We start from the raw sequence: 138,302 nt of genomic DNA on the forward strand, positions 1-138,302 counted from the left end.
TGGTGCTGGGGCAGCGGGAACAAGGCCGGCCCTCCACGGAGGTGAGCCGCCACCCGGTGCGCAGAGGAGACTGAGCAGGCAGAAGGGGCGGGACGGGACAAGGGACAGGCCCCAGGCAAAGGCCGGGAGGGCATCCCACAGCAGGAGCGGCCCTGGGGGAGCCAGTCCAGGTGAAGCCGGAGATGGGAAGGTCTAGAAGCCCACGAGGCACTCCGCCCCTAGGCAGGGGTGACCGGCAACCCCGGGGCTCCGCCCAACGCACCCGGCAAAGACCCCCTACCTTCTCCAATGCCACACAAAACACCCAACCACCTCGTGATCGAAATCAAGACTGTATTTATCTTCATTGATTGACACGAGAACTGAATGTTTAAAGCAACCACAGTCCACAGTGGAAACGGGTTGAAAGTACAGAACGGAGCAAATGGCTGCGGACATCGAACCGACAAGGCTCAAAAGTGCGGCGGACACACGTGTGGCCGCCGGGGAACAGAAAAGGGCGCTGAGGGCAGGGCGAGGCGGCGTTCGAGAGGTTATGAAAGCAAACCCGAAAGCAAAAGGAAATCATGCCAAGGCCTCGGTCGGGGCAGGGCCACGCTGAGAAACGTTTGCTGACAGCCTTTGCACAGGAGAGAAAACACCAGTTACCGTTTCGTTTTGTGATGAACCTTTACTCTTCACTCCTAAAAGTCTGCTTGTCAGGTACAGATTCCGAAAACGCTGCGCAAACGAAACCAGGATCCACAGAAGTGTCCTGCGGCCAGAGCCGGCCAGTCCCAGGGAGGGCAGGGCCCTGGGGCTGGGAACCGGGGAGGCCGGCGTGGCCGCTCCGAGCCTCGTTCCCCGGACGGCGGCCCAGCCCCACCTCAGAGCGCTTGCATAGTTGAAGGGTCGGTGCTGCAGTTAAACTTGCGCGCGTTTCCAACTGACAGCGAGGGGTTTTTTTTTTGTGACCGTGTTAAACAAATAACCAGAGAGGTTTCTAGAAACTTTTTATAAAGTCTACCCAGGTTAAGAATTTAATAACGCCATATATTTATATTAACAGACTATTTACATATTTCATTTTTTTTAAAAACCGAAAAAAATCCTCTTACGCTTCTGCATAATAAGGCAAAAAAAGTTTTGTACATTATTATTATTATTATTTTAATATATATCTGTAACTTCGGTTCCCAGTACCAAGGGAGGGCCAGGGCCGGCCCTGAGTGGGGGGGCCTCACAGTGCGCTGGACAAAATGACCGTGTTTTCTCCATAAATAAGACAAGATCCTGGGGCTCTAGAGAGGGATCTGAGGCCTTTACATTGCAAATCCGAACTGAAGGTAAAAAAGCAAAAGTTTCTTGTTTTAAGTGTCTAAAGAGCACAAAATTGAAAAAAATACAAATCTATTAAAAACGCTTCTCACCTGTGGGAAAAGATGTACAAACTCGAATTCTCTTCCAGTGGCCTAACCTCAAGCTCGGAAAACGAAAGATCACCCCCAGCAAGGCTGCGGATGAAACTCCCCGACTCCGCGGGCTTCGAGCGGAAAGCGAATGTCACCCCAGGACTGACGGCGCTGTGCTTAGGTTCTAGAAACGTCCACGTAGAAAAGTTTACAGCAGTGCATTTGTGGGAGGGTCTCTGTACAGGCGGCGCGGGGTCCCGCGGGGACTACCGCGCCTCCACCTCCTGGGGGTTGCGGGACGGGGAGTAGTCGCGCGCCTCGGGCCCGTGGCCCCCCAGCGGCGTAGTCCTGCTCCGCGGCGGCGGCCCCGGGGGCGTGGGGGGCCCGCCCGCGGCCACCAGCGGGGGCGGCGCGCCGAGCGCGGCGGCGGCGGCGGCGGCGGGCGGGGTCCGCGCCAGGAGCCCGTTGTGCAGCGCGGCGGCGGCGGCGGGCCCGAGGCGCGGGTAGTGCAGGGCGCCCAGCGCGGGCAGCAGGGCGGCGCCGTCGGGCAGGTGCGGGGCGGCGCCCAGGTGCGCGGCCCGCGCGCGCTCCAGCTCCTCGCGGCGCGCCTCCCGCAGGCGCTCGGGGCTGTAGTCGTGTGGCTCGCGGTCGCGGTAGGGGCGCTCGGGGGGCTCGAACAGGGCGGTCGGGGCCGGGGCGGGGGCGGTGGCGGCGGGCAGGGCGCGCCGGGGCAGCTCCAGGCCGCGGTAGGCGTCGCGCAGGGGCTCCCACGCGAAGCCCAGGCGCTCGCGGCCCGCGGGGCCGGGGCCGAGCTGCAGGGGCGCAGGGGCGGCGCGCGGGCGCTCGGGCGCGGGGTGCGGGCCGGCCCCGGGGGGCTCGGGCGCGTCGCCGTCTTCCCTGCGTTCCTCCTTGACTTTCACGTCGCCCTGGGGCCGCTCGGCCGGCGCCTCGGGCGGCTTCCCCGGCTCTCGGCCCAGGAGGCCGGCCAAGCGCAGGCTGTCGCCCAGGGCCGCCTTGCTGTAGGGAGACGGCGGGCGCGCGGCCGGCTTCGCGCCGTCCTCCCTGGCCGGTGAGCGGCTCTCCTTGACGCGGGGCTCGGCCTCGCGCTCGGCAGGGACCCCGGGCCGGCACGGCTCGCCCTGGCCGCGGAGCAGGAAGCTGCTGACCGGGTAGCCCACGGGAGCTGCAGGCGAGGCCTGGCTCAGCAGGCGCGTCTTCTCCAGGAGGTCCCTGGGAGTGAGGAGACAGATACCTCACTCAGGCTCTGCCCAGGAGGCGCTTTCAAGCTGTTTGCTCCCAAGTTCCCACCCTCTAGGACCTCAAGATCCCTCGGGGTGAGTGTGTGGGGGTGGGAGGTCCCTTTAGCACCCTGTCAACACATGGTAACAAACCCACACCCTCACGAAGGACCCCCAACACCCCACGCCTCCCTCCCCTCGATAAACTGCTGGGAAGCCAGCTTTGCAGAGCTCTTCCCGCATACCCAGGCCGCTAGGCCCGCAGGTAGACCCTCAGTGAGGAAGTCGGGCCCAACCAAAGTCACTGGAAGGGTAGGACCCTGGAGTCCCGTCTTCGCCATGGCTGACCCTAGTTCTCCTTCACGAGGACGAGTCCGGGGACAGGGAAGAGGTCATGGCTGGGGACGCTTCTCTGGTCTTGTCCCCTCGGCCAGCCGGCCACAGCTCAAAAACCCTCAGATTCCAGACTCTGCTGCTGACTCTGGACTAGGACCCCAGCCTAGTCCTGCTGCCCAGGGGCATCCTCCCGGCCAGAGGATTCCCCCATGGGTGCTCCTCCCAGACCTGGCCCCCACCTGGAAGATGCAGGTGGTTCCGTGGCCCTGCTAACCCGAGCTCCCTGCAGAGGGCCTACTGTGGTCAACAAGCGAAGTGTCCCGGCTGCTCCTTCCAGGGGTGGACCCTCCCCCCTCTGGACGGCCCCTGCCCACATCCTGCCCCATCTGGGGCTCTCCCCTGGCCTTGCCCAGCCCTGAGGGTGCAGCGAGGGGGATCATCAGGGCAGAGCCCTGCAAAGCCGGCAGGAGGCCACAGGAGCCGGCTGGGTGCCACTCACCGCTCCCGCTCCTCCCTGCCCTTGTCTGGCTCCCGGTCGTGGTTGGTCAGGGCTGAGACCCGATCGGGGTCCACAGGCTTAGGCCATGGGGGCGGTGTGGGGAAGGAGGGAGGCGCCCGGTGCAGCCGGTTCCAGGCCTCGTGGGGGCTGGGCAGGCCGTGCAGTGCGGAGCTCTCCTTGGGGGCGAAGATGCCGCTGCCCTGAGCTGGAGGGGGACGGGGTATGAGGCCGGGATAGCACTGCACCTCTGCCCAAGGAGCCCCATCCCTGCCCAGGGAACCCCGTGGAACCTCAGGGCTGCTGGGGGGGGGGGGAAGCACTCCATTCCCACGTGCTGAAGGTGTACCCCAGGGGGACAGCCAGAGGGGACCAGTCAGCCAGGGGTCAGGGTGTGGCCCAAACCCACGAGGAGCTCCGGCGTGCACGCAAGTGAATGGGAAGCAAGCACGGGGGTCACTCACTCAGTGCGTGGCTCCCCAGGCCTCCGAAGGCGTTGGTGCCCAGGCTCCCCAGGCCCCCGAAGGTGCCTGACCTGCCGAACGGGTCTGTGGGGACAGCAGGGCTCAGGCTTCTGAGTGGCTCATGCCAGAGCTCCCATGTGACTCATGTGCACCAGAGCCTGTGCTGTGACTCCAGCAACTGCTACCTATACAATCTGAGGGTCGCCTCCCCACCCACCGACATCCCCTGCCCCAGCCCTGAGGTCTGCAAAGACCCAGGCCGACTTCAGGGACCCGAGAGCACCTACCTGTCAGGTGACCAGAGGTCAGGAAGCTGCCGGGATGGGCCGAGGGTCCGAATGGGTTGGTGGTGGGGTGGGCTGCACCTGTGGGGCGGGGTGGTGGAAGCCTGATGTACCGGGGCCTGTTTGTGGCTTGTTCCCAAGGCAGGGCCACCCCAACTTTCTCTGGGGATGTGCACACCTCCCACCAGAAGCACGCCGAAGGGGGCAGGTGGTGGTGGAGCCCCTGGGGAAAGGGGCACAGAGAGCCTTCAAGGCTGCCCCTGAAAACGCAGACGGGAACCTCCAACTAGAAGCTAATGTGTCATCGTAGCCACACAAGTGTCCTGGTGCACAGCGGCCGGTGTCACGGCTGAAGACAGCAGCTCCTCCCGTGGGGTCCCCCGCCACAGCCCACAGGTGTCTGCTCTGCCACTCATCCGTGGCCCTGCCCTGGCTCTCCTGAGACCCCCTGACCCCACCCCAAGGGCAGCAAGTGGGGCGCGGGCCCTGAGAAGGGGCACTGGGTCAAGGGGCCCGGCCTTGCCGCTAGGGTGGGACACACGGCCTCTTTCTCGAGGGTGGGTTTCTGGCGAAGACCAGTGATGAGGCCACGGGTCTCTCCGGCATCCCCTGTCTTGGGAGACCCCCACAGGGGAGTGTTTATGTTTTTGCTGGGCTGCCGCAGGCACGGAGCGCCCCCACCAGAAAGCTAAACCCAGTCCTGAATGACCCCCGGGGCCAAAGAAATCAAACAGGAAATCAGGAAATGAGAAGTGGCTGGCCCAGGGCTAACGAAGACGAACACCAGCGTGGGGGTGAACCGTCGCCTGGAAAGAGCACAGGCAGCGAGAAAAGGCCACCAAGTCAACGGGCAGGCTTCCAGCTCATGCTGTTTGGCGGGGGGGCGGGGGGAGGGCAGAGACAGAGAGGGAATCCCCCAGCCATAGCCTCGGGACGCGTGTCCTGGGCGTGTGGACCGCACAGCAGGGCTGTGGCGGGGCGGAATGGGGAGCCCAGGCTCCTGAGCACACCCAGCTCGCGTCCCGGGGGCTCCAGGGACTGAAGCCCAGACGGGGTCTGCAGAACGCCAGTGCGTTGGAGCCAGGGGCCGAGACGAGCCACCGTGCTTGTGCGGCCAGCCCGGGGGACCCTGCTGCGCCCGTCCACCCAGCCTGCTGACGGGCCCCCCCTCACTGTCCACGCGTGTCCGTGCGACCTGGCTGCGGGTGGAGGTGGGCCTGCGTGAAGACGGGGGGGGGGGGGGGGGGGGGGTGTGTGGAGGAGGGTGTTCAGGGCGGGCTCTCTGGACCGGCTGCCCGTCCCTGAGGAGGCACGAGAACCGTGTGGGAGCGCACACACCCTGGGTCGAGGCAGCCGACCTCGGAAAGGCCTGCTCGTGAGGCCGGGAGCTCGGGTCTCAGGAGGGAGGTTTCTCTCCTTTCTCGGACAGGAGTCCCTCCTGAACCTCGCTCACTCGTGCAGACCCTGGTTCACACGGAGCACCGCCCTCCTGGGAGCGTGGTTTGGGTGTGTGTGGGCCAAGGTGCCCACAAACACCCTGGGCTCTGGGTCCGTGAGCTCCCCTGTGAAGCACGTGTTGTCCCGGGACCCCACAGGACAGCGAGCCCTGCGCCTGGCCTCCACTGATCTCGCCCCACGTGCCTCTCCCCTTCGCCCTCGTGCTGCGTCCCTCCCGTGACACGTGCTAGCTGTGGGGGTGACCTCTACTGAGGTGGAAGGGCTCCTCGTGACCCTCGTACCTAGGGGTGCTCCTGGGGCCCCAGCACAGCAGGCCAGTGCGGGGCGGACGTGGGAATTCTCGGGGCAGGGTCCTGCCGTTCTGAGGAAGGCGGTAGCCCTTCCTGAGAGGGAGGCGGGGCTGGGGGAGGGGCAGTCTGGGTGCCGGGAGGACCCCTGGCCCTCCTGGCCTCAGCAGGGACGAGGGAGAGAGCCTGGGCAAGCGGCAGAGACCGCCGGACGGCAGGGTGGGGCAGACTTGCAGCGTGAGGAAAACAAACGCTGCCGAAGCGTCTAGAGGGGTCCTGCTCGGAGACCGGCCAGAGGGAACAGGCAAAAGCGCCCCTGCCCGCCGGACACCCCCTTTCCTCGTGCTCTGGACGGGGCGCCTTACCCGAGCCGGAGAAGAGGGGCCGGGCCAGCTCCTGCGGGTACTGCAATCCGGCAAACACGCCCGGGGCGGGGGGTCTGCTGGACAAGTCCAGCTTGGCGCCCACCTCCAGCTTGTGGGGCTCCAGCTGCACCTGCTGAAAGGGACAGAGCGTGCGCTGGGCCTGTGGCCTGGTCAGCCCCTGACCACCACCAAGCGTGTGACGCTACCTGGGCACTGGTCCCAGTGAGGCCTCGTGACTCAGCACGGAGTGCGGCCGTGACAACGCGTGCCGGGCGCAGGAGGTGTTTCGTGAACTGCTCTTTGGAAGCTGTGTGTTTTACGCTAAAGCAGATCTCGATTTGGACGTTGCCTTTTCGTTGGAAATACTTTACCTGGGTTAAGATTTTGCAAAGCTGAGCTGAAACGTACCTACGTTGTTTTAAATATGCTTAAAAGCTCCCCCGTGACTGAATTTGGCATCACTAGTAACATTTAAATTTGTCTAAGTTAAACAAACCGAGAAAGCCCGCGCCTCAGCGCTGAAGGCCACACCAGGCACGGGGGCCGGGTGAGCGCTTCCTGGTTCCGCTGTGGTCCCGCAGCCCCTGTGGCCCTGCCAGCCTCCGGCTCCCCATCGGGGCAGCGGGGGCACGCTCGGTGTGACGGGGGAGGGAACCCCAGCCCAGGCGGGGACACCCCCCACAGTGCTGCTGCGTGTGGAGGCCGCCCCGCCCCTTCCCCGCCCCCAGGGTGACGCCAGGACACCTGCAGAGGGCAGCACCCGCGTCTCGTGGCAAGCCCAAGCCCCTGCCGACTTCTCGTAGCCCCCGGGACGTGATGGTTTTTGAAAGCCGTGCATGGAGGTGGCGTGTGTGACCAGAGATGTGTGGAGGCGGGGTGGGGATGGGGCGAGGCCTTGGCTGCCCTGCACCCCCCCCCCCCCCCCCCCGCCCCGGTCTGGGTGGGGGCGGGTCCCCCAGCTGGCACCACCCACCCCTCCCTAACCGCAGCCTGGGGTCCTCCTGCGTGGTCCCCAGCCAGACAAGGGCGCATCAGGGACGCCCTGGCGCTCTGCCCGTCGGCAGCAGGGGCAGCTGGCGCTCACCTTCATCTTCTGCTGATGGCGATAGATCTGCCAGGCAATCTGCACGTGCATGGCACACCACTTGCCGGGTTTCTGTGACGGGGCGGGCCACACACTCAGCTGCACAGCGGGGACCTCTTCACCCTGCCCCCCCCACCCCCAGGGTCCTGCCGGCACAGGCACCCCTGTGGCCATGCAGGCGGAACCCAGGATCCTCCCCAGCTGCGAGCCTCCCCGAGGCCCCTTCCTCCCAAGGAGGCGTGCACGTCCACGCAGACGTGTGCCACACACTCACCCTGACTGCCGTCCGGTATGGGTCAGACACCTACCGTTGAGAGAGAACAAAGAGTTAGCTCCAGGCTCTGGGGGTGGCCGGGTCCCAGGGCTGGCAGTGGGGGACGGACATGCCCCACAGCAGCCACCCCCTCCCCCAGCGAGGGGCACCGGGCCGGCTGGGGTGACCGCAGGGAGGGTCGGGCACTGCCGCACCTACCCCGGGGGCTTTCTGGAGGAGGGTGTGAACAGCACTGGCTCGACCCGTTACCTCGATTGGGTTTGAAGTCTGAAGGGAGAGAACGGGGTGTGAGACAGCTGCAGACCCCAGGTGCCCAAGTCCACCTTCCACACTGCCCCCCCACCCCCACCCCCCAAGGGGAGGCCTGGGTTCCTACATCCTCAGCCCAAGGGCTTCTGCAAAGGTGGGAAGGGCATCCCGACACAGCCATGCCTGGGTTGGGGGGCTGAAACAGCCCGGCTTCAGGGAGGGTCAGAGAAGCGAGCCCAGTCCTGCACGGGGCCTCCTGTGGCACAGACAGCCCCGTAGCAGCCACCCCACACGACCTCACCTCTGCCCCGGTCCTCCTCACCCTGACCTTGAGCATGCCCAGCTGAGGAGTAAGCATGCGTGAAGCATGGCTCCCGCCGTCCCCTGGTGCCCCACCCTGCTGCCGTCTAGACCGGGGGTCCCGCCGCGGGGCTGCACAGACGCATCCCACCCGGAACGCTGGCTCACCCCCACACTAGGATCGCAGCACGTGACTGCGTGGCGGGGCCTCCCGCTGCGCCCTGAACGCTGTCCCACCCCAGGAGCAGCTGGTACCTTGGGCTGAAAAGCACCCTGTAGGGACCCAAAGGGACCTGGGTGTGGGAGCAGGGTGGGCAGTCCGGGGATGGCAGAAGAGAAGGATGGGAAAACCTGCAAGAGAAAGACGGGAGCGTTCCGGGGGGGGGCTGTGGGGCCCGGCCCCCTGCACCCGGCAGAAGGTGCCCTGACAAGGCCTCTGGGTAGGCGTGGCTCCACCCTTCACCCGCCCCCTCCAGCCCATGGACCAGGGCAGTGACCACGAAGGACACTCACGTTGGAATGTCGGAAGTAGGGGCTGTCCAGCTTGGGCGCGTATTTGTCAAACTGGAAGGGAAAGAGGCGGACGTGAGGCCTCCCGAGCCTGCCCACACCCTCCACGGGGCCCAGCACCCGCGCCCCCGTTGGCCAGGCAGTGGCCCGGATGGCTGTCCTGCCTCCTGCAGCTGGTAGTCTGCGGCCAGCTGTCTCCCTGAGGGCATTTCCAACGGCCTTGAACTGGCCTCTTGGGCTCAGCTTCTCAAACCGGGTGGATCTAAGTAAGGGGCCCCAGTTCTAATGGTCCCACTGTGGGAGTTGCAAACTGGCCGGTCTGGACAGTCTGAATCTATTCCTGAAGCCCAGGAGGTGCTGCAGCCATGACGGGGGTTGGGGGGTGGGGTGGGGCAGGGCCAGTGGTCAAGCAGTGAGACGCCCCCAGGCCCCCAGCAAAGCCTGGTGGGGGTAGACTCTGCCCCACACAGCAGCTGGCTCAAGAGAGGAAGCCCCAGGCCCCACGGGAGGGCATCCTGGTTCCCCGGCCCCTCAGCCCTCAGTCTCTGGACCTGCTGCAAACTGAGACTTGCAGACCCTGTGTGGGCACAACTGGCCCCAAGGCCACGTCACCTGTGTGGATGTGGGGCACCCGCCCAAGCCCAGGACAGGGAACCTCATGACATGACGTCACCCAGAGGGGGGCCAGAGGGACAGATGGACGGCAAGGGCCGGCGTTGGCCTGCGTGCGTGCGGAGAGCGTCTGCGTGTGCCTGCTGTGTGTCCCGCCGCCCGGGCCGCCCCCGCCCGCCCGCCCGCGCGCGCGGGGGGGCCTACGCACCGGCGGGGGTGCGGCGGGCTGCAGGAGCGGCGTCGGGGGCAGCCCCGCGGGGAAGGGGGCAAATGTGTGTTGGTGCTGGTGTGTGTGCTGGTGTGTGTGTTGGTGCTGGTGGAACTCCGCCCGCAGCAGAGCCCCCGGGCCCAGGGGGGCGCCGGGCCGCTCAGCGCTCTGGACCAGAAAACGCGCGTTCAGCTCTTGCCTGAGCAGCTCGTGATCTACAAGAGAAAAAGAGAGAGAGACGGAGAGGCACGTCGGCCGCGGGCTCCCGGCGGGGCGAGGCGGATAGTCACCTGGCACTCCCGGTTTCGGCAGGCCAAGCCGTGGTGGCCGCTCGCTAGGTGCGGGCCCCAGGGTGGAGGTAAGAGAGGTGCCTGTGACCAAGTACCAATCAGAATCCCCGAATGAGGCTGGCAATACATGATTGGCTGGCTGAATGAGATCAACAGGCTGGCATCTAAAGGCAAGAAAGAACACCGTGAGCCGCCGGGGGGCCCCCAGAGCCGGCCACAGGGGAGCCCTGCCCCTCCGCCCCCACCCCCACCCCCCAGCCCAGCATCCTGGTCCCATTCCAGGGCACGGAGCTGCCCCAGACCTGAGTTGGGCCGCTCAGAATCATAAAAAGAACTTGGAAACAAGACCCATGGGAAAAGAAGTCTTCAATGACCCAAGGATCGGCCTTGAAGGGGCGCCCTGCCGGAACCAAACGGGGAGAGAGAGGCCAGACGGCCGCGGTTCACCTGGAGACCCTCCTACTCCAGGACGCGCAGGTCCTGGAAGTCTCTATTGGCAGTGGAGCAGCTCCAGGCGCCCCTCCCCTTGACCGGGCCTGGCCAGGGCTCGGGACGGAGCCGGGGGCTCCGGTGTGGCCGCGTGCACGACCCAGGTGCAGGCAGGACGCCGCGTCTGTACTGGGCGGTGGGGCCCCCTTGGGAAAGGCAGCCTGGGGGGCCCAGAGCCCTGCCATCTGTCCATGGGGTCCTTCAGCAGGTGCGGGGTGGGGCCTCAGGAGACGGCACCCATTCCCCGGGGCGAGGCCTCCCCACCTGCCCAGAGGCCAGGATCAGAGTGGAGGGGGACAGCGACCCCCGGCCCCAGCCAGCACCTACCGGCAGGGTGTCCTGGGATGACCAGGCTGTTGGCCGGCAGCGCCGGGGGCGGGGGCAGTGTCGGGGGGGCGGCGAACATGGCCGCCGCGTGGTGCTGGTGCTGGGCCTGCGAGCGGAGCGCCAAGTGTGAGGTAGACAGGTGGGGGCCCGGCCCGAGAGGCGACAGGGACGCGTGCTTCGCGAGCCCGAGGCTGGCGCTGCTGCTCCTGCTGCGGGGACGAGGGCTCAGTGGCTGCGCGCGGGGGCCGCGCGGCCCCGCCCCCCGGCCCGCCCCCGCCCACCTGAGGCTGTGCAGGCCGTTGTGCGCGGCCTGGCCGGGGCCCGCGAAGGCGCCCAGGGGCAGAGGCACGTGCGTCGGGAGCGGGGCGCGGGGCTGCGGGGGCGCCGGCGGCGGCTGCGGGGTGAGGCGGGGCAGGGCGGGGGCTTCCTTCTTGACCGGCGGGCTGGCCGGGGCGTCCGGCGCGGGGCCGGCGGGGGGTGCGGGGCTGCGCACGGCAGGCAGGAAGGGCGGCGGCTCCGCGCTCAGCTCACGGCTGCGCTCCAGGCCAGAGACCTTGGGCGGCGCCCCGGCCTTGGCCTCGGCCTCCTCGCCCAGCGCGGGGCCTGCGGGAGAGAGGGCGGAGTGAGCTGGGCCCACGCGGCGAGGTCCTGCCCTCGCCCCAGCGCGCGGGGCTGGGGCTGCGGCTGCGGCTGCGGCTGGGGAGCTGGGGAGGAGGAGGGCTGCCCGCGCAGAGGGCCCGCAGCAATCCCTGCGCGGGCCTCACGACCCCGCTTCACGGAAGGGAGACGAAGGGCAGCACAGGATCGGCCCCAGCAGAGCTCCGGCCCCCAACCTGTGCTTCCCGCCTCGGCTGCACCTTCACTTGTTGCCCTTGCGACCGAGCAACACGTATGCTAGTGGCCTTTTTTCTGGAACCACCTGGGTGACCCATAGCCTGAGCCCTCTCTAGGCCCATGACCTGGGGGGAGGAAGCTGCTGCACCCCCCCCCCCCCCATCCGCTGTCCCTCATCACCTACCCGGGCAGGTCCACCTGAGTCTGCTCCCTGGGAACCCAGCGTTTGTGCTCAGGTGTGCTCATGACCTTGAACTGCCGCCTACTCACTCCAAACCCTCCTTTCCAGGCAGTGTCTCAGGTTACATGCCCCGGGGGCCCAGTAGGTTAAGAAACACCCTAAGCAGGCTAGGCAGAGGGCATGTGTCCAGGCCAGAGGAGGCTTTGCCTCGAGGGGATGGCAGCCCAGTTTCCCAGGAGTGGAAATCAGGTCGCTGAGTGTGGTCACCCTGTTTGGGCTGCTGGCGGACCTCACGTCCTCCAGGGGCCCATCCCCCCTGCAGCCACATGGCTGTGGGACCCAGGCCAGCAGCAAGACCCGAGGACTCTGCTGGAACTGCTGGGAAGTCTCTTCCCCGGCAGAAACAGGCGGCAGCAGGAAATGGCTCCTCCTGCGTCCTCTACAGTGACATCTCCCTCCGGAGCCACCACCTCATCTGTTTGCTCAGGGGCAGAACCAGGGGGAGGCCACCGCCGCTAGCACTGCCATGAGAACGGGGAGGGAGCACTGCCGGCTTCAGCCCCATGGGTCACGGCACGGCCTCTGCCCACGCACAACAGCCTGCGGGGGGCCGGCCCCTTGCACAGTGAGAGCAGCCACCGAAGAGGCAGGTGTGGGCCATGCAGACTGGTGGCCCCAACCCTCTGGCCCTCCTGGAGCCTCTCCCCTCGCTGGGAAAGCATGAGCGACTCTTGATCACCCCTGGTGTGCACCTGCCGAGGCCCCTCAAGGCCTCGACTGGTTTCCTGAGCTCTGCCTGCAGCAGTGAGGGACCTGGCAGTGGGCTGAACTGTGCCAAAAAGCTGTGTCCAAGCTGTAATCCCTACTACCTGTTGATGTGACTGAATTTGGAAAAAGGGTCTTTGCAGATGTCACCAAGCTAAGAATCCTGAGATGACATCAGTCTGGAATGGGGTGGGCTCTAAATCCAGGGATGAGTGCCCTTGTAAGAGAAAAGGAGGCGGCAGCCAGGGAGGTGGGAGGGATACGGCCACAAGCCCAGAGACCCCCAGAAGTCGAAGAGGCAGGAAGGAACCTCAGAGTTTTCAGAGTGTGGCCTTGCCAACACCTTCACCTCAGACTTCTGGTCTCCAAAGCTGTTGAGAGGGTAAGTGTCTGTCCGTCTTGAGCCGCCCAGTTTGTGATCGTTTGTTGAAAAGGAGACAGTTCTGTGTTACCCCCTGTGTGAAATGCCAGCAGAGTGCCTTTCTCTCCCTGGACCTGTCTGGCATCCCCGACGACCCTGGATGCTTGGCTGAAATGCTCTGACTCGAGGACGAGCCTTCTCCACTTGAAAGCACGTGGAGGCTGTGCCCTGCTGCATGGGACCTGTTGCTGAGGACGCCCGTCTGCATGTGCTGCAAAGCCCGTCCTGTGCAGTCACATCTGGAGGCAGTCTTCCAAGCAAAAGGGCCCCCGCTCCGTGCTGGGTCCAGTGATCCCCCCTGGGCCACAGCTGGTACTGGCAGGCTGGATTACAAAGGCCCCTCCTGGCCTTGAATGGCTGGATGCTGGGGCGTTCACTCTCCGGAGCAGTGCTGCCCAGGACAGCTTTGGGGCACCATGAAATGCTGTGCACCTGTGCCATCCACATGGGGGCTACCGGGCAGAGGAAGGGCTGCTGTGCAGGGAATCTAGTCACTTCATGTCAGTGTGAGTCACGTACGCAGTGGTGGCACTGGTGGCCAGCCTACACTGTGGCAGGGGTGCCTCAGCAGGGTCCAAACCATGACCTGCCAGTTGTCCCCAGAACACCTGACCCCATGAGCCTGGGGGAGGGTCTGGGAACGTGCACTACTAACAGTCCCGAGGAAAGGGCAGGAACCCCACTTTGGGAACCACTCTTCCAGTGCTGGCCCTGATCCTGACTTCTGCATTCCTTGTGGCTTTCGCTGGGGGGCTGTAAATCATAGCACCTAACTCCTGCCTCAGGCTCTGCATCCCCAGAATCCGACCCACAATAGCGCCTAACCTGGAGCCCACTCTCTTGCCCTGAGGGGCCCACTGCCCCCTCCAATGATGACTTCAGGAGTGTGTCCTGTCCCTTCCTAGAGGCCAGGAGGTGAAGCTAAGGAACGTGCTTACCTTTATCGGCTGCTGGGGCAAAGAGCTTCTCGGAGCCCACAGATGCCTGGAAGACAGAGAGGAGGATCAGAAACTAGAGGGGACTGAGGGCCTGGGGTGAACTAGGCTCTTACCCCTGCCCCCAGGAAACAAGTCTGGGCAGGTTTTGTGCCTGCGAGGGCTGGGAAGAATGTGTCCTCCTGTGCCCACAGCCTCCACATAGGAGGGCGAGTATGCCCAGGCTCAGCTTTGAGCAAGTGGGCACACAGGTCACTCAGCCTGTGAACCAAGGACGCCCTGCTCAGCAGAGATGTGGGGGCTCAGGGTGGCCCTGCCAGTGGGGGGCTGGGACCTGGGACTTGGGTGTCTCTTGGCAGTGTTAGACCCAGGAACCCAATGACTCCGCCGGGCCTGGGCCTGGAGGAGGGAGCAGAGCCTGGGACCGAATGGGCCGCGGGACAAAATGCGGTCACAGTGTGGCCCAAGTCACAGGTCTGGGGACCATGGCTGTGACGAGGTATCGGCTGTCCAGGGAGGAGCATTCCACTCCAAGTGGTTTCTGATGGACCCCACCTATGAGCTTCTCCTCCTGGGGAGACACCCACATGCACGCAGGGTTGCAGGATACTGGGGTGAGGACGTGGTCCTGTGTGGAGGACTTTGCCACGGCTCATGGGAAGGAGCTCCATTAAGACTGCCCTGACTAGGGGCGCCTGGGTGGCTCAGTCGGTTGAGCGGCCGACTTCGGCCCAGGTCATGATCTCGCGGTCCGTGAGTTCGAGCCCTGCGTCGGGCTCTGTGCGGACAGCTCGGAGCCTGGAGCCTGCTTCGGATTCTGTGTCTCCCTCTCTCTCTGACCCTCCCCCGTTCATGCTTTGTCTCTCTCTGTCTCAAAAATAAATAAACGCTAAAAAAAAAAATTAAAAAAAAAAAGACTGCCCTGACTAGACCTTTTTTTGCTACTGGATTTTTTTTTACAGATTTTATTTTTTTAAATCACGGATTCATTTATTTTGAGAGAGAGCGAGTGGGGGGAGGGGAGAGAGAAAGAATCCCAAACAGGATTCAGCACAGAGCCTGACGTGAGGCTCAAACTCCCGAACCGTGAGGTCGTGACCCGAGCCGAAATCAAGAGTCAGATGCTTAACTGACTGAGCCGCCCAGGCGCCCCTAACGATTTTATTTTTAAGTAATCTCTACACCCAACGTGGGACTCGAATTCACAACCCCGAGATCACCAAGAGTCGCATGCTCTTTCAACCAAGCCAGCCAGGCACCCCACTAGTTGCCTTTTTTAAAAAAAAGCTTCACTGGTGGCGCGTCTGGGTGGCTCAGTTGGTTAAATGTCCGCCTCTTGATCTCATCTCGAGTCTCGATTTCAGAGTTAAAAATTAAAATAAAAACAGCTTCACTGAGCTAAACTCACGTGCCATACAATTTACCTGTCAAAGGTGACAATTCAGCGGTTTTAGTGTATTCACAGCACTGTCCCCTCGGTGAGGCTTAGGACATTTTCATCAGCCCAAAAGGAAACCTTGAGGTCTTCAGCCATCGCCCCAACCCGCGTGCCCCCTGGCTGCAGGACCACTGCCTCTCCAGCGTGCGCAGAGGCCCTGGGCCACACTCCCACCGGCTGCTGTTGGTGGGTGTGGCCGGGCGGTGACACCGGAGGGCACGAGGCCAGCCGCTATGACAACCAGGGAACACCTGGTGCCGGGGAGCATGTAGAGAAACCAGGACCCCCGCACACTGCTGGGGGGAAAAGGAAAAGGTGCAGCCACCGTAGAGGACGGGACAGAGGCTCCTCGGGAGATGGAATACGGAATTAGCACAGGATACCGCGATCCCACTTCTGGATACGTACTCCCCCAAACCGAGAGCAGTCTTTCACAAATACTTGCACATGAGTATTCACAGCAGCCGACAAACGGCCCGGTGTCCATCAGCAGATGTATGGACACACAGAATGTGGTCCATTTGTGCAACCAGCCCTAAAAAGGCAGGCAGTTCTGACACGTGCAGCAACATGGATGGACCCTGACGACACGATGCTGAGACAGGCCAGTCCAGCACGAACACCGTGGGATCTGCTCAGAGGACATCAGATCCCGCTTATCCGCGGGGTCAGAGCCGCACGGAGTAATGGGGTTGCCGGGGGGGGGGGGGGGGGGAGCGGGGAGTTCACGTTTAGGAGAGACAGTGTCCGCTTTAAAGGTGACGAGAGTCCTGAGGTGGACGGTGGCGGAGGCCGTGCAGCAGTGTGAATGTGCTTTTAATGCCTCTGAACTGTGCACTTAAAAATGGTGAAGATGCCAAATTTTGTTATGTGTAATAAACACAAAATTTAAAAACCCACTAAGGGAGCTTTCTGGACCGATGAAAACGTTCTCTATCTCACTGTGGTGGTGGAAACATAAACACGTGTATCTGTCAAAGTGCATTAAACTGTACATTTAAAATAGGAGTGCTTTGGGGCGCGTGCGGGGCTCAATCAGTTACGCACCCAACTTCAGCTCAGATCACGATCTCACAGTGTGTGGGTTTGAGCCCCGCAACAGGCCCTGTGCCGACAGCTCAGAGCCTGGAGCCTGCTTCGGTTTGTGTCTCCCTCTCTGCCCCCTCCCCAACTCGTGCTCTCTCTCTTAAAGAGAAATAAACTTAAAAAAAATTTTTATAACGTTTATTTTTGAGAGAGAGACAGAGCATGAGCAGGGGAGGGGCAGAGAAAGGGGGAGACACAGAATCCGAAGCAGGTTCCAGACTCTGAGCTGTCAGTACAGATCCTGATGCGGGGCTTGAACTCATGGACCGCAAGCCAAAGTTGGACGCTCAGCCGACTGAGCCACCCAGGTGCCCCTCTTTAGTTTTCTTTTTCTTTTGAGAGAGACAGAGTGCAAGTGGGGAAGGGGCAGACAGAGGGAGAGAAAGGATCCCAAGCTGTCTCTGTGCTGCTGGAGCCCCACATGGGACCTGACCTCACGAACCGCGAGATCACGACCTGAGCCAAAATCAAGAGTCGGACGCTCAACCGACTGAGCCACCTGGGCGCCCAAAGAGAAATAAACTTTTCAAAAAAATAAGAGCACCTCATGGCAGGTGAATTATGGTGCCGGACAGTCACAAGATGTGGCACTGACCCAAGAATAGGCCCACTGGTGGACAGAACAGAGACAAGAATCCAAAACAGACCCAGGCCCATGTGGGACCCAGGCCGGACGCTGCTAGTCTGTGGGGAAAGGGCACGTCGTTCAAACGAACGGTGTGTGACGGGAGCTTGCTGCTTGGGAAAAGGGGAAGCCGAGACCCCCGTCTCGCCCCGCCCCCCCCCCCCCCCAGACTGATCAGGGATGTAAACGTGAAACACGGAACCACAGATGCGAGATGAAACGTGTCGGCACGACACTTCACGAGCACACCGGAAGGAGGTTAGCCCTTTCTAATTGTGTCCCGGTACCAGGAAGAAAAGAGAGCAGTGAGTGCAGCCCCCACAACACAGGCTGGCATGCCAGGAGCTGGGCCCCTGCACCAGGACGCCTCACACCATGCACTGTCACGGAGCTCGCGGTGGCCAGGGAGAAGGCCCCCTGGCAGGTGGGCCCCCAAGGCAGCAGAGTCCCAGAGGAGGAAGGTGGGTGCGGCCAGCAGTGCTGGGAAGGGTCCTTCCTGCCCGGCCCGCCAGACCACGGAGGCCGAGTGCGACCTCCTGACCCACTGCCAGCCCGGCGGGACGCGCCGCACTCACGCACGGGGGCACCACAGCCGTGACCTCCTTCCAAGTTTGTTTCCTTGCCAGTGTGCTTTTTCCAGCACATTCTACCTGGTGAGGCGTCCCCATGGGGGTGGGGAGTCCACCAGAGCTGGGGGGGCTGCAGGCCGTCAGCCCTGGTGGGGTGGGGGCAGTGCAGCCCAGGAGACCAGCGGCGCCGGCCCCCAGCCCACCTGGATCCTGGGACGTCTGCAAAGTGACGACGCTCCGGGACCAGGGCGAGGGCGGCTCACGCCAGGCCGCTTTATGGCAGGTGTGGCCTCACCTCTGCGCGTGCAGGCGTGAGGCCAGGTGCCTGATGCAGGGCCTGCCCAAAGACTCCCATTCGTCCTGAACCGGACCTCACCACGACCCAAGGAGGAGGTCCTGTAGGGCCACACAGCAGTGCTGGAGCGACAGCCGTCCCGCTGTGGCCCTTACCAGGGCTTGGGAACATGCTCACAAGCTGATTCCTCACAACTAAGAGCACCTTCTATCATTAAGTCAGCCAGCACAAGTCACTCCCAGACTTCAACACTCAAGCGTCTGCCCCCAACCACACCCTGCAGGGCTGTGGGAGACCTCACCCCGGGCCCCCTCCCTGATCTGGGACCCAACTGGCTGCACCGCCTGCTCTCTTCAGGCTCCAGCGGCGCCCTCTCCGTGGTGCCCAGAGCCAGCACAGGCCGGCTGACCAGGGGTCCCAGCCTGGGGTGGGGGTGAGGGGGTGGAGGAGAGCAAGTTCACTTAAGGCCGCACAGGTTCAGTTCAAGGCCTGGGGCTCGAGTACCCACTCCCAGGGCCAGGAGGTGGCGCACAGGCTCTGGGAAATTCAAGGGGAGCAGAGGAGAGGGGGAGGGGGGAGGGCCTTCCCCACCACTCCCAACCCTGGATGCCAGCCTGGCAGAGGCAGGAAGGGAGGCCACTGTCCTAGGTCCATCCGGTCCCCACACCCCCAACTGCGACAACGGACCCAAGTCAAAGTTTGCTGGGGGAAGTTGAGGGAACTGAGTCCCTGCAGGGATCCTGGGAAGGGGCCTGGACATCTGGCCAGGCACAGCCATGCCCATCTGGGAAGGCTCTAAACAGACATGGCAGGCATGCTGGGCGCTCACAACCTCTGCAGGGCCGTGCCGTGGCCCAGGTTCCAGCCCCCTTCCCAGGGCAGGCAAACAGGCGCGCGCTCCTGCCGGATCCCACCCAGCACACACTCCCTCCTTTCCTTCCCTTCCAGGAGGAGGGGTCTGGAGCTGGCCAGCTGACCCGAGGCGGGTGGGCAGCCCCCAGAGCCGTGCAAATAACTTCCCAAGGATTATCTACTGGGACGTGACCCAGGCAGCCACATCTTCTCCAAACCTGGCACTGAGCCAGTGTGGGGGTGGAAGGAAGGGGTCACTCAGGGCCACAATACAGGTGGGAGATCTCCGGGTTGCAGGTTCAGGGTCTCGGCGGAGGGGGCACGCCCGTTAGGGTGAGTGTCAAAACCCGGCACTAACTCCCCCTGGGTGCACAATCCCGGCCGCAGGCGGAGGTCACGGCGCGCTTTGTCTGCGAGGATCCGACCCCGCGGGGCAGCCTCGGCTCAGACACGCGGCACAGCCTCCGCCGGCCGCGCCCCGCCCCAGACAAAGAACTCCAACTCCGGGCAGGTGAGCGCGGAGGGCGCCGGGAACCGGGGTGGCCGGGACCCCGCCGGAGCGCAAACAAAAGCGCGCGTCCCCCACGACGCCCGGCCCCGCCTCCGCCGCGGGCCCCACCAGCCCCCCGCCAGCCAAGGCCCAGGACCCTCTGCGGGGATGCACCCCCTGCCCGCCTGCCGCCACGTGGGCCGCGGGGGCGCCGCCGGAGAGACACGGGGTCTCCGCGCGCCTGGCTCGCGGGAGAGACGGGGTGGGCAGAGCGCCGAGGGCCTCTCCTGGGCCCCCGCGCCTCTAGAGGGGGCGGTCGCTCTCCTGTCCCTGGCCCCCAAAGTCCAGAATCCCTCCCCGGAGCCACCAGCGCGCACTCACCGCGCGGGCGCCCCGGGTCAGAAGCGCTCTGCTGGCAGCTGCCGCTAGTCCTCAGGCCGGAGCCGGAGCCGGAGCCGGGCGGCATGGACGCGGGCGGCGGAGCGCGGGCCCCCGCCGCCTCTGCCCGTCGAGGTGGCCCCTCTCCCGGCGCGCCCTGCCTAGCCGGAGCCCGCGCCGGGGACGCGCATGTCCGCCGCGCCGCCTCGGCGCGCTCCGGGCGGCTCTCGGGGCGCGCTGGGCCCCCGGCGCCGTCGGGCGCGGCGCGGGCCGGAGAAGGCGGCGTTGGCGGCGGCAGCGGCGGCGGGCGCACTGCTGGCGGGCGCGCAGGCGGCGGCGAGAGCGCGGGCGGACGGGCGGGCGGGGCGGGACGGGGGCGGGGCTCGGGCAGGCCCGACTAATCCAGCCCCGAGGCGCGGATCTGCCCGCGCCGGGCCGTAGACCCGTCGGGGCCTCGCCGCTCCCTCTCCGCTTCTGGGTCGGCGCGCGCCGCGCCCGCTCTGCTGCGCACTTTATGGGCCCGACCCCTCCTACCCGCGGCAAGTTCTGCATGGCTTCTAAGCCCAGTTTACAAAGGGGGAAACTGAGTCACTGAGCCGCGAGGAAAGAGGACACAACTCGCACGGCCGTCCACGTGAGCCCCGCCGTCCCTGGGGCTCGGTTTCACCATCCTGCGAAACGGGGATGCACCGCGGGGAAGGATCCAAGCCGTTACTTTACGTGCAAACGTCTGCCGCGCAGCACGCGCCGCCGGAGCCGCCTGGCCGCTCGGTGGGAGGAAGCCCACCTGTGATCAAGGCAGAACCACCGCTCCTGGCGACGCCCAGTAGGTGCGGGCCCTGACCCGGGTGCACCGGCGGGGTACAGCTTCCCAGCGCGAAAAGCGCTGTGAGGGAATCCACGCAAACCCACACGCTCGGGGGCACCAGGAGATCAGCTCTGGTGGGACGTCCAAGGACGCCAAGATGCGGCTCAGAACTCGCAAACACCCGGCCCAGGCTGTGAGAATCAGCGTCTGAGTCCAGTGAGGGGGAGTGCTGCGTAGCCACTGGGAGACACCCTCGGTCACCAGCTCCAGGATCCTATGCGCTGGGGCCCGAGCTTTCTTTTCAGAAAGCGGCTAAATATCCACAGCGTACACATTTAAATAGGGCGCGGGAAAGCTCCAAGGGTACAGAATAAATGGCTAACAGTGACACTCAGGTGGGGGCCTTAAGTCCTTTTGTTCTGTTTGAATTATTTACCAAATACATGTATTCCCTTCTCCCCGCAAATTAACGCCATTCCCCCAAAGTCCTGCTGTTTCCTGCCATAAAACCAGCAAACACTGCTGCGGGTCAGACATCATGCTAAATGCCTTGCAACTACGAAATCGCCAGGCCCTCATGCCTATACCCGTTAAGGACACCCTGTCACCCCCATCTTACTGATGAGAAAACTGGGGTAGGGACATGAGGTGACCCACCCGAAGTCATGCTGCTGTTCGGGGGCAGAGCTGGGGTTTGGACCCCAGCAGTCTGCTTTCCATGGGTGTAGCCAAGACATTCTTTTCCTCTGGGAAGGCAGCAGAGGCCAGACCTGGTGGGAGAGTCAGGGGCGGGGCTCTGCCTCCCAGGTGGGTGTCTGCGGGCTTGTGTGCCTCACCTGCAACACCGTGCCCCAGAGGGTTGTGGGCTCCCGCACAGCCCTGGCTCCAAGGCCTCTGGCAGTGGAGTGTCCCAATTTGCCTCGCCGTGTTCAGCGGCTAAAGAGCCCTGAGAGATGTCATGCCCTAACCCCATGAATCTGTGAATAGGTACCCACGTGACAGGGTGGAATTCAGGTTGCTAACCAGCTGACCTTGAGATGGGCAGATGATTTGGGGGTGGCAGTGTAATCACAGGGTCCTTACAAGTGGAGGGAGATGGGAAGATGCCACCCCAGTGGCTGTGAAGACTGAGGCAGGGCCAGGAGCCGGGAGTGTGGGTGCCATCCGCGGCCAGAAGAGGTAGGGAAGGGAACCTCCCCTGGAGCCTGAGGGACAAGCCCAGCCACACCTTGACTTAACCCCGTGACGTGTGCTGGAGTTCTGGTTTCCAGAACTGTGAGATAACCAGTCTGTGGGGTGTTCAGCCCCCAAGTGCAGGTAGCTTGTCCCTGCAGCCACAGGAAACCCTTAGGTTTGCGACCGAGACCCCGATGAGGGGATGGAATGCAGAAAGACGGGCCCTTGGGCCACAGAGAGCTGGTGCCCCCCGCAAGTCTGCATGCAAATGCCCATCGGCAGGCCTGGGTCCTGCTTACAGCCTAGCGGGAGCAGCTGGCAACGCTCATGGAAACAGGCAAGATGATGCACACAGGGTGGGCAGGAAAGGCAAACGGGGCGGGGAGATAGATGGGTGTCCTCCTCCGAGTGGCTGTCAGGGAAGCCCCTGCAATCAGGGGCCTCTGAGCAGAGATGCGGGGGACCAAGCTGAGGGGAACCCTGGGGAAGAGCTCTTCTCGGGCAGCTAACAGCCAGTACTAAGGTCCTGAGGCAGGAACAACCTGGCAGGGCCTTGAGGGAGCAAGAGGAAGTGGTTCCAGGTTTTAGCGGGGGAGAGGGGGACGGGGGTGGGGGAGCAAGGAGCCCAGCTGGGAGCTGCTGTGACAAGCCAGGTGGTATGGCGGCCAAAGGGAGTGGGTGGTGACGGGACTGTTCCATCAGAGGTGACAGGTGGCAGTGGTGACAGGAAGGTGGACCTCCATGGGCGAGGTTGGCCAGGGGCCTGCGTGGGGCCCTGCCCTGCCATCACTCTTGTCCACCAGGGGCTTGCTGCCGAGGCCCAGAGAGGCCTGCGTGGAAGCAGGAGGGGGAGGGGACGACAGCGCACACAGGCCTGCGTGGAGTCCCGGCTGCGTCATTTCCTCGGGACCCTGGACAGGCCCCACCCTCCTGGAGGCAGACATATGCCAAGTCGGGCACTCCTCGCAGTCTGAGCACGAACCCTCGGGGCCCCCAGAGGTGCGTTCTGCCCTTGTGCCTCCTACAGCGGAGGGACCCAGGTGGCCGGACACCTTACCCTGGTGGAGTCAGTGGGGGTGCAGAGAGCGGGTGGGGACCGCGTGGCACTGTGGGGCCAGTTCAGGCACTGGCAGGAGAGCGGGAGATGCGCTGTCCGAGGGGGAGCCCCGGGGTCTGGCCATCCGGCTGCTGCTGAGGTCTCAACAAGGCGCCTGCTCCTCTGTCCGGCCTGCCCAGCACAGCCCCAGGCCCCAGGCCCCAGGAGAGACCGGTCTTCCTATGAAATGTGGTCTTCGTTTCAAACATCGCCCCCCAGGCCGCCTCGGGCACTGAGGTGTTCTTGAGAGCCCCCACCCCCACCCCCTCCAGTCTGGAGGTACAAGTGGCCTGAGAACCCAGGGCAGGTCTGGGTTTAGGAAGGAAGGCAGCTGCGACACGAAAGGTCTGACAAGGGGGGAAACCTAGAAGGAAACAGAGCGGCAGGTGACGGAGAGGCAGGGAGGCGGCGGCCAGACCTAATCCGACGTAACCCCCTCGGGGCTCACCCGGAGTGCAACAAGCAGCATCACACCCGCAGCTGTCGTCACAGGCAGCTCCAAGCAGCTCCAGGATAGGAGTCACGGGAGTTCCTGGAGGGGGCACTGGGAGCCACATCAGCCCCGTGCAGGTGACAGCCACCACCCCCCCCCGCCACCCCCCCAGGCCACGTCCTGGGGGTAAGTGGCTGCTGAGGCTGCAGATAAAAAGGCGTGGGGCCCGTGACAGGGAGACCAAGGACAGGGCCCTGGCCAGGGCTGGGGGGGGGGGGGGGAGGGGGGTCTCAGGGAGGGGGACAGGCTGGCCGGGCCCGAGTGCCCTCTCCTCCCTCCCTGGTCGTCCTGGCCATGTTGGGAGTGTGGCCTAGCACGGGAGAACCCCTGGGGGAGGACTGGCAGACCCCGCTGGGGGTGGGGGTGGCGTCCGGCGTTGGGAGAGAAAGGCCCACAGATCTCACCGATGGGCTGACAGAGGCTGAAATCAGACCCCGCTCAAACAGCGAGCTCTGCCTCCTTACTGACCGGGAGCTACCAGTCCAGTGCCAACAGCCATGGGGGAGTCCAGACGAGACGGTGCCAGCGACACGGCGTTTCAAAGAACCGAGACAACCCCCTCGGAAGGCCGTGGAGGGCCTGCCAGCACCGGGAGAGCGGCCTCCGGGACGCTGCCTGGAGCCACAGGGCCTGGGCGCAGGGGGCCTGGGCCGTCCGCCGTCCGAACACCGTGGCTGTGGCAGCCCTGTGGCTTGTGCTGTTCGGGAGGTGGACGCGAGGGACGGGGCAGCCCGCCGCACTGGCTGGACAGTGGCCCCATACGACACGCCCACCCAGAGCCTCAGAGTGTGACCACGGTGGCATCAGGGTCTCTGCAGGGGTGATTAACATAAGGGTATCGAGATGAAATCTGGATCAGGGCGGCCCTAAATCCAAGGACTCTGTCCCTCCAAGAGGTGAGACAGGGAGAAGCCACGTGACGACGGAGGCAGAGACCCCCGAGGCCGGAGGAGGCAGGAGGGACCCTCCCCTGGAGCCCCGAGGGCGCACGTGCCCTGCCCACACCTGGATTCTGGACTTCTGGCCCCAGACCCGTGGGAGAGGGGCTGTTCACTGTCCCCCCACCCCCTCTGCTCCTGCACTGGCCACTGCCCTTGTCACCAGATGGCAGGGAGGCCTGGCTCTTCAGGCCTTCCCCTCTGGGGTCGGGGGCTCCAGGCCCCCGGGGGGGGGGGCAGTGCTGGGGGACCCCCAAGGGGCAGAGGACCGCGGTGGGGCCAGGGTGGGCGTGGGAGCTCCGACCACCCGAGGCCCCAGCAGGCGGGGGGCTTGACCCCCCGCTAACCCCTGCCTCCTCTACCCCTTGGTCTGCAAGCTCTCACTGCCTCTTCCAGTGCCCGGCCGGCTGACTTGCGCCCAGCCCACACCTGGCTCGGAAAGACCCTGGGGTTCCCACCGTGCCCCCACCTGAACTGGAGGTGAGCACCACCCACCCTAAAGCCTTCACCAGGCCTGTGAGGTCAGTGGGGCAGGTGGGGTGTGGAGGGACTATGATCCCTCTGGGCACAGCGGGGAGCAGACCCACAGGGGCAGCGGCCAAACAGACAGATGGCCCCTCTCTCGGCCCCCCACCCCAGGCAGGCCCGGGATGACCCCCAGGATGGGGGGACGTGGGGGGTGCCCCAGGCCCCACACCTCCACGTCCTGCTTAGCTAGTTCTGGAAGGGACAGAGGGACACACAGCCCCCACCATCTGGGCCTGTCACTCCACTGAGTTGGAAGGGGACAGGTTCCAGGCCGGCTCTGCACGCAAGCCGCATGACCTCAGTACCTCTGCTCTCTGCTGAACGCCGTGGGTCCCGGGGTCAGTGCTCGCCCCCGCTTTCTGTCCCCGGAGAGCGGCTCCACATCTGCTGTGTCCTGCCGGCTCCAGCCGGGACCGTGTGTGCACCCACGGAGGGGCCCGGTGGGGCTGTGGGGGCGCGCTCCCTAGCGCTGGGGCCAGGCTGGCCCCGGTGGGGCGGCCCAGGGCGGCTGTCCCAGACCAGCGGGGCCCTGAGGCATCATCTGGCTGCAGGGGAAACCCGTCCTCTTCCCCAGCCTGTTTCCCCCGGACCCTGTGTCACTCAGGCTCCTGTGAGGTGAGTGTTCGTCACTTGCAACCCAAGGCATCCTGGTCTCCCTCACCTCCCTCACCCTGCCCTGCTTCTTCTGGGCCCCTGGTCGTAAAAGCACTGTCCACCCTGTGCTATGGCCTGAGACCTGGGCATCGTACCCCAGTAGTAGTAGGAGAACGGCGGTCTCTATGACACCCGTGTCCTAATCCTCGGAGCCTGTGAACATGTCGGTCACCCTACAAGGCCACGGGGCTTTACACACATCCTCCAGGATGCAAGCCTGGAGGACCCTGGCGAACCCAACCTGGTCACAAGGGTCCTTACAAGAGGGAGGAGGAGGAGGAGGAGGAGGAGGAGGAGCGTCAGATCCGAGGAGACGTGACAACAGAGGTGGAGACCTGATGTGAGGAGCCGGCAGGGAGGCCACACGGCTGGAAAGGAATCGTGTGCTCCCTGGAGCCTCCAGAAGGAGCCGCCTAGGCTGACGCTTCCGTTCTGGCCTCGTGAAACCCATTTCACACTCGCTACCTCCACAACTATAACGCTTGAGCTGTTTGAAGCCACTGGGTTTGTGACAAGTTGTCACAGCAGGTGCTAAGGTGACCCCCACCCCTGCAGCCAGAGCCCAGGCCACACCACCTCTGCCAGGACACCATGGCCTGACCGTCCCGGGGGGGCTTCCAGTCCTGGTGGATCCTCACTCTGGGGGACCCGGGGCATATCACTGAGGCTTTCTGTCCCTCAGATGCCCTGCTCAGAACGGGTAACAGAGGGTTGTCTGGGGCCAGGTGAGCTGATGGTCCTTGCTGGGACCTACATGCCACACCCAGTGCCTGCCTGGACCCTCAGTAAGCAAACGGCCCAAGACCCTGCCTTGGACAGACCCAGGAAAGACACTGTGGGCACAGCTCAGAGTAGGGGTTGGCTTCACTGCCCCCGCCCCCACCGCCACAGCATTCCCAGCACCCACATGGGGTGCAGGGGAGCACAGGCTCCCTGCACCGTCATCCCCACGGCAGCTGGCTGGGAGGCAGGACGCCAGGTGAGGGGGACAGGAGGGCCTCCTACGGACTCCTGGGCAGGTGTTCCCGGGAGCGGGTCTAGGAGAGCCACGTGGGGAAGCAGGGAGCTCCGAGGGCCAGGAGGCTTCCTGCAGGAGGGGCTGCAGGTGCTAATTCGGGAGGCGGCTGGCCTGGGGGGCAAGTACAAGCGCCCCCGCCCCCACCAGAGGGGGGTGATCCCAGGACACAAGCGGCTGCTGCTCTGAGCATGGGCCCTCCTCCTCCCAGGATCCTTTGGGTTACGGGCCGGAGGGCAGGGGCTCTGCTGTTTGGTCCACGGCGCCCTCACCTTGCAGTTCACGGGGGCCCGGGAGGTGGACTCCGTGAGCCTCGTTGCAGAGATAAAGCAGAGGTTCAGAGAGGACCCCAGTCAGGCACAGGGAAGCCTGGTCCAGGGCGTGTGCTCCCTGCAGACAGCACAGAAGGAGCGAGGCTGACCCAGGGGCACAGATGCCCGCTTGGCTCATTTGGGGCAGCCCCCAACGTGCTGTGTACGGGCCAGACGCTCGCACCTATGCCCGGAACGCTCGCCTTCACCCACCCCAGACCACCAGCACCCACTTAGCAGAGAGGAAGTGAAGCCCAGAGGGTGCGGGCTGGCCGTACAGGTGCCGGTGGCCACAGACGACCCCTGCCCCCACTGGCTGGCCAGCTGCTCAGGGGCAGGCAGAGCCTGGCGCTGGGGGTGTGTCCTCACAGGGGATCTGGCAGGCCAGACAGACAGCCTGCCTACGAGGGAGCGCGCGGCCGCGGCCACCTGGGGGGGCCACTTGGGCTGACGGCAGCCAGTCCAGGCCCAGGAGGCTGCCTGGTGAGCCCCACGCAATTTTTCACCCCATACTTTTCCAATAAAAAAGCGGTTAGACACCACCCACAGCCTTGCGGAGGGGCCATCTGGCAGCCCAGGATGCCTTCCCTGCCAGCAGCCGGCGCCCGCAGTAGGGCCGGGATGGGGTGCTCAGGGGCAGAGCCTGGCCTGTCAGGAGGGGTGGGGGTGGCCACCCGCAGGGGGAGGCGACGGGGGTGGGGGTGGGGTGGGGGTGGCCACCCGCAGGGGGAGGCGACGGGGGGGGGGGGGTGACCACCCGCAGGGGGAGGCGACGGGGAGGCCTTCCTCCAGGGATGCTGTTGGGCGGACACAGAGCCCAAGGCCAGGGGTGAAGCGGGGGATGGGTTGGCAGCAGCCCAGGGGACCAGTGAGGGAGGGGTGGCGGGGCCGACAGAAGGCGCGGGTGCATCTGACCTCAGACCCCGGCAGGTCTAGGAGGAGCAAACAGGCTGGCAGAGAGGGAGCCTGGCCCGCTCGCTGCCCCGTCCGGGGGGTGACCTCCCTGGGTGCTGCCCACCGGCCATGCTTTCCCGGGTCCAGCGCGCGCATCCTGCCAGCGCGGACAGATCCAGGGCCCGAGCCGCACACCGTCGCCCTCCTTCCCAGGCTGCACGTGCAGCTGCCCCCACCCCCCCAGCCCCAGAGCCGCGTCGGCGTCTTCTGCCCGCCACACAGCAAGCAGAGTGACAAGTGGAGCCCGTTGGGACGCTGTGTGGTACACGAGTGCCCCGGGGCTGAGCGAGTGTCTGGGAGGCACCCCGCGGCCAGGCCCCACGTGGATGGCTCTGTCTCTCACTCCCGTGCTCTTACAGTCCTATAAGTCAGGGCTCTGCCCTTCCAGATATACTGTGGGGACACCTGACCTTCCTCCCCTGACCAGCTCCTCCTGGAAGGGGCGAATGACCTCACCCTGCCGTGCGCCTGGAGACAGGTCGGGGCTGCAGAGGGCAGAGGCCCTTCTCTGGCTCGTCTGGCAGGCGAGCTGGATGGGGGGGTGGGGGAGGGGTGGGGGAAGAGCTGAGTGTGCGGGTGAGCTGGACCAGGGGTGGGGGGGGGGGGGAGCGTGCACCACACCCTCTGAGCTGCACCTGCCTCTTGACGGGCTGGGAGGAAGTTACCCATCACCCAGAAACCCAGCCTGGGTCAGCAAAGGAAGGCAGAAGGAAGTCGGGTCTCTCTTGCTATCCGAACTCACTACTCACCCCCCTAAACTCCAGAACCAAGCGGTTTTGAGTAAGGGGGTGTCCTTGCCGTGGGGGAAACTAAGGGGTCTGCGCCGCAGGCAACACCCACCGGGCACGGTATCCCCGTGCAGCCTGGAGGGACAGGGACCTCTTGGGACAGTGGTTCCCTCTCAGCTTCCCACTATGATCTACACAACGGGCCCCTGTGAACTCACGCGCTCTCCCTCCCTCTCCCCCTCTGCTCCAGCCCCACCGGACATTCTGCACCAACATTCCCCGCCTCACCACGCAGGAGGCGATCAGTGCGGTGGGAGGCAAGCTGCGGGAGACGTGGCACCGCGGCCTTCACGGGCAAGGGGTCACTGTGAGGGGGAAAGCCGTATGTGAAGTCTGGCCAGGCCGACAGACAGCAGCCTGCTGAGCACGGACAGCCCACGGCAGCCTGAGGGCCCAGCCTGCACTTTTAGGTGTGAGAGACCAAGTCCTCTATCAAATCACTCTTAACTCCCGTTTCCACTATGGCAGCCACACGCGGGCCCTAACCAACGTGGGCCGTGTGGCTGAGCTGGCACGTGCACCTTGAGCGCCAGGACTGAGGGCTGGGAGGCTCCGGTGTGCGGGCGGTATGGGTCTCTGCGTCGGATGAGGGCAGACTTGGGAGGGGACCAAAGGGCCTGTGCTCTGTCCAGATGCGAGGCAGTGAGGGCGGGGGGAGGCGGGGCTGGACCTCCGCAGCACAGGTACAGTGGCCCAGCCGGTGCCAACCGGGCACGGCCCACCCCAGGGGCAGAGAGGCAGAGATGCGGACATGCATCGGCAGTGGATGGCGAACCATTCCTCAGGGAGCCCTCGCTCCAGGCAGCCTCTCTGGGAAGCAATCCTGCAGCTTTAGGGCCCCGTCCGGGCCCTCACCCGCCCAGCCCGTGCAGAACCAGGGTCAGCTGCGTGGAGTCTCAGCCCTGGCTTGGGCCTCCCTCCCAAGCTGCGCGGGGACGCGGCCTACTGTCACAGACGATCCAGACACTCATGGGAGCGGCAAACCCGGGCGACCAGGGACCAACCTGAGCCCTTTCCCGGGCCCTCCAGCCGAGGGCTTGCTGAAACACGGTGGCTCACTCACTCCGAGTTAACTGACTCAGAGCTTGCCGTGGCCCAAGACAGGTGTCTCTATGACCCTGACGCGGGTGGGGATGCTGGGGCGGGAGACGGGGGAGGCGGGGGGGGGGGGAGGGGGCGGCCCTGCTTCCTCCTCTGGCCCCAGCCTCCCTGAAGCTGGGGACAAGGGGAGGCATGGCCCGCCACCTGACCTGCGATGGAGCCAGAGGCCGTCACACGCCGGGGCGGGATGTGTGGTCACATCACCCGTGCAGACCACGGCCATGGCTGGGGCCCAGCACGCAGCAGTGGGGGGGGCTGGCCCTGCCCATGGCCACCATCCCCCTTCCTTCCCAGGACCCGCAGCTTCGGGCCCCAGTCACAGCCCGAGGCGGGTCTGGGCCAAGTGACCACACCTCACATGGCAGAGACATGGGCCCCAACACAGACGCCAGCCAGCCCCTCCAGGCAGGGGGCCCTGGAACCCAGACTCTGGCCGTCCTAACACCCTCTAGGGCAGCAGTTTACGAGGGGATCCGCAGGAAGACAAGAACCATCAGCTCTGAGCCCTGCCCTGCTCCTGTCCGCGGTGCACCCCACTGCCCGCCCCGTACCTGCTCTCCCCCGCTCCCCGGCCGGGACCGGCCTGTGGGCTCCCTGCCAGATGTGAGTGCGGAGGAGGCCAAAGCTCCGGCCACCTGCTACCCTCGGCCGTGGCCTGCCACCCACTCCAGGGCACCGATGGCCACGTCAGCAGTGACCTCTCGTTCCTGGGGCGCGGCCTCCACCTCTTGTAGCAGGGCTGGACTCACAAGCAGAGAACAGGCAGGACCGGGCACGACCAAGGGGCCAGGCCGAGCTCTGGAGGCCCCTAGGGGGCCAGGGTCGGCCCTGTGCTGCCAGAGGGAAGGAGGCAGCGGTTCTAGAAGGCGGGGTACCAACCGCAGCAGCGTCAGGGCTTGGACAGATGGAAGGAACCAGCGTGGGGGTAGCGGTTCGGTTTCTTCTGTGGAAACAGGCCAGGGGCCCTAATGGCGGCGGCCGGCGGCCTCTGGAACCCCCTCGAGCAGGCCCTGGCCTCAGAGAGAGCTGCCTGCAAGGTGTTTTTAGATCAAGGACAGGCCGAGGGCGACGTAGTGGCCCAGGCGCATAATCTAACTCACTCAGGAGATCTCGGAACGACTGTTCTCGTGGACGCACGCCCGTCCCAGGGCCCATGACAGCCACGGAAGTGCCTCAGGGGACCCCTATGGCGATGGCGTTCTTTCCCAGCTGCCCGGCCTCCGGCCACCTTCCCCCAACCATCCAGACCGCAGGGACAAGCCCACGTGGGACCTCCAGGCTGACTTGCCTCGGATGGCATGCCCTGGGACTCGGCCCTCACCCATCCGCACCATTCCTCTCTCCACCCCCGCCCCCACCGCCGTGGTGACTCCTGCCCCTTGCTGTCCCCCTCCCAGGCTCCAAGGCTGGTCACCTGGACCCCCAGGGGTCCTCTGCAGGCCTGTCCTGCCAGGCGGCTTTCCAGTCCTTTGCACACTTGCTCACGTATTTGTCTCCCGACAGGGGCCGTCTGGCTGTCCCCCCGGGACAGGCGGGGACACACCAGGTAAGCGGGAACCAAGGTCACACAGCACACAGACGTCCCGTGGGACTTTACCCCGTGTCATACAACTTGCCTCAGAGCCGGTGTTCAGGGGGCCCTTCGGCCCACCTCCCGAAAAGAGCGCTTGATCGCACCGTCCCCATGGCCTGGACGTCCGTCCCCCTTACCCGCTCAGCCCCTTGCTGCAGCCTGGTGCACGGCCATCACCTGCAGCCTCATCACCAGCTACGACTCTTCCCAGGTGGGCCGTTCACGTGTCCGAGAGGACTATGCACCCGGCCTGCCTGGGGTCCAGGCGTGTGACCCTTACCCTCCCTCCGTCAGGGAGGCTCGGTGCCCTCCCCCTCTCCCTGGGCTGGGGGAGAGGCCCACAGCAAGTGCAGGAGCCTGGGCCGGTGGGGGCCGGGGAGCATCTCTGCCCATAAGGCGCCCAGCTGCTGAGCTCAGGGCTCTGGGAGGCCTCTTTCCCTGCTCCCCACAAAACACCCCAGGGCCGGTAGATGACCAGGACCGAGGGCCCTAAGGAGGCCTGCACTGTGGTTTCTCCAGCTGCATAAATCCTGAGTTAATGGGAATTTCATTGTTCCTGAAAAGGAGGGTAATTATGAGGTGCTAGCACACTGCTATTAACGGAAGTCTCTATTTTCTGGTGACGTTTACAGCCCCCAGCCTGGAAAGCTGCCCTCCCACCCTGCTCTGCCCCTGGCGGTCTCCATCCCAGGGAGCCCTGGTGGAGCCGGGGCCTGGACCTGTGTCCTCTGCACCCCTGTGGGTGGAGGTCTCAGGAGGAGGTGGGGGGGGCTTACCTTGTCGTCCCCTTCACTCTCGCTGTCACACTGCGGGGAGAGAGACAGAGGAGAGTCAGAGCCCCGCAGCACCCCTAGGCAGGGCGGCGGGGGGGGCTTGTGGGGAGAGGGGGACTCGGTCAAGGGCTCTGTGGGGCCGGCCAGGCAGACCCTGGGGCCCAGAGTGAGCCACACCTGGAGCAGCATCACCCCCGTCCTGGGACAGAGCTGCTACCCTGCGATCCCCTCAGGCCTCCTCCCACATGCTGGTCTCCAGGCGGGAAGAGCTTGGTCTCCTGGGTGGCGGGCACAGGCCACACCCCACACACTTCACGAGGCCCACGGATGGGGGTGGGGGCCCGGGGAAGGGATCGGGGGTGTCCTCTGGGCAAGGACACGGGAGCCTGGCCCGGCTTGAAGGGGCGGCAGGGAGGGCGAGGGGCTAGCGAGCCCGGACCCCCGGGACAGACAAGGGGGTCAGGACAGGCTGTGGCCACAGCACCGCCTGCGGGAGAGCCTCCACAGACTGGGCATAAACCACTCCACGTGTCAGCTTGGCTGCTTTAAAGGAAGGCTGGCAATCATGCGAACAAATCTTTGTTTTCCGTTTTCAGTACGCAGAGCTTTAAAAAGAAAGACTGCTCCTCTAGACCCACAGCAATGCCCCCCTGCCCCCCTGCAAGAACATAAAGAAAAATAATCCCTTTCCAGCAACTGCAATTACGACCCGTCCCGTCAGATGAATTATCCCGCTGAAGAGAAATCTCCGGGGGCCACGCAGGAGGGTGGGAGGGAGTCAGGGGTACGCACTGCTTGCGCGGTGCCCTCCACTTGGTTAGTGCAGGGAGGGGGCCGGGGTGAGGGCAGGGGTGCGCTCCACGACAAAGCTCACAGAGTTGCGCACGTGTGCCACTCGCTGTAGCCTAAAGTGACCCTGGGGGCTGGGCACGTTGGGGGGGGTCTTCTGAGGCCACGAGCTTCCCACCCTCAGCCCCACGGACCCCCCCCCCCGCAGGGCCTGGACAGAGGCCCCCCGACCCCCGGCATCGGGGGGAGGTCCTTTCACAGAAGGCACCGGTGGGCCCACAGTGTGCTGGCCACATGGCTACTAGAGGCCAGGGCAATCCTGCGTGGCCGGGTCCGGGGGTGGGGAGAGGGGAGAGGGGCTGAAACTCAGGAGGCATATGGGAAGGCGAGGAGGGTCTGGAACATTGCAGAACACGTGGAGTGTCACTGTGCAGTCCCAGTGAGCTGGGACTGAACTCTGCTGTGGGAGCCCCGGCCTAGAGACAGGGAAGGCCAGGGTCTCTGTGCTGGCAGAGAAGGGGTGGGGGCCAGAGGGTCGTGGCCTGTGGGAGGGGGCCCTGGAAGGGGGCCCGTGCACAGCTGGCGCAGAACAGCCAAGCTGCTGGCAGAGCTGTGGGAGGCCCCCCGCCGGGCCTCTTCCTGCTCCGTTAGTGGCACCAAGCCCTTGGGCTGGACATCGCGGTCCCTTCACCCTGCCGGGAGGGCTGGGCCTCATGTGCGGCCAGACCGCGTTGGGGCACCCGGAACCCCCCAGGCCGGGCCGCCTCACACCTCTCCCCACGGCTTTTGGTGTCGCGATGAGAGCTTAATGGCTCGACAATCAAGGCGGGGTGAGGGTGCGTTGCGGCGAGTGCACGGATCCTATAATTAACCAAACAGCACACCCCTGTCAGCCAGCACAGGCCACGTCGTAAATGAATTCGCGTTATTAAGTCCTACTGAATTAATGTTTAACTGCAATAGAGTCGGAACTGAATGAGGCAATTAATCAGGGCAAGGAGGGAAAAAGAGCCACATCCGTCTTACAGGGGCCGCTTGAGCGAGGTGACCTTCACAGGGTTGGGCCGGGTGGCCCCGGCGTGGATGGGTGTCCAGGCGGGGAGTCCACGGAGCACAGGACAGACTCCAGGCCCCGAGGAGACGTGCTGGCTATGGCTGGGAGGCCACAACACGGGCTCCGGAGCAGACGCCCGCTGGGACGCTGTACCACCACCTATGCTGTGCAGGCCTGGGCAAGTCCCTTGACCTCTCTGTGCCTCAGTCTGTGCTTCTGCAAAACACAGACAACGGCTCACCTACAGGGCTGTTGCGCAGGTTCCGTGAATGAATCCGTGCAGAGCACTAGAACAGTGCTGGGTACGAAGCCAGCATGACATACGGCACGATGGTATCTTTATCACCATCACCACCATCGTCGCATCGTCACCACCAGCATCTTTGCCATCGCTATCATCGGCCTCAGCCTCTTCCCTCACATCACCTGAACAGCCCTTGGAGGCGTCTAGCCCCCCAGAGGGTCTGGGCACAGACACCTCTCACCTGACAGTGCCCTGCTCCCCTACAAGCACCTGCTCAGGAGGTCTGGAGAACTTGGCCTCCATCACCAGGCCTTTCTTCCAGAAACCCGGGCAGCCACTTGCTCGGGTGGGGCTGCTTGTCACCCTCCAGAATCGGGAGACGCAAATCAACACGGTCATTCGACAGCAACAGAAATGTGTCTTTTTCTCATCTCGGTGCGAACGTAATTACCGCCTCACGGCGGAGCTTAGGGGAAGGCCGCTGGCCTTCCATTTCTCAAACAAAGGCATGAAAGATTCATGGGCGGGGAAACTTGATGCTGAGCCCCCGGCTCCCATCAGCTGCTCCAGCACCTGGGCCTGGCCCAGAGGTGCCCACGGGGAGTGGAGAGGAGAGAGGCGGGGAGCCGGGGCAGGGTCCCTCCTGCTCACGTGGGGCCCAGAAGCTGTCCTGGGCCCTGTCCTGGATGAGGATGCTGAAAGTCCTCCCCGTTCCAGCTTCCCACTCAGTGCCCCACTCTATCCTGCGAAGCAGGAGGCGTGTGGTGTGGTCCACAGTCTGGGGTACCGCCTCTGGAGGTCCAGCTTGCAGAGCTGCCCGGGGGCAAAGGAGAACCTTACTTCTCACCAGTCTGGCACTCACTCCGGAAGGGCACTGTTGCTCGCAAAGGCCCAAGCAGCTGCAAACCAGAAAAATCAGCAGGGTCCATGGTCTACGTGGGGGTGGAAGGCAACGGAACATTCTATGCAGCTCACTTGAGCGTGGAGGCAGAAACTCAGACTGTCTGAGCTGCTGGACAGTTAGTGCTGACCCCACCTGGACCGGACCCATGCGCCCTGAGGTGTGTCCATGCACTTTCCATGTGCCCTGGGGACACCCGAGGAATCCTCGCTGTGGTCGTTCTCCCTGGGCGCGCCATCATGGCTCACGCGTGCGTGTGCATGTTGCGACGCGTGTCAGGGTGTGCTCTGGGCCTCTGTCACGTGAGCGCCTGGGCATCCTGTCCAATGGGTGTCCCACCGCACGCCACGTGTGCACCCAGGGGACCTGACAGAGCCACCTGTCCCCATGCGTGTGGCCGTGCTGACAGCTCATCTGTGCTTAGGGCTCTCACCCTCCCGTAGCCCCTCATGGGTCTCACTGTGCCTGCTGGCACTGCTTCTGAAGAACCTGGGGGAGGGAGCGGCTGCCTTTCCGCCTGCGTGGGTGTCCCTCCTCCGTGGAGAAGGACATGAGGGTACTCCCTTCCATCGTGCTGCACGCACTCCACGGGGGTTCAGAACGCACGCCCAGTAAGCAGGGCAAGCTAAACAAGGGGCCGTGGACAGGCTGGGCACTGGGGCTGGGGCGCCCCAGTCATGTGAGTGAGCACCACCAATGCAGGGCCATGCCTCGGGACCCCATGGGCAGGCAAGGGTGCCAGGAGTGGGGTGGGGGCCGCAGTCTCCTCCGGGGCGGCCACAGGACCAGCTGGGTGACCATCTCAAGTGCTGAATGGCACCGCAAGTGTGGGTCACACGACACAAGGCGGGAGCTGTCCAACCAGTGCTTGCCGTGGTATTAGCCCATTACACGGACAAGAAAGTGGAGGCTCAGAAGCTAAAGGGACTTGCTTGCAGTCGTGTGGCCCAGAGGCAGGAGCCAAGCACTAGGACCTGGGGGTCCGCTGGGCCGGCAGGGCAGGCAGGACAGAGGCGTCCCTGCATCCCAGCAGCGGGAGGCCTGGGACGGTATGGGGGGTGAGGCTGACGGCACATTTGCTCACTGAGGTTACTTCTGTACAACTCAGGTGCCACCACAGCCCCACCTGCGTACAGATGGGGAAACTGAGGCAGAGTAGGTGAGTGGGTGAGGGGGCTCTGGAACCCATGGTCTCCATCTGACCCCTCTGGTCAGGACCCCAAGCCGGGGACGCCCTCATGGCAGCTGGGACAGGGCTGGGTATCACACAGTATCACCCTGCAAAGGGCTCCGGGCCACTGTGGCCCAGAAAGTCACAGTGAACCTGATTAATTATGCACGATAGCTGGATGGGGACCCTGAAAATCCCATTCTTGTTTACTCAGCTAATTCACTTTTATGAGTATTTAGGCTTTAAAGCAAAACAAAGCACTAATTACCCAATTAACGAGCAATTAAGTTACTGCAGCCTAATAGCCCGAGTGCTGACGGCCTCCACGGGCTGATGGTGAGCGAGACCCACTTAGCGGAGACGCGCAGCTGGAGCTGCGCAGGCGCGCGTGGGAGGGGGGAGGCGGGGCCACGTTCCCTGAGCAGGGGGATCATCGAGGGCGGGGCTGCCTCCCCTAGGCCGCACCCCTAGGCAGCCCCGCGCGGCCCCTCACAGCCAGGAGCGGTGGGAGGGAGCCCCAGGCTGTTCCCGCCCAGGGAGTCTGCGTCTCGGGTGCAATGGGGAGCTCCGGGCGGCCTCCCATCTGGAGGCCTCCTCACGGGCAGCGGCGGGCAGTGGGCTCTTTGGGGCCCTGAGAGACAAGTGGGCTGGCGTTCTGTCTCCTGCTCCCAGGCCTCCTTGGAGACCTGGCTGGGAGCAGTCACCAAGGTGACAAGTGTGGGGCCTGGTGGCAGCCTGGGACCATCCCTGAGCCCCAAGTCTGAGCTGAGGCAGGAAACGCGGCAGCTTCTGAGTAGCCAACTGCACGAGCCCACATCAGCGAGGAAAGTCCGGGCCACAGGGCGCCAGGCAGATCCAGCACCCGGTCAGAGGGGAAGCCAGACCCCAAGCCTCTGAATCTCAAGAGGACCCGGGGCAACATTCTGATCCTTCCACTGCTTGGCCCATGACCCACCTGCTGCCCCTGGACAGAACCCAGACAGTGCAGGCCTGGAACAAATTCATGGATGGACGGATGGAAAACTTAGCGTGGTGCACACAGTACCCACGTGGAGCAGGCAGGGGACAGATGCCCGGATGGACGGATGACCGAACGGAGGCATGACCTGGGCTCTGACCGCTGATGTCTGAACTGCCCTGTCCTCCTCCCGCTCCTGATGCAGGGTCTCAAGGGGATGGCACTCCTGAGGGATTCTGGGTTTCCCAGTGGGGGCCAACCTACAACACCACTGTGCAAAACACAAATTACTTTTAATATTCCCTCGTTGCAGTTCCCTAAGATCTCGAGGAGAGCTGGGTGTTGTTTCGTGGGATAGTTTGTCTGAGATCGCCTACCAGGGCAGAGGATGCTCGGGTGGCGCCCCAGGGTGGTGGCAGCATTGGGGACACTGCTGCCTGTACGGACCGAGGCCTGGCGCCCCGGTTGCCGGCTGCTCTTGGGCGCCATCTCCCGTCATAGCCGGGGTGGCCCTGTCCCTCTCGGGAGTCCGAGCCCCAACAGGGCCAAACCTGTCTGCCCGTGCACCCCGCTGCGCCCCGCACTGGGCCCCTCTGTCCCCACCGGCAGCTCCTTCTCCCCACAGGTGTCGAGGGCCCCTTGCTAACCCTGCCTCCCCTACCTGCAGGCCACGTTGTGAGTGTAATAACGCACGTACGCGCGTGCCTGCACACTCACGCTGCCACACACACACACACACACACACACACACGTCCCCGTGGAACGCCCTCCCCCAGTGTGCTCAGTGGCACCTCTGGACCCCGGCCCGACAGCCCCTCCACGTTCTCTCCCCGTCCCGCTGCCCCATGGCCCCCATGAGAGCGGGGGTTCCTGGGCTTCCTCCAATCCCCTGACCACAGGGCCTGGAGCCGCCCCCCGCCCGCACTAAGCGCTCAACAAACACCTGGGACGGCAAACAGCCCCACCTCACGATCAGGTCCCTGCTCGCCTCCCCCGAGCCTCAAGGGGATGGCGGGGACCCTCTGCTCCCGCCTCAGGGGCCTTGCCAGTCCCTCAGGTCCGTGTCTTCCTCTGTGCCCACGGCCGGCAGAAACCCCCTCTTCCTGTCCCTCGTTAGCGGCTCCCCCGCCAGCCCTCGCGGGGCTGGCATCATTAACGAGCCCGTGTCAGAGGAGAATAAAAGATGGGCCGCAGCCCCGCCACACACGGCTGACCTTTCGCGGCGCCGACTGTATTAATATATTCTCGTGTTGTCAGACTCAAAGCGCTAACTGCCTCATGAATTATTTATCAACACAAAAAGTCTCAACCAGAACAGCGTTAACATTAATTCCTAACCTCCTGTGCCCTCGCAGCCCCGCGTGTCCCACATAATTGAATCTCCCAGAGGCCCGGCCTGTCGCCCTCCCTCCAGCCACGGCTCCCGCGCGTGTGGCTGCCGCCCGGAGGCGTCCTTGTGGGCCTGTGCAGAGAGTCTGTGTCCGGCCTCTGGGGGCAGGGCTGGGGCCTGGTCACGGGGCAGACGGGAGTCCCACGACTCGGCACCAAACTGCCCCGGGGCAGTTACGCGCTCAGTGGCTCCGAGCAGGGTCCCAGGCAGAAGGCGGACCCTCCCGGGCACCCGCCTGGAGGCCAGACGCAGGAACGGGGAACCGAAGCGCAGGGCCTGGCAGAGGCGGGAAGCCACGGTGACCTACAGCTGAAGGGAGGGCAGGGGCTGCCCGCACCCCAGGCCAGGCGGGCAGGGAGTGTGCCAGCCTCCCTGCCCTCTGAGGTGTCCCGCGTGCTGGGGGGGGGGCGGCGTAGGCAGGGCACAGGCACGGGGGCTGCAATGGCCCCCACAAGCCTTCCTGGAGTCCACACCATGTGTAGTCCCAGCCAAGAGGCCACTGCAGAGTGACCATAGTGTCCGAGGCTCACACTCCCCCGGCCAAATGTCCCCAAGTGGCCCGAGTGGGTGCCCTGGAGTCCACGAGGCAGCGAGGGGACAGCTGGAACATGTGTGGCCCGTGGTGGGGCCTCCCCTACAGAGAGCAGGTAGGGAGACAGGCTCTGCGAGGCCTGGAGTTTTTGGGGACGGGGTGCAGGGGACACACGGGGCGGCTTCTGCTAGCAGTCCCCGCAAACCGAGCGGGGCCCAACCCGCGGCCCACCCGTGTGCCAGACCCCCACCTGCCCAGTTAGGGGCGTTCTGTCAGCTGCTCCCCGAGGCCGGAGGGCTGGGCACCTGCCCTCAGGCGCTCCCCCTGTAGCGGGGCTGAAGCCTCTTTTATGCGCCTGTTTCCAGTTTGAAATATGACGATGGGGACGAAGTTTCAAAGACGGTTGGACAAGCCAGTTTCTCACAAACGTACGCTCTCCCGACACTAAATCTGGCCCTTGCTCTGACAGAAGCACGAGGGCCGTGACACAACTGTGTGACCCCCGAGGCACAGACAACTGTGCTCAGGGTTCCAGGCCCCCAGCTGGAGGGCCCTGATGCCTCCCAGAACCCAGTCCCCTCTTGCCGACAGCGCCCCACCCCTCATGGAGCCATCTGCCCAGAGAAGTGCCAATGGGCTGCACGTGTTTGGGCTGCTGGGACAAGCCTTGCCTGAAGCCGGCACCCTTTTGGCCCCATGAGCCGGCTAGGCCCCCTCAGCTTCCACGTGGCCCTTTCCTTCTAGCTCTCTGTCTGGACCTTGACCTTGCCCCCCGCCTGGCACCCCGTGCTTGCCCCTCTCTCAGTGAGGGTCTCCTACTGGTGGCCAACACTGTGTGAAAGCACCTGTCGGGTCTGCTTTCTCCTGCCGTCTGCCCAGAAGGGCAGGCACCAGAGATCTGCCCTGCTTGCACCGTCGGTGCGGGGGAGCTCCCGGGGCCACCGCCACGGACGCGCAGGGCCCCAGAACCGTGTGCACTCGGAGATGGCACAGGAACAGCAAACACTTTCTCTGTCTCTGTGGCCCTGTAGGGCTCCCGCCCTGGCCCTCTCCCAGAGAACACTGAGGCCCCCAGCCCCAGGGCAGCGTCACGCTCCTCCCCTGCAGTGCAGACCCTGGCCTGACCTTACCCAGCTGGCCCTTCCCTCTAGGACAGGGCTCTGTGGCGCTGTGGAGCGCGGGGAGGAATGCGAGCAGGGGCCGTCCCTGTCCCCCATCCCGGCGCGCAGGAGCCACACGTGACCCTTTCAGGCAGCTCTGGCGCGGCCCCAGCAGGACGGCAGGTGCTGGTGGCAGGTGCTGCCCACGGCACCAGGTCCCAGGGCTGGGGGCGGAGGCGCTCATGGCCGTCCTGGGCTGTGCTGCCCTGACCCGACGGTGACCGACCAGCTCAGCACACACGCAGCACTGCTCTGTGAGTGGGGGTGGCGGGCAGAACACTGGCGGTGGTGGGGGTGGACCCTCCAGGGGGACTGTTCCTTCCCACCTCCAGCATCTGGCAGGACAAAGGAGTGGGGGTGGGAAGTTTCTCTGTCCAGCAGGGTGAGTCCCCAGAAACCCGGGAAGGGGAGGGCATGCAACCCTGGTGTGCCTGGGGCACACCCTGCCCTGGCTAGGCTGACCTCACCTGGGACGGCAGAGCAAGGGGACCAGGCCCAGGCTACCTGCAGAAAATGGCCACAGAGAGACGAGGTACAGAAATGTGCCCACGTGACTGTCCAGGCAGGTAGAACCTGTCAGACACACACAGTTACCTTCAGAACCTGCTCGTACAAGATAAAGTCGGAGATTGAGGGCCCTCCCCCCAACCCGGGCACCCCTCCCCCTCTACCCCGGCACCCCCTCCGCCCGTATCTTTCCTAAGACCATTCGCCAGCAACTAAGGTACTGGGTAGGTCGCCTGTTCATCATTTCATCCTCTGTCCTGTCCTTGCCCTACCTGGGAGTGCACAGCACTTCACTGCCCTGCCCCCTTCCAGGAACATCCTGCTACCTGGCTCCGGGAGTGGGGCCTGCAGCCCTGGGGCACAGGAAGGGAGCTGGGGAGCAGAGGCCCCTAAGGCCACGCCCCTCCCGGTGCCCCATCCACAGACTGCACAGCAATAAAGGGCCAGCCTGGCTGTTCTGGGTCAAACCCTCATCAGCTTCCACATCAGGGTCGGCTTCCCCGGGAACACAATCTTGGAGGTACCCTAGGGCCACATTCGGAATCTCACAACCAGCCTGAGAAAGTGGCCCTGCCCAGCTGGGGCTGATACCCCCTGACCCAGCCGGGCTGAAGCGCCGGGTGACAGGCGCCCGGGACACAGGGGCTCTTCACCCACCCACAGGGAGGGGCCTCTGTGTTCTACCAGCTGGACACACGTGGGCCACGGCTGCACCCCAGGGCCCTAGGCGGTGGGCTGAGTGAATGAAGGGTGGGTAGACACTGGATCCTCTGAAAAGAGACACCAGGCACTGGCTGGGGCTGCGTCACAGGGAAGGACACTGTGCCCAGTGCACACCCCCACCGTCCCCGCCGTCCCCTGAGCAGCGGCTCAAGGACTGCCCTGTGCTCAGAGGTCGTTAGGAGAATGCAGCTCCCTGACTCCAGGGACAGGCTGACTGGTTTTTATTGCTTTTGTACAAATTACGGCCGCTCAGAAGTGGCCCAAGGAGCAGGGTGATGGATGTCGTAAACCTGCCTCGTAAAGACACAGCCTGCGCTGTGTGGGGGCGGCCACTCCTAGGGAGCGAGCAGGTCTCATGACGGCTTGGGACACCCCGGGCACCTCTCCGCCAGCTCCCCCAAAGAAGACAGCCGGCCGGGGTTCCGCTGCACGTGTCCGCCCACCCTCCAGCCATCTGACACCTCACTGGGACCCAGGTCCACCCCATCTCATGCTACACCCCACCTTTAACCACAGATGGCCCTGGCTCGAGGAGGCAGAGCCGGCAAGTGGCCTGCATGCACCGGTCAGTTACCTCGAGCTCTGTCCCTGTCCCCGGGGGGGGGCCACCTGCTTGGCCCCAGCAAGCACAGGGCCCACCTGGACTCAGCACCCAGAAGGCACGACGGAGGGCGGGACACCACGCACAGAGCCAGGACCTACCACCACTGTCCCTGGAGGAAGTGGTGGCCCAAGGCCACAGGGGGACCAACGCGTGTGCTGAATCACACACACGTGGCCCTCCGTGTGGCCCTGCTGCTGTTTTGGCCGGAGCTCGGGTCAGCCTCATTCACAGCCACACAGGGCCCGGCACGCTGCAGGCACTCGCAGACGTCGGCTGCAGGCGCTAGCTGCCTCGTGCACGCGCACGCCTGTCTTCGCCGGCACAGACCTGCTGCGCCCCCGGCCCCGGGGAAGGAGAGGCCGGGTCGGAACGGGTGAGGGGTGCGTGTGCCCATCAGTCTGTGTCCGCTCACAAAGCGTGGGCACCCTCCTGCCGAGGAAGGGGGCCTCGGACCTGCCCCTTGAGTCCAAGTGGCTCTCTGGTGACGAGAGAGGGTGTGGAAGTCACACCGCCGACACTGCCTCCTCCCGGCTCTCGCTAAGGCGCCCTAATGCTGTGAGGAGGCCGAACCGGCCCACGCGGGGGCCACACAGGGAGGCCCACAGCGGGGGAGCGGAGGCCCAGGCAAGGGAGTGGTCTTTCCACACTGAGCCCCTCCGGGCTTCCTCAGCAACTGACGGGCACCGGCCCGCCACCAGCTGGGGCCCTGCCAGGTGCTCTCAGGTCTGCCCGGCTGCCCAGGCACTGAGGTGAAGGGGACAGCCTGGGGCACAGCACAGTCCGAGGCAGCCTCCCCCCACGGCCCGGCCCGTGGGCAGGAGGTGCTGAGACCGGCAGCGGTCCGTAGCCCAACCAAAGTCTTACAGTCAGTTTCCAGAAATCCCCCCAAGGCGATCAGGCCAAGCGGCTCGTTCCACCCTGCGTGAGGGGCTACTGCCCTGGCAGGTCTAGCAGGTGGGGCGCTACTCAACCCAGATGAGCCGGCTCTCCCACACACACCCCTCCCCTCCCGGCTGCCTGGCCTGGCAGACACCCCTTCCTCCCCATCCTGCCCGGAGTCCAATTAGAGCCTCGCCTGGACCCTCCTGCAGGTGGGGACCCCTCCCGCAGCAGCTGCCACCCCGCCTCTTCACACACAGAGGTGGGCCCCTCCCACGGCAGGGCCGTGGCCCCGGGGGCTCCCGGTGCCACTGGCGTGGTGCAGACGCCTCCCCTGCCGCACCACATTCACCTTCCTACCGCCTTCGCACCGCTGCGCTCACCGCCTCCACCTGGGAGTGGTACTTATCTGCTCTATTCACTGTCTTCTCCGCGGCACCGTGAGGCCCGCAGGGCAGGGACATTGGCCATTCGGTTCCTTACCAGCACCAGTGACGGGTGCAGAACAGACTATGAGCGCTCGTCGAGGGGGGACAACGCGCAAGCACCTTTGTGGGCCAGGAGAATCGCCCGAGCCCGAGCCCGAACCGAGGGCGGAACAGGCTTGGGAGCCCCAGCGGGCGGGGGGCGGGGCCGGCGAGCGAGGGGCGGGACAAGGTGCCGGGAAGGCGGCTCCCTCTTGATGGTGACAGACCAGAGCAGGCCTGGCCCGCCGGCTGTGCTCCGCATCTCGGCTGGGCCCCTCAGTGGGTACCTGGGGGGGCTCTCTGACCCCCCGCACCTCAGTGTCCTCCTCTGGAGGTTGGGGGGGGTCATCGCCATGGCAACAATGTCCACCACGGAGAGACCTGAGACCTGCCTGGCTGATGGCCTCACCTGTCGGGGCTCTGCCAGGCCCCCCATACCTCTGTGAGCACAGACCCCTTCCAGAACATTCTGAGCACCGACCACCACACTCACTCGGGATGCAGAGGGCAGGGCCGGCCTCCCGGCCTCAGTAGCCATCTGGACCCTCGCTTCTCTCTAATAAAGGAAACCCCAAGTCCCTGCTGGGGAGGGAGATGGGTCATCATGCTCTCAGTTGCAAGCAGCCAAATTGAGAGAATTCCTTTCCAACTAATTTCATGGCACTAGCATCTGATGGTGAGCCGGGGAGGCTGCACCAAGCTTTCGGGACAGGAGCTGTTAAGGATGGGCAATAATTGGGGATTCGCTGGGGTAAGAACCTCACAGAATTAAGCCCCTTTAAGTCCAGTCTATAAGCACCTAGTGCAAGGACGCCGTCAGGGACGGGCAAAGACGGGCACGAGCCCTGCTGAGGCCCCAACTGCAGACACACCCGAGCGGCAGGGGCCACGGGTCACACACAGGCACGTGTGGCCCGCCTGCAGTCAGCCACACACAAATGGGACGCATCTGTGCCACACCTGGCACTTACACACGGCTCACGGAGAAACACGAGACACCTCTAGGTGCTGGTGTGCACAGCCCCACCACAGCCACACGGAGAGACCACCTGCCAGACACATGTCAACACACAGGGGGACGTGGCACACACCCTCCTCTCACCGAGAGCCACACGGAGCTGCACACAAGGCAAGGGCACGCAGAAGCCACACGACCTACCCACTGAAACGCCACGCACACGCCCACACACGCACACGCTCAAGGGTCCAGGGTCGTCCCATGACACACACACCCTCACACATATGCGCTCAAGTGCCCAGGGTCCCATGATACACACACACAAGCTCAAGAGTCTAGGGTCCCATGGCACACACCCGCACACGCACACGTGTCCAGGGGTCCCATGATGCTCATGCCCACACACACACACACACACTCAAGTGTCCAGGGTCCCATGACGCACACACCCGCACACGCACACGCCTAAGTGTCCAGGCTCCCATGGTGATGCCCGGATCCAGAGGCAGGGCTGCAACCCCTCTGCCCAGTCCAGCTGGCCCAGCCCTCACACCCCTGGCGGGCATTGCCAGCACCACAGACGGCCCTGAGGGCCCGAGGCACGCAGAGATCTGGGTGCTGAACTCACTGTGTTTTCCAGGCCTGGGCCTGGCCACCCACCCGCCCCACTCTGCCTGCTCCTACTGGACGAGGGTCACCTGGGTCAGTTCCGGCTCCCCGAGGCCAGAGAAACCTCTGCTTCGGGGAGGATGGGGCCAACCACCCACACCCTGCAGGGCCCACAGGCACGTGCCAGGGACCAGCACACACACCCACTCACACCAGGGCCTAGTGCACACATCTGCACGTGCCAGGGTCTGGTGTGCACACATAGGAACCCCCACGGCCCCAGCAGCAGGCGGAGCCTGTCCCTGCCGCCACCTGTCACTCCCGTGCAACAGCCGTGCGGGGTTAAGTTGCAAGCAGCTGGCACCTTAATTATGGGTTCTTCTCCAGGAAACATTCAAAAAAGCTCTCTGGGGAGAAGACCGTGAATGACGCACACAATCTGGGAGCAGAAGGGCTGTCCAGTGGCTTGGCAAGGAAGCTCAGGGCAGGGAGACCCCAGCAGCCCAAGGGGACTTGGACATAGAAGGAGGCTCCAAATGGGGCATCCCTGGGCCTGGCCTCTCTAGGGGGCCCTCTGGGACCAGCCCACATCCCTCACCTCACCTGCTGGTGGGGGTTCTGGCCCCTCACTCTCTCTGATCCCGACCACAGCACGTTACTGCCAGCTGCCCCCGTACCACAGGCCCACTAGCCCTGTCTCTCACCGGAGCCCAGTGCCTGCACAGCTCCTGGTCAGAGGCTGCGTGCTCAGCGTGGTCACCTCCGAGAGTGGCTGGGACGTGGGGACTGCCCAGGCCCGTGGGAGGAGGAGGCTGTCACCCGTGGCTGTGACTGGGGGCAAGGGAGTCACAGCTGCCTGAGGAGGGCAGGGTTCCCCCAGAGAGACGCCCCTCTGGCGTCTGGATGTGACCACCACCCAGAAACGTACGGCCCTCATGGGCAAAGCTGGAAAGCACCACACCTGATCCGGGTTGGAACCCGAAGGCACAGCCGCCCGGGCGGCAGACCCTGAGTTGGATGGCCGGGGGTCAAGGGAGGGCCAGGGGTGCGGGGTAGCCCTGCCACACAGCGAGTCAGCGGGTTGATGACACCCTATAAAAAGCCGCTGTGATTTATGTAACCAGCCCAGCAGGCCCTGGAACTCTGGAACTCGCAGTAAATCAGGGGCTGCAGGGATGAGGCGGGCGGAGCCCCGGCCCCGCCCTCCAGTGAGCCCAAATGGCCGTAAATCTGCAGAAATGGCTTTTACGGAGCTCTGGGTTTTATGGTGTCATTAACGTTCCTCCTGACACTTAAGGGGAAATGAAATGAAGTCGTGAGGACCGGGCAGGGGCTGCTCCCCTGGACCAGGGGCAGAGTAGGGGTCCCCACACAGCTGGAGCCATTCGGCAAGGCCAGCCCCTCCTGCCCTTGGCCCCGAGCAGAGCTAAGGCCAGAGGGCTGCCTGCCAGCACGGCTGTGGTGCGGGGAGTCGAGTCCCCAGGGGAGGGGGGAGCAGTCACTCAGGCCCCAGGGCCCTTCACTCCAACTGCTTCCTGGCAGGCCTCCAGAGGCAGGGTCCCCCCCCCCCCCGCCCCTACTCCCTGAGGAGGTCTCTCCAGGGCAGGGCCCTGAGCGGGCGTGATGTTCCCTCCCCATCTTGGCGGCTCTGGCCCCACCCCAGCCCGGTACCAAGTTACCCCCAGCCCCGCTGCAGGGCCAGGACCATCCTGACATCTCTCCAGCCCCAGGGGAAGCATTCGGGACAGTCGGGGGCTCCAGGGAGATGTGGCATGCAGGGCACAGACGGCAGAGGAGAGGCGATGGACTTACCGAGTAGCCCCGGCCGGAGACCGCCTGTGCAGAGCTCTGTGCGGAAGGAAGGACAGTCAGTGAGAGGGTCAGGGCCCCAGAACCGCTGCCCACCCCGCCCCCAGGACCACTCCCTCCACCCAGGACCTGAGCCTTCGGAGCCCCCGTCCCTGGGTGCAGATGCTGTGACTCCAAGCTGCAGGGGAGGGTAGAGCAGAGCATCACGGAGCCCCAGGAGCCTGGTGCTGTGCCTGAGCACCGAACTCTCCTCAGGAGACTCGGATTCCCCGCGTGCCCTCAGTGATGGGCTCCGCCCTCCGGCACATGTCCAAGAGGCCCCCCACCCCCTTTCACAGCTTGTAGCCTCGGGAATGCGGGGAGGCAGGCCCCTCCTGGGGCCCAGTCTGCAGCCCCACGACCCTGTGTCCAGGTTGGCCTGGTCCTTACCACCCCCAGCCTCCCAGGGTCCTGGCAAGGGAGCTGGACCGGTAGCCTCGGGGTCAGGGAAGTGAGAGTTCAGGACCAGCTGTGCCTGGAGGCCAGCGGCCACGCAGGGAGATCCCCGAGGGTGACCCCAACAGCACTTGACGGAGCGTGGGGCAGCCGCGTGGGGAGGTGCGTTCCACGAGTACACAGGCTGGCAGGATGGGGGACAGGGCACAGGAGAAGGCGGGCCGGGGGAACGTGGGGTAGGTGTAGCGCGTGCGCGAGGGGCGCGTGCGCGGCAGGCCAGGCAGGCTGGCTGGAACCCGCACACCAGGGTCCAGAGCGCGCTGCAGGGGACGGGGGACGGGGGACGCGGGGGGGGGGGGGGGGGACCTGACTGCAGATTCCTCGGGGAGGGTGGGTGAACACGGGGGAAGCGAGGTCCCCTCCTAGTGCAGCCCAGCCTGCACCGCTTTGCACAAAGCAGCCTCGGCTGGGGCTCTGGGACCCTTCCTAGCCCCGGCAGGCCCTTGCCAGGTCCTGGGGGAGGGCCACCCCCAAGCCCCGCTAACGGGGGCGGGGGCGGGCGGGGTGCTGTTGACTGCCTGGAGCCTGTAGCCTCAGGGCCGCCCCTACTGTGCTCAGAATCCGTCTTCACTGGTCCCGCCAGCAATTAGAGTCCGAAGTAGGGCAGCCCTGGGCCCCAGACAATTACCAGCCTATTTTCCCATCTTGTGGCGACAAGCTTCTCAGAGCTGGGCAATTAGGCCCTCCTCCAGGCCTCCCCCTGCTGGCCGCGCCCCCCCACCCCCGCCCCTTTTGAGATGATAATGAGAGAGGCGAACTCCATTCAGTCACCCAGAAACCAGGCCTGGCCGCCCCGCATCTGCAGCTGAGGGTCCAGGAAGACAAAGGCCTCTGGGAGGGGGAGGGGCTTCCTCCCGGGACCCCCATCCCCCTGTCCCCATCCCAGTTCCTGCTGTGCCCACCCACCCCCTCCTCCAGGTGGCTGTGGCCAGGGAGCCAGGGAGACCCAGGAGGGTGCCCAGACCCCTACTGCCTGCCAAGTCCCAAGTGCAATCTCTGCGTGTGGCCAGGGTCGCCCCCATACTATGCCTGAGGCCCGGGGACCTGTCCTCTGGGACACCGTCTGTCCCCCAGATCAGGCACTGAGTGTACCTCCGCGGGGCACCGTGCTCCCAGGGGGCCCGAGGCTGCCTCAGCACCAGAAGCATCTCCCACTGCTGTCCCCCCACAGACCTGCCTCCCTGCCCACCACCTGCCCAGCCTCACCCGCGGGACAGGGCGGCCCCGCGGAAGAGGGGCCTCCCCTGCGGCTCCTGCTGGGGCCTAATCGGCGTTCCTCATTTAAACCCCTCCTAGTGGGGAAGTCCTAATTAGCGAGAAATCACGTTTTAATGAAGGCAAAATGCTAATTGCAAAGGCAAAGCCCTCTCGTGAGCCTCTCGGGGTCCTAAGCACGCAGCCTGCAGCGTCTGCTGAAGGTGGGGGGCACCCGAGAGACTCGGGAGCGAGCGGCTGAGCAAGTGGCTGGGGCACTCACGTCACTGAGCTGGTCCCGAGAACTGCTCCTCCGGGAGCTGGTGGCTTCGTGGAAGCTGTCATCCCCACTGTGGCGGTCGCCCCCTCTGGACGCTGTGGCCTTCATCTGGGGACAGGGAGAGGCAGGCTCAGCAAACACAGACCCACCCTCTGCCTGTGGGCTCCTCACCCCTGTCCTGCCCTGCTCACCCACACAGGGTCCCCGGCCACCACCCAGGGCGAGGGCAGCGGGAACAGAGCTAACCATTTACTACTCAGAATGGAGAGAATCACCCAGAAGAGCAAGCGCCAGCCCCGTCCCCTTTCCCGGAAACCGCGGGCCATCCCGCCCCATCTCACTACACCAGGGAGCTGGTCACCGGGCCTCCAGGACGGGCCAGGGCAGCTCACCCACCCTCTCTGTGTCCGCGCCCACCACGGCGGTCCCAGGGCACCACCAGCTGGGTGTGTGCGGGCCACGCCCCACCGCGGGACCCTGGCCGGGCCTAGACCTCCCTGCGCCTCAGGCAGACAGCACCCCGCGGCGGGACGGCTGCTTTGTCATACGCTGTCCAGCGTCCCATCCCCGCCCCCCCCCCCCGGCCTGTGGTGCTCAGCTCTCTGCTTCTCCCCCAGAAGCCCTGATGAGACGTTTGTGCCCACTTTACAGAGGACCGAACCAAGCCCCGAGAGGTTAAGGAGACCCGGAATTTTCGCTCCTGTTTTTTTTTGCTTGGAAATAACGTCAAACCTCACAGAGCCGTGGCAATGAAGACATCACAGCCCCGACCCTGACCTCCTACAGCCCCGAACCACCTGGCCCAGCTTTCCTGGGCTCCTGACTGCCCTCTCAGCCTCCCTGACTCGCCAGCTGGGGTCTGCCGTCCCACCACCTCCCTACCCCTCCAGCCTCCCGGTTCTGGAACATCCCGGCCGCCCTGTCCTCTGTGTCAGTGTGTGGGACACACGCTGACCGCACCTCGTCTGCGTGCCTGGTGGTTCACCATCCGGCCGACCCCTCCCCCTGGTGCTGTTCAAGACCCTGTGGGACAGTGTGGGGACGCCGCAGGGCATGTGAATGTCCTACCCTCCTCTTTGCCTCCAGGCCTCCCAGCCCAGTACCGGCGCCCTCCAGGAGCCCTCAGAACCCCTCACGACCAGGGTCAGGGGGCCCTGGCCAGGATCCAGAGCCTACAGCCGGCCCTCTCGTCTCAAGCACCCTCCAGCCTGGAGACCCCGACTGGGCCAAAGGTCAGGACGGGACTGCAAGGTGCACTCTCTATGCTCTGAAATATTCCTGAGTCCCAGGGAAGCTCCCTCAGGCCTGGGCCCCTCCTCCTGCAGACCCCACGCCAGGCTCAGCCTCTCTCAAGGCTTCTCCTCAGAGCCCTGGCTCCCCGGGGCCACCCCAGGTCCCACGATGGGGGTGCAGCCCCCCAAAGCCACACGCCCCATGCTGTTAGCCAACAGAGCGTAAATGACAAGATAGAACTAGTATCCACAAGCCACAGCCTGGGGCCCAGGCCCAGGCCCAGGGGAGGCCCAGCCTCGCCAGCAGCCTCCCACCCTCCTTCCCGGAGCCAGGCCGAGGGCAGGGTCCTAGCCTCACCCCAGGCACGAGCCCCCGCCTCCCCTGCTCCATGCTGCTCAGCTGGGCAGTGAATGTACAGACCCTGGGCCAGAATGGCTTCTTCTGACTGTCGGCAAGCCTCAGTTTCCTCACCTGTGAAATGCAGAAGCCAACGGAGTCCCTCACACGTGCGGGGGAGGGTGGGGGTGGAGGGTGTGGGGGGTGGAGGAATCTGTCAGCCTGGGCCCAGGGCCAGCCCTGAGAAGCCACCAGGTGTCACTGTTGTCACCTGCAGGGCTCTAACTGCCCTGGACCCCAGGACAGACAGGGGACCCTCCTTTCTGCCTTGTTTGGGGGAGCCTCTCTAAGAAGCCAAGAGCCATAGTCCAGTGCTTCTCAAAGTGGGGTCCCTGGGCCTGCAGCATCAGCAACACCTGGGAACTTGTCAGGAACGCAAATACACATTTCCAGGTCCCACCCCAGACTTACGGAATCTGAAACGCAAACCGTGTGTCATCAGGCCCTGTGGGAGACTCTGGTGTGGATCCAGCTGAGACTCATGGCCCTGATCATTAGTAATACCCCCATGAGCCCGACACTCACTGCTGGGGGATAGCAGTTCAGGTTAGCTCAGGTCAGGGTCCCTGCCCCAGAAGAGAAGAGCTGAACCCTAAGACACTACAGGGACAGGAAAGGACCAACACAGGGCTGCCACGTACAGTTGCGAAGGCTGTTCACTGCACCAAGTACAACTGGTTAGGGGAAAAGGGAAGGAGGGCCTACGTTACAACCCATACGCAGCTGAAATTTCAGGAAGGAGGATCCTGAATTCTACTTCATACACTCATACAGACTGTCTCCTCTCTCAGCTGGGCCCTAGAAAGGGTGCCTCAACCAGACTCCTCAGTGGTACCCTGCAGGAGGGGCAGGCTGGGTCTGTCACCCTTCCTCAGGTGGCCAGTTTTAGTTCTGAAAGCCCCATTTCCCAGAAAATCCTGCAAAACTGAGTCCTGCATCCTGGGAACCACCCCAATCCCAGACACAGTGGGATGGCTGCTCACCTAACTTGTGTCCCCAGGTCAGGACCCCAAATAGCCCAAGCTGCAGTCTGGCTGTCCTGTAGCCCTGTCTGCTTCCCTAGCTGCTCAGAAACACCACTGGCCAATCATGCTAGGGGGTCAGGGTTGGCACACCTCTGTTTCCAGCTGGAGCTGGAGAGATGAGATCAGAGTCCCTGGGCCTTCAAGTCCATGTCCAGGGCCAGAGGGTGCCCTGATTGCCCTGGGAGAGTAGGTGAGAGCCCCTGTGCCTGTGCCCACCACTGGGCCTTGTGGTCCATCCACTCATCCATCCATCCACCCATCAGCCCATCCCCCACCTAACCATCAATGCACCACCCATCTACCCATCCATTCTCCATTCACTTATCCATCCATCCATCCATCCACCCACCCATGCACCCACCCATCTACCCATCCATCTGTCCATCCATCCATCCGTCAGTCCATCCATCCGTCCGTCCATCCATCCACCCGTCTATCCACTCATCTGTCCACCCATCCATCCACCCGTCCATTACGTCTGTCCGTCCACCCATCCATCCATCCGTCCATCCATCCACCCATCCATCCGTCCGTCCGTCCATCCACCCATCCGTCTGTCCGTCCATCCATCCATCAGTCCATCCCCCATGTAGCCATCAATGCACCACCCATCTACCCATCCATTCTCCATTCACTCATCCATCCATCCATCCACCTATCCATCTGTCCATCTGTCCGTCCGTCTGTCAATCCATCTGTCCATCCACCCATCTATCCATCTGTCCGTCCACCCATCCATCCATCCACCCATCAGTCCATCCCCCATCTAGCCATCAATGCACCACCCGTCTACCCATTCATTCTCCATTTACTCATCCATCCATCCATCCATCCATCCATCCACTCATCTGTCCATCCGTCCATCTGTCCATCCGTCTGTCCATCCATCCATCCATCCATCCATCCGTCCGTCCGTCCGTCCATCCACCCATCCATCCGTCCGTCCATCCGTCTGTCCACCCATCCATCCATCGTCCATCCATCCGTCCACCCGTCTGTCCACCCGTCCATCCACCCGTCCGTCCGTCCATCCATCCGTCCATCCACCCGCCCACCTACTCATCCACCCATCTACCCATTGATCCACTCATCCATCCACCCACCCACCCGATGCTTACTGGATGCCTAGGAGCTGGCTCTGTTCTGGGCAGTGAACACATCAGGCACACCCCCACCTCCTGAAGCCTACAAAGTAGAGGCTGGCACATGGCTGGCAAACAGCCACAAGTACCAAAAACACAGCATTTTGAAAAAGGACAGGGTAGCCGGGGAGGGGACACCTGCAAAGGCGTGGAGCTGAGTCAGAAGGCTGATAGGAAAACTACGGGGCGGCACCTCCTGGGGGAGGGGAGAGCCCCGACACGGGGCACCCGCAGCTTCTGTGTGTAAACACACCATGGCTGGCTCAGCTGCCAACAGTCTGGAAACTGGCTTGCAAATCTGACAGCCCGCTCCTACACGGTGGTGTGCCACCAGAGCGTGCCCTCGGACTGGTGGGGCTGGGACTCTGCCTTCAGGCTGAGGGATACGTAGAAATAAGGCACTGCCCTCAGCTTGGCAGGGCCAGGTCACGGCTCTCAGAAGGGTGGGGAGAGGACAATTCCCTTAAACTAGCATGTTTAGGTCACTAGCATGTTAGGCCATCAGACTAGCGGGGTGAGGGACACTACTCTCAGACTGGGGCGTACCAGGGGCACCTGGGATCCTGAGCTTTCTGGCAGTAACAACAAGGCTGTGGCAACTCACCCTTCCAAGACACCTCCCAGGCTGCCACCCCATCTTGTGCCCTCCCAGCTGTGTGCCTCCCCTGACCTCTCCCCGACAGGGCCCCCCAGCCCGGGCTCCACTGCACATCCCAGGAGCGAGTGTCCGCCTCCTGGGCTGGACGCAGACAGGCAACATGTGGTTCCACTTGGCGATCAGGCCACAGGGGTGTTAGGGGTGAGGGGTGAGTGGCCAGTCCAGAGGGTGCTGCTGAGAAAGGGCCCAAGGAAGAGGACCCAGCAGTGCCACCGGGGAAACAGCAGACTGCCCATGGCTGGTGTGCCCCTCAGTCCCTGGACCTCACTGTCCCAGCTGCAAACCCACAGCTCTGCCCCGAAAGCCCCCTCCAGTGTCTCCAGGCCTGGCTGTCCCCCTGGGCCCCCTACCACTTGCTCGTCTCACCAGCAACAGGTACCCAGTTCCCTGCGGCTCAGTGGGGCCCCCTGACCCCGCAGAACCTGCACCCGCACCTCCCCTGCCATATAACCTGTGATCCATTCAACGTGCCCACCCTCCAAGCTCCAGGGCCTAAACCCATGCCCAGCAGAGGCCTGTGCTCCCGGCCCAGTTCTTCGGTGAACGAGAAACTGCCAGGGAGCCTCGCCTTGGGGCAAGGTCACAGAGCAAGGCCAGCCCGGGGAGGCGCCCTTCATACAGACAGTGCAAGCACACTCGGTGCACGGAGTGGGAGCAGGCGAGCACTGGGGTGTGCGACCAAGCCCTTCCCCCCACCGACACACACATGCACACGGCTGCCTGCACAGCCTCCACCCCCCCCCCCCCCCACACACACACACAGCTGCCGGCTCCACTGCTGTGCACCTAAAACAGCCCTCTCAGAACGTGAGAAACGAGTCATGGCTAAGCTTGGGTGTGTTCAGGCTGGTGTCCCCTGGAGGGTGGTCGTGGGGCCGGCCGAGACTCACGGGGGGAGTTTTTGGGGTTGCATGTGGGATCAGATGCAACCTGGTGCCTCCGCTGGCTATCACCTACTCGGGTGATAAGCTTGAGCCCTGCTTCTTCCAGAAATCCTTCCCAATACTCTGTCCGCTCCTGCATCAACCAGGCTGGGTGAGGGACCGTAAAGGCCCCAAGTGTCCCTCTGAAAGTGAAGCAGGACCACGGCTGCCCTGTCTGTCTCCCTGCATCATGCTGTGAGTGTTCAGCGGGAAAGGTTGTCCTCTGTCCCCGATGACCATGCCCGGGGTCCGGCGCAGGGAAGGGGGCTCGGGCAGTGCAAGTGTCCCCATGCCCAGTGCCAGGGAGCAGGCTGCCGCTATCTGAGGCTGGTCACCCCTTCCGCTGTGCCAGGTTCTTCCACTGAGACTTGGGTGGGTAGATGGGTGGGTGATGGATGGGCCAACAGATGGACAGATAGGTAAGAGGCACAACAGATTATAAGGGATGCTGCTGAGGCCAACTCCCAGGTGACGTGTGGCCAGGAGGCCCTGGGGGACACAAGCTGCCTGTGAGCCCCGTCTGTGCCTGGGCGTGGTCTCCCTTGCCAGAGGGACAAGATGGGCAGCCATGTCTGGCCCCCAGAATGTATCAGAGTGGGTTCAGGAGTGGTGCCCCCAAGCTGGAGTGGGATTCTCTGGGCTCTTTTTGGCTGGGCCACTGAGCCACTCGGATGTCGTCCCCATCACCTGAAAGACTAAGGACTTGATTCAAGCCACCCAGAGCTTCCTGCACCTGCAGAAACCTGCTACCCATCCACTGCCCACTGGGGGCGGTACATCAGCTCGTGCCCTGAGCTGCTCACAACCCCCGGAGCCCCTCTGCAGGACAGCCGGGCACTTGGGCCCTCCCCGGGCGGGCTGGGGGAGGCTCCCTGATCCCTGCTCTACAGGGGCCCCTTCTCCCTTTGCAGGCAGACGCGTCGGCACATCGGAATCCCTCCGCCTGTTCCACACCTGTCTTCCCAACTGGAATGTAAGCTTCATGAAGGTAGGGACCGTCTTCTGTCACGTTCACTGCTACCCCCGATCCACCCCCCACACAGGGAGTGACAAGGGAGCTCACGCCGAATGCTGAGCCCTTCCCTCTGACGCAGGGCCAGGTGGGTCCGGGCGGGCCGGGTGCCTGCCACCCCGGGCCCCCCGTGTCCCCTCCTCTGAGCTCACAGGAGCCCAGGGCTTGCGGCAGCCCCGCCCCAGCCTGCTGCTCCTGGGGAGGGACCCGAGGGGGTCCAGCAAGGAGGCCACAGAAGCCTTCTGTAAGAAAACCAGGCCAGCAGCAAAGACAGACCCAGCACGCGGCAGGCGTACAGACTTGCTTGCCGTCTCGCGTGCACGTGAGGCGCATAGGGTTGCTGGCACCTCACCTTACAGAGGAGGAAACGGGCCCAGAGGCAGGGGCAGGCGGGGCTGGGGGTTGAGAAAGGTGACGGGGGGGGGGGGGGGAGGAGAGCGCTGAGCCCCCGCCGAGGGGCCGCACCTGTGCGCTGACGTGCCGACGGCGGCACAGCCCAGCCTGGGGACCGCGAGCGCCCCTGAGCCGCAAGCCAGCTGTGAGAATGAGTCGGGTGGGAACAACTACTTCCCCGAGTAGGAATCAGCCATTCCCATCGGCTAGGGACCCGGCGCTGTTCTGAGACTTCACTGAATTAGGGCTCCGCTCCCGACCACCCTGAGGAAGCAGTGTCCTTACCCCACCACACGGGTGAGGAGACCCAGGCACCGAGGGGCGGAGTCAGCTGCCCAGAGTGCCAAGGAGGCCCCTGCCAGGACGCCAATCCCCTGGCATGCAGTACTGACGTGACACGGACATGGGGAACAGCACAGACGGCCCATGTGGGGCATCCAGAACCCGCCTCCCTGAGTGCCTGCCTCTGCCAAGCTCGGGGTCACGGGGCCTGGCTGTGAGCTGAGGACAGGTGCACAGGGCACGAGGGGCCTGGAGGGGCCTGGAGCGGCAGGGAGGGCTCGCAGGGTGGACAGTGCAGGAGCTGAATGTGGACGGCAGTCAGTCAGAAACTAGGCAAGTCGGGGGAGGAGGGTGACTCAGGTCACCAGGAGTAGAGGGAACCTTCCAGAACACTCTCGGCAGGGGAAGGACATGCTCAGATGGGCTGCAGACGGCAGGGCGACAGGAGCCCGGGAACCCAGCAGTTGCCACCGCCGCGGTCTTGCAGAGGACGGTCAAGGTCAAGGAGACAGACTCCAGGGACGGAGTTGCCTGGGCTCCAACCCCGGCTGCCTGCTGTCCTGTTCGTCCTGGGCGCGTTAGCTGCTGCTTCTGGGGTCTGGCCTCAGCATATTCGTCTGAGACGCGAGGACAGCAACGCCCGCTACCTCCCAGGTGTGGCAAGCTACGTCAGCGGGTCAGGGGTGTTGGGCCTGGATGGCGGGGAGGCCAGCTTCTGTCAGGTGCCCAGGGGCTGTGGTGGCGGGCAGGGCGCGGTGACACCCATGTTATGGACACGAGACCATTCAGCTCGTCGGCTTCGCCGTGGGTCCGCTGGGGAAGCCATACGTTTCGGGAAGCGCGCACCTCCCCCCTGCTGACGACTCCCTAGGATGAGCGGTCCTTGTGCGTCCCTGGCGTGTCGGGGTCTCCTGTCTCAGGCCCGATCCTGGATGAGTCTGGGGTTCTTCATTCCTCATCAGTCCAGATCGGGGTCACTTCGGTGGCGCTTCCGGCCTGGTCATTCTCTCTGTTGTTCCCTGCATCACTCCCCTCTTCACACCCACCCTCTCCAGCTCCTCATGGCCACCGGTCTCGGGCCCATCTCGTCCTCCAGCACAAGCACCGGGTCGCTCCGACACCGCTTAGTGCATGCTCCCTGGCTGATGATGCGTCCTGACAGCCGTTCGCTTTGAATTATTTTCTAATGAAATCTCATCGACAGACATTCGGAAGGTAGAAGCAAGGACCGGCCTTGGGTGGGGGTGAGCGGCACAAGACGGCTCTCGCGCAGACGCCAGCTCACCCCTGGGACGGGGAGGTTCAGAGCTCGCGGGGAGTCTCTGGGCTGCCGCGCTCAGCCTTGCGGCCCAGTGCCGGGGATTCAAACCATGGGCTGGCTGAGCGTGAGCAATCCAGCAAGAGTCACGAGGGTGAGGAGAGAGACTCAGGGAGACAGGTCCCTGGGGACCCTCCCAGGCCAGGCCGCCCTCCACTCCCCCCAGGCCGGAAGCCACACGGTTACGGAGCGTGTGAATGCACCCGTCTGACCCGCGGAGGTCTATACCGGCAAGACCCACACCCCCTTCCCGAGACTTGCTACAGAGAGAGAGAAACATCCCGCTGACAGTTTCGTTGATTGCACGTTGAAAAGATACCACTGAGAACACACCACGTTAAAATACGTTATTTAGATGGATATTGTCCCTTCTCGAATTTTGACGTGGCCACCAGAGTGTTCACGGCTGCGTGGTCTGACCAGGACCCCATCACGCAACGCTGCCGGCAGGCTCCACCCGCAGGACCAGACTTGCCTTTGAACAGGGCCGGGGCCCCCTCAAGTGTTGGGGCCCCAACCCAGGCCTGGGGCAGGCTTCTTGCCGAATCCCCCCAGGCCAAGTGGGCAGCGGGACACGGACGCCACCTTCCTCAAGCTCCCTGGGTTCGGCAAGCTGCCCGGATGGGTGGTGGTCCCCACAGCCTCAGGCCAGGGCAGGGGCAGCCTGGATGCACGCCGGCCCCTTCTAACCCAGTGAGTGACTGAGCCACAGGCCGCCCGGCTAGATCTGAGCTCCAGGGGGCAGGGCTGGTCTGCGTCGGACGGACGCCTCTTCAGGGCCCGGAGCAGCACCTGGTAATGGAGGTGCTGGTGCAATCCTCACTCATCGAGCGGCGGGCCGGCCCAGGGCTCCTCCTCCCTGGGCGTCTGCGTGACGGGGCAGGACGTGTCGGGAGGGCTCGGGCACCCACCTGAGCTGGGAGCCAGCCCGCTGGGAGAGCACCGCCACACTCAGACGGGGACACGGACGGACACACACACACGCACAGATGTGCGCATGGGGCAGACGAGCTCTTCCAGGGGGCCCTGGACCGGGGCGACCCGGGCAAGCGCTGGATGAGGCCCACCAGGGGGTCCCCGTGCTCAGGAGGGCCCTCCCCTCCCTGCGAACCACCACCCTAGCCCCACCACCGCTGCCCTTGCTCCCCGGGGCACAGCAGGGATGGGGTATGGTCTCCTCCCCAGGGCCCCATCCGCTGAGGCTGACGGGGAGGTGCGGGCTTGCAAGAGGCGGGCTGTGGGGCTTGGAGGAAGACCCCCGCAAAGCACAGCGCCCAGCTCCGGTCCCCATACGAGGGGTCCCCTGGAACCCACGGCACCCGAGGACTCGTTCCACCCCCCAAACGCCAGGCAGAGCTGCCCCACTCTCCCCACAACTGGGCGGGCCACACTTCTGGCCCTGGGGCCACATTCCGCTGGAGCCCAAGCCTCTCTCTACCCCAGGCCACGCAGGGGCCCATGCAGGTGTGTCCTTTGGCCAACGAGTGATTCGTAACATTAGAATGAGCTGCCAGTTCACGATCTCCAAACCCACAGAAAGACCCAGATTACCAGCTGCCAGACACATCCAAGGTGTGGCCACACAGAACCCTCATTTCCTCAGGGCGACGAGGGTGCCAACAGCCCCCCGCCCCAGGACACAGCCCACGTGGTGCAGCCCCCTCCCCCACAGCACGTGGTCGTCTCCCCAGAATGCACTCCCCTCGGGGACCTGTCACTTTGAACCCAAAGCCGGCTGCGGCCACGGTGTGGGGTGGGGTCCCCTAGGGCCTTGCAGGGACCCCTCTGGGTTCTCACGGGACAAGAGCTGCTTCCTCAGCACGTCCTCAGGCAAAGAAGAGCATGGGTCCGAGGGCGCCGTGGGTCACCCATGGCAGCGTCGCTCCAGAGGGGAAGAAGTGGGCCCAGCCTAGGGGGGCTGTGGTCGCCTACCCTCTCCTGTGGACCAGCACCGTATCCCCCACATAGGCACTCAAGTGCCAGGGCCAACACTCCCAGAGCGGAAAGGCCTAGAAGGTGGCGGCGGCACGGTTCACACCTGCCTGACCTCACCCACGAGCCTGCACAGAACCAACAGGGAAGATTCCAGCACTGCGGCCCTCAGGTCAGCAGGGCTCCGGGGCGGGGCGAGGGAGGGGCGGTACAGTCCACGACAAGCCTCCAAGGCCTCTTCTGCAGCCCCCAGAGAAAGACCCCTTCTAGAGCAGGGACTCCGAGGAACACGAAATGGTGTGAGGGCCGGGCCGGCCACGGAGGCCTGGACAGCAATTAAGGCGAGCGCGGTGCCCCCCCTCCCCCCGAACACACATCACACAGCATGGCGAGCCGTGTCCAGGCCCTGCACCCCTCCCCGGGCAGCCCCTCCCCGGGCACCTCCTCCCCAGGCTGCTCTCCTGGTGCTCAGCAGGTGTGCAGTAAAGGGAGGCAAGTCCAGATGTGCAGAAAACCACTTGTGGGAATAAGTCAGTTCACGTATGACACACACTCACTGATGCTGTTATAAAAATAATGGCACGGCACTTTTTATTTTCTTTAATCAGAAAAATAAGCCCCGCGTTTCTGGGAGGGAGACCCGGGTGAGGACCAGATGCCTGAGGGCCCTGCTCTGGGCGGACCCCACACCCAGCCAGCCAGGACCCCAAAGGGCAAGAGGGGTGGGGTGGGGCACCTCCGAGGCCTTCGCAAACAGGATCAGCACGCGAGTGGCCGTCGCAGCCCCGTGAGACTGGGCACAGAGAAGGCTGGTGGGAGCACAGCCGGGCCACCCTCAGGTGGCTGATGCTCTCCAGAGAGGGCTGCGGTCCCCTCTCCCAGAGACCCTCAAATCCCGGAGAGTCAGAGCCGAGCCCTCGCCTCACGCCCAGGACTCCGGGAGCACCAGTGTGGGACTGCCCCGAGCCAGGGGTCTGGGGTGAGGAACGGGCGACCCCTGAGCACAGGTGTGGGGTGGGCGGAGGGCAGGCAAAGCCCTGTAGTGTGAGGTCTGTCCCAAGAGGGAAGACCCTGGGGGGCTGGCAGCTGACGGCTGCACAGGCTGAGTGGGAGGCCGGGAGGAGGTGCTCCGAGAACAGCCTGGGGCCCTCCTGGTCCAGAGCTGGGGGGGATGGGACACTCTGCCTCTGCTTCAGTGCTTGGCCTCCTTCAGTGGAGGCGGGGCGGGGGGGGGGGGCCCTCCTTGTCACCACCAGTTCCTAAGTGGCCACAGACAGCCTGAGCGCCCTTGCGTCCGTCCCCTCGCTGCATTCACAGAACCCGGGAGGTGGACACACATCCCCACCCTGGGCTAGAGGGGAGGCGAGTGGGACCTGTGGCTGGGCCCCAGAGGAGCCCGCTTCCGGCCTAGGGGTGGGGGATGCGCGCTGGCCAGCTGGGTTGGGGCCCAAGGAGCGCCAGGCCTGCAGCTGGCAAGCCCCACGGCACGTATGCACACACACCACGTACATGCACGCACACGCTGCACACAAACACTTGAGGGGCAGCACACACCTGGGGCGGGTGTGCACAAAGACTCCGACACACAAGGACACGTGGGCACTTCGGAGGCACAGAGGCACCGAGACCCCCTGCGAGAAGCCTGAGCCCTCGGGGGGCAGCCGTGTTCGCTCTCTTAGGGGCGTGTACATCACAGGGTAGCGGGCACGATGGGGGCGGGTGTGGCGGGGGGGGGCAGGGGGGAAGATGCTGGGGGTCCTCTCCCCTCCTCCTGGTGCAGGTGGGCCTCAGCCCAGTGGCGGCTCTGCAGGGGGCTGCCTCTGCTGAAACCTCAGTTTGCAACCACGAACGGCCCGGCCTGTCTGGCGAAGGCCTCTGGCCAGTCTTGGCAACATAGGTGCCCAGCACAGCCACACCCAGGGTGGTACAGAAACCGGGCATCAGGCTCCAGGGCTCACAGATGGGGCCTGGCGGGCCACCGCAGGGGTGGAGGACCGAGTCCGTCGTGACCTCAGGGGCCTGCAGGGCCGGCCCGCTGCCAGGAGTGAGAGCTGGGGCTGATGGGCCCGCACCAGGTCCAGCAGGGAGCGCCGCGGCTGGCTCAGGGGCCCCAGGAGGGGCCGGCGGGGCGGAGCAGGCCGGCCCAGGAGTGACGGGGGCTCAGGGATGGGGAGTAAAGGCTGGGGTTTGCAGGGCTGGCCGGGGCCCAGAAGTGACTGCAGGGGCTGGCACGGCTGCTTTGGGCCCAGGAGTGGCCGTTTTCGTCGGCAGGGCTGTTCTGGGCCCAGGAGTGGCCGCTTGGGCGGACGAGGCTGTTCTGGGCCCATGAGTGGCCGCTTTTGTTGGCACGGCTGTCCGGGGCCCAGCAGCGAAGGTTTCGGGGGGCCAGGGTGCTCTGGGGCCTCAACTAACTGCTGGGGCTGACTGAGGCCCAGCAGTGACCCCTGGGGGTGGCTGGGCTGGCCCAGGAGGGACCTCCGGGGCTGGCACGGGGCTAGGAGCACCCGCCGGGGGCAGCAGCACTGGCCCGCAAGTGAGGCGGCGGGCCGGCGGCGTGGACGCAGCAGGAGGAGTGACTGTGGGGGCCGGCCCCGCTGTCCTGAGGACGCCCGGCTGGGCTGGCCGCGGAGACAGGGAGCCACCCATGACCGCAGGGGCCGGCAGCGGTGCCAGAGGGCCAGGAGGGACCGCAGCGGCCGGCAGAGGTGGCACGGGGCCAGCAGGGACCGCAGGGGCCGGCAGAGGTGGCACGGGGCCAGCAGGGACCGCAGGGGCCGACAGCGTTGCCTGGGGCTTAGGAGCCCCCAGCGCGGCCGGCAGGGCTGAGCCAGGAGTGACCGCTGGGGCCGGCAGTGCTCATCTGGGGCTGGAAGCAGCCGCTGGGGCCGGCAGGGCTGACCTGGGCCCAGAAGTGACCGCCGGGGCCGGCAGGGCTGTCTTGGGCCCAGAAGTGACCGCTGGGGCCAGCTGCGCTGACCCGGGAGTGGCGGCTGGGGCCGGCAGGGCTGCCCGGGGTCCGGGAGAGCCCGACGGGGCTGGCAGCGCTGACACGGGGCTGGGGGTGACCCCTGGGGCTGGCTGGGCTGGAGCTGCTGCTGGAGCTGGGCCGGGCCGTTCTGGTCCCAGTGGCTGGCTGGGAGCGGCCCCCCTTCTGGGGAGCACACCTGCTGGAAGAAAGAGCACGTGTCCACCCGGGCAGGCGTGCCTGCACACCCCCCGACCAGCCCGGGGCCCGGAGACATGCTGCCCCTCACCAGCAGCCCAATCCCCAAGGGAGCTGAAGGGGAGCGTGGAACAGCGAGAAGAACCCCTCTCTGAAAAGAAGGCGCAAACCAGCGAGTCCCCGAGGAGGAGAGCAGCTGCAGGACCGAGCGGCAGCTGGGACACAGCCCCTGGTCCCAGGCTCCCCGTCCCATCCCGGCTGGGCTCTGGGGACAGCGAGGACGGCCCCTCCCGCCATGGGGGGAGGCCCCTGGGCGGGAGGGGCTGCGGAGGGGCTGCTCCCCGCACCTGGACCCCTGACCGCGAAGTCACGTGGCCCCCCCTCCCCCCACAGGTACGCTGCGCTCCACAGACGTCCGGCAGGCGGAGAGCACCCAGCACTGAACCTGGCCCCCCGCGCATTACAGACACGCCGGACACCCCGTGGTCGGCGGAGCCTGACAGACGCGATGGGGAAACGGGGCCGGCCTAGCAGCGGGTGCGCCCTCCTGCCCCGAGTGCACGCTCCCCCACCCCCAGTGCCTGCGCTCCCAGCCCGGCCTCTCCGGCTGGGACCCACCGGGGGCGGGTCTTCCGTCTGCTCGGGCCCCGGGCTCACGGTGAGCAGCTGCCTGGGGCCCCAGCCCACGTGTGCCCCGCACCCCCTGCCCAACAACGATGGAGCACGTTGCCAGGCGGGCCCGGATGCCGACGGTGGTGTCCAGGTGCTGGTGTGGCCCCGAGGGCACAGAGACCACGGTTCTGAGTGGGGGCGGGGCCCGGGGCTCACCTGCTTGGTGGGCTGCAGGGGGACCTTCTTCTTCCCCCGGTCGCAGGCAGGCTCCAGGTCCTGCTCAGGGCTGCCCATCTCCAGGGGCCGCCCGTTCTCGCTTGGTTCTGCAGTCGGGCAGTTTTCTGACTCACGGGGCTTCTTGGCAAGGCGACGCTCCCATTTCTCCTTCCGCTCGTGTGGCTTCAGGGCCATGTCCTTCTGCGAGTGAAGAAGGACAAGGCCGGTTAATTGGCAGTGTCATCCCTCCAGTGACACCGTGTCAGGCCATGCTGTGCTGAGGGCGGGCCCGGGGTGTGTGACCGCACCCGCCTGAAGGCGCCAGGCACCCCTGCTGGGATCACAGCTCAGGAGGAGGGGCGGACGGGGTGGGGGGCGGGGGGGGGGCCTTGGGTGGGCCTGTCAGGACAGGTGGGGGGCAGGGGGAGCTGCAACAAAGCTGCATAAGGGAGCAGGCTTCCCAAGGGGCACCACCTGGTCACGGGGGGCCCTGATCCTTGGCCCAGAACTGGGCGGGTGCCGGGACCGATGGCTGCACCGGCCCTGGTGAGGAGCAGCCCCTGCCTAGGGTGCCCTGGGTTCCGGAACTGCAGGCCGTGCCCACAGCACATGACGACCGGCCCCTGGGGCAACCCGGGGATCTACCTGCCCACCTAGCTGCACGCAGCCTGGCACCCTGATATCACGGAGGCCCGTCTTAGGAAATCAGTCCCAGACTCGGCCGGGTGTGCAGACCTCCGGGGACCCCAGGCCCCACCCTAGAACGGGGACTTGTGCCCATCTCGTTCGTAGCTGCACCTGGTGCCCAAGGCAGGGCCCGGCACGCAGCGGGTATTTACTGAGCATGTGCCGTGCAGATGCCAACAACAGCAGCCGGCTCTCATGCCCCGCGGGGTCCCCGCACCCAGCACACCTGCAGTCCGGCCAGTGAGCCCAGAGCCCAGGAGGGCCTGGCATTGCTTGGTGGTGGGCAGGTAGAGTGTCACCCGCCACCCTCCTGCTTGGGTCCGTGGGGTGGGGTGGGAGGCACCGTCCCCACTGGGCTGCCGAAGAAGAGGGAGGGAACCGCAAAAAGGGACCCGGAGGGTTCTGAAAGCATTCACCCCAGGGGGAAGGGAAGAGGGCCCGGATGATAGTGATGCCCATGGCGGAGAGGCTCTCCCACATCCCAGGTGACACCCTCACGTCCCCACAGGAAATGCTTCCTGAGGCCTCTGCTCTCGGGTGGGCACCCGGCCACCGGCCAGGCCTCAGGGGCCTCAGCCCACCCGGGTAGGTGGCAGCAAGAACCAAATTCCCAGTCTGTTGCGGTGCCCTGGCCTGGCGACGGAGACAGGGACACGCTGTTCCTCGTCCGGCAAGGTCCTCCGACCCAGCGCCAGCGGCCCCACCAGGCTGGCCAGACTAGAACCGTCTGTCCGGGCACGGAAGCTCCCGTGACTGTCCCGCCCCATGTGACTCCACAGCCTGGGCCGGGAGCAACCACGCACATGTGGGGGCGGCAGACTCCCCCTCACGTAGGGTGGGACGCCCCACGCCCCCAGGACTCTCCTGAGGGGCCCGAAATCACAGTAACACGGACGGAGGACAGCCCCTCAAAGCCTCTCACCTCTGAACTGACGCTAAAGGCCGAGCGTGCACCCTCCTGCGCCCCTCCCCGCTCCCTAGGGCCAAGGGGCAACGGGAAGGGAGAGGGAGACCAAGCTGGCACCCGTCCTGGGATACCTCTCGGTCAGGGACTGTCCCTCGCTGAAGCTCTGCCTTAAGTCTGATGCCCACCTTTGCCCAGGCTATAGGGCTCTGCCCAGAGCTCCGTGGGCTTGTGACACAGCAGCGGGTGGACCCTCACTTCCCAGATGGGACAGACCCTTTCCCACGCCCGCCCTCTGGAATCTCAGACCCCAGGGACACCGCGGGTCGCTGGCGTGTCTATAGCCTGTCCTGGAGTCCTGGTCACAAGTCCTCGTGCCCCTCTGAAGCTCTTGGCGCCCCTGCTTATCTCAGCACACAGGGGCCACTCCCCCACACCCCAACATGGCGGCCCTGCTCACACCGAGACCTCCGCGCTCCCTCCCTACCCGTGGGTATCAGGCGGACTCTGGACTCCGTGGCCCCCCCCCACCCCACATCTGCATACACAAAGCCGGTGCTCAGCACTGACTATGCCAGTCCAGGCACCAGTGACCAGCTCAGAAGGGAGTTGGCCCAAAGGGCAACCCAAGCAGGGGAGCTGAAGGGAAGGGTCCACTTGAGAGCTGCTTAGGGAGGACCCATGGGAGCCGCCCAGGGAGGAGCAGCCAGTGCAAAGGCCCTGAGGTGGCAGGGAGCTCCATGCTCCCTCTCTCAGGCCTGCCTCCCTGGCTCATACAGCCACAGGCGTCCCTGGGGAGGACAACCGAGGCAGTCCCTCCAGGGACGGGAAGGTCTCGGTAAAGACCGCAGCCCGCTCTCCGCGTGCAAGGCTCTGAATAGTCATGGGCACGAGTGCCGTGCCTCCTTCCAGATAGTCTCGCTCCAACTCGTAGCTTTCAGCCTCCTGCCCTGGGTCGCCGTTGCTGCTAACAGGCCGTTCCCTCCCACACAAGCCCTAGAGAACAGCGAGGCCCCCACCGGATGCTGCCAGTCAACTGCAGGGTGCCAGAGCCTCAGAACCTCACCGCCCCTGCCTCGGACACCCTGCCCGGCCCCAGCCTCCCATCGCCGGACGGAGGGTGGGCCCAGCAGGCTGTGTCAGAGCCCGCAATGCTGTAGGGGCGTATTGGCCAGGGCTTTCCGGAGAAAGAGAGCGGCAGGGCACGTGAATGTGGGGAACCTCGCTAGGGGGAGCCAGCTACACAACTGTGGGGGCCCGGATGCCCCGAGGTCCGGTGTGGATTCCCTCCCCGGGGCCGGAGAAAACCCCTGTCCCGGCTCGAGGCAGCAGGAAAAGCCGGGCCTTTCTGTTCTGTTCAGGCCCTCGGTTGATCAGATGGGACGCACACACATGGGGCAGGGTTCACAGATGTACGTGCTAGCCTCGTCCAGAGACACCCTCACCGAACGTCCGGGCCCCTGGGGGACGCTGACCACGTCAGGGCAGATGCGGACACAACCCCAAGTGTGTGTGGACATGACGAGGAGGGCGGGAGTCGGAGGCATGCCACCACGCACGCACACGCGCAATGCTCACACAGGTGCACACTCGCACAGCCCGGGGGAGTCCCTGAGCAGGACGGGGGGGGGGGGGGGGTCTCTGCCAGGCCCGCCCTGTGCCGTAGCCCCACTGGATGGGCTCCGGGGCCCCACCCCAGGCTCTCCATGCCCGGGTGTGCGCACACCACGCGCCCGCCATGCGCCACCCACACCTCCGTACTGCCGCAGAGAGCAGCCAGCCCCCCCCCACACCCCCGCCCCAGATTCCTGGGGACCGCCGCCTCCTGCGAGAAGTGGGCATCCTCCCACTGCGTGATTCCACATGGCCACACGGCGCGCTCCTGAGTCACAGTGAGGTGAGTCCCCCGCAGCCGCTTGTTCTGACGGAAGGAGCAGGAACGGCTTCTAGGACCTTCCTAGAAGGTCTAGGTAAGCCCACAGACACGGTTTCTGGCCTGGGAGCCAGCCTCTGAAGCTCCCCCTCCCCTCCCCCCCCCCCCCCCCCCCCCCGTCGGAGCCCTGTGGGGATAACAGGCCGGCCGCGGGGCACGCCATCGGCACGAGCAGAGCCCAGCACGCGTTAACGTCTCACTACGGACCACGGAACCCGTGGGAACAGCCTGCCCCTCGGGGACACTGGGCTGGGCTGGGATCCGTCTTTCTAAGGAGCACTTGTAATCAAAACAGACACAACAGGATAGATGGACGGAAGGGCAGACGCGCTGCAGAGCACGTGTGGTGAACCGTCAACCGCAGAGCGGGCCGTGGGCTCCACGAAGGCCTCCGTCTAGGCCCTGCCTCCGCCCCTCTGTGGGTTCCGGAATGGCCTCGGGGCAACTGCAGGCCACCTCTCCAGACACACCCAGTCACCACATCTCTCACGCATAGGTCAGCCACAAGCCATTCAACGCCTCACACCTTCTGTAAACCCGCTATGACACTGCTTGTGTCTTCTGAACAACAAACCGGGAAACTAAACTGTCAGAACCCTTGAAGTATCAGTGACGGGGCCTCCCCCCCCCCCCCCACCGCCTGGACTTGGTCCAGCTCCATCCCGCCCACAGCCGGACACCCTCGCTTTCCTGGGCTGGAGGCCACGGGCCAGTGGGGGCAGGTGAGGCCCTCGGGCAGGAGCTCGCGTGTCTGGAAGAGCACGGGAGCCGGGAAGGCGCCTGGCCGGGGCCCCGCAGAGGGCGAGCCGGCAGGCGGCAGGCCCCGGCGACACCACAGGCTCCCTCCTGGCTCCAGCAGCCAAGAGGCCCGGTGCCGCACCGGGATCCAGAGGCGGCCGCCCCCCCACCCAGCCACTGCCCTGAGAGTGGCCCCAGGCATCTCTGAGCTGTGCGTCCTGGGGGCTCCCAGCCACAGGACTCAATAGACCCTGCCTCGGGGCACTGCTGCGACATCTGGCTGGCCCTTTCCCGGCACCGCCAGGCCGGGGCTGGCCCTCCCTTGCTATGCTGACCCCGACCCCACGCGAGGCTGGGCCAGTTCTGGAGGCTCGCCCAAGCCCAGGTGCACGCTGCCTGAGTTCTGCGCCCTCTGAGCCTGCTCTGGCGGTAGTGCTGCCCCTGGTCCCAATCGCGGGGCCCCCCTCATCACCCGACTGGGGCAGCTGTGCCCAGACTGTGCCGACCGCCCTGGGCGGGGCCAAGCCGTCACAGCAACGACGGCCCCACCAAGGGCCAGGGCACGTCCGCAAGCAGAGAGACCCTCTGGAGAGATCCGCAGGGAGGGAGGCCAAGGCGAGCAGTGGGCTGGCGTCTGAGACACGGGACACGTGGTGCGCTGCTCGGGGACCCACGCCACGCACCCGGAGGAGCAGAGCGCGCGCCCTGCCGAGGCCGCAGCGATGGTGTGGGGCGAGCCGGGACCACCTCCAGCGGTCAGGGTCAGGGCCGGGTCATGTGTTCACGGGCTGCCTTCCGCCCACAGACCCGTCTGTGAGCTGCACGGACAGAAGGGCAGATGCGGCCAAACACGGCGGTCCCCCACCCTCGAGGCCTGAGGCGACGGCCCCACGGCGATGCTCCCAGCGCCCCCAGCAGCAGCGAGGCCCCCGGTCCCCCCCGGGCCACGAGGGGGTAAGGGTGCTCGGTGACGTGAGACCAGTGATTAGATTTTCGTGTAGCAATTTTATGGGACTGTTTTTAGCTCCCCTAACCGTTCTCACTATGCAGTACCAGTAAGATCTCTGACCACTTCGGTAAACCGACCGCACGCAGACACGAGTCATTATAGCCGGCAAACACAGACCCAGATTCTCTCTCACCGAGGGCTGAGGCTGCCAGTTCCTACGTGGGCCGGGCCCCTCCAGCTCCCAGACCCAGCAGGCAAAGGCATGGTGCCGCAGCCAGGTGGGCGCCCCTTGCGCTCCCGGAGCTGCGCTGGGGCCTCTCCCCCGGCACCTGGGTCTGAGCCCCCAGGGTCACAGAGAACCCACCCTTCATTGCCAAGCACGGGCACCCCCTCGGTGGAGTGGAAGGCCTGGCCCACCTGGGACTCACCCTCCCCGGCCCACCTCCCCACCTCCCCACCCTGCCTGGCTGAGGCTGCTGGTCTCCCAGAACCTCTGGGACTCAGGGCCTCCAGCAGACCTTGCTGGCTCACAGTTCTGTCAGCAGCTCTTCCTTGTTCCAAAAGCTCAGGCCGAATTCCACCCACTGCTCACCTGGCAGGCCGTCATCCCTAACCTGGAAGCCCTTCGGCACACATGCACCCCAGGGCCTTGGCACAGCTGTTCCCTCCACCCTGGCGTCTATGTGGCTCACTCTCCTTCACCTGTTAAGTTCTGAATCAAACTTCTCCACCAGCCCGCAAGTAAAACCCACGCCCTGCCTGCTTTCGGCGCCATGAGTCCCCCTCTCTGGCCCCAGGGCAGAGACCGCAGTACAGGTGTCTCCTTCCATGTGGTCAAGAGAGCGCATGGTTCAGTGCAGGGTCTCTACCCAAGAAGGACCACCTTCCTCCCCCACCTCGGCTACCAAGGAGGCAGCTTGTCTACTGCCCCCGCCCCCCGCCCCCCGCCCCCCCCCCCCCCGAGTTGACCAACCATCCCTGTTGTCTGGCACCGAGAGGGTTCCCTGGATGTGGGACTCACAGTGCTAAAACCAGGGAGGTCCCAAAGAAACGGGAGGCCCCGTGAACCGGGACAGCAGCACCCTCCTATTACAGACCACCTTCAGCAGAGTCACAAAGAACTGGAAGACAGGAGGGGATGACAGGGTCCCTCTGCCGGGCCCACCGTCCCGCCCCGGGCCCCCCCGCGTCCAGGTGCAGCAAGGCCTGGGGCACTGCTGACACCCGCTGCTGACCACCGTCCAGACTCAAAGGCCGACAGAGATGGCCTGGAAGTCCCTGCGGGCAGCGGCCTCCACCCTGGCATGGGGACCTCGGGCTCTGATGCTGGGACGGCACTCCTCCCTGACCCGTCCCCTCCTCGGTGCACACCCACACCAGATGGACAGCGCTCCCTGCCTGAGAGGCCCCTCAACCCACCGGTGCCGTGGCTACTCGAGTGTAACCCTGCCCTCGAGGACCGTCCCCTGCAGGCCTCACAGACACCTCGGCTGCTCCAGAACCTTCCAGAGCCTGCCTCGTGAGCCTTGGTCCCTCTGGGTCAGTCTCCTGCTAGCTCACAGCACTCCTCCTCGGCACCCTGCTTCCAGGCGCCGCTCACAGGGTGTCCTGCACGCTGGGACACCTGGCGAGGCAGAGAGCCGGGAGCTGGGAGTCGGGCCAGCAGGGGCAGGACAGCTACCCGCAGAACCACTGCAGCCTGCCCTGCACTCTAGTGGGGACCCCCCCACCTCAGGCTCTGTGAAAACACTCAGTCCTTCCCATGTCTGTCCAGCACCCATCAGCCATCACACACTGCGTGGTTGTTGGGGCAGAGGAGACCCACCCCGTGGCCAGGGACAAGTGGATCAGATGCTGACGGCGACAGGCACTCTGATCAAGGCATGGAGGTGGAGGAGGGTGGCGGGCACAGAGCCCGAAGCAAAGAGGGACCCGGATAACGGACAGGCAGACCCCGCTCCGGGCCACCCGCCCAGGTCTGCACCTGAACACCACAGACGCACCCTCCCACGGCCCCGCACGCACACCCTGCTGCAACTCCACACTGTGACCCTGTGCCGACCCCCCAGGCCGCCATCTAACCCACATTCGACTGATTTTTGTGTTCACAACCGCTGTCCCGGCAACCGGGTTTGGAGGTCAGTCTCTGGCCAAGTTCCCCCCCAGCCCTCCACACACAGACAGCACGCCGTGCACCAGCCCACGACTGCCGGAGCCGGCCCCAGGCTCTCTGCCCTGCGAGCCCCCCTCAGTCTCTGGGACCTGCTCAGCTGTCACACATGGTGGGGGCTGCCCAGGGAGGCCAAAGCCAGGGCCACTGTTGCTGAAGTGTCTCCTGCCTCTGTTTTGTCCTGTGGTGGGGGACAAAGAGAACAGACCTCAGGGGCAGCTTAGAGAAGGGCTCTGGAGAGGGGACAGGGAGGGGCTCAGGACCATATGGGAAAAACTTTTAGCTCATCACCCCCACTTTCCAGATGAGGAAAACAAGGCCCAGAGCAGGCAGGGGGCTACCTAGGGGCCACATGGTGAGAAAGAGAACTGAATTTAAACCGGGCATCTGGACTGGGCTCACTCAGTGGGTGGGGGACAGGGGAGGAGTCAGAGGAAGCACCCTGAACTTGCTCCTGGGAGATGGGCCCGAGCATAGCATGTGCAAAGGCCCTGAGGCAGAAGTGTGTGGGGCCCCAGTTGAGGGGGTGGGCAGGGCCGAGCCTCACGGAGAATGTGGGTTCATTCCATGGATGACAGACAGGGGCCTGCCCTTAGAGGATCTGGGACAGGCAGAGAGATGACCTCAGGAGCAAGGGGCCCCTGGCTTTATCCAGGAGACGATCTACATGAATTCCTGACAAATCCCCACTGGGGCTACAGATGGAACCAGGTGCTGAGGGGGAGGCATGCAGCGTGTGGAACAGCACTGGCTGAGGGCTAGCCAGAGGCCTGTCAGGGTCTGACAACCAGTACGTGGGTCTGGGGCAAGGGGCCAGAGGGGACAGCTGCAATGGGTAAGGTCAGAGAGCTGATGGGTCATGGCAGATCCTGAGGGTCCCTGTGGGGGCTCTAGGTCTGAGGGGTGGGAGCCCTAGGGCCACATGAACAGCCTTCCCCAAGGCTGGGGAGTGTTTGCTGGGGGGGCGGCAGGTGCTGGCCACCCAAGGCAGCACGGCACCCGTGGCCTCCAATCCCAGCCCGCCTGAGGTGCACACACCCGTGCCCCATGCCTGGTTTCAATCCCATGCCGGCTGCAGACTGACTCCCCTTGCCTCAGCGTCCTTGTCTATACAGCGGCGACAGCACGGCTCCTGCTGGAGGAGCTGCAGGGAGGTGAAATGAGCGAACGCCTCATCTGGTGCAGAGGAGACACGGCACTCTGCCCTGACCTCGGCCCTGGTCACCGTCCTCCTGACCCTCGTGACTTTCAGCATGGCTGCACCTCAGGCTGGGCTCTGGCCTCCTGCTCCTCCCTGGCAACGGGGTACAGGCGGCAGCCTTCCGGCAGGGCCACCCACGTGCCCACACAATGGCTGTCCTGCCTCTCCGACCACCTGCTGACACCCCGCTCTCACCAGAGCCCCCGCCTTCGTCCAGGGCCCACGGGCACCTGCAGCTCGGTCAGAGTGTATGCGGCTCCGGCCAGCCGCGTGGAGTCCAGGGAGCGGCCCGCCCCGAACAGCTGCTCCGAGAAAACAGCAGAGCCGGGGCCCCCGCAGCGCCTCGCTCGGCTGGAGTCTACGCTGGGCTGCCGGGAGGGTGTGGGGAGGGACGTGGATGTGCCCCCCTGGCCTTTCTGCAGGGGCATCCTTCTCCCCACGCACACACCACTCACGTGCTGGGCTGGGCAGCAGGGTTCCTGGTACACAGTCCTGGGGGGCTGAACAAGGCCGGTAACTCGCTGGTCGGTTTCCTTTCTTTAGCTGCTCGGGTGAACCAGGGCACCAGAACAGGCTCCACGTGGAACCAGATGCCACACCTGCCCAGAGTCCCCGGAGCACTCAATTCCACGTGGGTTTCAGATTCCGGATCCCAAGGGAGAAAGTGCCTCGGGTGCCCTTGGGGCCCCAGCCCGGCTGCCCCATCAACCTTCTCTAGGCATCCCAACCTGGTTGTGACTACGTCAGGGCACCCTGGTCGGGCCTGTGCCCAACGCTACTCTACTCTGTGCCCGACGCAGCTACTCTTCCACCAGGGGCCATAAACACAAGCTTGGTGCCTCAGTTTCCCCCTCAGTTTCCCTAAAGGGCCGACCACGGCCCCCGCCTCTGGGAGCTCCGTGAAGGGCATGCGAACCACAGCGGTCAAGGCCGGGATGATGGTGGCTCCCGTGTACGCCCTGCCCAGTCACTGTGCAGCCGCTGCCTCTCGGGCTGCCCCAAGAACATGCCAATGCCCAAGCCCACGGTGGGAGCAGTTTCCGGACTCTGGTGTCCTTCCTCCAGAAAGCAGCCACTGCCCTCCCGAACAGAATGCAGGGGGACAGGGCCTGAGGTCTCACACCTGCCAGCTCACAGGCAGCCCTTCTCAGGAGCTCCTGTCCCATGCCAGCCTGCTCCGGGGGTTGGGGGTGGAGTGCCCTGCTGACCCTGTTTCCGGCAAGCTGGTCCCACAGAGCCCTTACCCATCACCTGCTTCCCCATCCCAAAGGGAGCTGACACGGGTCTCGAACCAGCCACCAGCAAATGAGGCTGGAAAGCTGGGACCCCAAGTGTTCTTTCCAGGTGTGGGATGAGTTGATGATTCTCATGCCACTCTGTTCCAGAGCACAAGGCAAGATGCAGCGGGCACGAGACCACATGGCAAGGCACTCAGGGACAGCCTGCTGTCACGGGGCCAGAGAAGGAAGACAATCATCACACAGAAGGGTGAGTACAGCACACGGATCACTTCTGGTGTGAGCGCAGACCCCTCCCAGGCGGGACACAGCAGCCACACGGAGTCCAGGGGAAGCAGGAGCCCAGCCGGAAAGGACGGGGCTCCCACGCGGTGCCATGGAGGTGCTGACAGACGCCACAGGGCAGGAAGGGAGATAGCAGGGATGGCTGCCTCAGTGGCCAACGGGAAACCTAGACGCTCTGCCGGGAAACTGTCAGAACCGAGAAGGAAATTCTACAAAGTGCCCAGGTACAAACACTGAAGCAGCCAATCAGAAAGCAGAACAACCCAGGCCCGAGCCAGGACAAGTCAGCAAATGCACAGACCCTCCGCAGGAAGAGGCCCGTACCACGGTCAAGGACAACGGCCTCCCACATATCAAAATGAACAGAGCACCGCCACAGCCCCCCCCCCCCCGCCCCAGGTCTAGGAGCTTCTCTCGGGAAACAAGCACACAGGAGGTTCTGGGTGGGGGACACCGGAGTCTGCAGGGTGGGGTGCGGGGGGGGGGGGGGGGGAAACAGACGGTAAGCCCGGAGGGGCTGGGGCAGCCTGGACGCAGGAGTTGAAGACTCCCTGCCAGGGAAGGGGGTATGTGATCGGACAGTGAGTCACCCTGACAATTGGGGAAAGAATCTTCTGGGCAGGGGACAGAGCAGACAACAAAGGCCAGAAGTGTGCCAATGTGTGTGTCTGAGGATTCTCGGGGGGGGGGGGGGGGGGAGGGAAGGGGGGTCAGGAGTGAGGGGCTGGCTGGGGTGGGGTGTGGAGGGGCCCCAGTAGGGGCAAGGTTACTGAATTAGAAGTTTAGAGCAGAGAAGCTGATGGGCCCAAGAGGCCAGGGGGGCGGTGGGGACAGGGGCCAGCTCTGTGAGCTCATGAGCATCTGCTGCCCGCTGGGGCGGGGGTGGGGGTGACCATCTTGCAGCAGGCCCAGGACAATGGATGGAGGGGGTGAGGCCCTGTCCTGGAGCTCCAGGACGGGGTTTCCCTACGTGTAGGCCTGTCCTCTGCTCTGTCCACGCCACAGAGCTGCTGCCCCAGACGGGGTCTGGAGCACACAGACGTGCACAGGGATTTACACACGTGCACAGGGATTTACACACGTGCCCAGGCAAAGACACACCCCAGACATGTGTATCCACATGTGCGCGTGCACACACACAAATATACCTCGGACGTGGACACACCACACACACGCACGTGCCATGGACCTGAAACTCTGTCTAGAAGCTCAGAGCGAGGGCAGAGGGAAAGTGGGCTGTGGCCTGCCGCAGGGGTGCCCCCACGGCCCGTGCTGCCCCTCCCGGCCAAGCCCACTGGCTGGAAGGGGAGGCTCCACCTCCCGGTGTAGCGCGGCTTCTTCCGGGCACTCGAGGTCAGCCGCCTCTGCCGCCATCGGTCCCGTGCGGGGCCACAGTGTGGGCAGGACAGGGAAACTGAGGCCCAAGACCCTCACCTGTGCCCAGGGGTGGCAGGGACAGCGAGCTACACAGGGCCACCACGTGTCAGGAGGACCACGGTCACCTCCACCGCGCTGTGCCACCGTGCGTGAGCGTTCACCCTATGGCCTCACCGCCCACGACAGGAGTGCGGCGAGGAGTGGACCCCTCCCAGCCCGTGCGTAGTCAAAGGCTCTGCAGACCGTCGATGCCCACGGAGCTCAGACGGGGCAGCCCTTCCCCAGAGGTCAGGCAGTGGACCCAGGGTGGTGCGGGCACCTGCTGCCACTCCTGCAGCCCGGAAAGGCCATCCCTTTAGAAGTCACGCAGACCACTGCCCTCTCTGCTCAAGCTCAGATTCATCCCAAAGAACATCTAGAAGATGCAACACAAGTTTCAGTCGAGACTCAGGAGGTGTCTGTGGTCTGGTGCTATGCTGGGCAGATCCCAGATGAGAGCTCGGCCACCCTGGGCTTCAGTCTCCACATCTACGGAGGGCTGTGTGAGGACAGCGCCCTCGGCCGTCCGTGTCACCGCCGCTCCCGTGACACACCTTCCCACAACAGGGCGCTGACCCGCAGGACAGGAGAGCCCAGTCCACGCTCCCACCCCACACCCAGCACACTGCTGCTGTCCAGGCAAGGCAGCGGGTGTCCACGCGGGCAGAGCAGGCCACGCCACGCCACGGCTCCACTTCCACCCAGCCGGGGGGGGGGGGGTCCCACCTTGGCGGGAGCAGCCCCTCCCCCACAGCAGTGGCCCTCAGGAGGACGGGGGAGCAACCCAATGCTGGCCCAAGCAGGTCCCAGGCTCGGGGCTGTGCCTGTGTCCCATGACTGCAGGCAAAATGCTCCCCCTCTCTGGGCCTTGGTTTCCCCATCTGGAGAGGAGGAGGCAGCCTGGAGGAGGTGCTCTGGCTGGTGGGCATGGACACTCCTCTCAGCACCAACTCTCCTTTGTCCCCCTTATTGGAGGGACGGGCCGGGCGCGGCACATGGCCCCCTAGATCAAGGCCCCCACCTGCGGGACCAACAGCGTGGGCTTTTGCACGTGGACAGCGGGGCCACATCCTGACCCCCCCGCACTCCCGGCCCTTAGCAACCAGACCTAGCATGACTGTGTGCCCCTCGCCCCGGGGGACACTGAACCCAGCTTGCAGAGAGATCACTACCACGGAGCCCCCTGCACGTGGCCTAGGGGAGTTCTGGCACACCGCACACCCCTCCCACGGGGCCACCGCCCATCAGGACTGAGGCAGCCTCCCCTGCCCGCCTCGAAGCCAGTGGCCCCAGCATCCTAAGGCTGGGAGAACTTGGTTATTTCTGGCAGAAATGCACAGCACACCCCTGGACAGCACTGGGAGCCGGGCAACCAGGCCAGGACCACCTGCCCGCACAGCCATTCAACTGCTGATCTGGCCACAGGGAGGCCGGGGCAGGGTTTCTCAGCACAGCTCTGTGTACGGCTGGTCGGGTTACCTAGACAAGGCGTAGTGATCGGTAGGGGAAACAGTTAGAGAGAGGAAGTCACCTGTTAACCACAGCTAGAACTTTGGGTGTTTTCCTTTTCATCTTTACTCTCAGGTACGTACCTCTTAGACACACACGCAGGAGTGGTGAATAACCCTTTCTGTCTAGCAAAAAGGGAGGGATGCAAGAGTACACATCTGTGTGGGTACATCTACACAACATGCTCTGGAAAGGCCAGGAGCTGGTGAGAATAATTACTGCGGACGTCTAGGCCGGGGCTGAGAATTTTCTCAGGACAACCCCTTTCACTGATACCGACCTTTGAACCAGGGGCAAGTGTCTTGCTGTCTGAAATCACATTAACAAAGAATTACACAGGTGCCAAACCAGAAGGGTGGTTTCCGCCGGGTGCCAGCAGTACACGGCTTTCTCAAGAGCTGGGCACCGACAGGGTGTGGAGGGAAGGGCCGGCACACAGGCACCCCGAGGAAGGTGCTGGCCGGCGCACGGCAGGTCTGCAAAGTGAATCTCCCAGGGGACCTAGGGGCTGGTACCACCTGACCTGTGGCCTAAGGGTTGCCTTTTGCATTAGGGAGGAAGACCAGGCAGACCGTTTCAATTCTGCCCTGGCCTGTCTGTCCTCCAAGGGCCTTCCCATCACCTCTGGAGACAGAGATGTCACAGGAACCAGGATGGCAGGAAACATCTATCTGTCCCCAATGTTCCTGGCTGGTGAGAGCAAAGACAGCTTCTGTCCCGCTACCAAACCACAAGACCCCTGTTCCACCACCACCTGCTTCCTGCTCCCACCCTGTTAAACAGAGAATCAGAAAGTTGACGAAGGATGAGGGCTCAGGAGTGCACACCCTGGAACTCGGACACCGAGCTCCGGCCATCCAGCCCCAGACTCCTGTGGGGACAACACCGTGAGCCAGACGGGACCCGGGAGCCCTCTCCTCAGCCAACAACACTACTGCCCCACGCGTGTGGCCACGGCATCTCACAGAAGTGGCTTACGATCCTCAGCCACACGGGGCAAGGACTCGTCCTCCCTTAGGGGCAAACACAGGTGTGTACGGGGGGGGGGGGGGGGGTGCTGGAAGGGTGGGGCCAGGGGCTTGGCTGGGGCTTGCGGGGGCAGGGTAGGCCGCACCCTCAGGACAAAGGAAAGGAGGACTCCTGGACATTGGCACTCTCCAAACGTCCTGGGCAGGTCTACCCGACATTTGGTCGTTCCTGCCCCGGGGGTTGGCAGCTTGACATTCACGGCACTGGGCCTCAGTGTCCCCAACTGTACCATGGGGTTCGGGGACAGACTCAGAACGGTGTCCGCTTGGATACGTGTTCGCTGTGTGCTAGTCACTCAATGTGCTTATGAGTTATCTGAACTCTGGGGAAAACCACTACGCTTTAGCAAGAAAAGAGCCCGAACAACAGAACCCATCTAGAAGTTGTGACTTGTGCAGAAGCCCCGTACTTTCCAAGGCAGGCGGATCCCTCCCTGGCTCGGCAGGGCAGAAAAAGGGGCCTGCTGACGTGGCTGCATGAACGCCAAGCCGAAAGCAGACTCAGGCCCTCTGTGACCTGACCGGGACGGGTCTGAGCCCCCAAACCCACGGCTACACTTCCAGTGCTCCTGATGCCAGAGGGGTAGGAACAGCCAAAGCCGCCGCGGGCAGCGCGTGCAACTGGCGGGCTTATGTCAGCGGGGTGCAGGGGGGCCTCTGGCGCAGCCTTCCTGAACAGCGGTGTCTGCTCTCGCTCCTTCACTCTGCAACATGCACGGGGCAGGGGAACTCACGAACGACACACAAGACACACGTGCTGCCTGCTCTCTTCCAGCCTACAAGTTCTGGTGGGGAGAGAGCCAACGCGGAGAGCGAGTAAATCACCGGATGGCTTCAGACAGAGAGTGGCCACTGAAGGAAGGAAAGTGGGAGATCGACAGGGCAGAGGTGGGGAAGGAGGGATGCCCCTTCAGAAGGTCAGTGGGGGGGGGGTCTCTCTAGGTGACATCTACGCTGAGACATGAAGGCTCCTGAAGACCTCAGCAGAGGGGACAGCAGGAACGGGGGCCCCGAGGCAGCAGAACCTCACAGGGGCTAACAAGCTGGTTCGAGAGGACGTCGGGTGGGAGAGGCCAACTGGATGGTTGCGGAGCCTTGGGGACCAGTTAGGGTTTTGCTTCTTCCCCACCTGGCGGGGCAGGTACATGTGCAGAAGGTGGCTGGCGTGAGCACTCTCAGAAACCACAGGACACAACTTGGCCACCCCTTCTCAGTTCGGAGCTGTGGCATGTGCCACCCCCCCAAAAAGCGTCTTAGCTGGGGACCCCTTGATCCGGGAATGATGTCAGTCCCCCTAGGGATGCAGGGGGGGGGGGGCTGCGTGGTGGGTGTAAATGCCCCGCCTTTGTGCATCCACCTGCCCAGACAGAAAGCAGCAAACCTGTCCCTGGGCCACCTCTCCTTGGCGGCCAGCCTCTGACACTCAGACTGTCCACAGACCTGGAGGACCTTAGGGACAGGGTGCGCTGCAGGGGCCTGCAAGGTGGGCCTGTCCCCTCTCCCGAAGCTCAGCCTCTGACTGGGGATCCCAGGCCACTGGCCCCAAGGCCCAGGAAAAGGAAGGGGGCTGTGAACTGAGCCATCTCTGGGACCCCAAACGCAGCAGATGCCGGCCTTCCCAAATAAGAGCTGCATGGGGCCCCTGCAGGGTGTGGGGCTGGCCAGCACGCCTACATCGCTCTAGGAGACAGGGGCTCCCCACTCGCCCCACTCGCCAGATCTCTAACAGTCAGCATTCATGTCCTTCTCCACTCACCTGGGTCCATGCAAGAAGGGCAGTATTTGCTGAACAAATAACTCGGAGGATAACTCGGCCATACAAGCAATATTTTTTGCCACCCTATTTACCAGCCGGTGAAGACACAACCGGGAGGGAGGTCTTAGATATTACCCCTCCCCCTCCGTCTAAACAAAAACCTCCAGGAGGACGAAAGGAACAGGAAGAACCTCAAAGTATCCATTCCACGACTGCCTTCACCACCGCCAGCAGCGCTCCCCTCCCCGGCACGTCCTGAGCCGGATGAAGTGAGATTTTGGAAAAAGAAACGGCTGAAAACAGGCGAGTGTGCAACCAGACGGCCTTCGGTTTGGACAGTGTAATTTAGACACTCTTCCCGCTCGCAGCTCCAGACACGAACACCCGCTGCATCCACCGCAGGCGGCCGGGCCCTCCCGGAGCCACCTGCGAGGCGCGCGGGCCCCGGGCGGCCCCGCGGGGTGGGTGTGCCGCCGCCCCAGGCGCGCCCGCCCGCCGCCCCACCTACCTCCAAGGCCTCCAGCGTGCTGAAGCTGGCGATGGCGAAGCCGTCGATGACCTCCTCCTCCTGCGAGCTGGACTCGCGGCGGCGGCGGCGCGGGGGGCGCACGGCGGCGGCGCGGGGCGGGGGCGCGCGGGGCAGGCCCGCGTTCTCCTTGCCAGGTCCGGGCTCGGTCTCGTCGCCCGACGACGCGCTCTGGTCACGGGCGTCGCGGGCCGCCTCCCGGCGCCGGCCGCGGTCCCGCTGCGCGCGCGAGCGCCGGCTCTGGCGGACCTTGGCCTCCATGGTGCGCGGTGACCTTGCGGCCGCGCCGTCGGGCTCCCGCTGCCGCTGCCGCTGCGCTACGCGGCGCCGCCGGGCTCGGTGCGGGCCGCGCGGGCTCGGGCCCTGGGCGGCGGCGGGCGGCGGGCCGGGCCGGGCATGCCGCGCGGGGTTCCTCAGCCCCGGGCCCGGCGCGGCCTGGGAGCCCCGGCGCGGGCGGCCGCGCGCATCGGCGGGGCGGCCGGCGCTCAGCGGCCCTCGGCCGCGGCCCCGGGGGCGCGCCTCATGCGCGGCGGGCGGCGACGGCGGCGGGCGGAGCGCGGGCGGGGCGGGTCCCGAGCTGAGGCGCCGTGGCTCGTGAGGCTGAGGCGGCGGCGGCGACGGCGGCAGCGGCAGCGGCGGCGGAGCCTGGAGCAGATAACAACTGACGTACTTCCGCCCGGCAGCCAGCGCCAGAGGAAGTGGGCGCTCCGGCGGAGCCCAGAGCCGGCCCCGCCCAGGCCCCGCCCCGACCGCGCCCCGGCCCCGCCCCCCTTCGGCGCGCCGCGGGCCCTACCGCGCCAAGGCTCCGCCCCAGGCGCCGTCCGCCCCGCCCAGGCCGGCCCCGCCCCGCCCCCTTCGCCCGAGGCCCCGCCCCGCCCTTTCAGGCTCCGCCTCTCGGGGAGGGAGCTGGGAGGCCCCGCCTCTTCCCGCCCCTATGCCTGCACCTGGACTGGCGCGTCTTCACGTGGGAGGTGCCGGGTCCAGGGGGTCTCTGCGCCTTTCCAGGCTGGGTCTCATGCCGGAAAAGTGGGGCCTCTCCAGCCAAACCAGACACGTGGGCCAATGGGGCAAGCTCACCGTCACACCCGGGCTGGGGGCTGTGGTGGGGTGCGAAGCATGGGGCTTCTTAGTCCCCGCTCCCGATGGGGAGGGCATCATCAATGCCACTGCTGATATGGGGGCGGGGGTGGGGTATTACTGGAGGAGTTCTCGCAGACCCTAGAAGTCCTGCCCACGTGTGTAGGGATGTGCGTGGAAGGGGAACGGACCGCCGCGGCCCAGAGAGCGAGTGTGTGAAGGCCCAGTGCACGTTTCCCAGCCTTCCACTACTCCGTCCCCCAGTCTAAGCCGTCTCTCCGTGTGCCCCCTGCCCCTCTCCCTGGGGGTCTCCTGCAGGCTCTCAGCTCCAGGTAGCCTCCAGTGCTCCCCGCCCAGGTGGAGCCCTGACTTCCTGTTGCGGTTCTAGGTCAGGCTGCTCAGACTTTACAGTAAGGCGGCTCTCCCAAGGCCAGAGGAACCCAGGATGTACCCGTAGAGACTGCCTCACTGATGCCACAGGGCTGCCTGGTTTGCATAGAGATAGCAGTTTGGGCCGCAGGGGTTGAGTGCTACAGCGGAGCAGGAACTGAGGGAAGGGGCGGCTGAAGAGTTGAAAGCTACATAGAACGGTGAGCTTCCTCTTTCCCCAACAAGAGACCGCCTGGGGTAAGGAGGGACACGCAGGTGGGGAGAGGCTGTCCGTTTTCTTCAATCGTAAGCTCATTAATTCATTCAGCACATATTTACCAAATGCACTACGTCCAGTCCAGGCACCAGCACCGTCTGTGATGCTGTGACGGAGGAGACAGATGGCCCTTTCAGAAGTGGGAGGGAACATGAGCACCGAGCCAAATAAGATAATATCTAATGATAACATGAAGAAAACTGAATAGGGAGCTGTCATAGGAAGTGAGTATTGGGTGGTCCCAGAATGCCTCCGAGTGAGGATCTGAGCTGAGACCTGCAAGATGGGAAGGAGCTGACTGGCCGTGCACAGAACTGGGGAACCATGTTTCCCTGCAGAGAGCACAGCCTCTGCAAAGGCACTGAGGCGGGGAAGCATTTGCTGGTGTGCGTGGAGAGTGAAGGAAACACAATGGATGAGCTCTGGAAGGTACCCCTTTGCTTGATGAGGAAGCACTGCCCTGGGCAAGGCTGGAGGGATGTTCTACTGTCCTCCCGTACAGGAGCTTGGGCTTTTAGTCCGTATGATCCCGACATGGGGGGGAGGGGCAGGGAGGTGTGTGGTCTGGGGGCCCTGTTGGCCGGGCTGTCCCTGGGGGCAGTTGGGAAGGCAGCTCCACATACTCTGGGTGCAGGGTCAGGACTCTGAGGCCCCTGAACTGCCAGCCTCCAATCCACCCCGGCCCCTCCCCTCCCCCCTCCTAACCTTCCTAGGGTGGGGGCAGGGCTCCCCTTCCCTTCTTCACATTCCGGGTTTTGTTATGAAAACTCTGAATTCCATCAGCATCATCCCTAGTGATTTGTAAGAACCTCATCAGGAAGACAGAAATGGAACCCGAACGTCTCTGTTTCTTCTTCCTTAGTTCCCCCCGAAGACAGAAGACCAGAAAATGTGGGTGTGGGAGGGTGTCCCAGGATAGCGCTTCAGGATTTCATTTGGATACAGGCCTTTGGGTCCATGGCCTGTTCCAAGGGCTCCATACCTGCTCTGGAGGGTACAGAGACCCACCTACACCCAGCCTGGCGCTTTCTATGGGACCTCTCCCGTCTCCCCTTCCCCACCCTCCTAGAATGAGGCTGCGCTGGGCAGGGCAGGCCTAGAAGCAGACTGGGTGAACAATCTCACTCCTCTGGCCCGGGGTCCCTGCTCTGAACAGGGCGGGCGGTGATGACCCTGCTCCCTGCAGCGGGTTGTCTGCGGGTTCAGAGAGCTCCCCAGCTCTGAAGCTGTCAACCACGTGGGCCTGGGAGACTCATGGGCATACATCTCCGGGCCCCGGAGTTCCGGGGTCATCCGGTCCCACGTGGGGCTTGAGAATCTGCAGTGGGCAGGTCTGGGGAGCACACTTGGGGAAATACAGGTTTCCGCACCACCGCAGCACCTGGCACATAGTAGGGCTTGCACATGAGTGCCGCCCCTTGTTCATGTGAAGCCACCAGCGTCCCTGAGGACGGGATCCTGGAACTCACCCCCTGCCCCCACCTCCCCCAGGCCATCCCCACCAGGGCTGGGCTCTTGATGAGCGTGATAGCCTGCATCTTCTTTCTGCCCTAGTTCTGGGCATCTCACTGGCTCCCTCCCAGGCCCCTGGGGCTTGGCTTCTGCCCTACTGCCAGCCCAGGTCCCTGCTGTCCCTTTGTCACATCCCTGAGGACCGTCCTTCCCAGTGTAATAAGGGCAGAGGGGTCCTCCCCTCCCCACAGGCAGGAACGCTGTCTCCACCGCCACCACCCCTCCACCCCTCCACCCCCTCTGCCCTAGGAGCCCTGGCCCAGCACTGCGGCCCGGCCCCGAAGCCCAGCCCTCACCTGGTCACTGCACGTGGCACTGCGCCCTCCCCAGCAGAGCTCCGGGAGGCATTGCCGACTAGTAGCTCCTTCCAGGACAGCCCGGCCGCGTCAGCCCCATCAATCTTCGCGGTTGGGTTTTGCTTCAGAGTCACTGCTCCTCTGTAAGGCTGGGAGCAAAGTTAATTGACATGAAATTGTATTCAAAATTCAATTTGCTCTCACAGATCCGATTCAGGCCCTATAAATCACCAGAGCCAGCTGCTCCTTTGGGGTTCAGACATGCTTTTTGCTTGCAGGGTGACAGCTGGAAAACGTGTTCTGGCTAACAGGCTGGCCCCTGGTGCCGCATCTGTGAACCAGAGGTTTGGTCCACCCTGCAGAGCCTTCCTGGTATGCGTCCCACCTCCCTGAGGTCATGGCACGTCAGTGTATTTGAGACCATTTCTGTGGCTGCAATCTTGGTTCCGGGGGGGGGGGGGGGGATTAGCTCATTGAGATGCTCCTCGTCCCCTAGCCATTCCCCTCTATCCCCTAGCCGTCCCCTAGCCAAGGGTGGGCAGATACGACAGCTCCTGTGAGAAAAGCTTAGAACACACACTGCTCAGAAAGCCCTAGGACTTGAAAACATCAACATGTTTTTCTTGCTCCCAGGGCTGTAGGTTGACCTGAGGGGCTCTGCTCCAGGCCGTGGGTCAGGTTCAGACCCCCAAGGGTCTCTCTCCTCTCTCTCCCTGTCTCTCTCTCTCTCTCTCTCTGGGACCCAGGTGGCAAGAGATGAGCTACATGGGTCATTCTCTTTGCCAAACCCACAGGGCCAAGCAAACCACACAGATACCCTGAAAGCCTCTTCTCTAAGCCTGGCATCTTGTCTGTTCATATACGATGCCAAGCAAGTCAGGTGGCCGAGACCGTCCCACACGGTTGGTCGGAAGCCCGTGCCTGCCACTGAGGGGGGGGGCGGGGGGGCTGGTAATGCAGAGTCACGTGGCAGGGAATGGGTGTGGCTCTGTGACAGAGGAAGTAAACATTTGGGGACTATTTTCCCATTTGTCACAGCCTGTTCCTGGAATCCCAATCTGTCTTGAGCCCTGTATTCAAGAGACTGAACTTTGGGGTGCACCCATCCCAAATGCTCCCCTTCCCCTAATTCCTGCTCCTCAGGACCTGCTCTGTGGTCAGTTTCTGAGGCTGCTCCTGCCCTGGGGGCTCCCCACATCCTGCCCCTCCCCCCCCATCCACACCCTCCGTCATGGGTCCTGACACCGCATTCCCTCCGGGAGGCCAGTGGCTGGCTTCCTGCTGAGCGGGGAGCCCCGCACGAGAAACCACCAGCATGTCCTGGCAGGCAGAAGTGAAAGCAGGGCCGATTCACCCCAGAGGGCCTGCAAGGCACCCAGGTTTGCCCCAGTCGCACACGGAGCTGGGATCCACGGTGCCCTGCCCCCAAGCTGGCCAGGGCAGCTCCAGGCCTGCAGCCAGAGGGCTCCCGTCCACCTCCTGCCACCTCTCGGTCCCCATGAGGTGAGGGCTCCGTGGGGTAGTTGTCATGTGGGTGGAGGCGGCTTGGGTTTGTCTGGAGTATTCTCACAGCGGCTGCCGGCCACCCTGGAGACAGGCCCACGCCCAGCCTCCTGTCCCCACAGCCTGGTCCCTCTGTCATAGCAGGCCAGGAACCCAGGAACCCAGGAACCCAGTCCCACAGACGGTACCCCCGAGGCCTCTCCAGCACGAGTGCCCTCTCCTGCTCTCCTCTGTGAGCGCGTCTGTTCCAGAAGAGCAGCCTTGGGCCCGACTCAGTGCCTGCGCACAGCGGGGGGCGTAAGCAAAGTGTGCTTTGAGCGGTCATCGCTCGCGGCTCTCTGGCCGTCCTTGGACGGTGCTTTCCAGCCGGCCTTGCCCCGGGCCAGGAGAGGGAGGTTCCCGCGAGGAAGCAGTGTCTGCAGGGCAGGGAGGGCCAGGCCTGCGTGGTCTGAGTGGTGTGACAGCAGGCTGGGCCTGTGAGAGGCAGGAGACGGACAGACACCCTGGACTCACCGGGCTCTGACCGCGGAAGTTGACAGAAAACCCAAACCCGAACTGGCTGAGTCCACAGTGGTGCTTCAGAGTATACCTGGGCCATAAGTAGGACCGGCTCAAGAGGCTGGCTTTGCCTGGGGAGGTGAGGGCTGTCGTGGCTTCAGCCTGCCAAGTTCAAGGTCAATGGTCACAGTTTTTTCAGACCCTTCAGAGGGAGCCCGGCCTGGCTGACACCTTGATCTAGGACCTCCATCTCCAGAACCGTGACAGAGCAGGTGTCTCTCGTTCTAAGCCACCCAGTCTGTGGCCACGGGAGATGACCGCAGGCCTGTACCTGCCTGGCGCCCCCACCTGGGCCTGGCCACGCCTTGCCTTGGTCCGTGGCAGGGATAGAAGCAGCTGTGTGCCCACTCTGAGCCCAGACTTGAGAGACCCTGTGTTCCTGCCTGTTGTCCTGTGCCTCTGCCACGGCCTTGAGGAGGGTGTGACCAGGCTGGCCCGCTGGTCCCAGACACCAGGGACTAATGCTGTGGTCACGGTGCCCAGGCCTCACCCTGGAGTGAGTCCAGTTGACATGAATGGGCACAGCCCACCTTCAGAAATATGAACCATAGACATGGGTTGTCCAAAGCTGCCAGGATCCTGGGGTGCTTGTTACTCAGCACTTTTGTGGGCTTGCTGACAGGTGCGGGTGGGGGTGAGGCATGGAGGGGCCAGGCAGCCATGTGGGGAAAGACCTTGCGTAGCTCCTCCAAGGTGGCCGGGTGCCTTTGGGCATAGACTGTGCTGAGCCCACCTCTCGGGGACCGAAACGTTTCTGCTCTGCCAGCCTAGGCTATAGGGACAAGCAAGCCATGGGCGACTTTCGGAACATCTATGTTGTGCCGGGGAGGGAGTGGCGATCTCAAGAGAGGCAGACCTGGCCCCCCAGGCCCTGCGATTGGCCGAGGCAAGTACTTAGCAGATCATTGCACTCCAACTTACCGATTCCTTTCATCTTTCAGTTTCCGCAGGGCAGAGGTGACAAAGCCACCTTTGACTTTGTGGAAGTGAGCGAGGAAGCACAAACCCCTCTTCCAGGGAGTGTGACCGTGAGGGAGAACATGACGTGGACGGTAGCTGGGCGGGAATGTGGGGCCGTGGGGCCATGTGACAATAATGACGCTGATGATACTGACAGCTATCAGTTGCTGGGAACTTATTATTACCAGGTATGATTCCAAACACTTCCTTATGTTAACTCTTTTAACCTTTACGAGACTTTTAGTTGGTAGGTCGTGGTGTTAACTGATTCTTAATAGCAATTCTTCACAGTCTCCTACCAGAAAAGTGTTGCCAAGCAAGAAACAGAACGTTGCTCCCGGCACTGGCTTTGCTTTTCTTACTTGCTGCTTTACGGATACAACATGGCTGCTGCAGCACCAGTCATCGTGTCCGCACTCCAAAGGCCTACGCAGAGAGGAAAGCAAACTGGGTGCCAGTCCCAGGAGTTCTCATGGATCAGAACGTAGTCTCGTGGACATTAATTGTTGTAAAGGGGGCTGGGAAAATGAAAATCTGGCAAGGGGCGGGGTGGGGGAGGACTTTACTATGTCTGCCTTAAACCAAGTGTGATCCGTCATAAGGCCAAAGGAAGACGGCCATCTTTCCTGTGGTCAAGGGGTTTCTGCTTCTGAGGGAACACATGGGGCTAGGGGAGCAGGGGAGTAGGGTGTGTATGGCTGTTTGGGGACAGGGCGCACTGCCCCATCATGCTGCTTTGGTAACAGCACCCTCATTTTCCTCTGGCATCACTCTCTCCTATACCCATTTGCTGAAATTAGGGGGGTGTTAATTCTATCCCTGGCTCCAGGTGTAAGCTCATCAGTCAGTTTCGCCAGTGGAAAAATCCCATTTCCTTGTCCCCAGTGATGGGTCCAGGCGTGGGTGGCCATCCTCGGAAGGGACGATCACTCTTTCCGTCAGGGTTTGGAGGCAGGTGGGTGTCAGCTGGGGCTAATGGCTGCCACGTTGCCATCGCGAGGCGAGGAGTGCCTACTCCGGAAGGGATCCCACACGGAGCACAGCTGAGCAAGGAGACGGAGGGAACTACGTCCTGAAGACGCTCTTAACTTCTGGATCCCGCTGTGCCTGAGGCCAGAACGTCCCATGGACTTTACAGACACACGATTCAATACATTCCCTTTTCGTTCAGGCCAGTTTATGTTGAGTTTTCCGCCACAAGCACAGCAGAGTGCTGTCTGAGCGACCCTGTCACCCGTCAGAAGCCCCTGCAAGCCACAGGGCCCGGGTGGGGGGTGGGGCCCGGGTTTTCTAGTCCCTGTGCCTCCAGGCGTGATGCCCCTCCCCAGGCCCCTGACTGCCCTCAGGCAGGGCTGCTGCTCTGGCCGGCAGTGGCCCCAGGGAGTGGGCACCTGCAGCTGTCAGGCACCAGGCTGGCTTTTGTTTCTTTGTTTATCCGGCAAATGCTTCCTGAGCTCAGTGGGGCTTCTGAGGTCCGGCAGGACAGCATTTGTATTTGCCAGCTCTTTTTTTCCCAGACGCCCAGCCTCGGCGTGGGTGAGGGACGTGGGTGTGAGGGCACCTTGGGCTGCCGGTGTCAGTGCTCCTTGCTAGCTGTTTCCTGCTTCACGGCTCACCTAATGCAGCTGCGAGGGGCCGGGCTACGCCGTGGCCACCCGCTCTGGTTGCCTGGGTAACAGTGTACCCCTCGCCTGGCGGGGGCGGGGGTGGGGAGGCGATGGGGCTCTGCTCCACGCGGTGATTCAGGGGTCCGGGGCACATGGAGCGTCTGCCACGGCCCCAGCTGTGAAAGGGAGGCCAGAGGGAGCCCCCCGATGTGCGATGCCTGGTCCCCGAGGTGACACGTGACAGAGCAGCCACAGGAGCCCCCCAGATACAAGAGGAAGCCGGGAACTGGGGGGCCAGCGGCTACCTCTGTAGCAGCGGGTAACGGTGCTGGTGTGTGGACGGCCCCGATGCACACCGGCTGCTGCTCCTGTCTTTGTAAATTGCCAGACTCACACTCGGAGGCTCTGTTTTCTGGGCCCTCGGAGATCAGGCAAGGTCTGAGTTTCAGGGTGGTTCAGGTCAGCATTCCCCCTGAACACCCCCTCTGCGCTGGGCCCTCTGTGGGAGACACCAGACACCGTCCCCGCCTGGGACACGGAGTCTCCGTTTCAAAGCTTCCGAACCTGATCTGATTTCCGCCGCAGGCTCGCCTGTTTGGTAGGAGGGGGTCACTCGCCAAGGTGCTTGAACACCCGCGGGCAGATGGGACCTTCCTCTGCCGCAGTCCCCACCCCTCCCTCTTCTCCTCCCCCCCCCCCCCCCCCCCCGTGTGCCTGGCCTGCCTGTCTCCTGTCCATCTGCACAGGCGTCTGTGGTGCTGGATCCCTTACCTGCCTGTTCAGTTTACTCTCCAGGCCTCGTTTCAGGTATTTCCAGAGAGTTCCCCAAACCATGACTTAGCCTGCTCTGAGATGACCTTTAGAGATTCAGGCTGAAGATCGTCACTCTGGATACAGGCTGGAGCCTAAGTGCTCGGCATGCCCGGAGCTGTGCAGAGCACCACCAGCGTGGGCGCAATGCTGGCCCCGCTCAGGAGCCTGGCCACCGCGTGACCACCCGGTGCCAGCACCCCCCTTTTACCTCACTCTTCAGGCCTTGCCTGGCTCAGCTTTCCCAGTCTTACCTGCCCTCTGTAGAGGCTCGTGGCAATTGCATAGGGCCCTTCCTGTTGGGAAGGACATAAACCCAACTCAACCAGCTTAGGTAACAGGGAGAGACTTGATTCATGTGGCCGTAGAGCGTAAACCCAGCCTGACCCAGGGGTTCAAATGGTGCCAGCAGGACCCCGCCCGCCTCCATCTGTCCTACTGTCCTCTGTGTCGGCCCTGTTCTTAGCCAGGCTCACACCTGGGGTGGCAACGCGGCCCTCACCCGAAGCTCCAGGATCACACTCTCTCAGGGCAGTGACTGCAGCAAGACAGTCCTACTAAAATCCCAGGGTTCCCTCTGATTGGACTGACTTGGGCTTGGTGCCCATCCTGGATCAAACACTGATAGGGAGATGATGATGATAACAGTAAGAGTTAGCAGTTTTCAGTGTTTATCAAGTGCAAAGGTACCATGTTTCTATCTAGACGTTTGTCACAACAGCCCAATTACATCAATCTTTTTAATCCTCGTTTTCTAAATGAAGAAACTGGAGCAAATGAGTTCGAATAACTTGATTCATCCTCCACACGGGCCTCCAGCCCAGATGTCAAGTAACCGTGCTGTACCGCCCGGGGAGACTCAGAGGAGCACATTGGAAACATGAGAGCTAGGACGAGCCCTTGCTGGGGAATCCGTATGTTGGCTTCAGGCTCACCTACTCTAGAGTATCATTTCTCCTGATGTCACGCGATGTGGGGACCAGAGGACTTGGCTCACATAAGGCAGTTGGGGGCGGTGGTAGAATTTTCCTCCAACAGGGCAAACTGGATATGGAGCAGCCCCTTCCCCGTCCCTTGAGCCCCCCCTCCGGACGCCCGCGCCAGAGGAGGAAGTGCTGAGGTGTGGGAGAGCCCCTAGCCAGGCTCCCACACCGTCTCCCGCATGAGACTCCCACAGGCTGGGCCCAGGCAGAAGCCAGCCCGGGAAACTCCACGGCAGGGTCAGGACGAGGTGAGGAGTGAATTCCGGGGCAGACAGCTGGGCCAAGATGGAGCGTGAGGGTGGTCACCACGAAGAACTTCCCAGCGGGTTACGTACAGAGACGGCGCCGTTCTCGCCCCGACGGGGCCGGAGGCTCAGACTTCTGCTAAGCAGGTAGGTGTTCAGACCTCCTTGGTCATCTGTGTGTCCTGACACTTTTCTAAGGTGAAGAGAGGCTGGCGTCACAAGGAAGGACTTTCGAGGTCCTGACAGCCCGGAAGTGGAGAACACTCAGAGTAGGGGCGTTGCGGCATCAGTCCCCATGGCAAAGGAGACCAAGGCCCCCAGGGGGGCACTTATTCAGAGTCTCCCAGGGCGGCAAAGGGGGGGGGCGGGGCGTGGATCCAGGATACGGCTCACCTGCACGGATCTTTTTGGAGCCAAAGGGCATTAGTGAGGACTCGGTGAAAAACCCAAGCCCATCAGATGTGAGTGAAAACGGAACTATGTTAGCTGCACAGGCAAATAGGAATGTCAGGGAGGCTGGCTTCAGGTATGGCTTAATCCAGAGGTCAGCCTGGGCCAACATGTCTGGATCTCCCTGGCTCTGTGCTCAGCTGTTCCTTCCTGATTGTTTGCACTGACCCGGGGGCATTGCTGGCTTGACTAAGGTTACCTGCCCGTACCTGGGCCATCCAGGTCATGAATGGGGGAGACACAGGCCCCCACTGACTTACCAGACCTGGCTTTGGCCATGGTGAGGGTAGGGCCCCTGAGACTGTACTTACGGCGGGGTGGGGGTGCTCCTCAAAGCGGGCTGAGGGGCCTTTAGCAAATGCGGGAGGGAGGCAGCAGGCAGAAAGAGCCCCTGTCCCCCACAAAGAGGCTACCGTGCCCCCAACAAACGCAGGGACGGAGCCCCGTCTGCCCCTTCCAGGGGAGGCTCCTGGCCGGAGCGGGTTCCCTGACGCACGCACGCCCTGGGGGCCGGGCCAGCAGCCCGGCCTGGCCGCAGGGGGGGTCAGTCTGCCAGACAGCCCCCGCGCCCCGAGCTTTTCCACGGCAACGGCTGCACCAGCCGACCACTCGGTTCAGCAGTCACTTTATGAGCCTCTCGGAGGAGGCCACACCCCACGTCCCGGAGAGGGCAGCGGGCGCCAGGCCGGGGGCGCGTCCACGGTGACTCCACGGAGGGCCGGGCAGGGCTGGGACAGGCTGAAGCTCATTCCTCGCGGACACCTAGGTTCTGCCGGGCGGCCGAGCACGGCTGAGGTCAGGCCTGACGTTTTGCGGGTGGATGACCTCAAGCACTAGCGGTCTGGGTGTTGGGCTCCTCATCTGTAGAACACGAAGAATCACGCCCACGCCTAGGGTGAGGGACACGGCCAGGTGTGGCGATGGAAGCGTTGTCGGGCTCCTCCACTGGGCGCCTTGAGGACAGGCAGGAAGATGCGGGCGCCCGGAGACGACTGAAGTCAGGGACTCGGGTCTAAGAGAGGAGGCGTGTTGGGGAGAAGCAAACCAAACCGAGTCCTCCCTTCTTCCTAATTGATCCAGCAGATCTCGGTCTCCTTGGGATGGAGCCGGGAGCACCGACCCGGGTGAGTGCAGCTGTGGGTGCGTGAGCGACACCAGGTCACGGGCTGGGGGCAGGGAGGGACTCCTGACGGTTGTCGAAGGTGTGGCACTGCCGGTGGGACCCCTACAGGTTACCGGCAGTGGGCCCGGATTCGTTGTAAAGGCACGTGGCAAACTCTAGGCTGACCACCAAAAATTTTTTCCAAGAGATGTTGTTGATACACTTGAAAGGGATACAGGTGTGTTTGGGGTGCCGGGGGCCCCAGGGTGGCGCCACCCTGGGGGGCCCGGCACACGAGGGACAGGGCCGTGGACGCTGGAGCAGAGACACGGGAGCAGGGAGGGAAGGACGGGGGGATGGGGCTGCAGCCGGTCCAGGGAACAAACACCTTCTGTCTCTGTCCTGCCAGCCCTGCCACCAGGGCAGGGGCCCCCAACTCAGCTCGTCAGCTCTGGAGCCGAGCAGGACGGTGAGGCTGGAGGCTGGGACGTCCAGACAGAAGTTCCAGGACAAGTACAGGCGAGTGGCCTGCGCCTGCCCTGAGCCCTCGGGGAGGCTGGACCTGTCCTTGGAGGCTGTTCTCTGGGTCTGGGTCTAGCCCCTGGGGTGTTCAGTTACCGCCCTTGTAACCGCCTTGGACAGATTGTCTGCCTGCCCCACCCCCCCAGCAGCGTTGTGCTCTGTCTCCCACCCCTACCCCCGGGGGGAACTATGGTGTGCTCTGTCCCGTCCCCCCCCCCCACCCCGCCCCCGCCCTGGGAACGGTGGTGTACAAACAGCCAGCCCCGAAAATTTAATAAAATTTACGAGCCAATGTTACTCACCTGAAAACTCCAATCGCTCTCCAACCACGACGGCTTTGGGCCGACAGACGGCAGGCCCACTGCCCTGGGCCCCTCCGGGGACTGTGGGCGGTGCTGGGGCGACTCCTGGCACCAGTGGCTACGGCAGTCGGGCCCAAGGGCCTGCGCCGATTCCCGGTCCTAGGTGCCCCTCGGAGGCTGACAGAGGGTGAATCCAGGGAGCACCTGCCTGCTGCTCCAGCAAGAGTGGTTTTGCAATGGCCCTGGGGGCCCCGGGGGGTTGTGTACCCTCACAGTTTACGTGGGTGGCCTGGGCTGCTTAAGGGCTCCACAGGCTGTGTCCTTCCAGGCACTCTGGGGGGGGGGGGGGCGCGCTGTGGCCAGAGAGGGACATCGATCGGCTCGCGGAGGGGCTTGTAGAGCAAGTGCTGTGCGGCTCCATGCAGGGTGGCCGCTGGGGGACGGGCGCATGGTGGGATCAGGCTGGACCGTAGAGGGCAGAGCTCTGAAGTGCAGGGCATGGTGTTGGGACCTGAGGGAACGGACTGTGTGAGGTGAGGCGTGTAGAGAGCATGAGTGGATAGTATGTGGGGAGGGTATGGCAGACGTGGAAGGTATGGGTGGACAGTCCAGCGCCCCGTGTGATCTGAGTCAAGGTCAGACCCACGTGTGACGGGGCCCTCAGCCCCTCAGAGGCCCCCTGCCACGTGCTCGGGATCCAGACGAAGCAGAAGCAGGGTGTCCCTGCGGCCTGGGGGGGACCCGATGTCTGCACAGACCTGACGAAATGTGACATCTGGCTCACACCCGTGACAAAAGCTTTTCGGGGGGGGGGTGGGCACGGGCAGAGCGTGTTCAGCCCAGCTCCAGCCTTGCTCTCTGTTGTTGAGACCTGACAGCTTTCCTAGAATCTGGAAGTCCCCCCCCCCCCCCCCCCCCCCGGTTTCTCTCCTACCCTCACATCCAACCAGGCCACTCACTGAAAACGGTCCGTGCTCTGGGCCAGGGTGGGGACCGGGGACTCATACGGCGAGCACACGGTGTGGGGCCTCCTGATGCCCCAGGGCTGTGCTGCATGCTCACTGGTTGCCCAGACATGGCTGGGGCCCCTGCCAAAGGCCCGCGTTCTGGGCCCGGGACGCAGCTGCACCAGCTGGCCTGCTGGGTGCCACGTCAGGTGCCACGGAGAGAAATAAGGCGGGAGGGGTAGGGGGCGAGCGTGCAGGGAAGGGCCCGCTGGGAGGCACCTCGCCTGGAGCAGGTGAGGCCGTGAGCTGGGGCGCCTCGTGTCTGCTGCTCTGCGCTGGGACCGCGGTTACCCCGGCCGTCCTAGAACTCGGCCTGCATCGCGGCACAGAGTTGCCCAGGCCTCCCACGCGCAGACGGCCGGCCGGCCGGGGGCTGCTGAGTCTCCAGCGTGGAGGGAACCAAGTCCTATAAACAAGCAAAGGCAAGAGGCCCGGTGGGAAGCCGGTGCCCACCCAGAGGGGAGGCGTGGTCGGAGACCCGTCTTTGACCTGCCGTGCACATCGGCACCCCCCTCCAGGCGAGGCGCTGGCCTTTGCCGCTGAGCTGGCTGTGAACCAGAGGACAGACGCGCAGGAAGGCCTTAAGGGTTTCCTATTGGCCTAAGCTACCCGGAAGGACTGGCCAGTTCTCAAGCTGGGGGCGCCGGGGGAGAGGCGGGTTTGGGGTGCTACGTTTGTGTCCTGGGGCCACAGTAACAAAGCGCCACCAGCCGCGTGGCTTCAAACAAGAGACATGTCGTGTCTCAGTTCTGGAGGCCAGACATCCGAGATCAATGTGACCTCAGGGCCGGGCTCCCTCCGGAGAGCCCCGGGGAGGGTCCTTCTTGCCCTGTCCAACTTCTGTCGTATCCCCCGGGTCTCTGACCTGCGCCCAGCTCAGCTTCCTCTTCCATGCAGCCCTGTGGCCCCCCCCCCACCCCCACCTCCCGAGGGATCACAGGCTCTGGAGTGTGTCTGTGGTGTGGCCGTCCCCAGGTTTGAATAGGAGGGTTAAGGCCACCTCCGCCCCCACATGGACTTTGTTCAGGAGGAAATGTCTAACACCACGTGGTCACTGGAGTAACAATGACAGCCTCTGCGGCTCGCGCACCCTGGGCGCCTTATCCAGTTACCTCCCTGGGGCGCGAGACCACCGAGGAGGCGTCACCATGCCCGGCTTCCCGTGAAAGCGGGCGGTCGGAGCCCGGATCACTCAGCTGCAAGTCATGCTGCTGAGGTTCAGCAGCCCGTGCTCCCCCTTCCAGGCCATTCTGCACGAAGACGGAACAGCAGCCAGAGCGGCACTTGGCAGAGGCCGCGGGCTCTGAGGGCGGGGGCAGGAGGCCAGCCACCCTGGGTCGCGTCGACTGTGGCTTCCAGCCACACCAGCTGTGGCGTGAGGAGAGGGCAGCGGTACTTCCTCTGCCCGCGACGGGGCTTGTCTACACGGCCATGAGGAGGCCTGGGCACCACAGCCGCCTGAGGCCAGGTCACCTGCTCATCCCTGCATCCACTCATGAGCGAGGGTGACGGTGCGTGTGCTGTGGGTCAGGCCCCGTTCTGGGCGCTGGTAACCAGCAGAGGCCAAGACGTGAGGGGCCCTGCCCGGCGTGGGGCTTTCACAGGCGGCCTCTGGAGCGACTGTCTCCAAGAATGTCCAGCCAGACACATCAGAGGGAGACACAGGGCCCCCTGCTGAGGCTTCGCAAGGCCAGGGACACTGCAGCCTCTGTGGGAGATGCGATGGGGCCAGGCGGGGCTGGGGTGCAGGCCCCCAGGAGCTCCTTCACCTGGGCACCCGGGGGCTGGGAGCGAGAGAGGAAGGCGAGGCTGAGGGCAGACAGGGGAGGGGCTGGGGAGCACAGGCTGCAGGGGACAGTCTGGTGGCCTGGATTCCGCCCGCTGGTGGGGCCCTGGCCGGCCGGGCAAGAACTTAGCTGCCCTCACGCTGCAGACTTTCAACATCCGTTCAGGTTCCACTGAACGGCGGGGGAGCGGGAGAGTTTTATTTTTTCCCAACATTTCGTCATGAAAGCTTTCAAACACAGAAGCCGAAGGAACGTCCGGGGCAGATCGGCGTGCCCGCCACCCATGCCCCCTCCCTCCGGGCAGCCGGGACAGGCGGCCCAGACAAGTGTCCACAGCCCCGGGGGCGAAGAGCCCAGGAGTTTCCTTCCCCTCCTTGTTCCGGGGCTGGAAGCTGAGATCCTGGTGTCACAGGCCGCTGCCCCCCCCCCACCCCCCCCCCCCCGGCCACTGGCGTCCTTGTCCCGTGGCCACGGCCCACCTCTGCCTCAACGTCAGGTGCCCTCCGCCTCTGTGTCCCTGGATTTGGGGCCCACCCTAATCTGGGCTCATAACATAATTGCATCACAAAGACCCTTTTTCCAGATGAAGTCCATGCGCCCCATGGACACCTCTTTTGGGGCCACCAAACCGTCAGCAAGGGCTGGGCCCGGGGGAGGCGGGGCCCTTAGCCCACGAGTAATGACTCACTAAACACCGAGCCTGCCGGGAGGTGCTGGTGCATGCCAGGCTTTAGGCGCACGCTGGTCACCGCTGCAAATCAAGACGTGGGCCTTAGGACGTGCGGGGGGTAGGCTGAGGGCTGCGGATGTCGGGGCGACCCGGTGCTCGCCTTGCTCCTCGGCGCCGCTCATTTCCGAGCACACACATACGCGGACGATGAAGGTAATTAAACGAAGATGAAAATTTAATTTAAAGCCTGACCTACAAACAAGAGAGGCCTGGTGTCCCCCGAAAGTCAGTCCTGGGGGGCGGCTGGGGGCAGGTGCAGGAGGCGCTGAGGAGGCGGTTCTCTGTGGCGGGGCTCCCCGGGTTTGCTGTGTGGGGCGCTGGGCCCCAGAAGGGCCGGGATTGAGGGCTGGCTCTGCCTTTGCCTCCCTGATTCCTTCTCGTCCCAGCCGCTACCTCTGACCAGGGGGTGCCAGGCGGCTCCCCAGCTCTCTGAACAGACACGGCCCTGTATGTCCCCAAACGGTGAGGGCGAACCTTGGGCCCGGGCTGTCCACGTGCCCCCCCACCCCCACCCCAGCAGAGCCAGCAGGGCTCTTGGCTGGGGAGACAAGGCTGGGGACACAGAGAAAACCAAGGGAGGTTCCCGTGTCCACGAGGGCACAGGGCATGGAGCCCACGGACCACTGGGACACGGGCCTCAGGCGACGTTCTCTCCCGAAATGATGCTCCGGGGCACGGAGAGAGGGAGCAGTCACCGTCCCTGCTGCCTACCTAATCAGCACGGACTTGTGGCTCAGAGCGGCGCGTCTGGGGTCAGACGTCCGAGGCCCACGCGTGGGCCGGGCTGGTCCCTCCGGAGGCTCTGGGGGGAGCGCACCCCCCGCCCCGTGTGCTTTCTGGGTGCTGCCCTCATCCTCGGCTCTGCGTCACCCCGACCTCTGCTGCGGCCTCAACCCCTTCCGGGCCTCACCCTCCCACCTCCGACGGTAAGGGCCCTCTGGGTGACTGGGCCCCTCCCCCGGTCATCCAGGACAGTCTCCCACTGAGGAACCTTAGTTTAACAATCTCTTCAAAGGCCCTTTGCCTGACAATCTGACGTATTCACGTTATAAGCACACAGAGCAGCACCTGGTGTCCCTGGGACTCTCCTGCCCACCACACCTGAGTGACACAGAGCCTCACTGGACATTGAAACACGTGCATTTTAGGGGTGCCTGGGTGGCTCGGTCGGTTGAGCGTCCAACTTCGGCTCAGGCCATGATCTCGCGGTTCGTGAGTTTGAGCCCCGCGTCGGGCTCTGTGCTGACGGCTTGGAGCCTGGAGCCTGCTTCAGACTCTGTGTCTCCCCCTCTCTCTGCCCCTCCCCTGCTTGTGCTGTCTCTCTCTCTCTCTCTCTCTCTCTCTCTAAGATAAACATTAAAAAAATTTTCAAAATGGGGCACCTGGGTGGCTCAGTTAGACACTCGACCTCGGCTCAGGTCATGATCTAGCGGTTCGTGAGTTCAAGCCCCGCGTCGGGCTCTGTGCTGACGGCTCGGAGCCTGGAGCCTGCTTCGGATTCTGTGTCTCCCTCTCTCTCTGTCCCTCCCCTGCTCATGCTCTGTCTTTCTCTGTCTCAAAAATAAATAAAAACATTTTTTTAAAAAAAGAAAAAACCACGTGCATTTTAGCAGTATATTTGGCAGACTTTCGACGTGTTCTGGGGTGAGCTGCAGCCGCTGAGGCCGGCGGGAGGGAGGCGTGGCCCCCGCCCTGTGCCAGTCATGAAGGCGGTGGGGGGGGGTCCCCCAGAGAGAGACCCAAGGGCCGTGCCAACAACGTCGTTTCCCACCTTGAGGACAGGGAGCGCTGTGCTGCGCGTGGCCTCGGATGAGTTAGTGACCGCCCTGTGTCCCCGATTCCTCACCAGGAAGAGTCTGCCTCGGAAGGGGAGCGAGGGCTGAGGCAGGGTGACACTGGCACGGCAGGTGCACCTCCAGGCACGTCGACAGAGCCCCCCCACCCGTGTGCTCCCCTCCCGTCCGCGTGCAGTGGAACCTGGCGGGCTCGTGCCCTGGCCACAGCGGCCCCGCGACGCCTCCTCTCCCAGGACATCCACGCTCAGGGCCAGCCACCCTGCTGAGAGGAAGCCCCAGCAGCCCACGTGGGGAGAGGCCACGGGGGTGGGGGAGGAACCAAGCCCTCGGCCCCCAGCCACTCGCCGCGGACGTGCACCCTCAGCCTGGTCAAGCTACTCTGGTGACCGAGTCCCGGGCAGAGACGTGCAGGTTCACGAGCGAAAGAAATGAGTGTGGCGGACTGAGCCGCCGAGTTTCGGGGTGGCCGGTCTAGCGGCGGCAGAAAAGCGACGCACCACGGAGCACCGAGCACGGTGTGAGCACGAGGTCAGTGCTCGCAAACGTTGGCCGCTCTGGTCAGGAGGCCTGGGGTCACTACCGCCCCAGGGGTCCCATGACACCACACGACGCTTCCTGGAGGCGGGAGCAAGCGCCGCCTGCTGCCAGCGTCCTGGGGGTCCTGGGCCGGGCGAAGGCGTGCAGAGGCGCCTCCAACACGCGGAACCGGGGGGGTCGAGGGACGTTGTCTTCCTGGTGCCTCGTGTCCGACTTCCTTGGGGCGCCATGTCTCCCTTCTGCGACGGTCTACTCTCCCCGCCCCCCAGGGCCCTCGGATGGAGGGGAGAAGAGCTTCCTGTGGCCCCCGCCTCTGCAGCAGAGCCCTGCACGGCCCTGGGCCTGTGGACGGCGTGGACACCCGCCAGTACGTCAGATCGGTGCAGGGGTCTCTCCGGGGGTGACCGTGCCGCCAGGGACACTTTGGTTTTCACATCAGGCGTCTTTCTCCCCCTCTGGGCTCCTCTGCCTCCCCGAGAGGCCTCTTGCGAAGACAGTGGTCCCACCCGCTCATCCGGGATAACCCTATTTTAAGGTCAGCTGATTATCGGCTTTAATTCCATCTGCAGCCTTAATCCCCCTGCCGTGTAACCTAATATATTCATAAATTCTGGGATCAGTGTGGCAGCCAGGCCTCGGCTTAACTTGATCACATCAGCAGAGACTTCTTCCAAATAAGGTTGCATTCAGGTGCTGGGGGTGAGGGCTTGGGCACATTGTTTTGGGGGCCGTCCGCCCCCCGATGAGAGCTTAGGTGAGCGTGTGACACACCGTGAGCTCAGTGTGCGCTGGGTGGCCCGGCGGGGCACGCTCATGGGCCTGGCGCCAGCCTCCTCACCCTCCGAGAGCCACCTCACCTGTCTCTGGTGTCTCTGCACGGGCCTGGAAGGAAGCCTCCCAGCATGACGGCTGTAAGCCTGACCCGGCTGCCAGCTCACAGCCGTCGAGGGGCCCCTCCCGCCCCCGCCGTCTCTTGCTCTCCAGCCCGCTAACCCCATGGCTTCTGCGGCAGCCGCCTCTGGGCTCCCCAAGGACAGGAGGGTTGTTGAGGCCCCTGAGATCTGGGCCAGGAGCTCGTGTGGCATCCCTCCCCACATCCTAATGGTCAAGGCTGGACACAAGGCGGGCCCTGATCTGGGCTGGGGCACGTGGACCCCAGCTGACGGGGAGACGGCAAAGTTGCACTGGGAGGGGCCTGAGCCCAGGGGACAGCGGGGCCTGGCGGGCCTCACCTCGCCCCACACCCAGCAGGGCATGCGTGTGGGCCCTTGTTCTGAACTTCAGGAAGCTGTGCTCCTGGCTGACCTCATAGCCCACCCCAGTCTGCTGGGTGTGCGCCTGCACACGCGTGCTCACGCACTCACACACAGACCCAGGATTTTCCTTATAAAGCTGTAACCCTAAGACTTCAAACACCCATGTTTATTCCAAATACAGGGCTCTCCTGCCCAGGCCATCTGCCTGCGTGCTGGTGTAATGCTCAGGGCAGCAAGTCTTCAGCAACCCTCCTGGTGCCCCCTTCATGCCTGGCCCCTGGGGATCCCTGGTCTCTGCAGGGGGCCCGTGGGCATCCTGGGTCTTCTCAGGGGACCCCTGGACACCCCTGGTCTCAGCCGGGGCCCCTGGGCATCCTGGGTCTCCGCCGGGCCCCTGGACACCCCTGGTCTCCGCCGGGGGGCCCTGGGCATCCCGGGTCTCTGCCGGGGGCCCCTGGACACCCCTGGTCTCTGCCGGGGGGCCCTGGGCATCCCGGGTTTCTGCTGGGGGCCCCTGGACACCCCTGGTCTCCGCTGGGGGCCCCTGGGCATCCCGGGTCTCCGCCGGGGGCCCCTGGACATCCCTGGTCTCCGTCGGGGCCCCTGGGCATCCCGGGTCTCTGCCGGGGGGCCCTGGGCATCCCAGGTCTCTGCCGGGGCCCCCTGAACACCCCTGGTCTCCGCCGGGGGCTCCTGGGCATCCTGGGTCTCCGCCGGGGGCCCCTGGACACCCCTGGTCTCTGCCGGGGGGCCCTGGGCATCCCAGGTCTCTGCTGGGGCCCCCTGGACACCCCTGGTCTCCGCCGGGGGTCCCTGGGCATCCCGGGTCTCCGCCGGGGGCCCCTGGACATCCCTGGTCTCTGCCAGGGGGCCCTGGGCATCCCGGGTCTCCGCCAGGGCCCCTGGGCATTCCTGGTCTCTGCTGGGGGCCCCTGGGCATCCCTGGCCTCTTCCCTGTGGCCTTGGAGCAGAGAGAAGGCAGGGCCCTACACCAGTCAGCAGCTCTCCTGTCTGAGCAGCCCCAGGGCCCTGGAGACCCCTGCCCCACCTGCTCCCCGAGGCAGCGCTGCCCAGACCCTTGTCTCCCACCACCGGCCTCTGCTGTCACGAAGGGGCCAGGGTCTCCGGCTTCCCCAGGGACCCTTCCGGGACACTGGCCACCCATCTGCAGCTAGCGCTCTCCTGGCCCTGCAGACACCTGTATCTGCGGGGAGGAGCCCTGGGTGGCCTCAGCCCTCTCCCACTGTCCCTGTGAAGCTGGGCTTTCCAGACCCGCTTCCGCCTCAGGCTCCTCACCCCTGTCCCTCAGAGAAGGGTAAGTGCCTTCAGGGGCAGGCAGGGGTGAGGAGGGGGCTCCCTGGCAGTGGGAAGGAAGCAGAGATCGGGGGTGGGTCGTGGGTCCCGTGCAGATCTGCGGGCCCGGCCGAGCGGGGGGTCCAAGGAGCAGGCAGCTCTGGGGACCCCTTCACACCGCACACCGTCTCCCAGGAGAAAAGCCACAGTCCTCAGGAACGTCTCTGGAGGCCCGCCCCCGGGCACCGGGCCCCCACGCTGCGGGCCGGATGTCTCCTTAACCCTTCCCACGCAGGCCAAGGATGGGGGCCCCTGACCACCGGGGCTGGGCGCCCGCTCGCCCTCACCGGGGCCGCTGCCTGCAGGCTGGGGGCAGGGCCAGGCCAGGTGGGGCGCCCCCACGGCTGGCCGTCCAGGGCCCTTGGCGAACCGGCCCCGGGTCTCCCTGGCTTCACCAAACCCCCCTTTGGGGGAGTAACAGGGCCTGCTCAGCTCAGCCCCACTCATTGCAGATGAACGCACTTCCTGAGTCACCGCGGGGATTCCGGGACTCAGTTCAGTGCCCGTCCTCTTGCTGCTGGCTGGTGAGAGGCCGGTCGGTCGGGAACCTGGCTGCTGGGGCCAGCCCTCCCTGGAGCCCCCAGCCTTCCACACAGGACCCCGAGATGTCGGTGGGGCACACGGTTGGCCCCACCGTGCCAGGATCTGGGCCCACGCAAGAGATGAGGCCGTCCCCCAGGGGTTATGACCCAGGCGGGGGCCACCGTCAGCAAATGGGGCCTCGTGGCCCGGGGGAGCCAAGCTGTGTGTCGTGTGGTGGCTGGTGCCTCGTTAGGGGCCTGAGGAGAGCCAGGAGGACTGGCCTGCGAGGCTTCAGGGGTGAGCAGGGGAGGTGACCAGGGAAGGATTCCTGGGGGAGGGGCCGTGTTAGGACTGGGGGCTGAGGAGCAGCCTGAGGCCAGGGGCCGGAAGTGGGTCTTCGCAGATGCCAGTTAAGATGAGGTCGTATGGGATCAGGGTGGGCCCTGAATCCAGGCACCGGCGTCTTTGTAAAGGGAGGAGGGACACAACGAGGCTGCGAGAAGAGGGCCCTCCGGAGTCCCCAGATGGTTACCGAGCCCACAGGTGAAAACTTAAGTGAGTCAGGGCGCCTTCCATGGAGACGACAAGCATGTGTCCGTCCCATGCAAGAGTGTGCCGTGTAGCTCTCGTGGAGGAGTGGCTGGGGGTGACCCCTCAGAGGCGGCGCTGGGGACCCCGAGCCCGGGCCTCGGTCCCTCACTCCATGCTCCGTACCTGTTCCCCAAGGGCCTCAGTAGCTGGGGGGCTGCAGCCCTGGAAACATTTTCCGGGGAACTGAGGGTCTCGGGGAGGGGCTGGAGAGACCAGCGGCTGTGGACATCTTGTCTGGGGACCCCTGGGCCTGACCTCCAAAGCCGTCCATCTGTCCTCCGTGTGCCTTGGGCTTCCCAGGTGGCCCTGCCTGGCCTCTGCCTGTCCCTGGGGGCCAGCGTGCTCAGTGGCCCAGCGCCCCATGGATGATCCCACCCTGCTCCCTGCCTTCACTGATGTCACAGGGTCACCCGGTGGGGGAGGGGCGGGTGTGCAGTGGCCTGTAGGCTCCCCCTGCCACGTTCATTCCCCTCCCACTACCCTGGCCCATGGCTTTCTCAGTCCCTCGCATTTAAGAGTATGTTCAGGCTGCATGCCGTAGAAAATCAATGAAATCCTGTAGAAACCCCCAGAGACCACACACTGGGAAATGCTCTCTATTCAGACACTTGGAGACCAGGGAGCGGATGTGGTCCTGGGGCCAGGAGGGGTAGGGGCAGGCCCCGGAGCCTCCCAGGGAGGGGCGGCCATGGCCCTGCAGGCTGGCCCCAGGGCGAGGTCAGGATGCCTCCCTGCCCCCGCTACCCACCCCCCAGGTTCACCCTCCTCCCCTCTGGCCCCAGGGCGAGGTCAGGATGCACCCCCCCCCCCCCAGTCTCACTCTCCTCCCCACTGGCCTCTTGGCGGGGGAGACACAGGCCTTGGGGGCTGGGCTCCCAGGGCAATGAGGCCTGGCCCAGCTCCTGGGGGCCTCCCCCCCGGGGTGGTCTGATTACCCCCGCACTGCAGGCCTTCGGTACCCTCCCTGCCAGGAGGTGTCCAGGCAGTGGGGTGGGGGCTCAGAACCTTTTACATCAGCCCATTCAGGTGGCCTGCTTTGAAAACCCAGCCTTCCTGGTGGCTAGTTGTCTCTCCTGGGGGGTACTGGTGCTGCTCCAAGCCGGGTAGACACAGGTCGTGTGTACTTTGGGCGTCTTGCCCGGTGTTTGATCGATGCGTGCTCAGCAGCGGACGCCGAGAGGGAGCCTCGTGGCCTCTGACGCCAGGCTCCGCTGCTCCCGCACAGGCCGGTCTGCCTTCCTGGCCACCCCTGCCCTCTGGGGCCAGCAGCGTGTGGTGGATGCCAGGTTGCCGGAACGTCGCCAGGGCAGATGGGGCACCCCACGTCCAGCGGGGCTGAGCAGCTGGGCCAGCGGGTTCAGGCGTCTCCAGGAGGAGATCAGTCCCTCTGGGGCTCTGGCGGACCGTACTTGTCCTGGGGGGTTTAGGACAAGAGGAGCGTTTATTGGCTGTTTCTAGGGCCTGTGGCTCTGGGTGGTGGGTGGGCCGGCTGCATGCGCACCTGCAGGGAGACCCAGTCTGTGCCCTTCTGTGCAGTGTGGCTGTGAGACAGGAGTGTGATGGCTGGGGACTCGGTGAGCGTTCAAGGACCCTGTATGGGAGCCACCGCTGGGATTCCACGTCAGTCTGCAGGGCCATGCAGAACCCTCTGGGGTTCAGAGGGACCTGGTACCACGGGCAGAGGGCACCCTGTCTGGGGATGGGCAGGGGATGGGGGGGCACTGAGCATGTTGGTGGGCACGCAGGGGGGGACTGGCAGGGGACGGGGGGGCATTGAGGGTGTTGGTGGGCATTCAGGGGGCACGGTTCGCTGACAGGACTCACCACCCCCTGCTGTGCCTCCCAGTGTGCAGGGCCATCCTGACAGCCACCCAGCAGGCTCCAGGGTCCGCTGGGGACAACAGCGCAGCAGGTTTGACCGGGGCCCTCATGGGCTGGGGGGCCATATCTTGCTGTCTTCTCCCGACCCGCCTCCCTCCCTAGGAGCAGCTGTCTACGGCCTCAGATCCTGACCCACCGGACACGGGCCAGCCCCTGGGACAGCCTGAAGTCCCGTGCGTAGCTCACCCGTCAGTGCCCGGCCCGGTATGCGTCGGTGGCCAAGGGGTGCCCGGACGACAAGACTGAGCCAGGATGCCAGCCAGGACTTCTGCAGACCCCCGGTGATGGGGTGTGGGCTTGTCACCTGCTGAGCCCTCCACCTCTCCAGCTCCTCACATGCCCCCCACAAAGCCCACAAATGGCCCTCTGCAGACAGGACAGCAGCACAGAGCCTGGGGGATCCCCACCCACGGAGGCAGCCGATTTCGCACCCGAGACAGACAGAGAAGTGAATGCATATTTCACACGAGTCAGAAATGGAGTGGTCCTGGTGACCCCCCCAACTTTGCAGGTGACAGGGAAGGAATTATGCTGTCTCCTCCGGGTGCGCACCAGGATCAGGTCAGTGGAGGCACTGAGGTCGCGGGTATGGGGTCTGCGCTTGCCCTGTTCTGACCCCAGGAGGGCCTGGGGAGTGTCTGGGCTCTGGGGACGCCCTACCCCCACCGTTTCTCCACCGTCAGCACGGGCAGCAGCAGCCTGTTCCGCAGACCCTTACGGGCCAGGAGACGGGACCTCCCTGGTAGAATGGGCAGGAGCAGGGCAGCCCCTGTGTCCCCAGCAATGATTAGTGTCATGAGGTGTGGCCAGACGGGGCCTGGAGCAGCCTCCCCGAGCTGGGCTCGCGCTCGCCTGGGCACGTCCCATGGGGCACAGCTCCCAGGTCCCCACTCCCCCGTGTGCAGGGGGCAGCCCCCATTGGTCCTATTTCAGGGTCGACGGTGGTGACCCTCCGGCATCCTCTGGGTCCCTCGACACCTGTTTCAAGCACCCGCCTGGATCACGGGTCCCGCTACCACGGATGACCCTCGCCTCCTGTCCCCAGGCTGCACCCCATCAGCCTGGCCTCGGGGCTCCTGCTCTGGCTTGCTGCCGCTTCTGTGTCCTGACACCCTGCGTCTGCTTTGCTGAAAATCGGCGACTCTGGTTAAATCCAGGTCTCTTTCTGTTCTTGGCCTCTTTCGGCTGAGTCACTGCAGGGAAACAGGAGTGATGTGCCAACTGGTCTCCCTTTAGGCTCACGGCCACAGAGCTCCAAGCAGCTCTCTGGGCTGCGGGCTGTGTTGGAGGCCGGCTCTCCTCTCCCCTGAACCCCCCCCCCCGCCCCGCCCCCACCGACTTGAGACCTCGCTTCCTGTTTCACAAGAGCAGAAGCTGCTGGAAGAGGGCTTTCCCAGCCCTGCAGCCAACGGCCTTGTGACCTGTGCCCGTGAACCCCGGCCCCTTGGGGGGATGGGCTGGCAGCAGCTCCGGGAGGCCCTGGCCCCCACACCCCCCCTCCAGCTGCCGCGCATTTCCAGGTCGAGGTGCACCTGTGGTTTCCTGCCGCGGCCTCTCAGGGCACAGCCTCCCCTCACTCACTCCCCTGCGACCACAGGGTCTTTGCACTGCTATTCCTTGCCTCCATCCTTGATCCAAACCCTCTCTCCGAAGCCACGGCCCGAGAGCCCTGCACCGGCACCAGCCTGTCCCGAAGGGGAGCTCGCCGTACTTGAATGCTCCCTGGCCGAAGTCGTGACAACCGCACCGATTTTCTCCTGGGGTTTGCTTTGTGACGAGGCCGATGGACAGAGGAGTGTGTGCCCAGCCTCCCAGGCACAGGCTCTCCACCACCATCTCCCCTGCCAGACCCTGGCTGGCCGCCCCAACAGGGGCCTGGGCGAGGGCAGAGGGGTCAGGGCAAGGGTCAGGGTCAGGACTGGGGGCTCCCCCTGCAGGGCAGGGTGTCAGCAGGAGGTTGTGACTTGGTGCCGGATTCGGGAACCACACGTGTCCCGGTGCGGAGATTTAATTCCTTAAGGGCCACCCACCCGTTCTGGGTGGTGGTGTGGGTCTGTGGGGGAGATGCCTAATCCGACTCCCCCTATTCCTGCCCCAGCCATCAGACTCTCGGGGCACCTGGCGATTGTCTGGTCCCAGGGCTGGCCCACGTTGAAAGGGCTGGGCTCTGGGCGCCCGGGAGGGGCCATGCGGGTCCCACAGAAACCCCCAGGCCTGGGACTCTCCCTCTCGTCAGCTGGGCACCAGGGGCCTCGCTGTCCTGAGGGTGGAGGGACCGTCCTCCTGGACTAGCCGATTCCCAGGGGCAGCAGACAGCCTGCCCGAGGGGCTCCCTTGGCGTGCAAACCACCCGGCCCAGGACAGCCTCTGGCCCAGCCTCCTCCACCCTGGCCTCCTGGCCTCCTGGCCCCGAATGCCCTCCGTGGCCTGGCTGCCCCACCTCTGGGCCCCCGAGGAACACACTCTTCTCAACGGCAGCCGGGCCCTGACCTGCCGGCCTGGCCCAACCTCACATTTCCTATCAAATCTCGCTGTTTGGCAACAGCCCCCAGAGAGCATCCTGACAATAGGCTCCAAGCTTTGGGGGACCCGTTCCTCCTGTGACTTTCCCTGGACGGGTGTGTGCTTTCCCTGTGGCAGGTCGAGGCACCCTTGGGGACCAGCCGCACGACGCGAAGCATGCGGTTTTGGTGACGCTGGCTGTGAATCACAGGCTCTGTCACGTGCATTTGAAACTGGCGTCACAGGGTGTAACGGAACAGCACAGTTCGTGCTTATAATTTCGATTTTTTATTTAGTTAGAACGGCATCAAATACCGAGTGGAAAACCCTCTGTGAGCAGAAAGGGACGGAGGGAGGAAGGCTGTGGGAGAAAAAAAACCCCTCTCATTTGGTGCCTGTAACGGCACCGTTTCCATGTTTTGAGTTTTGCACCGGGCCCCACAGATTACACGGCCAGTCCACGGCACTGCGTTCGGTGCCTGGTGGGCGTTGCCGTGGTGATGGTGCGGCTTCCGTGTGGGCACCGGGTGCTGTTGCCAATGGCACAGCGCGGGCGGTGCTGAGCAGAGCCGGCGTCTGAGGGGTTTTCAGGGAAAGGACTCGGGAGGACCTCTCGCCTCTGGCCCGTGTGCGTCTGGGCTCACGGCTGTCTTCAGGGGCCGTGGCGAGGTCCCTCTCGCTTCCTGCCGCTGTATCTCCCAGGCTACCAGCAGGAAACAGGCTTCACATAAAGGAATCTCATACACGAAAATTTGCAGACGTGCGGGCAAGGCTGACGGACCCCCAGAGACAGGCAAGAGCCGGGAGCCTCACCTCTCCTGAAGCGACAGGCAGGGAGCACTCCTTCCTCCAGCCCCCTGTGGGCTGGGGACCCGGGAGGGGACGCCCGCCAAGACTGGGCGGTCAGCACAGGAGCCGGTGGGCAGGAGGGCCGGGAGATGCGGCCGTAAAGCGTTTCCTGAACAGCAAGGTGGCCTAAGGTGGAGAAGGGCTTGGGCAGTAGGGTGGGTCCCATGTTGACCAGCCACATGCCAGCTCATCCAGGAAGGACCCATCCCAGCATCTCTCCACAGCCTGCAGCTTTGGGGGCAAAACCTGGAATACGTCTGGGGAAGATACCCTCAGAAAGTGCTCTCCGAATACCCCAACCACAGCACTGGATCCTATCTGCCTTTGGGGGAGTTGGGGTCACCGCTTGGGAGGAGGGCAGACAGAGGTGCCCCACGTCCTCAGGTCAGCTTCCGGGAGTCCCCCGCCTGATGCCTTGCCAGCTTGGAGCTGGGCCCCCACCTTGAGACCTCAGGAAGCCACCCCCCCCCCCATCTCGTGCCACCAGGCTGAGGACTGTTAATCACTCCGTTAATGACTCAGCCCTCAGGGTTCCCCCGGCTCTGCCAGCCCCTCCTCAAGCCAGGACCACGGCTCAGCAGTGTAACACGAAAAATGTGGCAAATCACTATTGTTCACGATGGTAAACCCATCCCTGCAGTGACAGCGCAGGTTATCAAGTTACTCCGAAGGGCAACACATAGTGGGGAGTGTTTGCTGGTGAACAGGGCTGCTGTCACCGCCATCCGGGGGCTGGGGCAGGACGCAGGGATCTATCTGGAGGCTGCGGACAGGACAAGGGAGCCCTCTGGAAGATGCTGTAACCCGCACGTGCTCCGGAGGGTTCTCTATTTCCTCTCCTTCTCTCCTCCAGCCAGAGCTTCCCCGTAGAGGCAGATGCCTCTGGAGGCGGGGAGGCCAGGGAAGCTGGGGGGGGGGGGGGGGGGGGACCTGTGCAGGGGAACTTGTGGGTTCTGGCAGGCACTGGGGGCAGCACAGATCGGCCACCCCTCCCCCACCACGGGAGAAGCCTCCGCCGGGACTCTAGGAGCCCGCAGGACCGGACCTGCCCCGACCCTGGACCTCGGAAGACCCGCCCCAGGCAGGCCTTCCTCTTGTGCACACGAGCATGCCCATGTGTGGGTAATGTGCCCGAGCGCACGGCTGCACACACGCGGGGCCCGGCCCCCGGCTGCCGCGGGGCTCTGTCTGGGCCCAGACTGAACAACCATACTCTGTTCAGTGGAGGTGGGGGCAGGTCGCGAGGCGGGGCCTCCTCTTAAATGCCTTTGGCGAGGCGCCCAACAGCAGGGAGGAAGTGAGGCTCTGAGGCTCTGAGGCCTTGCTCTGGAAGAAAAGCCCCCAAACAGCTGCAGCCCAGCCCCCTGGGCCCCACTTGGCAACGTCTCCCGGCGGGTGGGGGGCGGCCTCTGAGCTGCTGGCTCTGGAAACGCAGGTGGCGGCCGAGGGCCCTCCGTGCGCCCGGGGAATTGGAGGCCCCGGGGGCCGCCTGCCCGAGGGGCCGAGCCTCCCCGCTGGGACACAGGCTCCGTGTAGGGCACCGGGCAGCCTGCGCCCCACGCGCTGGTCTGGGGCGTGGCTCCCCCACTGGTGGTGGGACCCAGGCGCTGTGCCCACCGGCACGAGAACAGCTCCATCTACCCCCACCCCCACCCCACCCGAGGACGAAGGTGCTTTCACAGCAGCAGGTGGGACTGTCTGTCGTTGCTGCTTCAAAGTCCACATTTTCGTCTTGCCGGAGTCGAGTGGCAGGGTCCTCGTGGGCACGGGACGAGTGGCAGAGCAGGCTCACGAGGCCCCTCTTACTGGTGTGCGCATCCCGGCCGCCGCTCTGGAGCCAGAGCCCCAAATCAAGGGCTCGCTCTCTCTGGAGGCTCCGGGACAGTTGTTCCCATCCCTCCCGGCTCCCGGTGCTACGGTGACCTTGCTGTCCCCCGCGTGTAGACGCCTCCCTCCACCTCTGCCTCTGGCTTCGTGCGGTGGCTCCTCTGTGCTTCTGTTTCCTCCTCCGGTAAGACGCCGCTCGCTCGCTCGCTCGCTCGCTCGTTGCATTCAGGGCCCACCCTCATCCGGATGACCTCATCTTAACCAGTCGCATCTGCAAAATCTCCCAGATAATGTCACGGTCTGGGACCCCAGGGGACACGCATGTTGGGGAGACACCATCCGACCCGACTCAGGACACACATCCATACTTACCCGCGCGGCGCTCCGTGGGACGGACGCAGACGTGGAAGACGTGCGCAGAGGGGCAGCGACTTGCCCAAGGCCCCTCGGGGGCAGACACTCTCCCGTTACCCCCGGCTGCACCACAAACCACCAAGCTGGTGGCACAGAACCACGAGCACGCTGACTTGTATCATGAACTTGGGCCGGGCCGGCGGGGGGCGGGAAGCTGCTGCATGCTGGGGTCAAGCTCCTCTCTCGGGGGCAGCTGGCTGTCAGAGCGGCCTCAGCAGGACGCTGGCCTCTCCCCATGGAGAGGCGGTTCCCAGCACAAGCGTCTGTGGCACAGAGAGAAAAGCAGGTGGAGACTGGCCGTTGTTCCAGGTGCGCCCAGGTGTGAGCAGGTGTGCTGGGTGCCAGGCCCAGGAATACGTGGACGTCAGCCTGTCTTGCCTCAGGCCCCTGCTGCCCGAAGTCTGGTGTGGGAGGTCTCTAACCAAGTGCCCACACGGAGCGCAGAGGACCCTCCAAATCCTTGGCATCCAGCCCAGAGCCAGGGCTCAGAGGCGGGGGTGGGCGGGACGGTCCCACACTGCCACCTGGTGGTCACCGCCCCAGCACAGGGGGATTCCAGGCCCCCGGTCCAGAGCACGCCTGTGGCTTCTCCAGGCCCAGGGTGTGGACTGGACAAGCCCTGCTCTGGGGGTCTCAGGACCCCCCAGGCTCCTTCACTTTCCGTTTCCTCCTGTGCTGGGCACTGTCACCCAGGAGCTGTAGGGAAGAATTCGGGAGCCTCTGTAGGCACCCAGACCCCCAAACAGGGAAGAAGCCCCACAGAGGAAGGGCTGACGTCCCTGCTGCCACAGCTCGGGGGCTCCCCGCCTCTCCAGGCCGCCTTTCCCTTCCTGACGGGCGGTGGATGGGCCGACTCTTCACGCAGGGTGCAGAGGTCAGCAGCCGCTTGCCAACAGGACAGACCAGGGGCCAGGCTGGGCGGGGCAGGGTGGGCGGCTGGGCATGCGTCCATGAACAGGTGCTAATGGCTTCAGGATGCGTTTCCAACCTTGCCCAGTGGGAGTTTCCTGCCACGCTCGACCTCCTCGACCTCCTCCCGTCATGACCCCACATGCCCCCCACACCCCCATTCACTCCCATCCTGGGAGTCGGGACGTGACTGGCACACAGGCCAGTCTCCCCCCAGGACTTTCACTCTGGGGAGGGGGAGGCTCATTACAAGTCAGTCTGGGGGGCAAGTGCCCTGAGATGTGACCGGGAGGCTTTGGGTGGGCGGTCCAGGAAGGAGGTGACCAGTGAGGGAGAGCAGGCCTGCAGAACAGGGAGGTGGGGAGGGGCTGGGGGGGCACACAGGCGCCAAGGACAAAAGGCTTTCCTCCTGGGTGACGGCCCTCAGGGACTGCTGCTCCGGCCGAGGGCTGCTTCTGCTTTTCTGGGTCTCCGGAGAACAGAGAGGTGCTGTGGTGCCTCAGTTTCCCTGCAATCTCGTCTTTGGAGTCAGGTGTTTGTGTCTCTACTTGGCGCTCAGTCCGGGACTATTTTGCAAGGAAGGTACGGAAGGAAGCCAGTTGTCGGCCCCAGATCCCCTCTCGGTCACGGTCACGGTCACGGTCACGGGCAGAGCAGGATAGCCGCCGTGTCTGGGTGAACAGAGGGCAGGGACCTAGTCTCTGGCACCCCACCCCCACCATTGCCCTGAGCAGTGGGATATTGTCCCTAACCTGATTGCTGGCCCTGCCACTGCCTCCAGTCTTAAAGAGGATTAAATGGGAGGGTTGGCGGGTTCAGGGACCCGGGCGCCTCCGAGGCAAAGCGGCTGCAATCATGCAGCGATTGGCTAGTTTAGTTGCAGGGACTGTGGCCTGGAGGTCAGGGACAGGTCAGGGACGGCTTGCAGTTAACAGGCGTTAGGTGGGCGTCTGCCCTGAGGTGTCTGTGCTGGGGGCTCTGGGTCTTGGGTTTTTACCCCCTCCCTCCTCACCTCCCTCCTCTGCTGAGGGGCCCCATGTGGTGGGGCTGGTCAGCCCCATCTGAGGTCGGCACGGCCCCATCACTAGGCCGAAAACCAAGGCGTCTCTCTTGGTCCCTTGGCCCAAAGATCCTGTTTTTTCCAGCATTTTCTTTTTCTTTTTTCTTCATTTTTTTCAACGTTTATTTATTTTGGGGACAGAGAGACAGAGCATGAACGGGGGAGGGGCAGAGAGAGAGGGAGACACAGAATCGGAAGCAGGCTCCAGGCTCTGAGCCATCAGCCCAGAGCCTGACGCAGGGCTCGAACTCACGGACCGCGAGATCGTGACCTGAGCTGAAGTCGGACGCTTAACCGACTGCGCCACCCAGGCGCCCCCAGCATTTTCAAAAAGTGTGCAAATCCAGGGGCATCTGGGTGGTTCAGTCGGTTAAGCATCCACACTCTTGGTTTGGGCTCAGGTCATGATCTCTCAGTTTGTGCGTGGGTTTGAGCCCCGCACCAGGCCCTGCACTGTCAGCACAGTCTGCTTGGGATTCTCTCTCCGTCTCTGTCAAAAATAAATAAACATTAAAAAGAAAAAAGGGGGGCAGGGGCGCCTGCGTGGCTTAGCCGGTTGAGCTTCTGACTTCAGCTCAGGTCGTGATCTCACGGTCCGTGAGTCCCAGCCCCGCGTTTGGCTCTGCGCCCACACCTCGGAGCCTGGAGCTGCTTCGGATTCTGTGTCTCCCTCTCTCTGCTGCTCCCCCGCTCACACCCTCTCTCTCTCTCTAAAAATGAATAAATATTAAAAAAAAAAAAAGTGTGCAAATCCAGCCTCTTCCCAGGACACCCACCGGCCCCCAGGCTCCTGCTGCCTGGGCCTGGCTGGTGCTGGTCCCTGAGTGGGGCTGGGACTCGCCTCCGATGACCAGAAGGCAAACGCGATGGGAGTCACTTAAGGATATGAAGACTCTGGCTTCTGTCTGTCCCTCCTGCTCTGCTTCCTCCGTCTGATGGAGCCAGCAGCCGCCGCCTTGACAGAGGCCCCCGGGAGAGGCCCTCAGACAGGGGACCGAGGATGGTGTCCGGCTGAATCCTGCTTCGAGGCCTGTGCGTAAGCTCGCATGGGGGTCCCTCCCCCGGGGAGTCTTCAGACGGGCCTCGGCCCCGCCGACACCAGCTGCGGCCTGTGAGGGACCCTGAGCCAGAGGACCCGGTAGTCCCAACAGATACAGGCATGGGAGCTGCTGGTCTGAGGTCACTTGCTACACAGCAATGGGCAGCTTCCAGACACAACTACTCACTTCTCACACAGCCCAGTGCCCGTTCAGACCCCAGCAAAGTCCTTCCTGCCGCTGTCTCTGGCCTGCTTGCCCCCCGGCCCCCCTTCTCCAGCCACGCCATGCCTTCTGGTTTTTCGACCTTCCAAGTGCTTCTGTCTCAGGGCCTTGGCACTGGCTGTTCCCTCTGCCTGGGATGCCTTTCCCCAAGATGTGCGAGCAGCTGGCTCCCTCTCCCCCTCCGGGCCATCACCGCCTTCCTTCCCCTGCGTAGTGGTCCCCATGGCATCCGTCGGCATCCGCACTGCCTTCTGCCTCCCTGCCCTGTGTCGGAACGGCAGGCGGTTCTCTGTGCGTGCCCAGTCGCCCCGCGGCTGCACCCGACCAGGGTCAGCAGACGCTCAGTAAATGCCTGTTGAATGGACAGGGAGCCAGAGGCTGAATCCAGTCAGCCCAGCAGAAACCAACTTCTGGGGCTCAGCTGACATCAGGTGTTCCACATGCATTTATTTTTTATCTTGAGAGAAAGAAAGAGAGAGAGGGAGAAGGAGAGAGAGAGAGAGAAAATCTCTGCTGTCAGCACAGAGCCTGACGCAGGGCTCAAACCCACGACCCTGAGACACGACCTGAGCCTAAATCAAGAGTAGGACGCTCAACCCACTGAGCCACCCAAGGCGCCCGCACACGTATTTATTGGGTTCAGTCTCCGTGTCCTACGGGATGCAGACGAAATTCTGAGCATATTGGAGGAAACTTAATCCACAGGCCTACCCTGCGTGTTTCTGTTCCCATGACGTCCCGGGGAGGAACCGGAAGGAAGGAGGGGGCCGGACCCAGTGGCACCTGGACACCCACACCAACTGGGTGGTCGGAGCCCTTGCAGCCTGTGACCGCGGGGCCGAGGCGGCCGCCTCCCAGTGGGTCTTCTGCATCCCTCACGCTGTCCTGTGCGGAAGGGAGCCCTTTGCAACAAGCATCCCAGCCCTCCCTCCCTATCTTCTCCGCAGAAAATCACAATGTGCTGACAGGAGCGGCTGCCTGCCTGGCCCCTGAGCGCACGAGCCCCCCAGGGCCCGCCGTGCTAGAGTGAGAAGCAGCCCCTGCCGTGCCAGGTCACCTGTGTGTGGGGGTCACTCGGTGCCGCGGGGCGCAGGCCGCCCTGCCCACCGCGAGAACCGTGTGGCAGGGGCCCACGTGCAGGGAGGAAGCCAGGCCGCAGGCCCGGCACGACGGCAGCCCTTGGGAAAAGCGGGGAGGAAGGTGCCCGCGGCCGTCGCCTGCGTTGGCCAAGATGCGAGGAGGAGCCAGACCAGACGGGAGCTGCCAGTGTGGAGCGAGAGCGAGAGAGGACGAGGCTCCAAACGTTGTCCCGCCCGATGCCGGGACGCTGGCAGATTTCCAGATTCCCCGAGTCCGGCCAGATCCGACAGGGCATGGGTGGCCCCCTGGACACTGCGGCTGGCCCACGTGCATTCTGGGACGCTGGAGGCGCCAGCAGCACGTTGCGGGTGACACGGAGCGGGCGGAGGAATCCATCTCAGATGAGAGGGGTCCCTTGTAGGCCCGGAAAGGGGCCTCCCGAGCAGGCGTCCCCCAGAGGCCCCGGCTCGGTAGGGCTGAAATACAGGGCCGACCCGCCGGGGAGACAGGAGGGACGGTGAGAATTAAGTGATCCGGAAGGCACACCTGTGAGCCTTCCCAGCCGTGCACAGAGAACCTGGCCTCCTGTTCCAGACCCGCTTTGGCCAGTGACCTTTAAAGGCCATTTCGCGGGGTTTCCTGTGCTGGTGGCTGAGAGGTATGTCTGCCGGGGTTCCCAGTGCCCCCCCCCCCCCGCCCCGTGAACTCTGCTGCCCCACCCTGGACACACAGGGAGTGAGGGTGCACCTTTGACGTGTGGGATCATGGTGGTGGTGGCTTGAGGCACAGCCCAGCCCAGCGGGACTGGGGCGCTTCCCAAGCGTGAGTGGGGTCGGCCTCTCGAGACTGCTTTGGAGACAGTGGGCACAGGGCTGTTTCTCGGGAAGGCTCAGAACTCCTTACTCCTACATCTGTCAGACACAACGAGAGGCAGATGGGGCCTGGGGGATGGGCACAGGGGATCGGGGTGGGACCTGGCGGAGGGGGTTTGACGGGACGGGGCAAGACGGGGCAGGGTGGGGCGGGGAGAGGCAGGAGCGAGGGTTCCAGGTTGCGAGAGTCCCCTGGGCTCTGTCCCGAGGGAGAAGCAAGTCCTCTTTTGAGCCTGTCCTGGGTCCAGGCTGATGAATGTGGAGACGTGAAGCACTCCCCCCAACCCCCCCCCCGCCCCCGACTCCCCACCCCAGGCTGGGGGGGAGCTGAGACCCCGCAGCCCACCAGCCGCCCGGGACCGGCAGCCCAAGGGCCTGCTTCCGGAGCCCCCAGAAGCCCCAGTGACCCCACGCTTGGAGACGTTGCCGGGAGCCTTGATTCTGCTTACATTACAAGCGCAAGGTGTTTATGATGTTATTAGGAACAACGATGCCGTTTTGCGTGCGCGGAGGAAGCCTGCGCCCCAGGATGGTTCACCGGTCTGTTCGCACACAATTTCCACACACCTCTAAAGATAACCATTTTAACAGCTTCTGGTATAGATAGCAAGAGGCAGTTACATTCAACAGAGCACAAATCCAATTCCCTCTGCGCTCAATTTTACCGGGCTGCAGAATCAATTTGAGCCTGTCAGGGTCTTATTCCGGAGTCTACCCATGCCGGCTCTTCCCCTCATCTCCCTGCCTGTCTCTCCTCTCTCAGGAACTCGGTCCTGCAGAGGAAGATGTGCTGATACAAAGTAACAGCCTTTATCTCTTTACAACGAAATCTAATTAGGTGTAAAGGGGACACCGAGCTGGGACCAGCAGGCCTGAGGCCTGGAGGATGCTCCTGGGGGCTGCCCACCCCAGGCCACTGCCACCTCTCCAGCCGCCCCAGTCAGGAGGAGATCTCTCCGGGGTCTTCTGGGGGTCAGCAGCGTCTGAGGCCTCGGCCCCCTGGATCTGCCACATGGATTTTTGTCCTTGGTCAGAGGAAGCTTCTGCTGTAGTGCTAATGACACAGAGGCACAGCCACACATCCCCGAGATGTACGTATGTCATTGCCCCCATTTTACCTATGGGAAACGGGCACAGAGAGGGTAAGTAACTTGCCCCGGGTCACACAGCGAGCGTCAAAGCCGAGCGGTGCTCACCCAGAGGCAGTTTGGAGTCTCGTTAGCTCCTGGGGGCACCATGCCGTCCTGTCTCGTGCTGTGGCCCGTGGATAGCCCTTGCATTTACCTGGCCGTATCTGTCCTGTCTTCTGCTAACAGCTCCAGTGTCCCCATTTAGAGCCACCTCTGCCCTCTGGGCCAGCCATGACGGGAGGGGACGCACCCTGGTCCTGCTCTGCTGACTGGGTCGCGCCTCAGAGCTGGCGGCCGCCCTCCCCTGTCTGGAGCCCATGATCCAAGCGGCAGCAACCAAAGTCGGGCCTGGGGCTCTGGCTGGGGCTGACAGGAGGGGCCCTTGGGCAGCAGGCAGGGGGGATTGGTGTGGCAGGGGGGCTGCCCGGGTCCCCCGTGTAACTCCTGCTTCAGCACCTGCATGACTTAGTGCTTCACAGCCTGCTACTCTGTGCACGTGCCAGTGTGGGTGCATGTGTGTGCACGTACGTGTGCACCAGTGTCTGGGGGCAAGTGGGGCTGGGTGGGCAGGACGTTCGGGGCGGGTCCTTCACGTGCGCCCACCAGACTGTGCACGGAGCTGGAGCGCTCCGAGTGATCACCTCTGAGTTAGCCCCCGGTAGAGCCGCTCCAGGAAGACCCCAGGGCAGCCGTCTGCAGCACCCCACCGCCCGCCCACCCAGGCTCCTGAGATGTCTCGCCAGTCTCCCACTTAGGATCTGGCCAGAGTCGAGGGTGCTGAGGGACCCCTTAGGAGATGTGGTTGCACTCACCTCCCTGAGCCCGTTGATTTCCTCCCTCAGGTCTGTTTACAGGAAAGCTGAGCCAGAAGGAGCTTCCTGGAAAGTACCCGTGTCTGGAAAGCTCGCCAAACAGAACCCAGCCCTCCGGAAGCCCGGTCGGTCGTGTTACCGCCGCATCCCAGGCATGTAGGGAAAACCTGTGAGTCTAGGGGAGGGACAGTGGGGAGGGTTCGAGGTCAGTCTGGGGCCCTGGGTCCTGGCACGTTCAGCCTCTCAGGACACAGTCCCCTAAACAAAGGAAGGTGCGGGAGTGACACTGTGGCAGCTCAGAAGGTCTGGCAGCTTCCATGCCTACCCTCTTGGGAGCCCTGAATTGGCATGTAAGAAGTTCAGCTGCCCAGACTATGGTGAGGCAGGTGGGGGACCACGTGGAGGGGCCACGTGGGGAGGCCATGGTAGGGAGGCCAAGAGGGGCTGCCTCTTGCTTTGTTTGGGACCCTCGGCAGAGAACCAGCCATAGGCTGGGGGCAAGCCGACCAGGAGGGGAGCCGGGCAGGCCCACTCTCTCCTGGGCGCTGTTCCAAAAAGCTCGGTGGTTCACAGAGGCCGCCCGGAGTTGGGCACAGCTAGCGAGCTCGGGGCCACAGGCGGGTCCGGACCCCCGGCCAGGGGCGTCCACGCGCGGACCGCGGCAGCCGGAGACCGGGCGGCCCTCTGCCCCCACTAACTGCGACTTCACAAAGTTATTTAATTTTCAGGGGCTGTTCCTCTTCTGCGAAGTGGAGAGAACGACGGGACCCCCTCGTCGGCCTCTCCGCCTGCACACTTAACCCCGGGCACACGGGCCAGACTCAGGAGGTGTCAGCTGCTACTCCCGTCACTGGGAAAGACCATCGTCCCGGCGCAGGAGGGTAACGATGTGTCCCCAGAACGGGACAGGGGACGGACCTTCTTGTACTGAAGAGTCCTTAGTGATTTTATAACACGTGTGGGTTTTATTCCTGATGTTTCACGCGGCAGGGAGCTGCTGGGATACTGGGGCCTCGGTGGACACTGCCCCACCAGAGACGCGCAGTGTGCCGATGGGGCGGCGGGGCGGTGTCCCCGTGCGGGGCGGGGCCTGGGAGGGGCGGGGCGGCACAGAGTCCCCGGAAGGAGGCTTGCTTGTTCCTGGCCGGGCGGAGGCCCACGTGTCGCGCGACCTCCTCAGCTTTCCGCCTGGGGTCAGCTTCCGGTGGGGTTGCATTAACCGTCTCCCCAACCCCCCAGCCCGAGTCGTCCCAGCGGCCGGCTCTGTGCAGCCACGTCAAGACCCATTGATGTACTGTCCCCGTCGCTTCCCGTCTGTCCTCTCCCAGCGCTTCAGACCACGCGGTTGCCACGGCGGTGACATGCCCCATAATAGTCCCTGCCTCCTCCAGTAAATGAAGGAAGGGACAGAGGTTTCCCACGGAGCAGTCAGGTGAGGGAGGGGCGGGGAGAGAGCGCCACCAGCCTCACAACCCCCGTCAGGGGAGCGCAGCCCCCCTGCGGCCACCTCACCTCAGTCTGCACGCGGCTCCCACGTCCGCGTCCGCTGCTGCGAAACGTGGGCGGCACACAGTTTGCGGGTACGAGATGCAGAAGTCTCGCGGGAAGGCCGCTCTGCCAGCGGGTTCTCCAGACGCTCATTGTGACCGCCGTGCAGCCCCATCAGCTGGGACGGGCGGTGGCTGTGCTGCCAGCGCGCGCTTGGCGGCGCTTCTGTTCCAGTTAGGGGGCGAGAAGGCGGGGGTCACGGCGCAGCGCTCACGCGCTCACACGCGTGGCACCGGGAAGGCCTCTCCTTTCCCTGATGGCCCTCGAGGGAGGGCAGCACGAGGGCCGAGGAGGCCGGCTTAGCCCTCGCACCGTCTCTCTCCTTCCCGCTCTCCGGCTCTGGCTCTTGTCCCCTGCCTCCATTTCAGGATGGGGATGCCCCGGCCTCGGTACGGGCCGCCTGTGCTCCTCCGCGACTGATGGGGCTTTAGGACCCAGGACGAGGTCAACCAGAGGTCGCCGCCCGCTCCCCGAGGTCGGCCAGGGCCCTGGGAGGGAGTCACTGCCCGAGGCCATGACCAGTGAGGCTCAGGTGTACTGACGGGAATCCGAGGTGGACAAGAGCTGAGAGAGGCAGACCCTCGGACCATCTGGGCCTCTTGGTGCAGGACTGTGGGGAGTCCTCCCAGGGCAGTGGGGAGGGCGTGGGGACCGCAGGATTGGGAAGGGGCCAGAACCCAGGCAGAGAGCAGGAGGCGGTGACACCTGGTGGCGTGTATGCCCCATGGGGCAGTGGGGGGCAGTGGGGGCAGCTCGAGGGGCTCAGGGGCAGAGCGAGCAGGAGGGAGGCTGCAGGGAAGGTCAGGAGCCTAGACGGCCCCTCACCTGCTGCCAAGGACTGTCCCTCTCCTGGCTCGGGGGTCACAGACCACGTCTCTTCCTGCCTGTGGGGTCAGCAAGCAGGATGGGGACCGTGGAGGGGGGCCAGCCTCCTGTCACTGTGGCCCGACCTCTTGGGCTGGACTCTGCTTGTGTACGGACACTGACCTGCTGCTCCCGGAGGGTGTCCTGGACCCCCACCTTCCTCGCCGTGCCTGCAGCCTGGCCTACTTCCTATCTCAGGGCTTCCACTCTCCCCGGGGTGTCCCCGCTGTGAGGGGTCCTCTCCTGTCTCTACCCGCACTGCCCTTTCTCCGGGAAGGCCAGATGCAGCCTTGCCTCCTACAGGCAGTATTCCAGGACTGCCCCAATTGTTGCCTTCTCTCCTTCCTTCTCTTCTAGGACACCTGCTCAGGCCCGGCTGACTGCACGCTTCCTGTGGGACCCGGCTGGACTCTCCATTTCAGGGGTGCTGCAGTGGGCTGAATAGCATACCCCCAAATTCACGTCACCTGGAACCTCAGAAGATGGTTTTAGTTGGAAATAGGTCTTTGCAGATGCAATTAGTTAAGATGGAATGGGCCCTGATTCAATGACTGGGTCCTTGCAAGAAAAGACCCACAGACAGGACACATGGGGAGCGGGCCACATGGCAATGGAGGCAGAGAGGGGAGGGACACCAAGGATGGGCCACAACAGGGGCTGAGAGAGGCTGGGAGCAGGTGAGAGGGGGTGACGGGCTGGGAGCGGGTGGGAGGGTGGGAACCGGCTGGAAGCGAGGGGGGGATGCTGGGAGGGGCTGGGAGCGATTGGGAGGAGCTGGGAACGGGTGGGAGGGGCTGGGAGCGATTGGGAGGAGCTGGGAGCGGGTGGGAGGGGCTGGGAGCGGGTGGGAGGACAAGGAGGGGCTGGAAGCGGGGCGGGGAATGCTGGGAGGGGCTGGAAGCAGGTGGGAAGGTGGACATCGGCTGGAAGCGAGGGGGGTTGCCTGGGAGGGGCCGAAAGGGGCTGGGAGGTCTGGGAGGGTCGGGAGGGGACCGAGCTTCCATCAGAGCTCCAGAAGGAGCGAGCCCTGCCGGCGCTTTGATGTTGGGCTCTGTAGTCTCTGCCCCACAAGGCACTTGTCCCAGCCCAGCGAGACTGCACAGATTAGGCGAGCCGGTTGGGGCCGCGCGTGGTGAAGTGCTGGCTCCCAGGGGACCGTGGGGACAATGACCCCTCCCCCCCGCGCGCGCGCGCAGGCTCGGCTAGCGCCGGCTGCGGCTTTCTCCTCCCTGGTGGTCCTGCGCATGCAGTGCGGGCACGAGGGTCGCTGGCACTGCGGTAGGTAGGGTGTTGGGGGGTGAAAAGAAAGTCTTAGGTCTTTTTAAATGTATATCCATTCTACTTGGAACTCGAGCTCAGTTTTAAACTTTTACTACTTTTTAAATTTACAAGTTTTTTGTTTTTTTTGTTTTTTTTAATTTCAGAGAGAGCGTGTGCAAGCAGGGGAGAGGCAGAAAATCACAAGGAAGCACCACGTTCACCTCGGAGCCGACGCGGGGCTCAACCCCACAACCCTGGGATCATGACCTCAGCTGAAACCAAGAGTCAGAGGCTCTGGACTCCTGGGTGACTCGGCTGAGGAACAGACTCCTGATTTTCGCTCAGGTTATGATCTCGTGGTTCATGAGATCGAGCCCCATTCGAGCTCAGCTCTGCTGAGTGTGGAGCCTGCTTAGGATTCTCTCTCTCCCTTTCTGTCTGCCTCTCCCCTGCTTGTGTGCTCTCTCTCTTTCTCTCAAAATAAATAAACAAACAAAAAAAAAGACTCAGTTGACTGAGCCACGCAGGAGCCCCTGGGAATGGGTTTTTAAAATATGGAGGGAATGCGTTCCTTTCATGTTGTTTGCGAAATGCAAGGCAAGGATTCTGTTCTGTTAATTTTGCTGTGCCATTGAACAGAGTGGGTCCTGAAGGATGGTGGTCAGCAGGCCAGGCGCTTCTGTCACCCGTTCCGGGCCCTCCCTGGTGTGGCCCCTTCCACTGAGGCAGTTGTGAGGCAGCTCTGTGTTTCCACTTTACATCAGCGTCCCCACTGCTCTTGCAAACACGAGCTCAGTGCTCGCGGTCTTAACACACCCCAGACCGAGCTCCTGCACATCCCTCAGAACCCCTTGCTCCCCACCCTCCCCATCTCAGGAAATGGCTCCCCAAGGTGTGGGTTGGGTCATCCTTGATTCTGTCTTGTCTCACCTTCTGTGTCTCATCGTCAGAAAATCCTGTCGGGTCTATTTGCAAAATATACTCAGAGCCAGACCAAGTGGCACCCCTCCACTATGGCCCCTTGGTGATGAGAGGGAGGGGAGGCGGGCTGGGAGGGGGAAGGGAAGGGGCAGGCCAGTGGGACGTCTGTCTGTGCTCCTCTCCTGCCTCCCGTGTCTCCTCCCCATGTCCGGTCCCCAGTGCTGGCCTGGATGCAGCCACAGCCCTGCACACCTAGCACAGCGACGTGCCCTGCAAACCCCCAGGGGTGAAGCAATTCAGCCGGGAACCTCCCCCACCTGCTGGCAGGCATCCAGCTTCACCAGCTTACGTGACTAGATCACCCTGGATGTTATCTGACCCGGTGTCAGCCAGCGGTCGAGGGTCATGGCCTCCGGGACATGTGGGCGGGCTGCCTGCTCCTGGCCCGTAGTGTTCCTCCCCTCCCTGAGGTCACCTGCCCACCCTACAGGCCGAGAGGGCATTCCTGGAATGGGCTGCAGGCTGGGAGGGGACAGGAGCGGGCTGCTAAGGGTCACCCAAGGTTCACGGTCAGAACAGGAGCAAGGAGTTCTTGCCACAAGCGCTTATTAAGCACCTACTGTGTGCCAGGCACTGTTCTTGGTGCCCTCTGCCGTAGATTCCAGGTGGGAGCAAATGTGAAAACGAGATAACCCATCATCGGAAAGTGTCACTGGGCCCAACGCCCAGATGGCTACTCCCTGGGCTGACGGCTGGGAGCTCCTCGGGGCCTGGCTTCAGGGGGGCACCTTCACGTGGAAGGGTCATCCCAGCCGCCCTAGGTTGCCCCTAAGTTGTCGGGCTGGTCTGACCTTTTAGAGGGCAGACCAAACGCATACCCCAGCCAGCGTGCAGACGGGCTTTGCAGCCGTGGCTTGGACCTGGCCCCAGAGGGGGCACAGTGTGAGCTGTCTGCCCTCTTCACGGCCCCTAGGCTGCCTTGATGACGTCCTCTTGAAAATGCAGTACCTAGACTTGGTTTAAAACATTTTCTTTAAAGCAATACAAAAGAGGAAACGATGAAAATAGCCCGTTTTCCCTGCCGATGCCTGGCCCCCTGCATGGAGATGACCACCATGTCCAGATTCACAAGGACAGTGGAACTTTTGCAGCCCACACCAGGTCCACGTGGAACGTCTACCCCCTCGTGGGCTTCGGGAGGCTCGCGGGTGACGGGGCCTGGCAGGTGCTTGCAGAGGCTTCTGCCCTCCCCCGGCTCCTCCAGAGGATCCCGCGGCTCCAGGGCTGCGAGGGTGTGGACTCATCGCAGGGCCTGTGGTGTAGATGCCACCGGCCCCTGCCCGCAGAGGAGGTCGCGGGGCCGGAGCAGCTGATGAGCCCCCATGGTCACGCAGCCCGCGGGAGGCAGAGCAGGGATGTGAGGGTCTGCAGCCCCGGGGGAGGCTCTGGCTCCAGACACTCCCCGGGTGCACGTCGGATGCTCTGCGGGCTGGGGCTCTCTCGCCTGCTGTGCCCAGACACAGACGACGCACCTGCTGGCCAGCAGCTCACGGGTCCTGCCCCCCGGCCTCCTCTGCCCGCCCAGGGCTGCCCCAGAGCACCTGCCTCTGTCCTTGTCTCTCCTCTGCGGGCTGCGAGGATAGGCCTGCAGGTTGGCAAACTTGGAGCGTGGGACTGGTTCACGGCCTGGGCACCTGGCGGGCGCCAGTGGACGCCAGTGCTCAGTGGGCCCACAGCACCCAGTTTTCACGCCTGGTCCCAACTGGATTAACAGAGGGAACCGGGGCTCCCTCTCCCATGTCCACCTGACAAGGCGCACCCGACTGGGCTCCAGTCTGAACGGCTCACTTCCCGAGGACGGCGCAGGTAGCCCACGGGGCTTCGGTGAGCAGACGGCCTGCCCCACAGGAAGAGCTTGCTGACAGCGTAGGGCCCGTGTGCCCCTGGAGGCGGGGCCCGTCAGACCTCCAGCTCCAGGCCAGCAGTAACCAAGTCCAGCGGGTGCGCCCCTGCGGGCGCCCGACGCGGTTCCTGCCCCCGGGGCGCCAGCACACCGCACGGCCAAGCGTGACACCTAGCGGACAGACGGGACATGGCTCCTAGTGCTCTGGCAGGCTGGGCTGAGCCTCAATCCTGGGAGGAGCCTCAGCCTGGGAGGAGCCTCAGCCTGGGAGGAACCTCAGTCCTGGCAGGAGACACAGTCCTGGGAGGACCCTCAGCCTGGGAGGAGCCTCAGCCCCGGGAGGAACCTCAGTCCTGGGAGGAGCCTCAGCCTGGGAGGAGCCTCAGCCTGGAAGGAACCTCAGTCCTGGGAGGACCCTCAGTCTGGGAGGAGCCTCAGCCTGGGAGGAGCCTCAGCCTGGGAGGAGCCTCAGTCCTGGCAGGAGACACAGTCCTGGGAGGACCCTCAGCCTGGGAGGAGTCACAGTCCTGGGAGGAGCCTCAGCCTGGGAGGAGCCTCAGCCTGGGAGGAACCTTAGTCCTGGGAGGAGCCTCAGCCTGGGAGGAGCCTCAGCCTGGGAGGAGCCTTAGTCCTGGGAGGAGCCTCAGTCTGGGAGGAGCCTTAGTCCTGGGAGGAGCACTCAGCCTGGGAGGACCCTCAGCCTGGGAGGAACCTCAGTCCTGGGAGGACCCCCAGTCTGGGAGGAGCCTCAGCCTGGGAGGAACCTTAGTCCTGGGAGGACCCCAAGTCTGGGAGGAACCTTAGTCCTGGGAGGAGCCTCAGCCTGGCGGAGCCTCACTCCTGGGAGGAGCCTCAGCCTAGGAGGAACCTTAGTCCTGGGAGGACCCTCAGCCTGGGAGGAGCCTCAGTCCTGGGAGGACCCTCAGTCTGGGAGGACCCTCAGCCTGGGAGGAACCTTAGTCCAGGGAGGACCCTCAGTCTGGGAGGAGCCTCAGCCTGGGAGGAGCCTCAGCCTGGGAGGACCCTCGGTCCTGGGAGGAGACACAGTCCTGGGAGGACCCTCAGCCTGGGAGGACCCTCAGCCTGGGAGGAGTCACAGTCCTGGGAGGACCCCCAGACTGGGAAGACCCTCAGTCCCGGGAGGAGCATTCAGCCTGGGAGGAGCCTCAATCCTGGGTGGACCCTCAGTCTGGGAGGAGCTTCAGCCTGACCATGTCCAAGAGTTCATGCCTCTCACAGAACCATCTATTTATTGGGGGATGAGACATGGGAAGATAGGCTGCATATGTTAGAAGCAACCACCACAGGCTTCGGGATTCACCTTTCCTTGGGGAGAAATCGTGGAAGCCTGGCCACTTGGGAGACTGAGTCCTGTCCCCAGACCCACAGACACTCGGCTGCGCTCTTCACCCAGGGTGTGTGTGCCCTGGCCTGAAAATGGGGGGTTGAGACCCTCACCCAGGGTGTGGGGACTGTTCCAGGGGTTCGTCCAGGTGGGTCAGGGCTGGCAGGAGGGGCATCCCCAGGCTGGGATGCATGGCTTGCTCTGTGTTGCCAGGAGGTGTCTGAGGAGACTTTTCCAGCCTCCAGCCCCAGACAGGCTCCCGCTCAGGTCATCACCAGACACCAGCAGCCTGTTCTTCCCCTTCCCGCCTGGTCTGTTCCTGTTTCCACCCGGGTCTTGAATGGATGTGTCAGAGCTGCGTTCAGCCCACCCTGTGCCTTCTCCAGGTGATGCACCTGTGGGGTGGAGAGCCACCTTCTCACTGCAGCTCTGGGACCCGGGTGAGCTACCAGCCCCTTTGGAGGCCTTACAGCCTCCACGCCCCTTTGGAGGCGCGGCGGGGGTCATGGGCCCTGTGAAGGCCCTGGAATCACAGCCCTCAGCCCCTCCACTTGAGTGTGGGCTGACTGGGTGAGTCACTTCTGACAGAAGAGGTGGCCTAGCCCTGGGGTCAAGGTCACGTTGTCAGTATGCCCCAGTGAGAAGGTGCTTTAGTTCTGCTCAGTTATCCCCAAATGCACACCGCAGAGAATCACGAGGGAGCATCGGAGCAGCCCAAATAGACTGAGGGTGGTCTGGAAATGCCTGGCCAGTATTGTTCAAAGCTGTCAAGGTGAGGGCACAGCACGGGACCTGAGCCTGGGTGTGAGGGGGTGCACTGGGCCCTGGGCACAGGACGGGCGTGGAGATGTGGCCTCCACTCTAGGGAACAGCAGTCACCGCTGTCACTTACTGTTTTGACCATGAACTGTGGGAAGTGAGGTGTGAACCTACACACAGGTAAGGCGTCCAAAAGAGGCAGGCGGGGTTCCAGGTCCTGCAGAGCAGGGGCGGGGCTCCCAGGGCCTGCAGAACCACACATGCCCACTAGATGGCAACAGCGCCCCACAGCCTGGACTACTTCCCAGCCATGACCTTGCCCGCAGGTCAGGGCCCGGTGGGGTGGCGTGCTGGCCTGCCCTCCACGCCACACACAGGGGGTCAGGCGACTGTGAAGGGCAGGCTTTGATCTGGAGTGCAGGGGGAGGCACCGGGAGGGCCTCTTCATACGGAAACCTGTGCTTTTCAGGGTCAGCAGCGCGGACCATTCTCTCTTTCTGTCTCCGTGTATCTCCCTGTCTCTGTCTCACTGTCTCTCTGTCTCTGTCTCTGTCTCTGTCTCCTGATTTCCTGACCCCCTTTTCCAGACCGGGGTCAGACTGGATTCAAGCCCCAGGTCCCCCACTTTGGGCCCTGGGTCCTTGTCTCCAAGCTCAGTGTCAGGATGTGCCGGGCACTGCCCTCAGCCCCAACTCCGATCAGACTCCTCCTTGACTAGATGAGACAGCAGGCTAACCTCCCTCCCGATGCCCCCAGACCTCCTGCCTGATGTTCCCCAACCTCCTGCCCGATGCCCCTGATCTCCCTCCTGATGTCCCCTGACCTCCCACCAATGCTCCCTGACCTCCAGCCTGATGCCCTCTGACCTCCAGCCTGATGCCCTCTGACCTCCAGCTCGATGCCCCCTGACCTCTGGCTGACAAAGCCAGCCAGCGAAGCCCAGGTCCTGACCAGGTGGTCTTCCCAGCAGAGCTGACACCCTCGTCCACACCAGCTTCCCACAAAGCTGGATGCCAGTCTGCGGGCAGATCTGGGCACCCCATCCTGATCCAGGAGCAGCGGGCTCTGGCCAGCCCTTTCATTTTGTTTGTAATTGAAGCTGCTGTCTTAAAATTACTGGCCTCTTCCCCCACATAGGCAGAGATTATCTTAAAGTGGATTTTTTTTTTCCCTGAGAGGTCGCTTGATTTGCTGTGTATGTGTGTAGGTGTGCATGTGTACCAGGCACACACATGTGTTTGTGTGTACATTTGTGTGTACATGCGTGCATGTGTATGTGTGTGGTGCATGTCTATTGTGTGCATATGTGTGTATGTGTGTGCATGCATTTGTGCGCACGTGTATATATGTGCATGCGCACACACATGTACATGTATATGTGCACACACATATATGCATATGCGCACAGAGATACATGCACATGGGTGTACAAGCGTAGGTGTGCATGCATGTGTGTATAGGTATATTTGCGTATATGTGCACACATGTGTGCGTGCATGTACATGTCTATGTGTGCCCACCTGTGTACATGTATATGTGTGCGTGCATACCTGTACCTGTGCACAAGCATGTGCATATGTGTGTATGTGTATATGTATGTGTGTGTACCTGCACCTGTGTGCATGCATGTGTGTTTGGGGTACCATATGGGGAGTCATGACCTAGTTTTGGAATCTGGGGGTTGGGAGAGAACCCATATACACACATGTACACGTCTTGAAGGGCTGCACCACCTCCTCTGCTGCTCTTGCTCATGTCAAAGGACACCCACCTCTCCTCCCCCAGGAAGCCACCTGTCAAGTCTGCTCCCCCCAGGACATGGGGGTTGTGAGGTCCACTTCCCACCACATGACCCCTCCTCTTCAGCACTTTCTCTGAGCCTGCAGGGTCCTGCGGTTCGGGGTCTGTGGACCGGGGAGCTGGTGGGCCAGTCGAGGGGAGAGACAGTGGGCATGGCAGGTGTCAAGCAAACCTTTGGGGATGCCGATCACGCATGTACCTGGTGTTCCAGGACGGTGGAATCCGTGTGAGTGGGAGCAGGTGGGTGGGGCCCCGCATGAGGGGGATTTGTGGGGGTTTGTCCAGCTGTCCACCCCCAGGCCGGAGTGGGGGTGGCACCTCTCATGATTGTCACGTGCTCTCCCTGACAGTGAGCACCTCCCATCTCCCGGACGAGGGAGGCAGACACAGGGGCTGATAACAGGGCTGCGGCGGGACCAGTTGATGGGGTGTGGGTGCGGCTGGAGGTTGGCGCCCGGGAGCGGGATAGCGGGGCCCACGGCACCCTCCTGCTCACCCTGTCTGAGGCCCGGATTCCGCGCCGCTGGGATCCCCCCCCATGGCCTAAGTCTGTAACCTTGCTGGTTTTACTTAGGCCCCTGGCAGTGAGGACAGTCCTGTCTGACAGGCCTCCGGAGCCTCCTCTGTGCTGTGGTTTGGGGCCTACGTGGGTCGGCAGGTTTGTGCACCTGCAGCCAGTCCTTGGCCCTCTGAGCTTCCTGGGTCAGCATCTGGATGCGTCTTTCCCATGCACGCGTGCAGCTGGTGTGGGGCCACCCCCTCGTCCCCTTGGGCAGGGGACCCCTTGGAAAGGGGGTAGGTTCTGCCAGAGGCTGTGGTCTGGGCACGCCCCAGGCCGCACCGGCCTGCTCTCCCGCTCTCCGGGCCAGCCAGGAGTTCTCTCTTGGCACACAGGCAGGAAGTCCTGAGGTCACAGAGCTTTTGTGATCCACAAGGGACAGAAATACAACTCAGAGCAGCTTAAGAATCGGGCAGTAAAAGCTCACCTCATTTGCACAGGTAGCTGAAGCCCCAGGCTTCCCTGTGACTGGTTCCAGGCCCTCCGAGGATGTCAAAAGACGCTGCTCTTTTCCTAGGTTGGTTTCCTTCTCCAGTGAACTTTGAAGTGGGGGTTCAGTTGGCCTCCAGCCCCCCATCTGCACACCCCGCCAGGTGACAGCTCAGCGGAAGGGACTCCCTGTTCCCCGGGCCCCCACCTGCACACCCTGTCAGGTGACAGCTCAGCGGAGGGGGCTCCCTGTTTTCATGGTGTCCAAGAGATCTCCAGGGCATCCTACAGGGCCCGAACAACAGTCCTGCCCACCCCTAAATCAACGCTGTGATTTTGCTTGGTCTCACCTGGCCCCTAGGGAGCTGGTGTCACAGGAATGGGGGGGGGGACACTAGGTGGGCAAAGAAGCAGAGCCAGGTGCAAGCCACCCACTGTGGCCGGCTGCCCCTGGGCTTAGCGTTAGGCTAAGGCCAGCCTGGCCCGCCACATTGGGAGAGCTTTGTCAAAGGCGGGAAACAACATCCTCTGTGGTCAGAATGTGTTTTCCACTCCGTAGACAGCAATTAGCTAATTCGGGAAAGGGCTGCCCCGGGGGAGAGGGCTCCCTCAGTTGTGGGGCTGCACCAGAGGAAGGATGCGGAAAGGACTGCCACCCAAATGGCATCTGAGGACTCTGAGGCTGGAAGGGGCTGGGGGGCTGGGGGCTGGGGGCTGGCTGGGCTTGGAGGGGATACGGCTTACACTTTTGTGGCTTCTCTGGGTTTCCAACCACCTTCCTGCACACCAGTTCAGCCCCGCTCCAGCACGGAGACCCCCTCCTGCGGGGTCTGGTCTGTGGTGGTCTGAATGTGCCCGCCCAAATTCGTACCAATGACTCTTAGTGTGTGGAGGCGATGCTCTTTGGAGGTGGGGTCCCCGGGACCTGTCGAGGCCTGGAGGGTGGAGCCCCGTGCAGGGAATCGGCGCCCTTTTCAAGGAGGCTGCACAGTGCTCCCCGCTTCTGCCCTGTGAGGGCACAGCGAGGGGTCCTGGCTGTGACCCACAGGAAGGTCTTCTCCAGAAGGTGACCATGCTGGCACCTGATCCTGGACTTTCTGTCCTCCAGAATGAAGAGAAATCGATGTCTGTTGCTGATGAGGCCCCCACTCACAGTCTGTGGTGTTCTGTTACGGCAGCGGGATGGACAAACCTGGTCTGGGCTCGCTTTCTGCTCCATGAACAGTGACCCCTCCATCGTCTGACATGGTCTCTGATATCCGTCTCCCCTCCTCCACTGTTGCGGCGTTGTGACTTCAGCCAGGCACGTGGCCCCTGTGGGAAGGACAGGCTTCCCAGCCTCCCCCCCCACCCCCACACACAGCTAGGCGTGGCCAGGTGATTCGGCTCAAGCCCAGTGGTTCCAGGTGGGGCCCGGTTCCTCCTGTCCCTCCGCATTCTGGGACTAGATGTGGTAGCAGCCCCTCGGGGTTCTGCTGCGTCTGATACCACGTGGGGGGAGCCGGTGCCCAGACGGAGGACTCACAGGAGTGGGCACCAGGCAAGCAGCCCAGGGCCCTGACCCTGCAGCCAGACCCAGGTGTGAGCGAATCTGACAGCTGATCCCCCACGAGGGGCCGACGAGTGAGCAGGTGTGGACGACATTCTCTGTCCCTCGCACTCAGGATGAGGGCGCGTGGCTCTGGCCTGTCCCGCTCGTCTCTGCTGTGACTGCGGAGGGGGGAGCCCGTGCAGGGGGGCGGCGGTATCTGCGCTCACTGGGAGCCTCGTTTTTCGCCACGGCTGGCGTTTTCCTCCACTCTAAACACGGAAATTGATGTCACTTTGTGTTTTCTGTCATTGAAAAGGGGGCTCATTTGGATAATGCATTTCACTCTGAAATACCAAAAGGCAAAAACCGGGGAATAAAGAAATAACGACTGCAGCTTTCTGAGCAAGAAGGGGAATTTCTCAGAAGCGAAACCCCGGTGCTGCGAGCCTCTGACAGCCTCCTTTGGCGGCGCTCTGTTGGTCTCTCCCGAGTTTGGGGAAAGCAATTTGTCATGTTTTCCCCAAGTCTGCTTTTGTTCTCCTCAAAGGATTCGGAATGAATTAGCCCCCTGGGGCGGATGCTCCAATACGTGACTTTTGTGAATTGGGAGGTGGTCCCGGTGGTGAGCTGTCTCACAAGAAGCGGCAGGGCCGGGCGGGGGGCGGGGTCTCACGGGAGGGGCCGGGCTGAGCAAGGGGCGGGGTCTCACGGGGAGGGGCCGGGCTGAGCAAGGGGCGGGATCTCACGGGGAGGGGCCGGGCTGAGCAAGGGGCGGGGTCTCACGGGGAGGGGCCGGGCTGAGCAAGGGGCGGGGTCTCACGGGGGGGGGCCGGGCTGAGCAAGGGGCGGGGTCTCACGGGGAGGGGCCGGGCTGAGCAAGGGGCGGGGTCTCACGGGGAGGGGCAGAGGTGGGGGGCGGGGTGTCAAGGGGAGGGGCCAGGCGGGGCCTCACGAGGAGGGGCTGGGCCGGGGGCGGGGTCTCACGGGGAGGGGCAGAGCTGGGGGGGGCGGGGTGTCAGTGGGAGGGGCCGGGCTGGACGGGGGGAGGGGTTTACGGGGAGGGGCAGAGCTAGGGGGCGGGGTGTCAGGGGGAGGGGCAGAGCTGGGCAGGGGGCGGAGTCTCACTGGGACGGACACAGCTGAGCAGGGCGGTGGGAGGTCTCAAGGGGAGGGGGAGAGCTGAGAGGGAGCGGGGTCTCACGGGGAGGGGGGAGGGCTGAGCAGGCGGGACGGGGTGTACATCCTGGGGATGTAGAGGGCACACTGGGGTCGGGTCCCCGGAGACCATTTAGCTCAACAGAAGGGACAATGTTCTGTACTGAGCGGGTGGCTTCCCCTCTGATAATTACAGATGCATTCGAGACCGTTGGGGTGGAGGTTCAACTCGGAGATGCCAAGAGAGCAAGCCAGACCCATTTCCCAGGTGACCCATGGACCTCTGCCTCACTCGTGCATGCAGGCGCATCCGCGGGGCAGATGAGGTGGCCCTGTGTTAGAGCATGATGGTTTGTATGGGACGGAGGTGGTGGTTGGGCTGGCGGCTGTCTGTCCTCCCTGAAGCCCTGGGGCACGTTGGGATGCTGGAACTCGGGTGTGGGCAGAGCTCTCCAGTTCCGTCTGCAGCCGGCATGCTGTGGGCACAGCCCCGGGGGAGTTCATTACGTTGCCAATACACCCCTGCTGGTAGCGGGCGGCTGGCATCTTCAGAGGAAAAGGCTCTCTCCTTGCCGCCCTGACCCAAGGTCATCCCTCCCGCGGTGGGGTGGGGTGGGGCTGGGTAGGGTTGGGCCCTCTGTCTGCGAGGAGGCGCAGGACCGCGGTGGCACGGTCCCAAACTTGTCATTGCATCCATTTGCAGACTGGTTACGGTGGGTGCTGCCTGGGGAGGGGCGCGCGGGGCGCACGGGCTCTGGGTTGGGATGAGATTCCGGTTAGGGTACAGGGACTGGCTTTCCTGAAGAGAAAGCCGGAGAAAAAGGAATAGGGCCAAGTCCCAGGAGACCGTGAGAGTGAAAAGTAAGAATTTAATGAATGTGATAAAAATCACAAATTCCTCAGCCCAAGTACCTCAGTAAATCCACAAGAGGGAGAAATATGTCTTACAATCGATGCCAAAGCACAACGAGTCCAGGCTTCTTCTGGAGAAAAAGCGCTCTGCCGTTGGCCTAGTTTGGTGTGCAGGCTGCCCTTGTACGTGGGAGGCAGTCCCCGGCTCTGTGGGCCGAGGGTCCCCCGAAAGGGGGTTTGCTGCGCAAGAGGGCCAGCTGTGCCCCTGACCTCACCACGCCAGGGGCCAGCTCTCGCCTCACTTCTCCGAGTCATGGGCTAGGCCTGCACCTACTCACTATCGCGGTCCATCTCGCACACGCTGTCCCCTGGGATGTGTCTTCCCGAGGCTCCTCTCGTGGCCCCCGGTCACGTCCAGGTCGTGTGCTCTCTCTGTGCTGTAGGCCTGGCCCCACTGCCCTCCGTGCTGCGGGACGCCCCCGGGTGGTCTGGGAAGAGCATCCCACGTCCCGATCCTCGCAAACTGACCGGGACTACCGGTCCCCTTCTCTGCCCCAGGGACCCAGCGGCCGCTGGAGAAAGTCACGTAGAAGCAGAGACAGGTCCGCTCCACACTCGTGATCGCCGACCTGACGGGCTCTTGGCACTGACCAGGGACCTCAGTTCAGCTCAGAGAGACAATTTCAAACCTCTTCTCTCCTCGGAACCCTCACTAGACAGCCCCGTTCCTGCTTTTACTGAACACATGATGGCTGTAAGATGCAAAGACGTCCATGACAATGCCCAGAACAGAAACCCGACCGATGGTGACGAGCCAGTAAAACTGGCAGGGCACGGGACTGGAGGGGGGGGAGTCGTCACTGGCAGTGAGTAGACTGGGGCATAATGGTGACAAGAATGGACTTTGTTACTGGCATTGAATTCCCTCCTGGAAATTCACCCCTCGCTGCCTTCACGCAGGGCAGGCTGCCCCTCTCACCCCACCCCTGGATACCACCGAGCGCAGGCTTTAATGAGACCGCACACAGGTCTCAACGGGAGCAACCCCACCTTCCGTGAGGCAGCCCGGTGGCTCTGCCAGCCGGCTTGCATTTCCTTTTCCTCAGCATGCTTGCCTCACGAACACAAAATAGCTGCCACAGCCCCAGAGCTGACACTCTCCCGCAGTGAGATTTAAGGCAGGAGAAGGGGACCGAGCGGAAAAGTGGTTTCCTCTGTCGGGGTAAATTTTCTAGAATCTGTCAGCACACTTCCTCATGAACGTAACCGGCTTTGCCCAAGAGAAGTTTGAAACAGTGCACGTCCGGCAATGGGAAATAGAGTCCTGTTGTAAGGATTGGCTTAAATAAACCATGATTTATTCCTCGGGGCTGGGCACTCGCTGTCCCGACAAAGCCGGGGCTCTGTTTGCAAGAAGGGGGCAGTGACCGCCCCAGCACACTCCACATCCTGTCCTGACAAGAGCACCGCTCACGGGTCCGGGCGCCCCCCCCCCCCATCGCCTCGCCAGGGCTCCCCCCGCCCCCCACTATGTTTCCCTCCTTCCTCCCGCTCCGTCAGTATCCTGCCAGGACACGGTTGTGCTCCGGCTGTCCACCTCCCCGGGCGGTGACGGTGGCTTCTCTGACAGGTCACTGTGCATACCCCGCCTCCTCCCCTCCGTCCCCCACACCCCCCGCCTGGCTCTGCTCCCCGGTCCCAGACACTGACTCCTCTGGGCAGCGTGGCCCATCCCATGCCTAGACTCCTGCCGCCAGCGCATCTGACCCCCACTCCCCCCCGCCACGGAGTCCATGGGGTCCCTCCCCTCCTCTGCACCATGATCCGTGTGCCTGCCTCTGCATCCCTGCTGGCGGCCACCCCAGCCCACACCGTCTTCTCCCTTCCGCACATGGGGCCGCCGTTGTGGTTCACGTTTGTGGACACGCAGGTGTGGAGGGGGTCCGGGTGCAGGTGTGGAGGGGGTCCGGGTGCAGGTGGGAGGGGGGTCCGGGTGCAGGTGTGGAGGGGGGTCCGGGTGCAGGTGTGGTGGGGGGTCCGGGTGCAGGTGTGGAGGGGGGTCCGGGTGCAGGTGCGGTGGGGGTCCGGGTGCAGGTGTGGAGGGGGGTCCGGGTGCAGGTGTGGAGGGGGTCCGGGTGAAGGTGTGATGGGGGTCCGGGTGCAGGTGCGGAGGGGGTCCGGGTGCAGGTGCGGAGGGAGTCCGGGTGCAGGTGTGGTGGGGGGTCCGGGTGCAGGTGGGAGGGGGGTCCGGGTGCAGATGTGGAGGGGGTCCGGGTGCAGGTGTGGAGGGGGTCCGGGTGCAGGTGTGGAGGGAGGTCCGGGTGCAGGTGTGGAGGGGGTCCTGGTGCAGGTGGGAGGGAGGTCCGGGTGCAGATGTGGAGGGGGTCCGGGTGCAGGTGTGGAGGGAGGTCCGGGTGCAGGTGTGGAGGGGGTCCTGGTGCAGGTGGGAGGGGGGTCCGGGTGCAGGTGTGGAGGGGGTCCGGGTGCAGGTGTGATGGGGGTCCGGGTGCAGGTGTGGAGGGGGGTCCGGGTGCAGGTGTGATGGGGGTCCTGGTGCAGGTGGGAGGGGGGTCCGGGTGCAGGTGCGGAGGGGGTCCGGGTGCAGGTGCGGAGGGGGTCCGGGTGCGGTTGTGGTGGGGGGTCCGGGTGCAGGTGGGAGGGGGGTCCGGGTGCAGGTGTGGAGGGGGGTCCGGGTGCAGGTGTGGAGGTGGGTCCGGGTGCAGGTGTGGAGGGGGGTCCGGGTGCAGGTGTGGAGGGGGTCCGGGTGCAGGTGGGAGGGGGGGTCCGGGTGCAGGTGTGGTGGGGGTCCGGGTGCAGGTGTGGAGGGGGTCCGGGTGCAGGTGTGGAGGGGGTCCGGGTGCAGGTGTGGAGGGGGTCCGGGTGCAGGTGGGAGGGGGGTCCGGGTGCAGGTGTGGAGGGGGTCCGGGTGCAGGTGTGGAGGGGGTCCGGGTGCAGGTGGGAGGGGGGTCCGGGTGCAGGTGTGGAGGGGGGTCCGGGTGCAGGTGTGGAGGGGGTCCGGGTGCAGGTGTGGAGGGGGTCCGGGTGCAGGTGGGAGGGGGGTCCGGGTGCAGGTGTGGAGGGGGTCCGGGTGCAGGTGTGAGGGGGGTCCGAGTGCAGGTGGGAGGGGGGTCCGGGTGCAGGTGTGGAGGGGGTCCGGGTGCAGGTGTGATGGGGGTCCGAGTGCAGGTGGGAGGGGGGTCCGGGTGCAGGTGCGGAGGGGGTCCGGGTGCAGGTGCGATGGGGGTCCGGGTGCAGGTGCGATGGGGGTCCGGGTGCAGGTGCGGAGGGGGTCCGGGTGCAGGTGTGGTGGGGTGTCCGGGTGCAGGTGTGGTGGGGTGTCCGGGTGCAGGTGCGGAGGGGGTCTGGGTGCAGGTGTGGTGGGGTGTCCGGGTGCAGGTGCGATGGGGGTCCGGGTGCAGGTGCGGAGGGGGTCTGGGTGCAGGTGTGGTGGGGTGTCCGGGTGCAGGTGTGGTGGGGTGTCCGGGTGCAGGTGTGGAGGGGTGTCCGGGTGCAGGTGTGGAGGGGGTCCGGGTGCAGGTGTGGAGGGGGGGTCCGGGTGCAGGTGTGGAGGGGGGGTCCGGGTGCAGGTGTGGAGGGGGTCCGGGTGCAGGTGTGGAGGGAGGTCCGGGTGCAGGTGTGGAGGGAGGTCCGGGTGCAGGTGTCGAGGGGGGTCCGGGTGCAGGTGGGAGGGGGGTCCGGGTGCAGGTGGGAGGGGGGTCCGGGTGCAGGTGTGGAGGGGGTCCGGGTGCAGGTGTGATGGGGGTCCAGGTGCAGGTGTGGAGGGGGTCCCGGTGCAGGTGTGGGGGGTCCGGGTCCAGGTGGAGGGGGTTCGTGTCCAGGTGTGGTGTGGGTCCAGGTGCAGATGTGATGGGGTCCGGGTCCAGGTGTGGCAGAGCCGGATCCTCCCAGGGAGCGCACTCGAGCAACTTCCCGAAGCTGCTGCAGGCTTGAAGAAGGGACGCGCTCACGGTGCGTGAAGTCCTCGTGAGAGAACCGGACCGATCACGTCGGGCCAGGGAGTGCGTGATTGCCGAGACACTGCGCCCCAGCCCCGAGCCTGGTTTTCAAGATAAAGCGGACACGCACTGAGAACGAGCCCCGACCCTCGTCGCTTGTGGGAGTAAACACTTCGCATCTGCAGCGACGCCTGCAGCGAGCTCCTGATGGCCACACCCTGCAAGCCCGGCGGATACCTGACGAGCCCCGGAGCGCCCCACCGCAAGGTGGCGCCTGAGTGCAGACAAGGGGAGCTGGGCTCCGCCTAACTGCTTGGGCCCGGAGCGCCAGGTGGGGCCGGGTGGGGCCAGGTGCGAGGGAAACCAGGTGCAGGCGGCAGGAGGCCGTTAGGGGCCTCTGGCCACGTCTGTGGTGTCCCAGCTTGTGTTCTGAGTTGCAAGAATCATCCCGGCTCGAGGAGCCTCTCCGCCCCCGGGCCTTCCAGCCTCCGGAGCCGCCGTCTCCTTCTCCTCCTCGCCTGCCCCCCCCCCCCCCCAGCCCTGGGTTCTAGAGCCCACGTGCCTTATCAGTGGCCTGAGCTGCAGGGAGAGGCTGCACTCTATTAAGATTTAAAGAGATTTAATGTAAGGAGACAAGCAAGAGAAGGAATTTAATTCAGTGATAAAACAGTCATCAAATCTCAACTTGTGGACAGAGAACCGGTGCCGGATTGCCGACTGTTCTCGCACATCCGTTATGAAGCAATTAGCTCGGTGGCGGCCGGGCCCGGGAGCGCTGGGCAGGGGCCCTGGAACCGCTCCAACCGCGGGGCCGCGCCGACAGGTGCAAACCCGAAACCGGCTCCTCACCCAAACCTGTGCAGGGCTGCTGCCCGGGGGCTGGGGGGCTCCCGGCTGCCCTTCTGGCCAAGTCATCGGACTTCTGGAAGGGCACCCCCGCCTCTTCCTGCCCACAGTTTTAGGAGGCCCAGCAGAGGGTTCCTTTCCAACCGCCCTGCTGTCTCGCGGAGGAGGCGGGGGTCCTTCCCCACTCGGGGGGGGGGGTGTGTGTGTGACTCCTCCTTGCTGGGGGGGGCATGAACCCTCCTCACTGGGGGGGCGGGAGTTCTTCCCCATGGGGGAGGGGGGGTGACCCTGCAGCTGCAGGGAGGAGAGGAAGGAGGGAGACCGGAGAAAGGACACTGGGCTAGTCAGGAGTGAAAGGTCCAAATCGCTGAGCAGCTCACAGCCGGCTGAGCGCGAGGAGACCCCGCTTGCCGGGGGTGCTGAGCTCCGAGTCTGGGGTGGTGGGAGTGTTACTGTCACCCGACTTCCCTCCCCAGATTGGGGCCCGTGCCTGGGGTGGCTGAGACCTTGAGTTCACCTTCCCCTCGACCGCCTCTCCTAGGCCCGTCGCCCCTGCAGGGCGGCATCTGCAGCTAATGGGAGTCATGTCTCGGGGCCCCCAGATCACTTCGCCTGTCCCAGAAGGGCATCCGTTGGCCCCCTCGGCGGAGGGTGATCCCTGCTGCTGTGTAGACGCCTGGGTTGGGGTGAATCCACGCAGAGGCCCACGGGGGAACACAGTGGGAGGGGTGGGGGGTGCGGAGCGCTAGGAACACATTTGGACTGTTATGGCCCAGCAGTGACAGCTGGTAAAATCCTGGCACGTTTGCTTCCGGCACTTCTGTATTTTTCCTTTGGAGAAAGGTACTCTCTTGTTTTTGTGCAAGAAAGCATTTTCTCCCCAAGAATGTAATCAGTGCAGACAAGTACAAAGACAGAAATGCAGGCTTCTTTCCCCAAAGGGTTCGGGTGCCAATGAACTCAGGTAGGCAGCTGCCCATGTGATGAGGTCCCCACAGAAATCCCAGGGGTCAGGAGAGCTTCCGGGCTGCTGAGCCCACGCAGGTGCCTGGAGAGGGCGTGGAAAAGGAGAAACCCGGCCTTCCCTTTCATCAATATGCTCCTTCTGCCTTCTTCTGTCCTTCCTCCTCTGACTCTTGTTGGCCGTATCCGTCTTTTTATGGGTCCCACTTTACAGCGCTGACGTCCAGTTCTGTGACCGCGAGTCCAGCATCACTTTGGGTACATCCTCCCGCGGATCCAGTGCTCAGTCTCCTTCAGGAAGGGCTCGTGGGTCCTGAGTTCCTTCACACTGGGGAATGCGCGCTCTGTGTCCTGGGGGGCGTCTCAGCAGGGACCTGCCGAGGGTCCTGCCCCCTTTGTCCGGGGCAGCGACGAGCCCGCTAGAAGCCGTGGCTCTCGTTTACTGCCTTGCTGTTGAGCGCGGCTGCACGACGCGCTTCTGGGCTCTGGGGCGTCTGGGAGAGTTTTTCTTCTTTTTATTTATTTAAAAAAATTTTTTTTCCATGTTTACTTTTGAGAAAGGGTGAGCAGGGGAGGGGCAGAGAGAGAGGGAGACACAGAATCTGAAGCAGGCCCCAGGCTCCGAGGCCTCAGCCAGAAAGAGGACGGGATATAAACATGCCCACGGTTTGCTCCTCTGAAGATGAAATATCGGTGAGCGTGTTCAGGGCTTTGCTCACTCACCAGCCTTTCTCTTTAAAATCGTTCATTTTAGTACCCAAATGGCAACGGTAATTTGGAGGGTGTTTGCTCCAGATCTGCCACAGGGAATAATTACCGCCGATTTGGCTCGTAGAGCACACACAATCTGTCCATGTCACTCGGTAGCCACCACCCGGGCACATGCGTCCTGACGCTGAGCCCACGACGTCCGGACCAGGATGCGTGTCGTTGCCGTGTGGAAATTCACAGGCAGAGCTGGAGGGAGGGGGACAGAGGCCGAGGGCCAGGCCACCCCGGCCGGGAAGAGGTGGTGGGACACACACAGCCCATTCCCTGACTGCCACTCCCCAGGGAAGGAGGAAAGCAGGGGCAGGGGTCTCACCGGACCCCTTTGTTGAGGGTTAAACCAAAGGCAGCAAACGGACCCCGGGTTGCTCCGACCCAGGCGAGGCACGGGGTCCCGAGCTCGGCTTGTCCGCTGGGTCCACCAGCGTCCACGCCGCCGGCCTTCCGACCCTGGAGCTGAAGGAGCGCCTGTTGACAACCACTGGGTTTTGGGGGTGACGTGTCACAAAGCGTCATTGGCAAAAGCTGACTGACTCCCCGAGGGGGAACAACAAGGGGCCGGAGCAGGGAGGCCACACCTCCAGGCCCGAGGGCGCCCGGTGAGGACTGGGGGCCCTGAGGTGTCCGGCTGGCCCCATGGGTCCCACTGCTTTGCGCGTGCACATGCTTGTGGAGACCCCTGCCCCGGGGAAGGTCTCGGGAGCCCGCCCCTTGGGATGGGGAGGCCGGGACTTGCCAGAGGGAACTTGGGTGCAGAGGGACCAGATCTGGCCGCTGTGGGATGTGCCTCTGGGCGCGTCCTGGAAGGCTCCGGACCCACCCTGGGCTCAGCGCTGGCGTTCCTCTCCTTCAGGAGAGCAGGTGCGTCCTGGCCCCTCCCTGCCTTGTCCCCACAGGAGAGGCCACCGCTCAGTTCTGGTCTCCCCGAGAATGAGAGACGATCTCGACTTCTATCGGTGGGAAAACTCATCTGATTTTTAATGAT

At 64.0% G+C, this 138,302-nt stretch overlaps 1 protein-coding gene and 2 long non-coding RNA genes across 11 annotated transcripts; 2 read left to right on the top strand and 1 right to left on the bottom strand.

The window, feature by feature from the left end:
* Positions 1-316: 316 nt before the first annotated feature.
* Positions 317-79,497, bottom strand: FBRSL1 (fibrosin like 1). 9 transcript variants are annotated; one of them, XM_053206661.1, is made up of 20 exons: positions 79,091-79,497; positions 62,769-62,969; positions 48,467-48,571; positions 46,498-46,533; positions 31,743-31,772; positions 13,802-13,847; positions 10,944-11,265; positions 10,663-10,871; positions 9,942-10,010; positions 9,557-9,771; positions 8,740-8,790; positions 8,482-8,577; positions 7,876-7,944; positions 7,678-7,707; positions 7,404-7,475; positions 6,320-6,449; positions 4,213-4,290; positions 3,926-4,009; positions 3,465-3,669; positions 317-2,621 (listed from the first exon to the last, which is right to left on the bottom strand). In XM_053206661.1, the coding sequence occupies exons 1-20, from the start codon at positions 79,367-79,369 to the stop codon at positions 1,658-1,660; spliced, it is 3,291 nt and encodes a 1,096-aa protein (XP_053062636.1). In that variant the 5' UTR covers positions 79,370-79,497; the 3' UTR covers positions 317-1,657. The 9 variants fall into 9 exon arrangements, with proteins under 9 accessions (XP_053062636.1, XP_026907899.2, XP_053062637.1 ...); XM_027052098.2 differs by having other exon boundaries at positions 6,320-6,452; XM_053206662.1 differs by lacking the exon at positions 31,743-31,772 and having other exon boundaries at positions 6,320-6,452.
* Positions 79,498-89,291: 9,794 nt separating this feature from the next.
* On the top strand, positions 89,292-91,769 carry LOC128312432 (uncharacterized). The gene is made up of 3 exons (XR_008291751.1): positions 89,292-89,452; positions 90,836-90,879; positions 91,267-91,769. It is a non-coding gene; the product is annotated as an uncharacterized LOC128312432 (long non-coding RNA).
* A 25,195-nt stretch (positions 91,770-116,964) lies between these two features.
* On the top strand, positions 116,965-120,021 carry LOC113596967 (uncharacterized). The gene is made up of 3 exons (XR_003417797.2): positions 116,965-117,290; positions 118,628-118,947; positions 119,695-120,021. It is a non-coding gene; the product is annotated as an uncharacterized LOC113596967 (long non-coding RNA).
* The last annotated feature ends 18,281 nt before the right edge of the window (positions 120,022-138,302 follow it).

The sequence above is a fragment of the Acinonyx jubatus genome, chromosome D3, assembly GCF_027475565.1.
Source record: "Acinonyx jubatus isolate Ajub_Pintada_27869175 chromosome D3, VMU_Ajub_asm_v1.0, whole genome shotgun sequence".
NCBI lineage: Eukaryota > Metazoa > Chordata > Mammalia > Carnivora > Felidae > Acinonyx > Acinonyx jubatus.

Bases quoted from the DNA above. Each gene is read 5' to 3' on its own strand.
- FBRSL1 (XM_027052098.2), bottom strand. From the start codon at position 79,369: ATGGAGGCCAAGGTCCGCCAGAGCCGGCGCTCGCGCGCGCAGCGGGAC. The intron at 31,773-46,497 runs GTAAGTCCATCG...CTCTCCCCGCAG, and splicing joins TCTCCGGCCGGGGCTACTCG to TGTGACAGCGAGAGTGAAGG. The intron at 10,872-10,943 runs GTGGGCGGGGGC...TCGTCCCCGCAG, and splicing joins AACGGCCTGCACAGCCTCAG to CAGGAGCAGCAGCGCCAGCC.